General features: G+C 42.2%; 2 protein-coding genes and 4 long non-coding RNA genes across 7 annotated transcripts; 5 read left to right on the top strand and 1 right to left on the bottom strand.

Annotated features, from left to right (window-relative positions):
• Positions 1-8,590: 8,590 nt before the first annotated feature.
• On the top strand, positions 8,591-19,589 carry LOC121653673. Of its 2 annotated transcripts, XM_042007319.1 has the most exons (14): positions 8,591-8,663; positions 8,768-8,871; positions 8,959-9,001; positions 9,113-9,436; positions 9,589-9,656; positions 9,830-9,895; positions 10,031-10,177; positions 10,286-10,318; positions 10,428-10,547; positions 10,675-10,713; positions 10,808-10,864; positions 11,004-11,057; positions 11,487-13,132; positions 13,349-19,589. In XM_042007319.1, the coding sequence occupies exons 1-14, from the start codon at positions 8,648-8,650 to the stop codon at positions 18,843-18,845; spliced, it is 8,214 nt and encodes a 2,737-aa protein (XP_041863253.1). In that variant the 5' UTR covers positions 8,591-8,647; the 3' UTR covers positions 18,846-19,589. The 2 variants fall into 2 exon arrangements, with proteins under 2 accessions (XP_041863253.1, XP_041863244.1); XM_042007310.1 differs by having other exon boundaries at positions 11,487-19,589.
• Positions 19,590-31,982: 12,393 nt separating this feature from the next.
• LOC121655476 lies at positions 31,983-34,510 on the top strand. The gene is made up of 3 exons (XR_006013217.1): positions 31,983-32,188; positions 34,066-34,240; positions 34,398-34,510. It is a non-coding gene; the product is annotated as an uncharacterized LOC121655476 (long non-coding RNA).
• Positions 34,511-38,503: 3,993 nt separating this feature from the next.
• LOC121655662 lies at positions 38,504-39,294 on the bottom strand. Its single transcript, XR_006013266.1, has 2 exons — positions 38,976-39,294; positions 38,504-38,745 (listed from the first exon to the last, which is right to left on the bottom strand). It is a non-coding gene; the product is annotated as an uncharacterized LOC121655662 (long non-coding RNA).
• Positions 39,295-42,139: 2,845 nt separating this feature from the next.
• LOC121655425 lies at positions 42,140-43,475 on the top strand. The gene is made up of 3 exons (XR_006013195.1): positions 42,140-42,244; positions 42,456-42,569; positions 43,413-43,475. It is a non-coding gene; the product is annotated as an uncharacterized LOC121655425 (long non-coding RNA).
• A 3,952-nt stretch (positions 43,476-47,427) lies between these two features.
• LOC121648862 (stonustoxin subunit beta-like) lies at positions 47,428-60,571 on the top strand (the record flags this gene model as incomplete). Its single annotated transcript, XM_041999300.1, has 3 exons — positions 47,428-47,516; positions 48,143-48,287; positions 60,113-60,571. Coding segments are annotated over 3 exons (693 nt in total), but the record flags the coding sequence as incomplete, so codon positions are not given.
• A 34,369-nt stretch (positions 60,572-94,940) lies between these two features.
• Positions 94,941-96,143, top strand: LOC121655461. Its single transcript, XR_006013214.1, has 4 exons — positions 94,941-94,984; positions 95,068-95,166; positions 95,378-95,491; positions 96,103-96,143. It is a non-coding gene; the product is annotated as an uncharacterized LOC121655461 (long non-coding RNA).
• The last annotated feature ends 18,524 nt before the right edge of the window (positions 96,144-114,667 follow it).

Below are 114,667 nucleotides of genomic sequence, written 5' to 3'. Positions count from 1 at the left end.
TGTCTGTTCACCTGATGCTGATATTCATCACATATTGTTCCTTCTGTGTTTAGAAGGAAGCAGCTTCACAGCTTTAAATTCATCCTGCTGACTTTTTACCTTTTAGTTAGTAAATCCTGAACATTTCATCCTTCTTTCTCATAAATATGTGATTTTATAAATATATATGTAGAAATATTTTAACTGTTGGTGTTTAAAGAGAAAACTGCTGCTAAACCTGTTTATGTGTTTAGTGCAGGGGTCTGCAGCCTTTCCAATCCAAAGAGCCATTTTTCCCTCAGCCAGCTAAATAAAACTCCTTTAGAGCTGCAAATGTTACCAGACTTTTCAAAATGTCAGCTTAATATATATTTTTAATAAATAATAATAATAATTAAAGCCGCAAGCGGCATCCATCGGGTCCGAGCTGCCTGGACCCCGCCACCCGATGTTGCCATGACAACAGGTGCTGCAATGCGTTAAGGACCCAACCTGTATGAATCCTGTCAAGTTTGGTGCAGATCCCTCATATTCCAATGGAGATATAAGCAAACCGTGTTTCATGGCGAGGGCATTTTTCCGTCGTTTGCCACGGTTACAAGCTTTTTCCTATTAGAAAGATTTGAGGAGCGTTTGGTCCCCAACTTGTCAGGAAGCTTCCCACCAAGTTTGGAGTCAGTCGCACGAATCCCCTCAGACTAGTTTGTGAAAATGTGAGTGAAATCCAAGATGGCGGGCGACCCGTTGCCATGGCAACAGGTGTTTGATTGACTTCTTTGCTGGACTTGGGGTGTGACACGTATGAATACTGTCAACTTTGTTGCAGATCCCATCTATTTCTGTGGAGATATGAGCAAACCGTGTTTAATGGCGAGGTCTTTTTCCATCGGTTGCCACGGTAACACGCTTTCTGCTATTAGAAAGATTTGAGGAGCGTTTGGTCCCCAACTTGTCAGGAAGGTCCCCACCGAGTTTGGAGTCGGTTGGACCATTCCCCTCAGACTAGTTCGTTGAAATGGCAGTGAAATCCAAGATGGCGGGCGACCCGTTGCCATGGTAACAGGTGTTTGATTGACTTCTTTGCTGTACTTGGGGTGTCACACGTATGAATACTGTGAAGTTTGGTGGAGATCCCATCTATTTCTATGGAGATATAAGCAAACCGTGTTTCATGGCGAGAAGGCGTTTTTCCGTCTGTTGCCACGGTAACATGCTTTCTGCTATTAGAAAGATTTGAGGAGCGTTTGGTCCCCAACTTGTCAGGAAGCTTCCCATCAAGTTTGGAGTCAATCGCACGAATCCCCTCAGACTAGTTCGTTCAAATACGATGTGTGTAAAGTGGAAAAAATGGCAAAAAAATGGCCGCACACGCCAAGATGGCGGGCACCCCGTTGCCATGGCAACATGTGTTAGATTGACTTTTTTGGTCAACACGGGGTGGTACACGTGTGTGCCGAGTTTCGTCTGCCTACGTTGAAGTAGACTTCCTGTTCCCCATTCATGTGGTGATTTTTGGTGACTGTAGGTGGCGCTGTTGAGCCAATTTTGCACTGAATAGTATGCGGACCTTAGAATATCCGATTTTCGCCGGGCTTGACGTGTGTGCCAAGTTTCACAACTTTTCATGGGTGTTTAGGGGGTCAAATTTGGCGTCGAAATGCTTAGGAGGAGGAGGAGAAGGAGAATAATAATTAAAGCCGCAAGCGGCATCCATCGGGTCCGAGCTGCCTGGACCCCGCCACCCGATGTCGCCATGACAACAGGTGGTGTAATGCGTGAAGAACCCAACCTGTATGAATCCTGTCAATTTTGGTGCAGTTCCCATGTATTCCTATGGAGATATGAGCAAACCGTGTTTAATGGCGAGGAGGCTTTTTCCGTCGGTTGCCACGGTTACAGGCTTTTTCCTATTAGAAAGATTTGAGGAGCGTCTGGTCCCCAACTTGTCAGGAAGCTTCCCACCAAGTTTGGAGTCAGTCGCACGAATTCCCTCAGACTAGTTCGTTCAAATGGCAGAGAAAACCAAGATGGGGGTCACCCAGTTGCCATGGCAACAGGTGTTCGATTGAGTTCTTTGCTGGACTTGGGGTGTCACACGTATGAATACTGTCAAGTTTGGTGCAGATCGCACGCATTTCTATGGAGATATGAGCAAACCGTGTTTCATGGCGAGGTCATTTTCCATCGGTTGCCACGGTAACACGCTTTCTGCTATTAGAAAGATTTGAGGAGCGTTTGGTCCCCAACTTGTCAGGAAGCTTCCCACCAAGTTTGGAGTCAGTCGCACGAATCCCCTCAGACTAGTTCGCTCAAATGGCAGAGAAAACCAAGATGGCGGTCACCCAGTTGCCATGGCAACAGGTGTTCGATTGACTTCTTTGCTGGACTTGGGGTGTCACAAGTATGAATCCTATCAAGTTTGGTGCAGATCCCACGTATTTCTATGGAGATATGAGCAAACCGTGTTTCATGGCGAGAAGGCGTTTTTCCGTCGGTTGCCACGGTAACACGCTTTCTGCTATTAGAAAGATTTGAGGAGCGTTTGGTCCCCAACTTGTCAGGAAGCTTCCCACCAAGTTTGGAGTGAATCGCACGAATCCCCTCAGACTAGTTCGTTCAAATACGATGTGTGTAAAGTGCAAAAACTGGCAAAAAAATGGCCGTACACGCCAAGATGGCGGGCACCCTGTTGCCATGGCAACAGATGTTCTATTGAGTTTTTTGGTCGACTCAGGGTGTTACACGTGTGTGCCGAGTTTCGTGTTCCTACGTCGAAGTAGACGTTCGGGACCCCATTCATGTGGTGATTTTAGGTGAGTCTAGGTGGCGCTGTTGAGCCGATTTTGCATTGAAGTCAATGCGGACTTTAGAATATGAAATTTTTCACCGGGCTTGATGTGTGTGCCAAATTTCACAACTTTTCATGGGTGTTTAGGGGGTGATATTTAGGCTCAAAATGCTTAGAAGGAGAAGGAGAACAATAATAAACATTTCAGGAACAATAGGGCCTTGCCATACTTTGTATGGCTCGGACCCTAATTAAAGCCGCAAGCGGCATCCATCGGGTCCGAGCGTCCTGGACCCCGCCACCCGTCTCATACACCTGTTCCTAGCATGGTAGGTAGCCTGGTAACATGGTAGGTGACATGGTAAAACACGTAGCTGAGAATCTGAAACGTTGAAATACCTAGTTAGGATTTTTTGCTTGCATGCTAATTCTGCTAGCTAACATGCTATGTTGCCATGACAACAGGTGGTGTAATGCGTTAGGGACCCAACAAGTATGAATCCTGTCAAGTTTGGTGCAGATCCCACGTATTGTTATGGAGATATAAGCAAAGCATGTTTCCTGGCGAGAAGGCTTTTTCCGTCGGTTGCCACGGTTACAGGCTTTCTCCTATTAGAAAGATTTGAATAGCGTTTGGTCCCCAACTTGTCAGTAACGTTCCCACCAAGTTTGGAGTCAGTCGCACGAATCCCCCCCAGACTAGTTCGTTCAAATGGCAGTGAAATCCAAGATGGCGGCCACCCCGTTGCCATGGCAACAGGTGTTCGATTGACTTCTTTGCTGGACTTGGGGTGTCACAAGTATGAATCCTGTCAAGTTTGGTGCAGATCCCATGTATTCCTATGGAGATATAAGCAAACCGTGTTTCATGGCGAGGGCATTTTTCCGTCGGTTGCCACGGTTACACGCTTTTTCCTATTAGAAAGATTTGAGGAGCGTTTGGTCCCCAACTTATTAGGAAGCTTCCCACCAAGTTTGGAGTCAGTGGCACGAATCCCCTCAGACTAGTTTGTTAAAATGTGAGTGAAATCCAAGATGGCGGGCAGTCCGTTGCCATGGCAACAGGTGTTTGATTGACTTCTTTGCTGGACTTGGGGTGTGACACGTATGAATACTGTGAACTTTGGTGCAGATCCCATCTATTTCTGTGGAGATATGAGCAAACCGTGTTTAATGGCGAGGTCTTTTTCCATCGGTTGCCACGGTAACACGCTTTCTGCTATTAGAAAGATTTGAGGAGCGTTTGGTCCCCAACTTGTCAGGAAGGTCCCCACCGAGTTTGGAGTCGGTCGGACCATTCCCCTCAGACTAGTTCGTTCAAATGGCAGTGAAATCCAAGATGGCGGGCGACCCGTTGCCATGGTAAGAGGTGTTTGATTGACTTCTTTGCTGGATTTGGGGTGTCACACGTATGAATACTGTCAAGTTTGGTGGAGATCCCATCTATTTCTATGGAGATATAAGCAAACCGTGTTTCATGGCGAGAAGGTGTTTTTCTGTCGCTTGCCACGGTAACACGCTTTCTGCTATTAGAAAGATTTGAGGAGCGTTTGGTCCCCAACTTGTCAGGAAGCTTCCCACCAAGTTTGGAGTGAATCGCACGAATCCCCTCAGACTAGTTCGTTCAAATACGATGTGTGTAAAGTGCAAAAAATGGCAAAAAAATGGCCGTACACGCCAAGATGGCGGGCACCCTGTTGCCATGGCAACAGATGTTCTATTGAGTTTTTTGGTCGACTCAGGGTGTTACACGTGTGTGCCGAGTTTCGTGTTCCTACGTCGAAGTAGACGTTCGGGACCCCATTCATGTGGTGATTTTTGGTGAGTCTAGGTGGCGCTGTTGAGCCGATTTTGCATTGAAGTCAATGCGGACTTTAGAATATGAAATTTTTCACCGGGCTTGATGTGTGTGCCAAATTTCACAACTTTTCATGGGTGTTTAGGGGGTGATATTTAGGCTCAAAATGCTTAGAAGGAGAAGGAGAACAATAATAAACATTTCAGGAACAATAGGGCCTTGCCATACTTTGTATGGCTCGGACCCTAATTAAAGCCGCAAGCGGCATCCATCGGGTCCGAGCCTCCTGGCCCCCGCCACCCGTGTCATTTACCTTTTTAGCTCAAGCCATAAGAGCGTGACATGACATATGTGTCACATACAGTTTCTGAGACAGTTTGTTTCAATTTATGGAATAAAGTTTGTTCAAAATCCTGTTGAACACAATGTCATACTTGTCTTCTGTTCCCTAATAGATACCCAGAAGCAGAAAACCATATTATATTATTTTTAATATATCATATGGTAATAAATGGTAGATACCATTATTTACATTTTGTTAAAGGGCCAAATCATATTTAAAAATGTGTACTTTTCTTACCATTTTTTCATGGGACAGGCATAGATGCGTTAACTCAGCACGGTGTACCTGTGTGATTGTTTTCAAATAATGTACATGGAGATAGCTGAGTCCTAAAAAGTAGAAAGCCAGCACTTCTCTCCAACCAGAGGGAACCTATTTCCATGGCAACAGGTGTTTTCATGTGTTAAGGACCTAACAAGTATGAATACTGTCAACTTTGGTGCAGATCCCATGTATTTGTTTGGAGATATGAGCTAACCATCACAAATTATTGTGCAGTTAGTGTCATGGACAATTCACTCAGTCATAAGAAGTTGAAAATTAGTGACAAGCTGACACTGCTGATAGAGAAATAATAGACAAACTACTGTATGAAGCCCAAAGACACTAGAAAAATTAAAGTTTAGCTTGAATAGAGAGAAAATGTTAGTGGATGACATTAAATAGATGATGCATAGAAGCTTCCTCAAAACTGTGGATTTAAGGGATGTATATATATATATATATATATATATATATATATATATATATATATATAGTACAGCCATTGAAGACCCATCTCTTTTGAATACATTCGATGAGTGTTTCAGAACATTTGTGTTGTAAATCAGCTGAAGAAGACCAGATATTAAATAACTATTATGTTTTTTCATTTTAGTTTTTTCCATTATATTTCTGCACTTTTTACAAATTGAGATCATGTGCCTTGTTTTCCAGTAAATGACTGAAACGTGTTTTATAATTATATTCCATTTATAAAGGCAGATTTAAAATAAATATATTGGGTCATTTGAAACCAATTGTTAGTAGTTTAATAATCCATATTTTAATATATATATATAACTATATAACTATACAGCCAGGTCATTTTAATCCATTTTTAGAGTAGAAAATATCAACCAATGTGCTGGGTCCAACACATAACCCATTCCTGCTGATTTAAAATAAAGCAGTGCCGAGTCGATCCATATTTGACCCAGCAGCAGGGTTAAGATTGGGTTATTTTTTAGTGTGTGTGTGTATACATGTGTGTACATACATATACACACACCACACATCCTTTAACAGACAATGCCTCAACAGCAGGATTAATGAAAAGACAGCTTGGTCCTGCTGGATATAAGTCATAATATTAGTTAAAAAAAAAAAAAAAAGATGTGATTGTAAAAAAAATATTAATTATTCAGTTATTCTGCTTATGTCAGTGCCTGGTGTTAGTTCATATTTAACAATAGTTTTATGGTTAGAACAATAAACAGGGTTACAGATGTAATTATTATTAAGCTCACATAACAAAAAGTGGATGGTATTAGGTATTATATAGTGATATAATAGTGTTGCCTTCTATACATTAGGATAATAAAATGGCAGTCATCATTCGAAGCATCTACAGACACTTGTCCAAGTTGAGGACCTGAAAGTGGGGTAAAATGAATTCTAAAATATTACACTGCCGCAGATCACGTGACTACCTGCAGTCACCACAGCAACCTAAAAAATATTTCCTTATATTGTATGTTATTATTTATTTTTTGTTTATCCATTTTTTGCTGAGTTTTGTTTAATCAGCCTGTTTGTTGTTTTTCTTGCACTGTTAAGACCTTCACACCGCAATGCATTGTGGTATAATTCTTCCCGGTCTTGTGTTGACAAGGATCATAACTCTGATTGGATGACGTTCGGATTTTTGAAAGATGCACTTTTCGTCGGACATTTTGTGTGTCTGTGAACGAGCCTCGGTCTTTTCAGCTCAGCTTCTGATCAGACAATACGTCTAGTTCACAGCAGACTGAAAAACTTTTGCACTCTTGTGGATTTATCCAGCAAACTTCGAACTTTTCGATCCAGGACACCTTCTTCAGCTTCTCGGACGTGTTTGTGGCTTTGCTTGGTAAGTTTAAGATTTTTATTAATGGAAAAGAAACTTTTTTCTACACCGTGTTAGCTTACAGCAGGTCGAAGTGGATTAATGTGACGTGTAACCTGTTAAATACTCTGCATTAAAATGATAGTTTATCACTATTATTATTATTTAAAGTGAACTAAAATAATAATGTCTTAACACTACTGTCCAAAGCAATCGAATATTTAGTAAAATAAATCCCCAGGATATATATTTAGGAGAAGCAAGCTAGGTTAGCTGGTGTTTTTTTTTTTTTTTTTTTTTTTTTTTTTTTTTTTTAGGATCATGTTTCTGCTTGCTTTGTTTATTGCGGTGTGTTTCTCATTTAAGCTCCTTATTTGCTAAACATTGAACATTTATCACGTTTTTACTGTGATAATGGGGTGATTCCCTCTGCTAAAAGTCTTTATCATGAAAGTTATTACACTTAGATTAGTGAGGTGTGACATACAAGTTCGTGGTTCGATCATTCTGTGTTACAAGCATTACTTAGTGGCAATATAATTTAATTATGAATTTGCCACTTCTGATTTATGGAGGACGTAAAGTGACACAATTGAATTAATTAAATATATCATTCAATAATTACTTAAATGTGTCATTATATAATTAAAATGATAATGACATACATAAATGTGTTATTAAATAATGAAAATGATTATTAAACACATAAATGTGTTATTAAATGTATCTTTAATTAATTAAAATACAAATGAATATATGTAAAAACATATAATTATTTATGAAATAATTATAAATGTTTTTCAAATTGATCTTTTTATTGTATAAATTAACTTTTTAAATTTAAAATTATATGAATTAATCTATTCTCTCTTTTTTTTTTAAACAATTTATCACTTCTTATGAAAATGCATATATTGCATCACCCTACTGGTCTTCCATAGGATTCAGCCTTGAATCATTCTTGGGACACTTATCAATCTGGCGAGCTGTGGCAGCAACCTGGGTTACACACAAACGCAAGCAGCAACGAAATAAATAACATTAATATAATCTATTATGCTTTGTTTCTACATCAATGCAGTTTCATCCATTCTTGCATCTCCATGTATCGTAGAAACAATAGGTTCAACACTCCTACTGTTCTTGTTTTGACATCTTTTGCAATTCACATGTCTGTTGTGTTTTGAGAGGGGTATGGCTTGATGATAGAACATGCCTGGGTCTCCGTTTGTGATTGGTTAGCAGGAAGTAATAACTGTAGTTTTAAGCTACATGATGGACTGTGAAGATGCACAACCCTATTGCGCAATAGCATAAAATGGCCAGACCAATCCTTAAAATATGTTTTTAAATGTTTTGATAATTATCAATATCTATCATTTATATATATACATATATATATATATATATATATATATATATATAGTCTAACTTATTTTGTCTCTGTTTTCCAGTACTTGTGTAAGATTGTTTGTGTGAGTGGGTGTGTTGCTCTCTGCTGGGTGTGTGTTTGTGTGTGCGCGCCAGGGTGCGTGTGTGTGTGGGTTGTTTTTTTTTCTAGAGATGCCGAGGAAGAAGAACTTCAGGATTTTGCAGGCAGCGAGGAGGAGTGCTGCGGACAGACGGACCCTTGACGTTTCTCCTCAGGTTCCCATGGACCGCTGTGCACGTATGTATCCAAGCATTTTTAATTGGTTGTGATTCAGTGATTGACAATCAAGTGTGCACATATTCTGTGATTGTACTGATCTGTTTTTTTCTGTATGTCTGTAGCGCATGGCACTGGGCACCGGCACAAGGTGAGGAGGTGGGAGGTGTCGGTGCTCACCGGGCGGCAGCACAAGTTGGTTCTTCCGCCGGAGTCCCACGGCAAAAAGGTAATGCTGTGTTTGAAATATACTAACGTAATGAAAACCCAAGTGAACAATACACGGTGCTAAAAATACCAACATGTTTTCATTCAGGTGGTTTTTGCTATTGGTGACTCCCATCTTCGAAGCCTTGCAGGTATGTACTTATATTTTTATGTTCAATAAAGTATTAATGTACTGTATTAATGTATTTTATAAAATGTTACACAGACAAACAAATACAGTAGAAACTTTCTTTGTCTTTTAGATGGCATCGTGCGGTTGCCTGAGGGTCGTCTGGCGTGGGGGTTCATGTCAACGCCGGGGGCAAGCGCCACCGAGTTGAGAACTGAGGTGCTTCATGCTGAGGTGCCTCAGGATCCCGACTTGGTGTGCGTCTTGGCTCCGAGCAATGACTTGACCGCCAAGCACACCATCGGTCGTGCGGCTGCAGACTTCGAGCGGTACCTAGCCACCGTCTGCAGTCGCTGGCCGAAGGTGTGTGTGCTGGACTTTCCTCCGAGGTTGACCGTTGAGGACTCCCTGCAAGAGCTCTACCGCCAGGAGTTCCACCGTGTGGCAGCCCGCATGGGTACGTGAAAATATGTGCCTGCGCTGTTGCATGTTTATCACAGATTACATCAGAAATATGGCTGTAGTTTATCTTCAGTGTAGTGGTATATAGATGTATAAATTCTGTTGTTTTACAAGCATAAAGAGCTCTGCTATGTGTTTTTGTTTAAGCTGTGAAGTACTTCCACATCGCGGACCACTTCCCCCGGCAGTGTCTCAACCTGTGGAGTCGCGATGGTGTAAGTAGATCATTTGTCTTGTCATGGTTTGATGCCTTCGTGTTCATGTCAGAGGCTGAGGTGGAATCCAGGACCTTCTGATCTTGAGATGATAGACTATCTGAATAGAGCTGTGTGTATCTAGTGAGAGATTTTGTGGAAAAAGATACATTTCATGAATGTCGTCCTTGTAGGTCCACCTGAGTGATGACGTCGGCATGGAGATCTTCGCCCAGCTGCTGTGGACGGTTGCTTACACGGTTGTCCTTTTAATTTTAAACAGTTAAATCGTCTTATGAAATATATGCAAGTGTTCACTTGATGTAATTTTGGCTGCTGACCAAGTGTGGAAAAGGCATATTGTTAATGATTATGTCTTTATTTTTTGATTGAAGCAACTGGAGACCGTGCCGCCAGCCCCGCCGGTGTCTCGTCCATCCCCACCTTCTCGCTTCACTCCCCGTGTGGTTGTGAAGGGAGAGGTGAGGGTGCGTCGCAGCCCTGGGCCCGAGGAGTGGACTGTCGTTGGTCCGAGCGGCAAGGTAATAATATGGCATGAAATGTCACAGCTGTCAGACTCACATTTGATTGATTTTTCACAGACCAAAATCCCCTTTGTTTATTTTGTCTATATATTCTTTCTCTTTCAGTCCTCTGGAGGATGCAGTGCAGTTCAGCGGGAGGTTCGTATGATATTTGTATAGAAAAACATGAAGTGTAATATTTGCTGGAAGTTAAATGGTTAAAGCAGGAAAAGTCAACGTTTGTGTATATCTGTTTCTGTATTTCTAGCCGGCTGGCATCCCCCTGAATCCTGTGCTGTTCAGCAGTGAGATGTTGGAGGAGATGGAGAAGGTTTCTCCATCAAATCTGACATCTCCTGCTGACTTCGCTGGTGTTTCACCGCCAAAGGTAAATTGCATCCAGACAAACATGTGTTTAGAGGTTATCATAAAATGTTTTATTCTGAAAGTCTAAATGATTAACGATAGACTTCTATAACGCTAAATGTGTTCTGTGTCCATATCATTTTGGACAGACGCTGCGTGTGAAACACCACTCCAAGAGGACTCGAAGGGTAAGTAGATTTTGGAAATAAATGTTTGTATTTATTATTTTTCCTGTGTTTGTGAAGTGAAATAAACTTTGTTTTTGTTTCTTTTCTATTTGAGGCCGCATCCAGCCGAGGGATTTCTTCTGACTCCAAGGCCGCTCTGGAGTCGAAGAAGGTAAGAAATGTAATTGTGCTTAAGATTTGTGTATTTTTATGTGCGTGTGTGTGTATATGTGTATATATATGTATACATGTATCATATATATATGTATGTATCATCTCTGAAGATGTGTCTTTGCAATTTCTGTCTTGAGGTCGGGGCAACGTCCAGGCATCCGGTCCCTTCTGGCCGCACTGACGAGACGACGGTGAGTACCGTTTACATTAACAATATCTGTAAAGTATATATTATTTGTAAATTAAGGAAAAAACACATTTTTGATGTATTTAGGGCAGGGGTGGCCAAAGTCGGTCCTCAAGAGCCACAATCCTGCAGGTTTTACATACATCCCTGCACCAACACACCTGACTCAAATTAAATGAATCCTACAGCCTATAAGGATCTGCACAATGACTCATTAGTTTAAGTCAGGTGTGTCGGTGCAGGGATGCATGTAAAACCGGTCTCGAGGACAGACGTTGGGCACCCCTGATTTAGGGGTTTTGCTAAATTGTTTTAAAGTATCAATTTTGCACATACTCAGCATGACAGAAAACAAATGTCAGTGCACAGACAGCAGTTTATTACACATGACAGTGATTAGAGCCCATTGCATGTTGATATCCTTTATGGTTAGGTTGAGACAACACAGAGCCCGGGTGTGTTGTCTTCTACTGATGAAGATGAGGCAACTACTGCGAAGGTAAGTGAGGTGAGTATGGGTAATGTTGATGTTGTTAGGGGTTCAGTTCACCAGGGGCACAGTCGGTTTAGGAATCCGGGAGTTCAGTGTATGGCGATAGGGTTGGTTAGTTTGGCCAGACATATGGTGTCTAGTGTGTTCAATTGGAAGACAGAAGATTTAGATTTAGCTCTGTGGTTAGGAGATCAGCTCTATACGCATCTGAAGGACCATGGTCTAATTCCTCCAGGAGAAGACTTTTTGATGATCCCAGAGTTGCCGAAAGAGCACGTTTTATACTGGCAGAACTTTAAGTTTTCGTTCCCTGAGACTGTCAGTGGTGATGTCACTGTGACTGAAGGAGAGTTCATTGAGTGTGGAGCATTTGTGACTCTAGAACATGGGCTGGAAAGGATGTTATCTCAGTACCAGACATGTCTTTTGACCTTGTGTTCAAATACATGTGCTGTAATTTCTGCTAGTGGTAGGTTTGCTGTTGTTGATTCTCATTCACGCAGTGCTACTGGCATGGTGGATGTTAATGGTACCAGTGTAGTGTTGTACTTTGGTTCCATTAGGGAAGTGTTTGATCACTTTAGTTGTTTGGCAGCGATGTTTGGTGGTGAAAGCAAGCCTTTTGAAATAAATGGTGTTGATGTGAGTAGGGAGTGTGAATCTGATGATGGCAATAAGCAACGTGTAAAACGTCAGCTGTCAGCAGATTGTGATGAAGTTGGCCTTTCCAGCCCATCTAAACATACGCCAAAGAAAGGCCGTATTAATGTTTCGATGGTTGTTTCAGATGAAGAGTTTGCTGTTGAGGAACAGGTTTTGGTAAGTCGGCAGGTTAGTTCAGATGTGGAAGTGGTCAGTGAAGGACATGAAAAGCTTATGTTTAACCCTCTCTGTGAAAATACTTGTCAAAGATTGTGTACCAAATTAAATATAGAGTGTGAAAGTGTAAATAGCGCTGCGTCTAGTCGTGTCGGCGAATTAGGCGTTCCGTGCCAAAATAGAGACATAGTTGCTGATGGTAGCTGCTATTTTAGGGCCGTTTCTCAGGCAGTGAGTGGCACACAAAAGCATCACATTAAAATTAGGAGAGCGGTTGTTAAATATTTAATGAAAAATGATTTGAAATATAAAAGTAGTTTGAGAGAAGGTTATTCCTCTGTGGCAGATTACGTAGACAAATCAAAAATGCGTTATGTTAGCAGCTGGGCGACAGAATTAGAAATACAAGCCACAGCAGATTTGTTGGGTATTAATGTCTTTACATTTATTGGTGGTCGTTGGCTAAAGTATGGATGCAGCAGCAGTTGTGTGTCAGAAAAATCAATTTATTTAGAAAACTGCCTTGGTAATCATTATGAAACTGTAGTTTGCGTTAAAGAACCCAAACTAGAAACTTGTTATGGATACTGTAAAGTAAATCTTTCAGAAGCGTGTCGTACTAGATTGTCAGGCAAAGATTTAATTAGAGATGCTTCATCTGAAAGTGACACGTCAGTTTGCAAAAAGGACATAGAGCGCGGTGTATATATTTCTAAATATAATAAAGTAATGAGAAGAACCCAAATTAGGAATATGAATAAAATAAAGTATGCACTAGATGCGCGTCACCGTGAAAATGTGAAAGACCGAAAAAAAATAAGATATGCCCTAGATGCGCGTCACCGTGAAAATGTGAAAGACCGAAAAAAAATAAGATATGCCCTAGATGCGCGTCACCGTGAAAATATGAAAGACCGAAGAAAAGTAAGATATGTACTAGATGCGCGTCACTGTGAAAATGTGAAAGACCGAAAAAAAATAAGATATGCAAAAGATGCGCGTCATCGTGAAAATCAGAAAGACCGAAGCAAAATAAGATATGCAAAAGATGCGCGTCACCGTGAAAATCAGAAAGACCGAAGCAAAATAAGATATGCAAAAGATGCGCGTCACCGTGAAAATCAGAAAGACCGAAGCAAAATAAGATATGCAAAAGATTCGCGTCACAGAGAAATAGTTAAAAGAGTTGTAAAATCAAAGAGGCAAGAAATTAAAGATAAAGACAAAACACAGAATATTGAGTTTTTCACTGAGAGGTTTTTAAACAAAGTTGAACATGGTCCTGAGTATATCTGTTGTGTGTGTTTCAGGCTGTTGTTTCCACATCAGGTGTTGAGCTGTAGAAAGGATGCTTATAACAAGACTGCGGCCATAGCTTCTTTGGCAGATAGGTGTATTAGAACTGAGTATTTACATAAATGTAGGGAGGATTGTGTTCAGCCGTGTCAGATTATGGCTTCAAGTAGAGGGCATCTTTGGATTTGTTACACTTGTCATCATAAAATTTCACATGAGCAAATGCCTGCTGAAAGTGTAACAAATCATTTGGTAGTAGATCCAGTTCCCCCAGAATTGGCTTGTTTGAATAGGTTAGAACAACATTTGATTGCTTTAAATATTCCGTTTATGAAAATGCTTGCATTACCTAAAGGTGGCCAAAATGGAGTTCATGGACCAGTAACCTGCGTTCCATCGAATGTAGTTCAAACATCTAAAATGTTGCCCCGATCAAATATGGAGGGGTCTTTATTGGCAGTAAAATTAAAACGTAAGTTAACTTATAAAGGCCATTATCAGTATGAGTTTGTGGATACAATGCATATTAGGCAAGCTTTACGGTTTTTAAAGCAATCAAATAAGTTTTATAAAGACATAGATTTTAATGAGGAATGGGTTAATGAGTTGTGTGTCTTAGAGCAACCTGAGGATGAAGAGAAGGACAATGCAGAAGTAGTTGAGAGTACTGGGGATGATGTTGAGGATGATGAGTTGCTGCATGATCGACAGCAACATTGCATGTTTTCAGATACGTGTCTAATGCCTGTAGATATTGGTCAGGAAGTTCTAGATCAGTATTTTGATAGTATAGTTAATGTTGCACCAGCTGAGGGTAATAATCCAGTTAAGTTGTTGACAGATCGAGAAAATGAAGCAAGGTGTTTCCCAGTGTTGTTTCCTCGAGGTCGTAATATGTACCATGAAAGCCGTGTCTATAATTTGTCGTTGTGCCGTTATTTTAATAACCGAATTTTACATGCGGATAGAAGGTTTGCTCAGAATGTAGAGTATATTTTCTTTGCTCAGTACATGTCTGAGGTAGAGCAGGTTGTTTCCAAAGTAAGTATAGCATTAAGAAAAGGTAAAGGAGGTGAGGTGAGCGTAGAAAAGGAGGAGTCCTTGAAGCAGTTGTTGGATGTAGATGACGGTTTCAGATTTCTTAAGCCGATTAGAGGGACTCCAGCATTTTGGCAGGGAGTACAGAAAGACCTGATGGCTTGTGTTCGGCAACTTGGGATTCCCACATGGTTTTGTTCATTCTCTTCCGCGGATCTGAGATGGCAAAACCTTCTTAAAACAATTTTAAAACAGGAAGGTCGAACACAGACATTCGAAGAGTTAGAGTGGACTGATAGATGCGATCTGTTGCGTCGTAATCCTGTCACTGCCGCCAGAATGTTTGATTTCCGCTGGCACTGTTTTCTGAAGGAGGTCCTTATGTCTTCTTCAAATCCCATAGGAAAAATTATTGATTACTTTTATCGGGTGGAGTTTCAGTGTCGCGGGAGTCCTCATGTGCACTGTCTTTTCTGGATTGAAAATGCGCCTAAAATTAATACTAACAAAGACGAAGAAGTGGTAGCTTTTATTGATAAGTATGTAACATGTGAGCTACCAGCACAGGATGAGACCTTATTGGAGATGGTCACATCTGTGCAGCAACATTCAAAGAGGCATTCAAAAAGTTGTAAGAAAGGTGGCACTGAGTGTCGCTTTAATTTTCCCAGACCAGTGTCAGCTAGGACATTTCTTGTTAATGTTCATTTGAAACCAGATTGTGATAAATGTAAGAATAGGTTCGATGAAAAATACGAAGGAAAACAGTGCACATGTGGAAATCAGTACTACTACAATCTGCTAAAGGTTGATAAGGATTTGGCAGTACGCACTCTGGAGTCAGTGAAAAAGGCGTTAAAAGATGAGAACAAGACGTTTAATAGTTTAGATGAGTTGTTTCATAGTTTAAATATCAATCAGCAAATATTTGAAATATGTTACAAACGTCTAAATATGAATAAAACCCAAATTGTATATAAAAGAGACATTAACGAAGCATGGATTAATCCATATAACAAGTCTCTATTGAAATGCTGGAATGCAAATTTAGATATTCAATTTGTGACAGACGCGTACGCCGTTATAGTTTATATTATTTCATACATTAGCAAATCAGAAAAAGAGGTAGGATTGTTGCTTAGTAAAGCTCATAAAGAAGCAACAAAAGATGACAACGTCAGTGCAAAAGAGGCACTGAAACAAATTGGCAGCGTTTATCTAAACAGTCGCGACGTGTCTGCTCAAGAAGCAGTTTATAGATTAACGGGAATGCATTTGAAGGAGAATTCGCGTAAAGTAGAGTTTATACCAACAGGGGACAAAATAGTTAAAATGAGTAAACCAATTAGTGTTATCCAAGAATGTGGGCTAACAGGAGATGATGTGTGGATGGTTAGTATAGTAGACCGTTATAGAAGTAGGCCTAATAATAGCACTTTTAATGACATGTGCATAGCAACGTTTGTGTCAGAATATCGTCTTTTAAACCGAAATGAAAAATCAAAGAATGCGATTCAATTGCAAAGGGGATTAGGATTAATTCTTAAAAGAACACGAACAAAACCCGCTGTAGTTCGTTATGCGCGCTTTTCAAAAACAAAAAACCCCGAATTATATTTTAAAAGCCAGTTACAGTTGTTTTTGCCATACCGCGTAGAAGATGACTTAAAAGCTGCTGATTGCGAAACATTTGAACAATTTTATGAAAATGGTTCCGTGATCTTTAGTGATGGATCAGAACACACGGTTAAATCTGTCGTCGATACGAATAGGAACAAATTTGAGGTAGAAGATTCAGAAGAATTAGAAGAGTTGCAAAAGAAACTTGAAAATGAGGGTGGCCCTGAAGTTGCCTGGGGAAATCTGTGCCCCGAAAAAGAATTAGAGCGTTTAGAGTGTCAAGAAGAAATTAGAGAAAAAGAACAGACACCTGCGGAAGATGCAGAAGAAATAGGTCGGCAACCCGTAGACAACATTCCAGATTTGGCTGTTAGGAATGATCAGGTGTGTCAATTAGAAAAGAATAATAATGTAATTAGTAGGCGTGAGGGCTTAGAATTAATTAGATCTCTAAATGAGAAGCAGCTGTCAGTCTTCTATAAGATCCGTAACTGGTGTTTGGATAAAGTCAATGGTAGAAACCCAGAACCCCTCCATGTGTTTATATCTGGAGGAGCTGGAGTTGGAAAGAGCTACCTAGTTAAAGCGATTCAATACGAGGCCACAAGGTTATTGTCACCAAGTTGTCAGAATCCAGATAACATTTGTGTTTTATTAACGGCTCCGACCGGAATAGCTGCTTATAATTTAAAGGCAGCGACTATCCACAGTACATTTGGCATTGGCAAAGACGTGAGCCTACCTTACACACCTCTGAGTGAGGAAAAGCTCAATTCTTTGCGTGTTAAATATAGTGATTTGCAGATAGTCATAATTGATGAAATCTCCATGGTCAATCATAATCTATTGGCTTATGTCCATGGCAGGTTAAGACAAATCAAACAAACTGGTGACTATAACCCTTTCGGTAATGTTAGCATAATCGCGGTCGGAGATTTTTATCAGTTGCCCCCAGTAAAGGGGAAAGCGTTGTATGTACAAGACGTACAAATGAACTTGTGGTCTAGTTTATTTGAGCTTGTTGAGTTAAAAACAATCGTTAGGCAAAAAGATGAAGAGTTTGCGCGAATATTAAATAGAATGCGAACGCATAGAAAAGGTACGCCAATGTTAGCTGACGATATAAACGTCTTAAAACAGTGTGAAACAGGTGAAGAGAGCACAGCCTTACACATCTTTGCTACAAATTCCCAGGTTGATGAATATAATGAGGAACAGTTAATGAGCACATGTCCTGACCACATAGTTATAACTGCACAGGACTTTGGTTATAATAAAAAAACTGGTAAATTAGAGTTAAAGCCAGATCATCATATTAGGGCCAAGAAAACAGCTTTACAAAGAGAGCTGTTATTGGGTAAAAATGCTCGAGTGATGTTGTCTCAAAACATCGATGTAAATGACGGTTTAGTAAATGGTGTATGTGGCACAGTGATATACATAGAAGAGCCTGAAAAAAATACGTTTCCTCTCAAAGTATATGTAAAATTTGATGATGATAAGGTAGGCATAAAGACGAGGAAACAAACCATTTATCCATCAGCAGAGTTAAAGGGTTCAGTACCAATTGAACCTCAGGAAGAGAGAGCCAATAAAAAAGGCATGAGACGACAGTTTCCTTTAAAGTTAGCTTGGGCCTGTACTGTACACAAAGTACAGGGCCTTACAGTAGATAGTGCTGTTGTCTCTTTAGCTAAGGTCTTTGCACCAGGACAGGCATATGTGGCATTAAGTAGAGTTAGAAGCCTGTCTGGTTTAATTATTCAGGACTTTAAAGAGAAGGCTGTTTATTGTAATGCCAACATTGAACAGGCGATTGCTAATATGCCACCATTTATAACTGAAAGCCACACAGTAGTAAAAGAGGGTTTTAGAGTATTTCTAATGAATGTTCAAAGTTTAAATCGCCATGTCTCAGATTTGGCCCACTGTGCACAGCATTTGCAGCCTAACTGTATTGCTGTGACAGAGACATGGATACCTGCTGATGTTAGCTTAGATTCTGTAGAAATCACTGGTTATAGGTTTAGTAATGCCCCACGTAGTTTAGCCTATCATAGCGATAATCCAGTGTTAATTTCCCTTAAAGGCCAACAACATGGTGGCGTTGGCATGTACTGTGACAGTAATGCAGAATTTGAAAGTGTCACAGTTGCAGGTTTAAACATTGAGTGTTTAGCTGTAAAATGTGTCACATACAACATTTTAATAGCAGCCATTTACAGGCCACCATCCTATCCTGTGTCTCTCTTTTTCAGGCATTTTGAGGAATTGTTAAATGTGTTAGAGTCACAAAGTGGAACCATTGTTGTTTTGGGTGATTTCAATGAGGACATTTTGAAGTCCTCAACAATTTGTCAGAAAATGACAGACAGAGGATATGAGCAACATGTGTCGACAGCCACTACAGAGAAAGGCACCTTAATTGATCATGTTTACGTCAAAAATAGTAATTATAGAGTAGAAGCGCTAGTGGTGCCTACATATTTTAGTGATCATGAGGGCATTATATGTTCTTTTAAGTAAGACAGCCCAAATGCTTAAAACTTAATTTTACATTTTTTTAAATAAATTTAATCAAAATGTATTAAATGTGCTGTTCTTCATCTGAGTTCCCTGTTTTGAATAATTAGTATGTAGTCAGTAAATTTTGTCCCCTGTTGATATCCTTTACACCTCTACAACGTGTGCTTCCTGTCCAGAGAATGTACTGAAAATGTCGGAATAGTGAGTAGATTTGTTGTTGGTTGTTGTATTAAGAAGAAATAGTTAAAGAGGCTTGAAAAGTTGTTAAATCTAGTGACCAAATGGCAAAGTAGGTAATACAGGTTTTGTAGCTCATGCCCTCAGTGTGGATAATTAGTTATATGTTGTTTTAGGATTGTGCCTCTTGTTGTGTGGGTTTTATTTAATGATATAATTTTAGTTGTATGTAACTGCTGTGTTTAAAGTTAATTACAGGGATAATGAAGTGACGCCGGCTAAGGTACGTATAAGTAAATGTAACTACTCACTATCCTACACACAGTTAGTTTATTCACACACACTCTTTCACTCTTCAGAAAGTCTTTGTTATTGAAAAAAATTAATCTCAGGTTTTTTGTTTCTATCTGGCTGGTTTATATGTATTATAGTGTGGGTCTGTTCTATTTATTTTGCAGTTTTTAGATTTTAGCAGTTTTTTTCACTTGACAGAAGCCAATGATGAACAGTTAAGCTGAGCTCTGTTGGACCAAAGTGCTGATTGTGATTGAGCCTAAGAAGAGCATGGAAAAAGCTGTAACCTGAGGCTTCATAAATTATTATTCAATAGTGGCAGTGTGTGTTTACTGTTATTAAAGGGGCATAGTAGCTGTGTATCTGTTAGGCATTGACCAGCCTGCAGCAATAGTATTGCTTGTGTTATAATGTTCCAAACCTGTTTTAATGATGTTTTACTAGATTTAAAAGAGAATTGATGTTCAGAAGAATACATTGTGGAATGTGATTGTGTGCGTGTGCATGTATGTATATACACATATGCACACTGATACCTTTTTGTCATTTCCTTAGGAGACTGATGTCGCAGTTGGCAGCAAGTTGTTCAACCAGATGGAAACAGTGTTTTACAAACTTGTGTTCTAATTTGTTGCAATATGAATAAATGACTTTGAATCTATACAGCATGTTTTATGGGGTGTTTGTGTGATATGCTAAAATACCTTCATCTATCTGGCATGCAATAGTGCCTACGTAGCACGTATTGCTAGCAGCCTAGATAGTGTGCTAACATGCTATGTAAAATGGTAAAATGGCTAGCTAAGAATGTACTATTTTTCTGCTAATATGCTAGCATGCTACCTAACATGCTAGGCGATTTAGTGAAATGGCTAGCAGAGAGAGAAATTTTGATATACCTACTTAGCATTTGTTGCTAGCATGCTAATATGCTAGCAAGCTAGCTAACATGCTAGGCCTGATGGTAGACTGGCTAGCTGAAACATATTTTTATATACCCAGTTAGCTTTTGTTGCTAGCATGTTAACTTGTTAGTAAAGGTAAAGGGTTAGCTGAGAAAGGGAAATTTTGATGTATCTAGTTGCTAGCATGCTAATATGCTAGCTGACATGCTAGGTTGCCATTGCAACAGCTCTTCTAATGCATTAAGGACCCAACAAGTATGAATCCTGTCAACTTTGGCACAGTTCCCATGTATTCCTATGGAGATATGAGCAAACCATGTTTCATGGTGAGAAGGCTTTTTAAAGTGGTTGCCACGGTTACAGGCTTTCTCCTATAATCCTATAGATTTGAATAGCATTTGGTCCCCAACTTGTCAGGAAGCTTCCCACCAAGTTTGGAGTCAATTGCACGAATCCCCTCAGACTAGTTCGTTCAAATACGATGTGTATAAAGTACAAAAGATGGCAGTGAAATCCAAGATGGCGGGCACCCCGTTCCCATGGCAACAGGTGTTTGATTGACTTCTTTGCTGCACTTGGGGTGTCACACGTATGAATACTGTGAATTTTGGTGCAGATCCCATGTATTTCTATGGAGATGTGAGCAAACCGTGTTTCATGGTGAGAAGGTCATTTTCCGTGGGTTGCCACGGTTACAGGCTTTCTGCTATTAGAAAGATTTGAGGAGTGTTTGGTCCCCAACTTGTCAGGAAGCTTCCCACCAAGTTTGGAGTCAGTGGCACAAATCCCCTCAGACTAGTTCGTTCAAATGGCAGTGAAATCCAAGATGGTGGGCACCCCGTTGCCATGGCAACAGGTGTTTGATGGACTTCTTTGCTGGACTTGGGGTGTTACACGTATGAATACTGTCAAGTTTGGTGCAGTTCCTCTGTATTCCTATGGAGATATAAGCAAAACGCGTTTCATGGCGAGAAGGCTTTTTCTGTCGGTTGCCACGGTTACACGCTTTTTCCTATTAGAAAGATTTGAGGAGCGTTTGGTCCCCAACTTGTCAGGAAGCTTCCCACCAAGTTTGGAGTCAGTCGCACGAATCCCCTCAGACTAGTTTGTGAAAATGTGAGTGAAATCCAAGATGGCGGGCGACCCGTTGCCATGGCAACAGGTGTTTGATTGACTTCTTTGCTGGACTTGGGGTGTGACACGTATGAATACTGTCAACTTTGTTGCAGATCCCATCTATTTCTGTGGAGATATGAGCAAACCGTGTTTAATGGCGAGGTCTTTTTCCATCGGTTGCCACGGTAACACGCTTTCTGCTATTAGAAAGATTTGAGGAGCGTTTGGTCCCCAACTTGTCAGGAAGGTCCCCACCGAGTTTGGAGTCGGTTGGACCATTCCCCTCAGACTAGTTCGTTCAAATGGCAGTGAAATCCAAGATGGCGGGCGACCCGTTGCCATGGTAACAGGTGTTTGATTGACTTCTTTGCTGTACTTGGGGTGTCACACGTATGAATACTGTGAAGTTTGGTGGAGATCCCATCTATTTCTATGGAGATATAAGCAAACCGTGTTTCATGGCGAGAAGGCGTTTTTCCGTCTGTTGCCACGGTAACATGCTTTCTGCTATTAGAAAGATTTGAGGAGCGTTTGGTCCCCAACTTGTCAGGAAGCTTCCCATCAAGTTTGGAGTCAATCGCACGAATCCCCTCAGACTAGTTCGTTCAAATACGATGTGTGTAAAGTGGAAAAAATGGCCAAAAAATGGCCGCACACGCCAAGATGGCGGGCACCCCGTTGCCATGGCAACATGTGTTACATTGAGTTTTTTGGTCAACACGGGGTGGTACACGTGTGTGCCGAGTTTCGTCTTCCTACGTTGAAGTAGACTTCCTGTTCCCCATTCATGTGGTGATTTTTGGTGACTGTAGGTGGCGCCGTTGAGCCAATTTTGCACTGAATAGTATGCGGACCTTAGAATATCCGATATTCGCCGGGCTTGACGTGTGTGCCAAGTTTCACAACTTTTCATGGGTGTTTAGGGGGTCAAATTTGGCGTCGAAATGCTTAGGAGGAGAAGGAGAATAATAATAAACATAGCAGAAACAATAGGGCCTTGCCATACTTTGTATGGCTCGGACCCTAATTAAAGCCGCAAGCGGCATCCATCGGGTCCGAGCTGCCTGGACCCCGCCACCCGATGTCGCCATGACAACAGGTGGTGTAATGCGTGAAGAACCCAACCTGTATGAATCCTGTCAATTTTGGTGCAGTTCCCATGTATTCCTATGGAGATATGAGCAAACCGTGTTTAATGGCGAGGAGGCTTTTTCCGTCGGTTGCCACGGTTACAGGCTTTTTCCTATTAGAAAGATTTGAGGAGCGTCTGGTCCCCAACTTGTCAGGAAGCTTCCCACCAAGTTTGGAGTCAGTCGCACGAATTCCCTCAGACTAGTTCGTTCAAATGGCAGAGAAAACCAAGATGGGGGTCACCCAGTTGCCATGGCAACAGGTGTTCGATTGAGTTCTTTGCTGGACTTGGGGTGTCACACGTATGAATACTGTCAAGTTTGGTGCAGATCGCACGCATTTCTATGGAGATATGAGCAAACCGTGTTTCATGGCGAGGTCATTTTCCATCGGTTGCCACGGTAACACGCTTTCTGCTATTAGAAAGATTTGAGGAGCGTTTGGTCCCCAACTTGTCAGGAAGCTTCCCACCAAGTTTGGAGTCAGTCGCACGAATCCCCTCAGACTAGTTCGCTCAAATGGCAGAGAAAACCAAGATGGCGGTCACCCAGTTGCCATGGCAACAGGTGTTCGATTGACTTCTTTGCTGGACTTGGGGTGTCACAAGTATGAATCCTATCAAGTTTGGTGCAGATCCCACGTATTTCTATGGAGATATGAGCAAACCGTGTTTCATGGCGAGAAGGCGTTTTTCCGTCGGTTGCCACGGTAACACGCTTTCTGCTATTAGAAAGATTTGAGGAGCGTTTGGTCCCCAACTTGTCAGGAAGCTTCCCACCAAGTTTGGAGTGAATCGCACGAATCCCCTCAGACTAGTTCGTTCAAATACGATGTGTGTAAAGTGCAAAAACTGGCAAAAAAATGGCCGTACACGCCAAGATGGCGGGCACCCTGTTGCCATGGCAACAGATGTTCTATTGAGTTTTTTGGTCGACTCAGGGTGTTACACGTGTGTGCCGAGTTTCGTGTTCCTACGTCGAAGTAGACGTTCGGGACCCCATTCATGTGGTGATTTTAGGTGAGTCTAGGTGGCGCTGTTGAGCCGATTTTGCATTGAAGTCAATGCGGACTTTAGAATATGAAATTTTTCACCGGGCTTGATGTGTGTGCCAAATTTCACAACTTTTCATGGGTGTTTAGGGGGTGATATTTAGGCTCAAAATGCTTAGAAGGAGAAGGAGAACAATAATAAACATTTCAGGAACAATAGGGCCTTGCCATACTTTGTATGGCTCGGACCCTAATTAAAGCCGCAAGCGGCATCCATCGGGTCCGAGCGTCCTGGACCCCGCCACCCGTCTCATACACCTGTTCCTAGCATGGTAGGTAGCCTGGTAACATGGTAGGTGACATGGTAAAACACGTAGCTGAGAATCTGAAACGTTGAAATACCTAGTTAGGATTTTTTGCTTGCATGCTAATTCTGCTAGCTAACATGCTATGTTGCCATGACAACAGGTGGTGTAATGCGTTAGGGACCCAACAAGTATGAATCCTGTCAAGTTTGGTGCAGATCCCACGTATTGTTATGGAGATATAAGCAAAGCATGTTTCCTGGCGAGAAGGCTTTTTCCGTCGGTTGCCACGGTTACAGGCTTTCTCCTATTAGAAAGATTTGAATAGCGTTTGGTCCCCAACTTGTCAGTAACGTTCCCACCAAGTTTGGAGTCAGTCGCACGAATCCCCCCCAGACTAGTTCGTTCAAATGGCAGTGAAATCCAAGATGGCGGCCACCCCGTTGCCATGGCAACAGGTGTTCGATTGACTTCTTTGCTGGACTTGGGGTGTCACAAGTATGAATCCTGTCAAGTTTGGTGCAGATCCCATGTATTCCTATGGAGATATAAGCAAACCGTGTTTCATGGCGAGGGCATTTTTCCGTCGGTTGCCACGGTTACACGCTTTTTCCTATTAGAAAGATTTGAGGAGCGTTTGGTCCCCAACTTATTAGGAAGCTTCCCACCAAGTTTGGAGTCAGTGGCACGAATCCCCTCAGACTAGTTTGTTAAAATGTGAGTGAAATCCAAGATGGCGGGCAGTCCGTTGCCATGGCAACAGGTGTTTGATTGACTTCTTTGCTGGACTTGGGGTGTGACACGTATGAATACTGTGAACTTTGGTGCAGATCCCATCTATTTCTGTGGAGATATGAGCAAACCGTGTTTAATGGCGAGGTCTTTTTCCATCGGTTGCCACGGTAACACGCTTTCTGCTATTAGAAAGATTTGAGGAGCGTTTGGTCCCCAACTTGTCAGGAAGGTCCCCACCGAGTTTGGAGTCGGTCGGACCATTCCCCTCAGACTAGTTCGTTCAAATGGCAGTGAAATCCAAGATGGCGGGCGACCCGTTGCCATGGTAAGAGGTGTTTGATTGACTTCTTTGCTGGATTTGGGGTGTCACACGTATGAATACTGTCAAGTTTGGTGGAGATCCCATCTATTTCTATGGAGATATAAGCAAACCGTGTTTCATGGCGAGAAGGTGTTTTTCTGTCGCTTGCCACGGTAACACGCTTTCTGCTATTAGAAAGATTTGAGGAGCGTTTGGTCCCCAACTTGTCAGGAAGCTTCCCACCAAGTTTGGAGTGAATCGCACGAATCCCCTCAGACTAGTTCGTTCAAATACGATGTGTGTAAAGTGCAAAAAATGGCAAAAAAATGGCCGTACACGCCAAGATGGCGGGCACCCTGTTGCCATGGCAACAGATGTTCTATTGAGTTTTTTGGTCGACTCAGGGTGTTACACGTGTGTGCCGAGTTTCGTGTTCCTACGTCGAAGTAGACGTTCGGGACCCCATTCATGTGGTGATTTTTGGTGAGTCTAGGTGGCGCTGTTGAGCCGATTTTGCATTGAAGTCAATGCGGACTTTAGAATATGAAATTTTTCACCGGGCTTGATGTGTGTGCCAAATTTCACAACTTTTCATGGGTGTTTAGGGGGTGATATTTAGGCTCAAAATGCTTAGAAGGAGAAGGAGAACAATAATTAAAGCCGCAAGCGACCCCGCCACCCGATGTCGGCATGACAACAGGTGGTGTAATGCGTTAAGGACCCAACCTGTATGAATCCTGTCAAGTTTGGTGCAGATCCCACGTATTCCTATGGAGATATAAGCAAACCGTGTTCCATGGCGAGAAGGCATTTTTCTGTTGGTTGCCACGGTTACACGCTTTTTCCTATTAGAAAGATTTGAGGAGCGTTTGGTCCCCAACTTGTCAGGAAGCTTCCCACCAAGTTTGGAGTCAGTCGCACGAATCCCCTCAGACTAGTTTGTGAAAATGTGAGTGAAATCCAAGATGGCGGGCGACCCGTTGCCATGGCAACAGGTGTTTGATTGACTTCTTTGCTGGACTTGGGGTGTGACACGTATGAATACTGTCAACTTTGTTGCAGATCCCATCTATTTCTGTGGAGATATGAGCAAACCGTGTTTAATGGCGAGGTCTTTTTCCATCGGTTGCCACGGTAACACGCTTTCTGCTATTAGAAAGATTTGAGGAGCGTTTGGTCCCCAACTTGTCAGGAAGGTCCCCACCGAGTTTGGAGTCGGTTGGACCATTCCCCTCAGACTAGTTCGTTCAAATGGCAGTGAAATCCAAGATGGCGGGCGACCCGTTGCCATGGTAACAGGTGTTTGATTGACTTCTTTGCTGTACTTGGGGTGTCACACGTATGAATACTGTGAAGTTTGGTGGAGATCCCATCTATTTCTATGGAGATATAAGCAAACCGTGTTTCATGGCGAGAAGGCGTTTTTCCGTCTGTTGCCACGGTAACATGCTTTCTGCTATTAGAAAGATTTGAGGAGCGTTTGGTCCCCAACTTGTCAGGAAGCTTCCCATCAAGTTTGGAGTCAATCGCACGAATCCCCTCAGACTAGTTCGTTCAAATACGATGTGTGTAAAGTGGAAAAAATGGCCAAAAAATGGCCGCACACGCCAAGATGGCGGGCACCCCGTTGCCATGGCAACATGTGTTACATTGAGTGTTTTGGTCAACACGGGGTGGTACACGTGTGTGCCGAGTTGCGTCTTCCTACGTTGAAGTAGACTTCCTGTTCCCCATTCATGTGGTGATTTTTGGTGACTGTAGGTGGCGCTGTTGAGCCAATTTTGCACTGAATAGTATGCGGACCTTAGAATATCCGATTTTCGCCGGGCTTGACGTGTGTGCCAAGTTTCACAAGTTTTCATGGGTGTTTAGGGGGTCAAATTTGGCGTCGAAATGCTTAGGAGGAGAAGGAGAATAATAATAAACATAGCAGAAACAATAGGGCCTTGCCATACTTTGTATGGCTCGGACCCTAATAAACATTTCAGGAACAATAGGGCCTTGCCATACTTTGTATGGCTCGGACCCTAATAATAATAATAATATTTTTGAAGAACCACATTTTTAATTTCAATTTTTAAGGTTTTAAAATAAAGGAAACACATAAAACCTTTTTATTTATATTTATTTATATATATATATATATATATATATATATATATATATATATATATATATATATATATATATATATATATATATATAAGGATAGACAGACTTTCTTATAAGGGATGTAGATATTTGTGGAAAATGCTGTAAAAGAAAAAAAAAAAGTCCCTGGTTTTCAACCTAATGACAAGAAAGATAGATTTAAAAAAAATATTTTAGCCATGTATTTAGAGACGTTGTAGAAGGTCCAGAGTCGCCGGTTAAACACACCTGATGTGTGTTAGTAAACCAAATTTACTGCATTTTCTTAATATAGCTGTAGGCCTTCTTTTAAAGGAAAGAGACATTTTGCGCGTAACGATGCGATTAATTGCGATTAATCACAGCATCTCATGCGAATAATCGCGATTAAAAATTTTAATCGTTGCCCAGCACTATTATAAACATAAGAATAAAAACACTCAATGAAATCTTTCACACGCACACACATATACACACACGCCAAGCCCAATCCCCCCCACCCCCCTTCCAGCTGGAAATTACTGAATGAACAAATAAATGAATAAATAAGTAAATAAGTAGTTTGAGTAAAATGAAAATAAAATAAATAACATGTGTGACTTCATAGAAGTCTGATGTCCAACACGATCCATTCATGTGAAGCATCTATGGACAGAGAGTATTGTTTGGAAACAAATACTGTGAGTTCTATCCAAAACATTTACTAGAATTTGCACTGACTGCTCAGGTTTATCCTTTTTTATCTATATTATTACTACTATTTATTTTTATTTATTTATTTGGCACATGTTAAAAGACATAATACAAAAAGTATTTATATAAAAACAGTACAAGTGCAGGGAGAGGCAGAAAACCTCAGCTCATACGTTGGTTTAGGTTTGGTTCAAGAATGTTTACATGGAATAAAAACCTCTACAGACCATCAGTTAAGAGTGTTTATTCCACTGGGACGCTACATACCTCATTTTAAAATGAGAATAAATGTTTTATAGCAGAAATTCAGTGTAATTATGGTAGATTCCTGATGCCTTTAGAAAAGGTTTTATTTCAGCTTTTACAGTTAATTGTAAGATCGTTTTCTTTCTGTCTTTTTCTGCTTGTTCTGTTAATGTCAGAGGCTGAAGAGATTTATTACGGAGGAAAGCTGGATTTTTGTTCTGCAGAAGTAAAAATGCAGGTTTTTATTTTCTTCCAGAAAGCCGTGCACGTGCAGCAGATGAGACTTTGTGGAAAAATGAGTGGAGCAGTGAGACGTGGTTCTCCAGTGGAAGTCATGGATCAGCAGGAGCAGCCATCTTAAAAGCTCCATTTAAAGGTCACACACTACAGAGTGAGGAAGAAGCTTCAGGAAGAATCATTATTTTAGTGTGTGAAATAGATCAGAAACTATTTCTAATGCTTCATATTTATGCTCCAATGATAAAGTTAGAAATCAGACTCTGTTCCAAACTGCTGAGATGAGACGAAGCAACTTCATTTAAAATCCTCTCAAGATAAAATTCTGTGTGGAGGCGACTTCAGTACTGATGATGATGATGATGATGATGATGTGGATCGATGGCTTCTAAAAACCACAAATACAGACTACATGCTTAAAATAAATGTGTGTGACTGGGACTTGTGGGTCTGTGGTGAGACAGGAAGGAAGAACAGAGGAGGTGTACTTGGTGCAACAGGAGCCTTTCCTTTCAATCACCAACAGATTTCTGGCTCATCTCCAACCATCTTGTGGATGTGGTCAAAGACGTGATGATAGAAGCCTCCATCTTAACAGCTCATCAGGGAATATTCAGTAGAACTGCTCTTAATGATTGTTGTACTCAGAACATTGTTTCAGGATATTGGAAATTGATCAATACTTAATAATTTGGATGTAAAAAGGGACGTTGACGCCATCATTGGTAGATTCTGGAAACAAACATGTGACTCTGGTAAACATGGTTGTTATTGGGAATGAATGAAATATGAAATTCACATGACTGCTGTTAAAAAAGGTAAATTATTGGCAAAGCAAAAAGAGAAAAAGAATCAAACATTATTGAAGCAAAAGTAAATGATGAAAAGAAAACTAATGGAAGCTTAATGAGCAGGAGACAGAACATCTGAGTTTATTAAAAGCCAGTTAGACAACATGTATGTGGACAAAACCAAAGCCGCCTTTATCACAACCAGACGCAGACGGATGGAGCAGGGAGAGAAAATACTTAATATTTTCTTGGATTAGAAAAGTGGAACGCTGAATATGCTCCAGTAAGTAACGTGATGGTAAACGGGAACGTTCCCAGTGATCAGGATGTAATCTCCAAACATGTGGCCAGCTGTTATCAGAAGTTCTGCTCTTCAGCCACACAACTTCTGACTCAGAAACTTTTTAAACAACATTTCTACTCATGTTAAAACCTAAATGAGGAATTTAGAGATATTTGTGATGGACAGATTTCCTTACCAGAACGTGTGGAATGTGTGGAACATCTGGAAGAAAATGAAGCTCCCGGGAATGACGGCCTGACTGGGAGTTTTATAAAGATTCACTGATAAACTTCCTCCTTCTTACTAGCTGGATTCCAAGAAGCCACTGGAAAAGGTGACCCCCCCACCTTAAAACAGGGATAATCCCACTAATTCCCAAACCAAACAAGGATAAATTCCAGAGTGAAACCTGGAGAGCCGTCAGTTTACTGAACAATGATGAAAGTTATTTGCTCTGATTGTTGCTGGAAGACTTAAACACGGCTGGAGTCAGAAAACAGACGAAGAGCATCTGGTTTTATGGAGAAAAGGCTCATTAGCAACAACATCCGTTTAATATCAGACATGATAGATTACAATCACCTGTTACCTGATGGAAGCTTCATTCTGCTCATCGCTTCTTACAAAGCCTTTCACACCACGGAGCAGAACTTTATTGTAAAATCTTTTCCTTCTCTGGATGTGGGAATTATTTCCATAATGCAGTTGGGACTTTATATAATGTTTGTTCTGGTTCTGTTAAACTGAAATCTGGCTCATCAACCAGATTCATTATTCCACGTAGACAAGGCTGCCCTGGATCTCCTTTTCTTTCTCTGCTAGTAGCACAAATAATGGCACCCATATCAAAACGTCCCCTTTTCTGGGAATTCCTGCTGTAGGTAAGGAGTTTAAAACCTGTCAGCTCGCTGATGATACGGCAGTTTTTTAAGGGATCATCATCACATAGTAAGCGCAGTGAGTTGTATAAATTCATTTAGTGATGTATCAGGGTTCAAATGGATGTAGACACATCTGTTTAGTTTCCTCTGGAAAACTGGAACTGCTCCCATTACGCTGGAATACCAGTTAATGAGGAAGTGACACATCTTGGAATTATAATTTGTAAAGATAAACAGGAACGTTACAACTTAAATTTTAATCCAGTTATTGAAAAAACAGGATCTAAACTGAGTTCTTGGTTAATGAGAGATCTCTCTCTATGTGGCAGAGTCTTCATTTCTAAAGCAGAAGGTAAATCCAGATCTATAAATGTCTCATCGTCGCTTCACATCCCAAAACATCCTTAAAGAACCGGATAAATACTATATGATGCCATGTGGAGGAAAAAGCCCGTTATCTCAGGAAAGACTTCATCAGAGGTTGTAGGGAACAAGGAGGTCTAGAGGTTCTGGACTTTAACTCCCTAAACAACACATTTAAAATGAAACAGATTCTGGAATTTCTGAAGAACCCGACAGCATCTGGAACGCTTTTCCAGCTTCTCTGTTTAATCATTCTGGTGGCTTTAATTTTCTGTTGAAAGGTCATTTTTCTGTTGGTAAAATTCCTTTAAATCCGGCTGACTTCCACAAACAAGCTCTTTTATGTGGTTATTGGTTTCTAAACATAACTTCAGCCCCGTAGATGTTATATCTGGAACAACAAGGACTTCTTTATCAGAATAAATCTGTTTTATCCCACATGGTGTGGAAAAGGAATTCTGTTTGTAGGTCAGTTGTTGGATAAAAACGGGACTTCTGACATTCAGAATTCCTTAAAAAAGTCATTTACCTGGAACAGCTGAAGAGTTGGCTGTTGTCTTAAATGCAGCTCCTGCAGGCTCGTCACATGTTGAAGAACACGTCATTCCCAGAGATTAACACGGAATTTAACAACGTTTTCATGGCTGATGTTGATCTCACAGACAAACGTTGGAGCAACAAATAAATCAGGAATGAAGCGTCCGGTTCACTTCCAGCTGCTGCAGAGTTCTTCTGGGACTCTACCACGGCTGCTTTACAGGGAAAAAGCTGCTAAACTTCTTCATAATTACTGGATTAACAACAAGCTGGAAGAAGTTTCTTTTAAGGTTTAACTTCAGATTTTTCCTGTTCAGGAAACACTTCAAAGATTCCAGATAAATATTGATGATGCCTGTGTGTTCTGCAAAGCTAACAAAGAGACAATTTTCCAGATATTTTCCAACGTGTTCCCACCAAACAGTTCTGGTCCGACATGGAAAGCTTCGTCTGGGCTCAGTTAAACATCAACATCCACATGAATGTTTTCATCTTATATTTTATATTGAAAGGATCGTCAGTGATGTAAACTCTGTTATTCAGCTATTAATCATTCTTGGCAGATTTCATGTCCACAAGTGTAAATGTTCTGGATCTAAACCTTTTTAATCTTTTTATTGTGGATCTGAAATCTTAAACCAGCTCAGCTGAAAATGTGAAGAACCAGAAAGCAACAAGAACTCTTGATATTTTGAAGAAACTGCACATTATTTCATTTTTCTATGTAAAATAAATAAATAAAAACTCCACGTTTGTATCTGTTGTCTTCGGCCTGGTTCAGTTGAAGCTGTTTAAGTTGCATCTTATATGTAAAATGTTTTCTGTTATAAAATCTAAAACGTGTTCAGAGCCTGAATTGGGACGCAGGTCTATACTGTTCCTTGTGGTTCCAGGTGAGATCCGTACTCGGACGTCTACATATGTTTATGCTCCAGTTAATCTGTAGCTGGTTTAGAGAGGATAGCTGCGCTGCTTTCCACCAGTAGGTGGCAGTAGCGCTCTACTAATGTTGGTGACCGGTCCGGAGCTGGAATTTCTTAGAGGAAGTAGCCGGTCAGGCAGAACAGCTGACAGCATCCACCGCTGATCTATACTGTTCCTCGTCCTTCCAGGGATCAGCATGAATAAAGCCTTTCATGAAGCGGAGCATGGCTGAATTTCTCCCGTGTGTAACACATGGAGTTCAAAGCTTCACACACCTGGAAACAGCAGCAGCGTTATGTCACTGGTATGGATCATATCATTTAATATGCACCTGTTAACTCCTGTTCATGTGTTTTTGCATGTTGTGTGCAGAGTGTCCCACATGCAGTCTGTCCCTTGAACACAACACAGTCTTGTCTTGCTGGTTGATGAGAGATATAGCACACAGTCTGGCTGAAGCTGGTCTTTAACAGCTCGTCCTGGAAAGACAAAGAACGCTGTAGTCTAGGCCCAGAATCCATCTGGGATAAATTCAGAGAATATAAACCTAGCGGAGCTCTGAGATCCGTAGACTCTGGTCCACTAGTCCAGACCAGAGTCCAGACTAAACATGGAGAAGCAGCATTTAGCTGTTATGCTGCAAACAAGTGGAACAAACTGCCAGTGGAGAATAAACTTTCACCAAACTGTAGTAACTTGACACGTTTTGAAGTACTACATGACTTTATTCCATAACAGGAATCTCCACAACGTACAGCTAACGTGCTGTTCAGAACACACATTTTCTCTGGAGAACTTCTTCTCTGTACCTCCCAGCGTTATACAGTGACAGCGCCACTAAATTTATACATCACATCACTACACAAACGTAGACACTTTAAATCAGGTTAAAAACTTTTCTTTTCTCCTGCACCTATGCATGAAATCTGCAGCTAACTTTTAACTTATCTGGCTTTTAATTATTTTAACTTCATTTATCATTTTATTGTGATTTTTGCTGTTTGTTTCTGTCTTTTCTGCTTTCTTGCAGCATTTGTAATGATTTTAATGTTTTATGTGCACTTTGAATTATCTCGTTTGTGAAATGTGTTATAGTACAAATAAACTTCCCTTGTAGTTTTATTCAGATTGATTCATGTTTTAATGGAGATTTCATCATTTCTTTTGAGAAAACCAAAATTATTTTCTAATAGCTTCTAAACCAACTTTAATAAAACTTCATAAACACTTTGTATTTTATTAATCATATTTAATATTCTATTCTTTTTAAGGTTTGAATATCTGTGAACACTTATTGAAACAGAATCTAGATTCTGATGTTGTTGAAAGGATGTAAAGAATAATGTTGGAGACGAGGACTCATGTTGAAATAAATCTACATTGTGAAGCAACCCTTTCTTACACTGGATTAGAAATATTGTAGAAAATTATACTGAATTACCAGGTTTTACAGAACATTGTGCTCTTGTAGACGTAACATGTAAGGTTATAATGACATGATTTTAATAATAATAGGTGGTGATCTGAAGCGGCCGGTCTGAGGCATTAAATGAGTCCCACTCCGGCCCTGCTGTCTCCTGCAGGAAGGTTCCTGCTTATATAGGCGCTGACAAAAGACTGTACAATGCTGCCCCCTGGTGGCCAAACAAGATATATACAGATACTTAAAAATGGCTCCTACAGACGCAGAAACAAAACTATGGATCTTTCAGATTAATTCACTTTGGGACCTGCTTCCAAAAATGAGTGTTAACAAGCTTCCAAAATGCTGCTTGTATGAGGACAAAATGTCCAAACACTGGACATTTTTTATGGCTACACTTAAACTCGTCCCCATGTGGACACGAACTCAGCTGTTTCTGCTCCTTCCCTTTCTCTTCCTGCTGAAACTTTCTCACTTTCAGTCCTTCACGTTGTAAATGAAGTTTTAACAGTTACAGAGCCAGTGTTTTAGCATTTATTTAATTTTTATTTATTTTTCTGGGCCTTTCTTTGACGTGTAGCTGTTTCAGGTTTACAGAAAAATTTTTCTAAACTGATTTTAGTCTAAATAGTAAGCTGCTGGGCCAATTTCTACAGAAACCATCTCTACAAACCTCCTTCAGCTGTACTGAACCACAGATTAGTTGAGGACAAATTTACAATTATTGTAAAACTGAAGACAGTTTGATATTTCTTCAGCTGCAGGTTTGTGATGAAGTGGAGTGAAAACATCCAGCTTTGGGAAAGAAGTGACAAAGATTTGACTGCGTCTGCAAAAAGTGCTTCACCTGCCTCCAGAGAAATCTCTGCCATACCAGCTGTACCTGGAGGCCAGAGAGGAGGCTCTCGTTGAAGAGTTACCAGGAGTTAACAGGTGCATATTAAACCATGTCGCCCAGACCAGTGAAGCAACATTTTCTCTACATCACCCTCTTGCTGTCTTCAGCTTTCTGAAACCTTTGAAATACAGAAACAAGAATTTCCAGCATTAAAACCTGGTTTAGATGTTAAATGTATTGTTTCTCTTGCAGGTATTGACTCTTTATATTTCTCCCATACGTCTATAAGGAGAACATGAACCTTTTTATCCCTCTTGGAGACTCTGATGCAGACATGTGGTGTTTAACTGAACCAAACACACACAACAAAGTCAGCAAGTTAACTTTTCTTATTGATTGTATGACTGAAATTATAATAACATTTAGATTTAGATTTAAACATTTAGATTTAACATATAGCATTTAGATTAAGATTTAAAATTTAGCTTTAGATGTTCTATTTGACCATTATACATGTGGTTAAAAGTTATGTTAAATGTAGTAAAAATGTGCTAAATGTGAGAAAAGTGAGATAAATAATGAAAATGTGTCAGCTACAACTTTTATACTGAATTTTTACACTTGGCGCCCCATATGAGACAGAGTAGAGACAAACTAACTGACCCACCTCGCCTCTAGGCCTGTCGCGATAAGCAATAAGTCAATTATAATTGCACGGTAAGAAAAAAAGCGCGATAAGTTTTCTGGCTGCGATAATTTTCGTTTCGTTTTTCTCCCCTTTCTGTCTTACTGTAGCATAGACTGTGTATGACAACAGGTTTCACAATGGAGAATCTCGACTGAACGCTCTGGTTTCTTGCAGTGATTTCTCTCGTGTCTTGACAGCAGCATGTTGCAGCAGGAGACGTGGTGAACCACTAACCTGTACGAGCTGGTGCTGCATTTGTTTACAGGGCTGTTCACTTTCACGCAAAGAACATGAGAGTCACGCATTTGAGTGACTTCTCACCATCTTGTGCTAAACCTCCAATTTCTCACGCTGAACTACACATTAAGACCAATGGCGGCTAATGGAGAGGTTTGAAAAAATTCCCAGTGGGCAGCATGACTTTTGGACCGGCGTCCCAGCGTATGTGAAAAAAGTGCAGCGTCGCGTCGCAGCAGCAGTTTATTCGTTGCTCGTAGACAGTCTGACACGCAGCGATGAGGGAGATGTTTCAGCTTCATAAACAGCAACGATGCTCAGTTTATTTTTTTTTCTAGTTTTTTTAATACAATGGTACTAGCTGGAAGTTTTGCATGTTTTCCCTGTCTGAGCTCCATGTTTAATATTTTTTATATATTTATTGAAGGGTAATTTTGTTTACAGAACAGAGACTTTATTATCCATCATACTTATTGTTTTTGGTCGTGTTTGGTTTTCATTCATTGTTAATTAGACTAAGAGTCTGTTCTATTTATTGTTTTTGTTTTATTTAAAATTTCTTCCAGTTCCAGTGTAAAATGTTCTTTAGAATTTAAAGTTTATTGACCGTTGAAAAGGTGTATTTGCATTATTACGGGATTGTCATTATATTCTGAACCTTCCTCCACCACCAGCTGCTGGTGGAGCTTCGTTCAGCAGCTACAGGGAACCTCTGGTGAAGCTGGAATAAAACACACCGTGTGGGACATATTTATGCAGACCATGATGTTTCATGTTGCTACTATAACTTCTCTTTGTATATTTGTCATGTTTTTAGACTCATTGTCCAAACTGTGGTTGTAAACAGATAACGGGTGATGGTCGGATCCATCCTGTTTTTAATCTGGCTTTGATCTTAGAACCCACAAACATTCCTGTTACACAATAAATAAATAAACTTCCTCATGTTTCTGATTGTCTTATATGTTTGCTGCTTCTTCTGCTGAAGCAAGATGTATGAAATGAATTGATCCTGTATATTTAGACATGCCCAGAATATGATCATTTATCAGAAATGAATCCACACAGAGAAACAATTTATTTGATTTTACTATTGATCCACTCATTGGCTACAGAACAAGTCTACATCATCAACCTCCCTCCACTGTGCTTGACAGTGTGTATGAGGTGTTGGTCTTTCTGACTCTGGTCTTTGACCTGCTGACTCCACATGGCAGCAGAGAGGAAGAGGAGGAGGAAGAGGAGCAGGTTGTTGCTCAGCCACAGCAGCATGAACCAGTCTGGCTCTTCAGACACAATCCATTGCCCCACAGCGGCTTCTGGAGGGACAGCAAGTCACCTTCAATGTCTGCAAAACACAACTGCAGTAATTAACACTCACAACACTTTGCACGCACACACACATGAAAACACACACCCGGTGGGTGCAGCATTCTCTGTCAGGCTCTGCTGACCTGCAGATTCAGCAGGAACCTGATGGACTTGTGCTTCTGTTTGTGAGGAGATTTCATTTACAGCTTTATGGAAAATGTGCACATGGACAGAAAATCTCCATCTTTAATCATATTCAGGAGTTTCCATGAAACAACCAAGTAAAACTAGTAAAGTTATGGTGGAAAATAAGCCAGTACTGGTAGGAAAAGAGCTAAACCTCTAAATGCTGTAAAGCTACATGGAGGACAGCGTGGATGAGATCCTCTGTGTAACACGGTCCTGTTAAAAACTGTTAGAGGTTTTATATGACCCACTTCCACTCGTCTTCTTCTTGCATCAGGTTAATACTCACATTATGTACAGCACCTAGTTTCTATGTGTCTGTTTTAAAGGGCTTTAAAACTGAGTTAATACAAATGAAAATGATGCAGGTAAAAATAAAAATGCTGCTTTTTATACCAGTCATGTTACTGACCTGTTGCTAATTAACCCCGTTAGCTGTCAAATGTTCCTCTAGTTGTTTTAAATATGCAGTAGTTACTTTTCCAGCCTTTTGTTGCTCCTGTTCCAACTTTTTACAGAAGTGTTGCTGCAAAAAATGATCAAATGTTTCTATTTCTGATATGCTGTTTATGTTCTACTGGGAATAAAATACAGGTTTAAGAGATTTGGACATACTTACATTCTGTCTTATTCAGGTTTTATGAAGCGTACCATCTTTTTGGGGATCGAAGTTCTAACTGGAAGACCAAAGAAAGATTTTCTTTCATGCTTAAATATCCAACATTCAGTTAACAAGAATCCATGTGTTGCTTTGTTTGCAGCAACTTAACCAAGATTCCTGAACGATGGCCTGAAATTTCTTTTAATCAGACCCGATATTTGTCTCTCTGGCCAAGAAGCCAAAGTCCTGATACGCTGGTCCCCCTGGATCCGCAGGTCCAGATCCAGGGTTTAAGATCAGTATGTAGCAGGAAGGGCTCAGAGGTTCGTCCCTGCAAGGCCGTCCCTGAAACACACGTCTGGGAGACACCTGGAGGAGCAGATGTTGCCCTAAAACAGGGATCAGCAACTTCCAGTGTTTCTCTGCTCCAACACACCTGACTGAAATTAATCTGTGGACTTGTTGACACATTTACAAAAGCCTGCGGGAGAACCGTCTCACTGAATGAAGTGTGTTGCAGCAGGGAAACATGTACAACCTGAAGGTCACCAGCTCCTCGAGGACCGGTGGCGTCCATCCCTGCACTCCATCACAAGATGCTCTAAAACATCCCAAAGAGATGGAAAACAATCAAAGTGATGCATAAATATCTAATAAGATGTGAAACGATGAAAAACAAACATCTAAATCTACAACACAAACACAACCTTAACAAGATGAGAAATTAAAAGAAGATGACTCGAAAAGTGTCAGAGTAACTCCAAAGCAGCAACATGAGAGTAAATAAAAAATTATTATTGAATAAAAACAAATAAAACCAATAAAACTAAAACAGGAACAGAACTGGGCTGAAAGCCAAAGAAGAAAAATGGCTTTTAAGAAGAGTTTAAAATGGACGATGAGGTTCTTGAACAAATACAGGTGAAGAACAAAGAAGTGGCTTTTAGTTGTTCTAAAGTTTCACTGCAGCTCAAAACACACTTAAAAACAAATAAACAGGCAGATCAGTGCAGGACTGGTTTTTTAAAGGGCCAGAGAGACAAAAGAGCCTAAAACAAACCTGAAACCACAACAGACTCAAACCCGCCGTGTTCCCAGCATCCATCTGTTCCACAAGCTCCTGGTCTCATTTCTGATTATATTTCAGTACAAATAATTCCAGAAATCAGGCCGACGTGAGACTGATGTGGAATAAATAGTCACATCCACAGAAAAGGAGGTCACTTCAATTAAATTCAGTAAAAATAACAGAATAAAAAGAAAAATCAGCAATAAAAACAAGCGTTTGAAAACAAAGACGACTAAAGACCCAGAACGCTCAAACAGATGCAACTATAAGGAAAAAAGGTACGAATGTTTATAAAAAAGCCACAAATATAGAAAAGTACGGAATTATACAAAAATGATGCACTGCATGAAGAGAAAGATTTACAAACCACCACGTAATACAAACACTTGATTTCAGACTCAAACCTTCCCTCCATGTCAGCAATGAGAAGCTGAACTCAAACATCATGGTGATGGCTTCATGGAGCTGCTACAGCCTCTCCACAGGGACCAGGACCCGTCACCAAAACCTGGATATGATACAGGATGATGTGTTGGAAGCAGAGAAGAAATTACACACAGTCTAAAAACAGCCTGACTCTGGTGGGATTGATGGAAACATGACGTGGAGAAGCAGCAGCAAACATCCAGCTCCTCATTCAGCCTCAGAAGTTCTTCTTATTGTTGCTTGGCCTCTTTTCTCTGCTCAGACTTAAAATGCCTCCTGACCCACACTCTAAGCTAACAAGCAGCTTCTCACCTCAGTTACAGGCAGAAACTAGATGAGCTCCAGGATATGAATGACTGATCTTGCTGGATGCAGCAGCAGTGGAAATGACTTCTGGCTGCATGCTGAGGCTTCATCCTGGAGTCAATCAAGACCTGAGAACCTCCATCAGTATCTGGAATAAAAGTTCCAGCAGGAGAAACTCGTTGAAAGCAACGCTGGGAAAATTAATCTGTGGTGTTGCTGCTTGGGACACGAAGGTTAGCAAGTGCAGGAAATCTGCAGAAAGCTCCTTCAAACATATCAAACGTTATTTATAAAAACTTTATTTATAGAGCACGTTTCATACACAAGCAGCACAAAGCGCTTTAAATACTAAAACAATGATTACATTAAAAAGATTAAAATAATTTAAACACACACCTGATCTTCCTCCACCTTCCCTCTCATGACCACAGAGGATAAATTCACCTGGAACACAGTAGAAAATGTAAATGTTCATCTTCTCCTAAAAGAAAAGCACATTAGTTTCAGTGGAAAGCAGAAGATAGCAGCCCAGTCCATCCAGGAATGAGGAAAGTCATGTCTGATGAGGAACTGGGTAAAAGTTCACTTCCGTCCACTTTGGACATTTTCTCTGATGATGCTGTGTGAAATGCAGGAGCAGAAATGAGTTTATTATCCAGTTTAACCACTGCAAGCATTTCAAAGTGCAGTTCCACATCATGAACACAGGGGGGCAGTGTTGTCATATTTATCTTTGCCTTATTTCTGATGGATCAATAAAGTAGAAACAGACTTAAATGTGTCCTTAGTGTCAATATTAACAACACTAAAAGCCAGAATGACGCAACTTTTCATCAACAATCATTTAAGGAAAAGTATTAAAAGTACAAACAATTAATAAAAGCTGAAATATCTTTGTTTAGTTATCTCTAGAGAGAAAAACTAAAAACTATTATATTTCCTTCGTAAGCTGACTTAATTATTCTCCATGAAATTCAGGCAGAAATCTGCAGGTTGAATTTGATCCTTTGGGAGAAAACTGACACAAAATACAAAATCATGTGTAAAATGTTCCTGCTGAAGCTCATCTGGAGGGTTTGGACAAATATAATCTTTTGTTGGATTGTTCTGGTGGAAAAAGTTCTGCTCTGGTTCTGGTTGAGTTAAACTACTGGTTACCTCGACCCTTCGGCTAGCTCCCGCTCATTAAACTCATCACTTCCAGCCATACATCGCCGAATATCACCAAATCATAAATGTGTGTCACCAAATGTGTAAAGGGTGATTCCAGTAAACTTGCAGCAATCATACAGGTGGAACATCTCCATCTTCATTGTTTGGCTCTGAACTGGTTTCCAGGTGATTGTGTGTTTTCATGGTAAATTCGGGGCTTTTGTGAACGTAGTTTGAATTTGTTGGGTTTGTGTTTGTGAGAAAATGGTGGAGTTTCAGGGAATGTTGGTAAAAACTGTAACTCTGTTTCCCTCTTCATCCTCTGAACACACTCACATAGAAGGATGTTTTCCACATTTCCCAGTCAGCTGATCCATCATCCAGAAGAAGAGGCAGGAGAACATGGCTGCCTGAACCGAACCACACATCCACCAGATGTGGCCCCAATCTGCTGATTACATCACTTCCTGCTGGAACTGATCCAGACGGAAGAAGTGGTGGAGTAGAAACAATGTGGCTGTACAGGTGTGTGGATCAAACTGTGATCCCTCCTCCCCACACCCCTCAAAGATCAATAACAAATCTGATCTCATTCTACTTTCATATGAGACGAGTTAAATGATGATGGAAAATAAAGAACCAGATAGGTGATGTGTGGAGTTCCAGATGAAAACAAGACTGATGAGAAAAATCTGACACTTTAGGATTAAACTGACTAAAACATGTCAGACATGTTTCTGTAAGGCTGTAAAATGTAAAGAGGAGGAGGAAGATCTGATGTTGCTCCTCCTACCTGTCCTCCTCCTACCTGTGCTCCTCCTACCTGCCCTCCTCCTACCTGTCCTCCTCCTACCTGTGCTCCTCCTACCTGCCCTCCTCCTACCTGTCCTCCTCCTACCTGTCCTCCTCCTACCTGTCCTCCCTCCATCACAGGTAGAAATGTGACTCATTCCAGGAAGCAGCTCACCTGTGTATCAGTGGAGATTCTTCTTCTTCTTCTTCTCTGAACAAACTGTAAGTGTGAACTTTCCTCTTTGTTTCTGGAATGTTTGGAGAATGTGTTCACTTCTGATTTCAGCTCCAACTTTGATCTCTGCTGTTTGAAGACAAATCTACATGATGATCAGATCGTTATTTCTCTGAGGATCAAACTGTGGTTTTGTTGATGTGTAATGAGGCGGGAATGTGGCTCTACAGAACAACTTGAACTCTGACTTTCTCTTCGTGTTCACAGTAAAAACAGTCAGGCAGGTTTTTCAGGTTTTAAGTTCTGTGTTGCAACATTATTTCCTGGATTATAATCCACCTCCACCTTGTTTCACATAAACAGCTCCAGTTACAACAACGTTGGGACTCTGTGTAAAAGTGTGGAAAACCAGAATTCACTGATTTATAAAACTTATCAGGTCATATTTTATTCCCATATCATCTGGAGGATTGTTTTTAGCTCCAACATCTGGTTCTCCCACTCAGAGATATTTTCTAACTCAAACTGTCCCACTTCCACTGTGTTTAATGTGCTTCTGTTGTTTTATCTTCTTCTTTGTATTTGCTATGAAAATGTGAATGAAGTGAATTATAATTATTCTGCATATTATGGTCCTCTTTGTCTTGTAAATAGTTTCATCATCATGGCCTGTGCTGGTCTGCAGCTCCATCCCTCCATCTGGTGTCCTGATAGAAGTCCAGCAGCTGAAGGCAGCTTCCTCTTCCTCACTGCTGTCTGACTGCATCCATCTGACTCTGATATGAAGCAGAAACTCAGAGCCAATCAGAGGAGGAGCAGCAGATGATGGAAAGGAGGATTTCAGTAGATGTTCAGATGAATGATGTGTGTTTCCTCTGCAGGTGAAGGTAGAAAGTGTGTGTGAGCTGATGTGAATCCAGCATCATGGATCAGGACAGAGAGGAGGGAGTCCCTCCCTCTAAAACCACTCAGAGGTGAGATGTCCATCTCTAACTGTCCATGACTCTTCTCCATGTCAGAGATCACAACTCACATTACCAAACATCTGGATTCACAGGAACCAGCCTGGACCTGGACCTGGACTTGGACCCAGCTGTGTTTCCATGAAGAGCGACCGGCCAGTGGAACAACCTCTTCATTTCAGATCAGACCAGCAGTGAGTATCAGAGTCCAGTGGAGGTTGGATCAGGTTTCAGATGAAAACCAGTTTCAGGTTCATCATTTCTGGACGTCTCTGCTGAGACGAATCTGCAGCATCATGATCGTCATGTGATAGATTTGATTTGTCTTCCAGATTCTTCTACAAACTATATGTTGAACAATTTCAGAATTCAGCTGTAAAATTATTAAACCATCTTTATTCACAGGAATCAACCTGAACCAGGACCTGAACCTGGACCTGGACCTGAGCCCAGCTGTTTGTCCTTTAAGAGCGACCAGTCAATGGACCATTTTCTTGAGTTTAAATCAGAGCCACAGAGGTGAGCTTTGTAAAATTGTTTCATCAGTTTAGTTTTATTCCATCTTTTGTTTCAACACAATAATAATAATAATAATAATAATAATTATGATAATAATAATAATGATAATAACAATAATAATAATAATAATAGTAATAATAACAATAATAATAATAATAATAATAATATTAATAATAATAATAGTAATAATAATAATAATAATAACAATAATAATAATAATAATAATTAATGATAATAATAATAATAATAATAATAATAATAATATTAACAACAATAATAATAATAATAATAATAATAACAATAATAATAATAATAATAATAATAATAAAGGACATCTTCAGTATTTAAGGTGAAATATCCAGATGAAGCTCAAATAATAAACATGTGAGTTTTATTAAATATTTCTTGTGAGCTGAGAATAATCAGGAGGATTCTGTCTCAGTGCAGGAAACATAGAATCTCCATAATTCAACTTTCTCATCTGTGGAACGTAGAAGCAGACGAGAGTTTTTCCTCCTCTGGAAAAAGGAAACAGATTCTGGACGTTTTCCAGAAGTTCAGGAGATTCTCTGAACCTCAGTTACTAAGTGACCTGCAGTCAGTTTGGCTCCTCACAAACACACCAAACTTTTTCTTAGTGGAAAACTCCAACATCAAACACATTTATACTGGGAGCTGCCCAGTCTAACCAGTCTCATCCAAGCACACACTGGCTGTGGCTGCCTTGCTCCAGGGCACCTCAGCACAGAGCTTCATGAAGGTGTTGGTGAGAGCTTCCTAAAAGCTGAAAGCAGCTTCTCCATGTGACAGAATGTGATGTGATTCTTCCTGATGCCTCCACAGAGTGGACCAGCAGAGCTCAGAGCTTCCCAGTGGTCAGTCTGCCCAGCCGCATCAAACACAGCTGGACTCCATATTTATGGTCTGTACATGTACAACAACTACTTTTCCATCTCTTCTGTCCACATCATCTCCATGCTGACCTTTGTAGACCAGTGGATTGTCAGTGTGTCCAACATGGATCTGATGTTTGGCTCCATGATTTCAGTCTGATTGTGTCCTTCATATCGTTTCTCTTCCAGCTGCTGGAGGACAACATGATCACTTTCATGAAGAAGGAGCTGAAGAAGATCCAGAAGCTTCTGAGTCCAGATTACCCAGAATGCTCAGTGTTGGAGGGTGAGGATGAAGAGCAGAGGAAGAGCAGCAGAGAGGCGTTAGTGAAGATCACAGTGGACTTCCTGAGGAGGATGAAGCAGGAGGAGCTGGCTGAGCGTCTGCAGAGCAGTAAGAGGATTTCTCTAAAGATTGAAGCTGCTGGATAAATGACACATTTACTGATGTCTCAACACATGAACATCACATATTCACATCCTCATTCCTCAGAGGCTTCAAATCTTTACTGACTCTTCTTATTTCTTCTTTTCTTTCAGAATATTTTGCTCCAGCTTGTCAACGTAAACTAAAATGTGGTCTGAAGAAGAAGTTCCAGTGTGTGTTTGAGGGGATTGCTAAAGCAGGAAACCCAACCCTTCTGAAGCAGATCTACACAGAGCTCTACATCACAGAGGGAGGGACTGCAGAGGTCAATGATGAACATGAGGTCAGACAGATTGAAACAGCATCCAGGAAACCAGACAGACCAGAAACAACCATCAGACAAGAAGACATCTTTAAACTCCCACCTGGAAGAGATGAACCAATCAGAACAGTGATGACAAAGGGAGTGGCTGGCATTGGGAAAACTGTCTTAACACAGAAGTTCACTCTGGACTGGGCTGAAGACAAAGCCCACCAGGACATCCAGTTGACATTTCCACTGACTTTCAGAGAGCTGAATGTGCTGAAAGAGGAAAAGTTCAGCTTGGTGGAACTTGTTCATCACTTCTTTACTGAAACCAAAGAAGCAGGAATCTGCAGCTTTGAAGAGTTCCAGGTTGTCTTCATCTTGGACGGTCTGGATGAGAGTCGACTTCCTCTGGACTTCCACAACAATGAGACCCTGACTGATGTTACAGAGTCCACCTCAGTGGATGTGCTGCTGACTAACCTCATCAGGGGAAACTGCTTCCCTCTGCTCGCCTCTGGATAACCACACGACCTGCAGCAGCCAATCAGATCCCTCCTGACTGTGTTGGCATGGTGACAGAGGTCAGAGGGTTCACTGACCCACAGAAGGAGGAGTACTTTAGGAAGAGGTTCAGAGATGAGGAGCAGGCCAGCAGGATCATCTCCCACATGAAGACATCACGAAGCCTCCACATCATGTGCCACATCCCAGTCTTCTGCTGGATCACTGCTACAGTTCTGGAGGATGTGCTGGAAACCAGAGAGGGAGGAGAGCTGCCCAAGACCCTGACTGAGATGTACATCCACTTCCTGGTGGTCCAGACCAAAGTCAAGAAGGTCAAGTATGATGGAGGAGCTGAGACAGATCCACACTGGAGTCCAGAGAGCAGGAAGATGATTAAGTCTCTGGGAAAACTGGCTTTTGATCAGCTGCAGAAAGGAAACCTGATCTTCTATGAATCAGACCTGACAGAGTGTGGCATCGATATCACAGCAGCCTCAGTTTACTCAGGAGTGTTCACACAGATCTTTAAAGAGGAGAGAGGACTGTACCAGGAGAAGGTGTTCAGCTTCGTCCATCTGAGTGTTCAGGAGTTTCTGGCTGCTCTTCATGTCCGTCTGACCTTCATCAAGTCTGGAATCAACCTGATGAAAGAACAAAAAAAACTTTCTAAAAAGTCCACAAACTTAAAGAAAAATTATTCAAAACATCTCCACCAGAGAGCTGTGGACGAGGCCTTACAGAGTCCAAATGGACACCTGGACTTGTTCCTCCGCTTCCTCCTGGGTCTTTCACTGCAGACCAATCAGAGTCTCCTACGAGGCCTGATGACACAGACAGGAAGTAGCTCCCAGACCAATCAGAAAATAGTGCAGTACATCAAGAAGAAGATCAGTGAGAATGTGTCTGCAGAGAGAAGCATCAATCTGTTCCACTGTCTGAATGAACTGAATGATCGTTCTCTAGAGGAGGAGATCCATCAGTTCCTGAGATCAGGACGTCTCTCCACAGATGAACTGTCTCCTGCTCAGTGGTCAGCTCTGGTCTTCATCTTACTGTCATCAGAAGAAGATCTGGAGGTGTTTGACCTGCAGAAATACTCTCCTTCAGAGGAGGTTCTTCTGAGGCTGCTGCCAGTGGTCAAAGCCTCCAGCAAAGCTCTGTAAGTACATATATAGCAGGATGTGGAGGATTATATTGCTGCTGTTTGTTCAGAGATCAGAGATGAACACAGGTGAAAGCTCAGCCTCATAGAAATTTGAACAAGTCATAAAGATATGGGTGTGTAGACGCTGAGAAAGTCTCTTTCCAACTCTTTTAAAGGAGATTATGTCGTTTGATTTTAACTGATTTTCATCTTCCTGAGAGATGCTTCATCAGAAGGGAATGCTGATGGAGCTTAAAAGGAAGAGTGATTACTCTAAAGTTTGTTCCATCAGACATTTAAACATTTGGAACTGTTGTGACTGTTATTTACTCTGGGATCTGATTGGGTTCTACAAAGTTGGGTTCTTTTATTAAATAATGAAATGGAGATTTGAACAGTTTTTTGGGGAAAGTTTCAGGTGAAAAGCTGCAGGACATCTGAATTAGATCTTCCAAGATCTCTTGAATTTGCATCCAAATTGAATTTACAACCTGGACCCTGGGTTGGAACAACTCCAGGAATCAGATCATGATCAGATTTTTGGTGTGCATGTAAACAGGCTCAAAAATTGGTGTAACGTAGTTCCAACATAACAAAGCTCATTCTGTGCTGATAAATGCTAAACTCCATTCATGACTGACCTGATCTAAAGGCCTGTACTACGAAGCTGAAATTTCTTTTATAAGGGTGTCTTCAGCGTCAACGCTGGGTTTTCTGTACTACGACGCTGGTCCACTTACCAAGCTGTATTACTGCAACAACCAACGCTGAACAGCTAACCTGCTCCAGAGCAGGTTTTGTTCTGGATAAGAGATCAGCGAGTATAAAAGTGCCAACTCCTGACCAATCAGATCACATGAAAAATGACCTGCCCATTTTTAGAAGATCCAAAGATCTTCAGAAGATGGCAATTTTCTGCCAGCATTCCTTCCTGGCTTTTGTTGCAGCAACAGTGTCACTTTTAGTCTGAATTATATTTTTAAATTCTTTGTATTTTTGAAGAATAATAGTCTGCTCCTCCATGGTAAAACACAATGCTCTGAAGGGTTTGTCCATGTTTGCGATTGTTCAGAACCTCCAAACACCACCCCTTTTATGTGAACTTGCACTGATCTTAATTGGAAAACCCTGGGTTGAGTTACCGAGTTGATAACCAGCTTTGTAGTACAACTTATCCAGATCCTGGATGTCTGGGTAAATCAACCCAGGTAACGGAGAGAAATCTGGGGTATGTTGATCAAGCTTCGTAGTACAGGCCTCTGAAGTCAGCCCCACCCATCAACCGGATAGATTAGTTCGGGAGGTACATGATGTACTTTGTTGTATGAATTAAATGTTCACACTGTAACTGATTATCTGGAAATTCTCAGCCACCATTCTGAATCCTTGTTCACTCATGATGTCTTTGAGCTTTAAAATCCACCACATGGACACAATAACAAGGTTAGAAACCTGATTTTCTCTACAGGTGGTCCTTCGGTCTGCATCCACCATGAGGGCTGATTATTTTTGTCACATATATAATTAGTGTTTTTCTCTGTAACTTTCTCTCCAGGCTGAATGTGTGTGGTCTCTCAGAGAGAAGCTGTGGACCTCTGTCCTCAGTTCTCAGCTCCCAGTCCTCCAGTCTGACAGAACTGGACCTGAGTAACAACGACCTGCAGGACTCAGGAGTAAAGAAGCTGTGTGATGGACTGAAGAGTCCAGACTGCAAAATGAAAACTCTCAGGTCAGGATTCATTAAAACCGAGAGTTTAAAATGAGTTTTTATTAATAACTAATAGAAAACATGTGGAAGGTGTTTGTATGATTGTCTCTGATTTAGGCCTCTTACACCACATGAACTTAGCAAAACCAGTAACCGGTCCCACATCCCTAACCTCTCAGAACATATGAAATCTTTGTTCCCCTTGGCAAAGCAAATTTGTTTGGCATAACACAGCAACCAGACTATCATTCTGCTTGTTATGATGCTGGACAGGACAGGTAAAAAACAAACAAACAAACAAATGGAATTACGGTAACCACATGGCAAGAAAAACCACAGGGAAACATGACAGATGTTGTGACAATGGAAAACTGAAACTGAGCGGTATAAACACAGAGGATCTAATCGGAAACAGGTGAAATTCATTTGCAATTAATCCCGGTGAGCGAACAAACAAGAAGAAAACACAAAACAGAAGGAGAATGAATTTCAAATTAAAACAGGAAACCAGAAAGAAAATTACCCCAAAATAATCAGTAAAACTAAACCATATAACACACAGACTATGACAGAGACAGGTCCAGACATTCTGCTTTAGTTTCACAGCAGTTCTCTCAGAGTTTCTGTCATACGTGTTCTTTCTGCAGCCTGTCAGGATGTCTGATCACAGAGGAAGGCTGTGCTTCTCTGGCCTCAGCTCTGACCTCCAACCCCTCCCATCTGAGAGAGCTGGACCTGAGATACAACCATCCAGGAGACTCAGGAGTGAAGCTGCTGATGGCTGCACTGAAGGATCCACACAGACTCAGGTATGGAGAGGCTGCTGCAGCCACACAATGTCTGATAGAGGAGGAAGATCTGCAGACATTTTCTCTGTCCTTCACTCAGTCCTGCTTCATGCTGGATATGAGTGTTATATGAACCATCACACATGTAGGAGCCTTTTTCCTTTGCTCACAGCAGATATGTGAGTAGGAGAGTCTCCAAGGAGGACATCTGCAGGAACAACAGTGATAACTGTCTGTTGCTCAGAGTTTCTTCAGTCTGGAAACATCTCTGCAGGTTAAAGGGACATTCTGTCATAGAAACATCTTTTCTGTCCTCTGACCCTGGATCAGACACAGAGATGCTCCAGGAAATGTTAGCTTAGCTTAGCTTAGCACAGATATTTATAAAAGCGTGTGAACAGTCATGTTCTTGTAAAGTTCTATTTATGCCATGGCTGTAGGGGCCAGTGGTTGGGGTCACCTCATGGCAGAGGGTGAGGCCACTGGTGGTGCCTGGGTCGGTGGGTGTCAGCCCTGGGGCGGGTGGCCAGGCTATTCTGGGGCGGGCTGGGTGGAAAGGTGTAGGGGTTAAAAGGGGGTTGGAGTGAGGTTCGGGGGATTGTAGGGGAAGTTGCTGGGGTGTGAGACAGGGATGTTTGTATGTTGTGTGTGTGTTTTTGCTGTGGATAATGTGTGTAGTGGTGTGGGTTTGTATGCGTAGGCATGTGCTAGGATGAGCGGGAGTGTGCAAGATCACAAGTGAGTAGGTGGGGTGGGGAGGGATGACATGACCCTGTGGCAGAGGCTTGGGTGGGCCTGGTGGTGGTGCGCTGTAGACCTGGGCTCTCCCACTTCTCGTCTCTTTCCCCCCTGGGTGTGTCATGCGGGGTGTAGCCAAGGGGGCCACCCAAGTGGCTTCCTGGGCTGCACCCTGTAGCAACTCGCCTTTCAGTTTTAATTACACTTAGACATCTAAACACAAACATAACACACAAACAGCTTCTGGGGTGTGTGTCATGTAGTGCATGGAGGGTGGGACTACTAATATGACCTTGCTCCCAGCACGATATGGTCACTGCCCCTCAGTTTTACTTGCAAAAAACACACTGACCACAAACAGTTATGAGCGGGGAAGAGGAGGGCAATGGAAACCTCTCACACACCTGTTCCCCAGGATGCCACCAGGGGAATGCCGGGGGAGGTGGTTGCCTTGGGGGCCGGGACCAGGGGCTGCGCTGATGGTGGGCTGCTGATCCTGGGGACCCAGGCTGGCTGCATCTGGGTCCAGCAAAAAAGTCAATTGAACACCTGTTGCCATGGCAACGGGGTGCCCGCCATCTTGGCGTGAACGTCCATTTTTTTTTTTGCATTTTTTGCACTTTACACACATTGTATTTGAACAAACTAGCCTGAGGGGATTCGTGCGAGTCACTCCAAACTTGGTGGGAAGCTTTCTGACAAGTTGGGGACCAAACGCTATTCAAATCTTTCTAATAGTAGAAAGCGTGTTACCGTGGCAACCGACAGAAAAACGCCTTCTCACCATGAAACACGGTTTCCTCATATCTCCATAGAAATACATGGGATCTGCACGAAACTTGACAGTATTCATACGTGTAACACCCCTAGTCCAGCAAAGAAGTCAGTCGAACACCTGTTGCCATGGCAACGGGGTGCCTGCCATCTTGGATTTCACTGCCATTTGAACGAACTAGTCTGAGGGGATTCGTGTGACTGACTCCAAACTTGGTGGGAACGTTCCTGACAAGTTGGGGACCAAACGCTATTCAAATCTTCCTAATAGGAAAAAGCCTGTAACCGTGGCAACCGACGGAAAAAGCCTTCTCGCCATGAAACACGGTTTGCTCATATCTCCATAGCAATACATGGGAACTGCACCAAACTTGACAGGATTCATACACTTTGGGTCCTTAATGCATTACACCACCTGTTGTCATGGCAACATCGGGTGGCGGGGTCCAGGATGCTCGGACCCGATGGATGCCGCTTGCGGCTTTAATTATACTTCTAAGCGACACAAGGCCACATTTGACCCCCTAAACACCCATGAAAAGTTGTGAAACTTGGCACACACGTCAAGCCCGGCGAAAATCGCTCAACTGAACACCTGTCGCCATGGCAACAGGGTACCTGCCATCTTGGCGTTTTCGGCCATTTTTTTCCCATTTTTTTCACTTTACACACATCGTATTTGAACGAACTAGTCTGAGGGGATTCGTGCGATTGACTCCAAACTTGGTGGGAAGCTTCCTAACAAGTTGGGGACCAAACGCTATTCAAATCTTTCTAATAGCGGAAAGCGTGTTACCATGGCAACCGACGGAAAATGACCTCGCCAAGAAACATGGTTTGCTCATATCTCCATAGGAATACATGGGATCTGCACCAAAGTTGACAGGATTCATATGTGTAACACCCCAAGTCCAGCAAAAAAGTCAATTGAACACCTGTTGCCATGGCAACGGGGTGCCCGCCATCTTGGAGTTCACTGCCATTTTTTCCACCTTATACGCATCGTATTTGAACTCCAAACTTGGTGGGAAGCTTCCTGACAAGTTAGGGACCAAACGCTATTCAAATCTTTCTAATAGCGGAAAGCGTGTTACCATGGCAACCGACGGAAAATGACCTCGCCAAGCAACATGGTTTGCTCATATCTCCATAGGAATACATGGGATCTGCACCAAAGTTGACAGGATTCATATGTGTAACACCCCAAGTCCAGCAAAAAAGTCAATTGAACACCTGTTGCCATGGCAACGGGGTGCCCGCCATCTTGGAGTTCACTGCCATTTTTTCCACCTTATACGCATCGTATTTGAACTCCAAACTTGGTGGGAAGCTTCCTGACAAGTTGGGGACCAAACGCTATTCAAATCTTTCTAATAGGAGAAAGCATGTTACCATGGCAACCATGAAAAAAAGCCTTCTCGCCATGAAACACGGTTTGCTCATATCTCCATAGGAATACATGGGAACTGCACCAAACTTGACAGGATTCATAGTTGTTGGGTTCTTAACACATTACAAGACCTGTTGCCATGGTAACATAGCATGTTAGCTAGCAAATTAGCATGCTAGCAAAAAATGCTAACTCGGTATATCAACATTTCAGATTCTCAGCTGGACGTTTTACTGTGTTACGTACCCTGTTAACAGGTTATCTACCATGCTAGGAAAAGGTGGATGAGACGGGTGGCGGGGTCCAGGACGCTCGGACCCGATGGATGCCGCTTGCAGCTTTCATTATTATTATTATTATTATTATTAATAATAATAATATTTTAATGCACTTGTCTGCACCCTGCTGTAATGATTTATGTAAAGCACTTTGAGTTGTCTTGTACATAAAATGTGCTATACAAATTTGCCTTTGTATATTAGCCTTTGTATACGTTGGTTAGGTGCATTTGTGGGGTGGCCTGGGGGTTGTGTTTTATTTTTTTTTATTTATTTATTTATTTATTTATTTATTTATTTATTTATTTATTTATTTATTTATTTATTTATTTATTTATTTATTTATTTATTCATTTAATAGGGACAGATATAATAAACATAGATTATTGTGTTAAAATAATCTGATGCATGTATCACAGTGTTTATTGCCATGGCTAATTCGCAACACCTGTCCCTAGAAGGGCTTTTAACAGTAAGATTAAATGAACAGTGGAAATTAACAGTAAATACAATGAAATGTCCTGAGACCAGTTAGCACTAGTAAAAGTCTATTAGGTATATACATACACACATACTCAAGCTCACACATATGTACACCTCACTTACACACACATACACACTTCAAATGACATGGTTACACTGCTGTTGCTCCATGAGCCAGGATTTTGTTTGTTTTTTGAAGGTGGACAGTTTAGTTATTCTTTATATTAGCAGAGAGAGAGTTCCACAGATTGGCCCCTTTCACAGAAAAAAACATTCTGGGCAAAAGATGTTTTACAAAATGGAACTTTACAGTCTCCACATGTAGCTGCTTTTGTTTCTCTGGAGGTTTCCAGTCTATTCACAAATTTACAAAGTGGCGGAGCTGCAAGTCCAGTCAAACATTTAAAGAACAACTTTAATTGGTTAAAATGAACAAAATTAATTAAGTTTAAGATTTTGTGTTTATTTAAAATATTGCAATGATGGAACTGAATGGACTTTTTATCTAAAATTTTGAAGGCCCTATTATAAAGCCTCTCATTAGGCTTTAGGGTGGTTTGACTGGTCTGAGACCAAACAGTGGTGCAGTACGACAGATGGGACAGGATTATTGTGTTCAGAAAGACATGAGCACATTCAAATGTCAGACAGCTCCTAATCATCCTGAAACAGTACTGCCAGACAGCACTGCCGATAACAGCAGGAGTTTTTCCAGACACATAAATCACAGTGTCGTCGGCGTACATTTGGAGACCAATTTCACGACACACATCTGGCAGTTCCTTCACATACAGGCTGAAAAGAATAGGCCCCAGTATGGTTCCCTGAGGGATTCCTGTATTAATTTTACATGGGGCAGATTTTACATTATCAATGGCTACACATTGTTCTCCACTCTGTAAATATGATTCGAACCATGAGAGTGCCTTGTGTGACATATTGAAGTATGACAGTTTTGAGATGAGATGTCTGTGGTTTACGGTATCAAATGCCCTCTTCAAGTCCAGGGATACTGCACCCACCATGTTTCCTTTATCAAGTGGCTGCACAATATTTTCTAGTAATGTGCAAACAGCTGATTCAGTCGAATGATTCTGTCTAAAATCATAGTGTTGTGGGTGTACATAGCGATGTGTTTCTAAGTATTGAGTTAGCTGTTCTGAGACTATTTTTTCCAATATTTTTGACATCACTGGAACCAGACTTATTGGTTGATAGTTGCTAATGTCTGTGGTATCTCCGGACTTGAAGATGGGTTTAACTAGTGATTTTTTCCAAGTATCTGGAAATTTTATAGAAACATTTATAATATGGGTCAAAGGCAAGATAATAATTTGGGCATATTTTTTGAGAAAAACTGCATCTATGTTATACATATCCTTAGACAGAGTGGTATTCAGGTCTGATATAGTTTTAAATACCATTGACTGATCCACTTCTCTGATATTGAAATAATTCTCATCTACTGCTGGTATTATACTTAAATTTTTACTATTGGGCTCGTCATCTGAAGATTTGGAAGCAAGATCCTGTACAAATTTAATGAAAATTTTATTAAAAGCATTAGCAACTTGGATCGGGTCTGATGTCTTTTTCTTCTAATTTTAGTTTATATGAATTGTTTCTATTGGTAGTAGGTTTAGTCAGACTGTTAATTTGTTTCCATATTGCTCTACAGTTTCCCTTAGCTTCAGTTAAACTTTTCATGTAGTAGTTTGCTTTTGAACTCCATAATTCTTTTACTACTTGATTTCGTAAGCCTTTAAAAAATAATAAATCTGTGTCATATCTGGTCTTGAGATAGGTTTTTAGAGCAAAGTCTCGTTTTTAATTAGCTGTCGCACTGCATCACTTACCAATGAAAGCTGTACTTTTCTTTGTGGCCTTTTACATGGTTTTAAGAACTTCTCTAAAATATTACTCATAATTGAGGCAAATATATCACAACAGTCATTCACTTGACTATGTTTCGGAACTTCATCCTAATTGGTGTTTGTTAGCTTATTCTCAAATTTAGTAGTGTCCTTGCGTGGAATTACTTTAGTATCTTCTGATTATTTTTATATTCAGTTAGATGCTTTTTAGTGAGTTTTCTGGAAATATCATGTTATGGTCTAATAAACCACATACCAAATTGTATGTTTTTAAGACTCTTTATTATTTGAGTTTATTTGAGAACACTAAATCTATTGCGGTCTGTGATGTTTTTGTTAGGTGAGTTGGTCCATCTATAAACAGATGAAAATCATATTTCGATGTTAATTCTTCAAGTTGTTTCCTACCAGATTTATCCAACCAATTAACATTAAAGTCCCCATAAATAAGCACTTCACTGTTGGATTTAAAACTTTTGAGTATTTTTCCTAAATTTTGATAAAATGTTTTTAAGCAGCTAGATGGTGGGTCATACACTACTAGGATGTTAAACATCATCCGTAGGGGATAAAGTAACATTTACACATACACTTTCAGTTGATAGAGTTTCATCTAATTGGACTTCCTTAGTGTTAAAAGAGTCTTTGATATAAACCAGAACCTCTCCTCCCCTTCCAGTAACCCTGTCCTTTCTAAAGCACTTATATCCAGGAACATCTATCAGTGAGGTAGGAATTCTATTGTGCAGCCACATTTCACTTATACACAGAAAATCAATATTGGAACCAAGTAAAAGAATTCTGATTTCATCACATTTTGGAACCAGGCTTCTAATATTTAGATGACCACCCAAAACACCTTTAGGCTTTACTGTAGGGTCCCAAACAATTTTTGCATGATTTACTGTCTGGAAAAATAAATGTTGTTTCTGCTTTAATATTGCTTGTGACTGCAAAGCTTTTTTATTGTCTGTAATGTCCCTGTTTGTTTGCTTATTCTTGGCTATATGCGTTATAGTGACTTTGTTTTTAGTGGAGCCAGTCTTACTGTAAAGAGCGTGGTCTCTGGATCCTTGTGCGTGAAGTAGTTTTAAATCCAGTTCATCGTTCTCCGCGATAGGAAGATTGCAGTTTTGGGTCAGGTCGCTCCAGGAGTCCGCCGGGCCATCTGTGGGCGCAGTCCCCACTGCCGCCAGGTTCACGTGGGCATATGGAGCTTCCCTCCGGGTTCTTCAGTGCCCGGGTCCGAATGCTGCACGCCAACTCAGGGCACGGCTCACCAATGTCTCTCAATGCAACTCCATCGACCTGTCCCTCGTCCGCTTGCTGCTGTAGATGACATACCAACTCAGTCACGGAGGTTCCTGCTTGCTTGCAAACTCGCCCCGCTGTTCCTCGCTCCACAGCCGCCGACGACTCCATGCCGGTAGTTTGGATGTGCGGCGTACAGTCGGTGACTGGGCCGGGGTTAAGCCGGATGTCACCCGCTAACAGGACTAGGAAGGAAAGATATATTATAGAGCACAAACTGTCTTTTTTCTTGCTATCCAACTCTGGCCTTGTGCGTAATAAGCCTATTACGCGTGCATTTCCAAACTTCAGAAATTAATAGTAGATGGTAAAACGACCATATCCAAAGTTGTTCAGGTATGGCGCATGGCACAGAAGACTGTCTGTATCGTTTTGTGGAATCTTTAGGAGGAGTGATCAAAATGTTAGCAGCTGAAGAAGCCATACCAACCAGATGAGCAGGTCTGAATGCTCATGCTGTTTGTTTGTTCCACGCCGGCATTTCACTTGTTTCTCCTTGTTTGTTGCGGTTTCTGGTTTAATGACAGATATTTGTATCTGCTGTTTATTATTCTTAGTGTTGTCAGTAGAAAGTCTCACAGAGTTTATGAAATTGCCAGATGTTAGAGGCAAAAGCAAGAGGAGCACGGAGCCCAACCAACTGTGCGCCATCTTGACCATCAGTGTGCGGTGGGTCTGGGCTCTACTGCTGTCCTTCTTCCCCTCCTCTCATTTCCCACTAGGCATGTGGGAGGTGGGTGCCTTCCCGGGTTGGTGGCAGCTGCAGTCCCTGTATGGCCCCGTCGGGGGGCGGGGGCATGTCTTGGTCAGGGGGAAGTCCCACGGAATGGGGGTACTTAATGCCACCAGAGGCTCAACAGCCAGAAGGAAATTTGCTTCCCTTTGTACTTACATCCCCAGACCCCTCTACTTTTCCACTCTTTCTCTCTCTCTCTCTCTCACACACACACACACACATGTAGGGACTTGGGAGGCAAACACGCCATGCGGGGTGGAGTGGAGGGGGCCATTTAGTGGCCTCCTCGGCTGCACCCTGTCTTCGCGGTGGGGCAGCTTGGGTTAGTGCTCCAGGGCTGCTACTGAGGGCCCAGGTCTCTGGGCTGTCCTGGTCTGCCTCTGACCTCCATGGTTGCATTTGAACGATCTCACTCACCACTCTTCATCACTGATCACTCCTTATTCCTCTTTTTTTTTTTTTTGTATCTGGTTCTGTGATATGTCTTTTTTATCTGGTTATTATTTTAAAAACTCTTAATGACTAGCAGCTCTGTTTTTCAGCAAAAGCCGTAGGAAACTTTCTGGTGTGTTTATGTACAGGTGTAACAGTTTGTTATCTGACGTGTGGATTCAAGGTTCGTTGCCTTCTGTCTGTGATGTTTTTGGTTCCTTTCTTCTTTCTCTCTTGCTTCTTATTGCTCTCTTCCTTCTTTTTCCTGTCCCCTCTGGTCAGGGCCAACAAGATAACATAGATTCCATGATTCAAAGTAAATAAATGAGGAGAATTATACCCATAAGCCTCCTCTTGGCAGAACAAAGTTGTTCAGCATGATACAGCAACCAGATTATCATTTTGCTTGCTATGATGCTGGACAGGACAAATAAAAAAATAAATAAAATAAAGTTCTCTTTATACATCAGTCCATGTGGAATTGTGCCCGTGTTGATCAGACCTGTATTCCTACCTCTGTATAGATACAGACACATGATGGATGAAAAACTTCCCATGAATGATGCTCAGTGATTCTCCCACTTACTGGAGGCTCCTGATGCTGAATCACAGCAACAGACCCACAACATGAATTTAGATGAGACACATATAGAGCAGGAAGTATTCTGGTCCCTTAAGACTCGTTGCCTCTAGATTCTTTCATTCATGTCGTCTTCTGTTGGTGCCGCTGCTCCGTGCAACGTCACACATGAGTGTCGTTGCAGTTTTTATCAGTTTCCTTCAATTAGCTGCACACAGCTGATCACAATGATGGAGACAGTCAGTGGAGCCCCTCCCCCTGATCTGATCTGAAAAGAGGAGTTAGACAGGAAAACACAAGTTCTTTACTTCTTCATGCTCCTGAAGTCTGGCTTAGTGTTTGATGATCTGGACTCATAATGAGGACATGAATGAAAATGACTGAGAGAGTCACTGGATTTCTGTCCACACTTTGTCACTTTACACTCAATATTCACTCAGCAGTCACATGACTTAAATGTAGGTTGTTTTACCAGAAAGTGCAGCGTCATGCTAATGATTTCAGACCTGCCGGTGGACTGGATTCCTTTTTTTGTTTTAACTTGTCCTGTCCAGCATCATAGCAAGTAAAATGATAATCTGGTTGCTGTATCGTGCTGAACAAATTTGCTCTGCCAAGGGGAGGCCTATGGGTAAGGCTCCTCTTGATAATGTGATTAATTAATTTATTTATTTACTTTAAATCATGGAATCTGTGTAATCTTGCTGGACCTGACTGGAGGGGACAGAAAAAGATGGAAAATAGTAAAAAGAGCAAAAGGGAAAGAAGAAAGGAGACAAAAAGATCACAGAGAAAAGGCAACGACCCTTCAATCCACATCATCACCAGACAACAAACTGTTACACCTGTACATGAACACACCAGAAAATTTCCTACAACTTTTACAAAAGCAGAAACACACACAGAAAAAAACTAGTCATTAAGAGTTTTTAAATAATAACCAAATCAAAAAGACATAACAGCGACCAGATACTAACTCACAGGAAAAATAAAGAAAAATAATTATCGCTTAGTATTAAAACCCACTAGACAACTCAGTGACTGTGTCAGCATGCAGAGCATGAGAAACAAGGAGTGATCAGTGATGAAGAGTGGTGAGTGAGATCATGCAAATGCAACCACGCCTCCACGGAGGCCAGAGGCAGACCACGGCCAGAGGCCCGGGCCCCCAGCAGCAGACCCGGAGCACCAACCCAAGCCACCCCACCATGAAGATGACTCTAGCCCCACCCGAAGGGCGGCAGAGGAGAGCCCCAGCAAGAGCCCCCCACAGTCCCGGGGTACAGGTCCCAGTGGGCCAAGATCAGCAGCCGCTGGCCCCGCTGGGGGCCGGCCACCCAGGACAGCCCAAGCGAAGGGCCCCAGTAGCCCAGAGGCGGCCGCCCCACCCCCCAAAGGTAGAGGGCGCGCAACATGCCTAGGAGGACCAGGCCCCCCAAGACAGCCACCCGGCGTAGGCCAGCACACACCCTGATGTTCCAGCCGCACACCCCGGGAACCAGGGTGCTATCGACCCCCTCCCCCCATTCCCCACCTACTCCAATCTGCACCCTATATAACCCCACACTTACACCCTCCCCCACGCTGCACCCACAATCACTCACCACCACACAGTCACGCCACACACAACCCACCCACCATGCCCCGTGGGGGACACACCAGGCAGACCAGAGAACAGCGAGCCCCAAGCACCCCCCCTTGACCCACCCCCCACAGAGCCAGCAGCCCACCAGCGCAGCCACCCCGGGACCCGGCCCCGGGGCAACCACCTCCCCCCGCCTGCCCCCGGCCACACACAGGGGGAACAGGGGTGTGAGAGGTCCCCAATACCCTCTCCCTCCCCGCTCCTGACTGTTTAGGTAGTGTGTGTTGTGTGCAATTAAAATTGAGGGGCAGTGACCGCAATGAGCCAGACAGTAGAGCCCTACTGTCCCGTAGGAATGGACCGATAACCACTGATAATGCTGCTTCAGTCATGTGATAACGGCTGGATCGGGTGCTGGAGGAGTTGATGGAGATGGCAGTGTGTGTGTGTTGTGATGAAGATGATGATGTTCTATCAGGTTTCCTGGTTAACGTGAAAGGACTCAGTATGTTCACAGCTGATGTTGAGGAAAGATGAGACAGACTTTCCTGAATCCTGTCACATCCTGTATTTCAGCAGCTGCAGCTCCATGTCTGACCACCAGAGGCAGTCTAACCTCTCCTCTTCACTCAGGACTTTAGAGCTTTGATGATCCCATGCTGCTGATTCAGTAATTACTAATTCAGTTATCCATCAGATGATCAATCAGCTTCAATAACAGTGTAGATGTTGGAGTCAGTAGAAGCTGGTGATGTGGCTGCACTTCAAACTGGAAATGAATCAGCAGACTGGATCAGATGTGGAAGAAGTGTGGTGAGTTGATGCTGCTGATCCCTCTGATTTGTTCCTGCTTTAGAAAGAAATGTGTTTGTGTCCACACAGCAGCAGGATCTGCAGGAATAATGTGAGGGAACAAATCCTCAGTGTGATGATGAAGCAGCTGTTAGTGGTCAGTAGGAAACAAGCCATCACAGCTCCAAACACACACATCATGGCCTCAAACAGAGTCTCTGACAGTCATTTAGCTTCATGTGCAGGAAAAGAAGCACTTTAACATTTCCCAGCTGATTCACAACAAAGAATCTGAGCCAATCTGGAGGAGGAGATTATTGTCAGAAGCTGATTAATAAGACTTCAGGGCAGAGAGAAGATGCAGCTCTTGGTTAGATCAGGAGTTTCTGCAGAGTTCTTCATCTGTGAAGAGATGAAAAGGAGAAGATGGTTGAAAGAAGAAACTGGGACTTCCACAAAGCAGTTTTGTTGGTGTGGGTGTGGACCAATCAGCTTCCTGATTCTGCTCCTTCTAGTCTGGAGATGCTCCAATCAGGTGGACGTGTCCAGATGTTGGACTGTTCCTTTCTCAGTGTAGAACAAAGTGTGTATGAGAGCCATGTAATGTCCATGTTAGCATGCTCTGACCCCCTCCTCCTTTCAGGGTGGAGCCTGCTGGAGAACCATGGTTGAGACCAGGAGGTCTGAGGAAGTGTAAGTGTGTTTTTCATTGGATTCATCACATTCAACCATCTTCACACTGTCCCATCACTTATTCATCAGTCAGCATCAAAGTGTCAATAGATCAATAACTGCAGCTGGATTGTGTTTGTTCTCTCCATCAGATTCCTGTCCACTCACCATCCACATGAACACAGTGAACAGAAAACTCAAACTGTCTGACAACAACAGGAAGGTGACACATGTGGAGGAGCTTCAGTCATATCCTGATCATCCAGACAGATTTGATGATAACTGGTTTCCTCAGCTGCTGTGTGAAAATGTTCTGACTGGTCGCTGCTACTGGGAGGTCGAGTGGAGAGGAGACGTTTCTATATCAGTGAGTTACAAAGAAATCAGAAGGAGAGGAGACATCAGAGACTGTTGGTTTGGATTGAATGATCAGTCCTGGAGTCTGACATGCTCTGATGATGAAGGTTACTCTGTGTTACACAATAAAAGAAAAACACCCATCTCCTCCTCCTCCTCTGTCTCTAACAGAGTAGCAGTGTATGTGGACTGTCCTGCTGGCTCTCTGTCCTTCTACAGAGTCTCCTCTGACTCACTGATCCACCTCCACACCTTCATCACCACATTCACTCATCCTCTCTATGCTGGATTTGGGTTCTGGTCTGGTTGCAGGTCTGGTTCCTGGGTGTGTGTGTGTTGAGTGTAAAGAGTGTGATGGTAGCAGAGAAACTCTGACTGGTGAACAGATAGTTCAGTCTGTACATGTCTGTCTCTTTCACTCAGAAACATCTTTTCAGATTCATGGATTTAATCAGTTTGTGTGTGAAACTCTTCTAAATGGTTCCTTGGAAACTTCTTCCTCTTCCAGTCCTTTAAAGATGGAAGCTGTGCTTCTTCCAGGATCCACATGTTGTTTCCAGTCAAAGCTTCACACTGAATATCAGGATGTTGTGTTCACTTCATGTCAGCTGCAGTTAGTTCCACTTCATGATGCTGGAAATGAAAATCCTCCCAGTGTTTCACTCTTAGTTTGTTTGCTTCATTCTGTCTTTATTTGGACTTTCTCACATTTTCACATGTTGAATTAAAGATTCATTTTCACGTCACATGTTTTGCTTCACTTTTCACCACAAATGTTTGACTTTCTACTTGAAATGTAGAATTTAAAGAATTTTCATTAAAACTTTCACATATAAATTTTATCTTTATTTTTATTCAGATTATTTTAGACTTTTTGTGAAAATATTTGATGTTTAATGAAAAATAAATATGATGTAATTTCTCTTTTATTCCTATTCATGTGGTTTTAATATTTTATCACAAATTTCATTTTATTTTTTATTTTATTTTATTCTAGTTACTCATTGGAATTTTATTTTAGAAGTTTTAATGTTTTTCATCATGTTTCATTATTTTGTTTCGTTTATTAAATCATTAAAACATTTTCTCTGTTGTCACTCATCTTTAATCTTTTTCTTGGTGATGATGATGATGATGATGATGATGATGATGATGATGATGGTGAAGAATAAGATAAATAAACCAGGCTGTTTAGTTTTTATAATAAAGAACAAATATAAAGCTGTTCTAACTTTATCAAATGTAGAACAATGAAAGCAGAAGTAAAATATAAGAAGAATAAAAAAAAAAATGAAGCACCATAATGAGAACATGCTAGAACAATTATTATTGTAAAATATTAGAGGAAAATAAAAGCAACATAAAAGAGATTAGGAAAATATTAAATGGTGTTATTAACTATGGGTCTAAGGAAACATCATTTTCTGATTATTTTACTGAAAATGGTAAAAAAACGAGCAACATAAACACAAGCAGCAGCTTTAATGAGTTCTTTGTTACCGTTGGACCAAAGCTGCAGAGAAATGAATGAAAGTGGTGCCTGAAGATGATGATGAAGAAACAATAGCAGGAAACGTTAGCTCCATGTTTACATGTAAAGTCCAAGGAAATGAGATAATAAATATAGTAAGTAAATGCAGGAATAAGACACCAGCAGACTGGAATGAAAGTGACATGGTAACACTCACAGAGGTTATTCTGGGAATTTCTAAACCGTTAACACACATCTGCAGTTTATCCTTTCATACAGGAACATTTCCAGTAAAATGAAAATAGAAAAAGTTTTACCGTCGTTCAGGAGACAAACACCAGTTTACAAACTACAGCCCGTTTCATGGCTTTCACAGTTTTCTAAAATCCTGGAAAAGTTCTTTATAAAAAGACTGGATAACTTTATTGACAAACTAATATGTGATCAGACTGTCAGTTCGGATTTAGAAGCAACAGATCAGCATCTCTGGTGATGACGCATTTAATAGAGGAAATTACTAACTGTATAGATCAGAAACTCTCTGCAGCAGCTTATTTATTGACCTCAGAAAGCCTTCCACACTATTGATCATGGTGTTTGATGAATAAATTGGAGCGGTGTGGGATACGAGGGCTTGTGCTGACATGGATTCAGAGCTGTTTAACTAAAAGGCAGCAGTATGTGATGATTGGTGAACACAATCACATTGTTTGGACCTTGTTTGTGGAGTCCCCCAGGGGTCCGTGTTGGGGCCAAAGCTCTTTATTCTCTACATAAATTATATGTGGAAAGTCTCAGATACATGAAACTAACCCTGTTTGCAGATGAAAGCAGTATTTTATGTCCTGGAAAAGAGTATATTCAGTCAGGAGAAGGTAGTATTTAACAAACTGCAGTTCCACCACCAGCCAGTAGAGGGCATGTAACTGGATTATTCTATGAAATTGGTACCATTTGAGTCCTCAACATTTGATGACATTAAAAATCCATAAAAATGTGTCCAACTGTATTTTAAACCTCTTCATTATTTCCATGTTTCAACTCAGGAGTTTTGCCTTTTACATCTTAAACAAAGTAACATTGGTAAGAAGTTTCTGATGCTTAAAAGAGATTTGGTGAAAAGTACTCAGACAAAAGATGTTGGTAGAAACAAAGGGATTAAGTTATTTGAGGACCTATAATCACCAAATATTACCCTCACACATCGATGTCTTATGTTTCTGGATATTTCCAGTGAAAAGGAAGAGTTGCCATTCAAACTAAATTAATTGATGAATTTCCCTCTCCGAGTAAATTATCCAAATAAATAAATGAGATAAATTGGATGTAAGTGGTTATGCACATTTTTTAATTTTCTTTTTGTTAGTGCTGGGCACGTTAACGCGTTAATCACGTGTTAACACAACGTTTTATTAATGCCAATAATCTTTTTAATTTCTCGTTACGTTACGTTACTTTTTCATTTGTTTTTGTTGTTGTTGTGTTTTTTTTTCTGGCCGCTGACTTTGATGACAGAAACATGGCGTCCATGGCTCTCTTCCCTGCTGCAGCGGTGCGTTCGATGTAATCAGGAGAGAGCGGGTTTATTAAAATGAAGAGACGTTTTCTGTCTGGAACTTAAGAAAGAAGAAGAAGAACCGACTTTTCTCTTTGTCTAAACCCATGCAGATGGCAGAACATCCTGATTTTTGGATGGGAAACTGCTCCCAAAAGACCATGAGAAACTTTTTTTTTTTTTAATAAATGTGGTTTTAATTTATGCAAGACAGCAAAGGTAAGACATGTTTTCTGACTTTTACAAACGTGCAGCATAAATCGGGTCTTCTTCTGCCTCTGGTTCGGTGAATCTTGGTCGTAGCGAGATGAAACTTCCAGCTGTGGAATCTGTGAGATGTGAGCTTTCAGTAGAGGAGCCGTTTGTTCGTGTTCATGGGGAAACATCATCTGTGTTTATGTATTTTTCAGACTTTATGCAGCTGCTCTTTGAATTATTGTTGTCTTAACTGTGTTTGTTGGTGATAGAAATGGTTTTACTGTGCTGGTAGCTGAGATTCTGGACTTTCTGTGGATACCACACATGTTTATATTTACATCTACAGACCTGACGTTACACCCGGAAACGAGATGTTAACCCTTAACTCCCGGTAGCGGAGGCTGCAGGTGCAGTCAAGCTAAAAATGAAAGTTTAGAGAATTTATATCCAGAAATCTAGATAATGAAACACTGATCACAATAACTTCCATCAATGCACCTTCATGAAGGTGCATTGATGGAAGTTATTGTGCATATTGTGAATATTTCTCTTTCCTCACCATCTAGAAGCTGTGAGATTCTCATCCTGCTTTCTGTCTGTTCACCTGATGCTGATATTCATCACATATTGTTCCTTCTGTGTTTAGAAGGAAGCAGCTTCACAGCTTTAAATTCATCCTGCTGACTTTTTACCTTTTAGTTAGTAAATCCTGAACATTTCATCCTTCTTTCTCATAAATATGTGATTTTATAAATATATATGTAGAAATATTTTAACTGTTGCTGTTTAAAGAGAAAACTGCTGCTAAACCTGTTTATGTGTTTAGTTCAGGGGTCTGCAGCCTTTCCAATCCAAAGAGACATTTTTCCCTCAGCCAGCTAAATAAAACTCCTTTAGAGCTGCAAATGTTACCAGACTTTTCAAAAAGGAAACTTAATATATATTTTTAATGAAGAGCCACCATAGGATATTTATTTTTGTAGAACCACATTTTTATTTCTGTTTTTAGGTTTTAAAATAAAGAAAATCATAAAACCTTTATTTAAAAAATGTTTTCTTGGCTAACAAGCTGCAGTATATCTCCAAATGGCTTAAACCTAGCAGTCTGGATGAAATATGGTTAGATGTAGAGCAAGCATTGTGTGAGGATGTGTTTATCTCTGATCTGCCATTCATCAGCTCAACCATCAAAACACATAAGTGTTTTAAAAGCATCAATATCAGTTCCTCTTTAGTGGCTTGGTGGGATTTTCTAAAAATAACCAAATCCTCACTTTTTCCATGTAAGTTTACACCCCTCTGGAACAACCCTGACATCCTGCAAAATAAAAAGCTTATCAATTTTACTCAATGGAAAAATAAAGGAATAAAACAGTTAGAACATACAATAGAAAATGGAAACTTTTTATCATTTAATATTCTCACTTCACAATATGGAATCAGTAGCAAAACATTTTTAGAATATCACCAGCTTAAATCTATTATATGTAAAAAATATACCATTAATCAATTAAACTTACAGCTACCTTTTAGGGTGGCAGAATTCATGAATCTCAATGCACCAAGCTATTAATAAAAACATATAGACTATTATCTAAACTAGAAGACTCAATCTGTCTTCCAACTTCAAAATGGGAGGGTGACTTATCCAGTAACTTTAATAAAGATAAATGGTCACAAATATGTTTAAACACCTTTAAAATGACTAAAAATTCAAATATGCAACTAATACAATTCAAAATTCTGCATAGAACTCATTATACAGGACAAAGGTTGTTCAGGATGGGTCTGTCACAATCAAACATCTGCACACACTGCAATGAAAACACACCAGACAACTATCTCCATGCCTTGTGGTCCTGCACACCTGCAGGTTCTGGCTTCAGGTATGTGTGGACATGTCAACATGGTTTAATGTTGGGCCTGGGGGGTGGTGGGCCGTGGGTCTGCCGCTGTCCCCATCCTCTCATTCCCCGTTAGGGGTGTGGGAGGGTGGGAACTTTCTGGGGTGGGTGGCGGCTCACTGGCTGCGGTCCCTGGGTGGCCCGGTCGTGGGGGACGGCCTCTCCTGGCCTGTCTTGCCCCGGAGGGGCCTCCTGGGGAGCAGGGGTGCCTAATGCCACTAAGGGCTCATCATCCAGAGGGAAGCAAACTTCCCTCTGGACACACATCCCCGGACCCCTCTTACTTCCCGCTCTCTCTGTCTCACACACACACACACGTAGGGAGTTGGGAGGCATGGGGCCATGAGGGGTGGAACGGAGGAGACCATTCAGTGGTCTCCTTGGAGGCACCCCGTGGCTGCTCGCCTCTCAGTTTTAATTGCACCAAGACACCAAAACACAAGAAACACAACACACAAACAACACCTGGGGGGCATGGCATGGCGGTGCAGCTCATTGCAGTCACTGCCCCTCAATTTTAATTGCACACAACACACACTACATAAACAGTCAGGAGCGGGGAGGGAGAGGGTATTGGGGACCTCTCACACCCCTGCTCCTACTGTGTGTGGCTGGGGGTGGGCGGGGGGGGGGTTGTCCCGGGGCCGGGTCCCGGGATGGCGGCGCTGGTGGGCTGCTGGCTCTATGGGGGTTGGGGCCCGCTGTACGCTGGTCCGCCTGGGGTGTCCCCCACGGGGCGTGGTGGGGGGGTTGTGTGTGGCGTGATTGTGTGGTGGTGGGCGGTTGTGGGTGCGGCACGGGGGAGGGTGTGAGTGTGGGGTTGTATGGGGTGCGGCTGGGGTGGATGGGGAGTTGGGGGAGGGGGCCGGTGGTGCCCTGGTTCCCGGGGTGTGCGGCTGGAACGTCAGGGTGTGTGCTGGCCTACGCCGGGTGGCTGTCTGGGGGGGCCTGGTCCTCCTGGGCATGTTGCGGGCCCTCTGCCTTTGAGGGGTGGGGCGGCCGCCTCTGGGCTCCTGGGGCCCTGGGCCCTTCGCTTGGGCGGCCCTGGGTGGGCCGGTCCCTGGCGGGGCCGGCGGCTGCTGATCTTGGCCCACTGGGGCCTGTGCCCCGGGACCGTGGGGGGCTCTTGCTGGGGCTCTCCTCTGCCGCCCTTCGGGTGGGGCTGGAGTTGTCTTTGTGGTGGGGTGGCATGGGTTGGTGCTCCGGGTCTGCTGCTGAGGGCCCGGCCCAGGCCCTGGTCTGCCTCTGGCCTCCGTGGAGGCGAGGTCGCATTTGCATGATCTCACTCACCACTCTTCATCACTGATCACTCCTTGTTTCTCATGCTCTGCATGCTGACACAGTCACTGAGTTGTCTAGTGGGTCTTTAATATTAAGCGATAATTATAAAAAAAAAAAAAAAAAAAAATGTGTATTTTTCCTGTGAGTTAGTATCTGGTCGCTGTTATGTCTTTTTGATTTGATTTGGTTATACTCTTAATGACTGGCAGCCCTGTTTTTTTTTTTGTTTTGTTTTGTAGTTTGTTTTTTTCTGTGTGTGTGTTTCTGCTTTTGTAAAAGTTGCAGGAAATTTTCTGGTGTGTTCATGTACAGGTGTAACAGTTTGTTGTCTGGTGATGGTGTGGATTGTAGGGTCGTTTTCCTTCTGTCTGTGATCTTTTTGTCTCCTTTCTTCTTTCCCTTTTGCTCTTTTTGCTCTTTTCCATCTTTTTCTGTCCCCTCCGGTTGGGTCCAGCAAGATTACATAGATTCCGTGATTCAAAGTAAATAAATAAATAAATGAATCACATTATCAAGAGGAGCCTTACCCATAGGCCTCCCCTTGGTAGAGCAAAAAAGACGATAAACAGACTTTCTTCTAAGGGATGTAGATATTTGTGGAAAATGATGTTAAGTAAAAGAAAAAAAAGTTCCTGGTTTCCAACCTAATGACAAGAAAGATTTAAAAAATATTTTAGCCACGTATTTAGAGACATTGTGGAAGGTCCAGAGAGACACTTGCAGCTCCAGAGTCGCAGGTTGGAGACCCCTGATGTCGTGTTGGTAAACCAACATTTCCTGTATTTTCTTTATATAACCGTAGGCCTTCTTTTAAAGGAAAGAGACATTTTGTGCGTAACAATGCGATTAATCGCGATTAAAAATTTTAATCGTTGCCCAGCACTACTTTTTTTTTTTTTTGTACAAGTTTGTTATAGAATCTTACAGCATCACATTTATCCAGTCTATTTGAATACTGCTTTAATTATGTGGCCTGTATGGAGTCTCATATGATGAAGTCTGCATTAGTGTCCTCCAGAGCTCAGGTACAGTTGTCCAGCCTTAGATATTCATCATAATTTCACTTCTTAATAAGGTGTACAGTTCAGCAGCAGAAGATGCATCTGTAGGAGCATCCATCCCTTTTCCTGCATTAAAAGACAGCAGAGCTCAAACACACTTTCATCACATGGGTTTTGGCCTTTGGGTGAACACTCTTGCTTGCAAAGGACCAACTCCACCATGTCACCGGGTTTCATGCTGTCCTCGGCACCATACATCTCAGGAAGTGTGTAGATGAGAACAGGGCGACCTCCAATAACACCATGGCCGGACTTTGCTCTTATCTTGTGTGAATTCATCAAGTTCATCCTGCATAAAAACAAACAAACAAAAAAAATGTTTGCATTACACACACACAATCCAACCGTTGCTGCGTAAAACCAACTGATGTGGGATTTTTTGTAATAAAGCCACGGAACAAAGACATGAAGTTAAAATTGACGGTGACAGGACTTTGCGAGTCGCTGCTCTCCAAGGTGCTGACCCGCGTACAGGTAGAAACATGTTTATGGTCAAAATGCTCTTTTTCTTTTGCCACTCAAACTGCCAAAGCTTTTATTGTCAAAATGTAGTTTTCACTTGCTTAGTAAGATTGCTCGCTCCTCTCAGCATCACAGTTTTACTCTTTAATTCTATTTAATAGAAAAATGTTTCAGTGTTGTTTTTCTTTGTGCATCATTATTATATCATTACCACATGAAGAGCATCGTGCATTTAGCAGCTATTCCCATTGTTATTCTGTAAACTAGGTTTTACCTTTAAAATGTTGGTTCGTGTGTTTTTGCCATGGGGCAGTCATGACAGACAGTAAGCTATAGAAGAATAAGAGGACAGATGTCTGGAGACTTACCTGAACTAGATTTAGGAAGCAGAATTGGATAAGACTTTTATCTAAGAAGTCACCAGAGAAACGTCCATCACCTTGGAGAGTTTGGAAAAGGTTTATCCAAAGTGGTGCACTTTGTTTCCTCAGGATTCTCCACCACGACTCCATCCGCTGGTTTGCAGTACTGCGGCCGTAGAGGAAACTTCGTCTCTTGCTAAACTATCTGCTTGATTCCTGCACAAAAAGACCATCATGTTCTCGATGTGGCCGTTCTCAGTACCTCTGTCAGCACGTAATCGCTCTGGACATCCTCTCAAGCGCTCAATGGAAGTAATGAAATAGTCCACAATTACTTTGGGGTGGTTGTTTGTTCTGTAGGCTTCTATCCACACAACATAGCAACTGAAACCGTCAATGCACCCGTTAATGGCAGTGCCATATGGCTTCAGTTTATCATAAGAATCCACATGCCATAGAGCGTTGGGTCCTTTGTTGTGGTGATGCCTGCGTCTCAGGCGCCGTGCCCGCCTGAGTTCAACGCCTTCAGGGTCAAACAGCTTGATCAGCTGTCTTACTGTGTCTTGTGTTACCACATATCCTCTCTGTACTGCACACAGGTGTAGCCATCGATACCCTTGCATCTGTCCATTACCGGCTGTTTCCTCTTGCAGGAATGCAGCCACGTCTTCCAAGTTGGTTTCTCCTCCTGAATAGTTGCAGTTTCTGACACAGTCTCTTCAAAGACGAATACTTATTATAAAGCTGTGTTTATGTGCTGAAGGGAAAAAATTTTCCTTGTTGCTAAAGTCCCACTCTGAAGTACAATGTCATGTTTCTGTGTGTGTGTATGAGTTTGCAGGTAGGGGTGAGCAGGTTACCATGGGGACTGAGGGCGGAGTCTGGAGCCACAATTGCCGCCACCTGCAGCTCATCAGCAGGCTCGTTATCTGGCTCTACTCCCTGCTATTTAGGGGCAAGCAGGAGCTCCAGCCCTCGCCAGATTGTCACACTTTACTGCGTGGTAACCAGGCCTCATTCCTAGTCTTACCTTGTGCCTTGTTCTCAGTAAAACTTATCTTGTCATCTTTATTCCTCAGCCTTAGACCTTGCTTCCTTGGATCACCACAGCACCTTGGATAAGGACTGTCCCTCATGCCAAGTCGACTGCCTGCCTGCAACCAAACTCTTTTCACCACCACCATAAACCAACTCCTGGCTTACTCCTTCATCATCAGTCTTCCTCTGGATTACAGTAAGCCGCTGCCAGAACAGATATTATCAAGCACCTTCTCAGACCCACATTAATCCTCTGTCCCCTCGCAGGAAGAGCTCCCGGACCTGGACCAATCCACCCACATTCATTGTAATAAACATTGTTTGCATCTCCCACCTTGTCTCACTGAGTGTTTCTGCATTTGGGTGGGTCGGTCGGTCAATCTATCTATCTATCTATCTATCTATCTATCTATCTATCTATGGGATCTGGTGGAAAATAGAAAAAACCTAAATAATAAAATAATATTTGAATACACATTAAAATAATTCCATGTAAAAATATAAAAGTTATTAAATGAGTAATTATAGAAAATAAAATGGATTTTCTTTGGTCGGGTTGATGTTGGAGGGTTGGGGCGTCCCCTAATATAATGATCAGGGAAACACTGGGTTTCATTTATTTATAAATGAATGAATGAATATTTTATTTAAGTGTCATACACCTGCCTTCCAGCTCATATTGGCTTATTAGACACTATTAACAGGGACCCCTTGTGCTCTTTGGGGGAGGTCCCAGATCCCAGATTGGGAACTACTGTTTTAGAGATTTCAAACATCAAGATATATATTATGTATCGCTAAAGCGAAAAAACAAATCTTGATATCAGTTATAGGCCACATGGCCCAGCCCTACACATAGTCGGGCTTTTTGAAAAGACCCTTACAAACATGTAGACTTTGGGAAACTTAATGTTTGAGGCAAACAGCCAGCAATCACCCAGCGAGCAGATGATACCACCATGTTCATGAAGCAGTTAGTAAATGGACTGTGCCAGTGCTTGCAGGTGATTGGCTGCTGATCCTGTGTCTGCAGCTCCGCCCTCTTCCAGGATTGGTCGCCAGCAGCTCCGTTGTCTCTGTGATTGGCCAGTCAGGAAGACTCCTCTATATAAGCTCCTGATCTCCTTCATTCTGGACAGCTGTGTCAGACTGGAGCAGTTCTCCACTGAGGACTGGGTTCTGGCTGTTTACTTCTGTCCCAGGACGCTCCAGTCCTCAATACACCTAAAAATATACACTAAAGAGCGTATGGATCAATAAACATGTTTGAGAGTAAAGGATTGTTAGCTTTTATTTCCATTTAAAATGTCCCTTCTGGCTGGTAAATAAATACATGTAGAGAATTATTTATTCCCAGTCAACATGACCAGGAAACGTCCAGATAGCAGATATTTTATGGCCAGTTAATGTACTTCATTAGTGTTCTGTGTATTTAATTAGGATCCGTGTTTATAATCAGGGTTTTCCAGGATCGGGACGACTTGTGGAAAAGTGTTCAGTTCTTTGTTTGCTGGACTTTTATTTGTGATTTATTTTTTCTAATTTCTTTCAAAGACACTGGAAGCCGAGCTGCTGTGTTCGAGTGTTTCAACCATGTGAACAGTTGGACGGCACAAAACTTTCTACAACTCAACAGTTCTAAATCTGAAATGATCTTCATCAACCCTCCTCACTCCACCGCCCATATTGAAGACAGTCTTGGTCCTCTCTCCTCTAACATCACCCCCTCTGCCAGAAACCTGGGTGTTATACTTGATTCCAATCTTAATTTTCATCTTCACATCAGAAAAGTCACCCAGTCCTGTTTCCTTCACCTCCGCACCATCAGTAAAATCAAACCTGTCCTCTCCCGGCCCGATTTAGAAAAAGTTATCAATGCTCTCATTTTCTCCAGACTCGACTACTGCAGCTCCCTCCTCTCCGGTCTTGACAATAAATCCTCTCTCGCCTCCAACTTGTTGAAAAGGCAGCAGCTCGGCTTCTCTCTGGTTTTAGCAGAAGACAACATATGACCCTGTTTTAGCCTCGCTGCACTGGCTCCCTGTACGTTTTAGAATTGATTTTAAGGTTTTACTGATTACTTTTAAAGCTCGTTTAGGTCTGGCACCCGGCTACATGACAGAGTTACTGACACCCTATGAGCCTCCCCGCAGCCTTAGATCCTCAGGCAGGTCCCTTTTAGCTGTGCCAGGGTCCAAACTCAAGACCAGAGGTGACCCAGCTTTTTGGCTCCGAGCCCCTCGACTCTGGAACCACCTGCCTGAGGAGATAAGGCTGGCACCATCACTTTCATCTTTTAAGTCACTTCTTAAAACACACTTTTATCCACTGGCCTTTTTATAACCTTTTTATTTACTTATTTACTTTATTTCTGACTTATTTATTGTCAGACTTCTATTTGTCTGTGGAAATGTACTCATGCATGTGTCTTTTCTTTGTTGGTTTTATTACCTTACTTTGCTGTGTGCTGTTCAGCACTTTGTAAACCTTGTTTGTTAAAAGTGCTGTACAAATAAAGATTTATTTATTTCTTTATTTAAAAGAACAAATGTTCAGCTTTCATGTTTAGAGTGTGAACTCTCTTTATGTGTGATGGAAAGAAACTCTGGGTCGGCCCGATCCATCACATCTACCTGTAACGTCCAGCTGCAGCAGACCCAGAAAGAGTGCTGACACCAAGACCACCAAGAGACCAGGACCACTAGAAGAAGGACCTGTCTGGACAGAACCTGGAGAACATCAGAGAACAGGTTTATTGTGAACAATAGACGTCATTGTTGACTCTCTTGGTGCTGTCCAGGTCAGGTGTTTCTGGTGGCCTCAGGTGCAGCGTTGACTGCACTACAGTAGCTACTTCCACACTGTCTACATGTGGAATGTCTTCTTCTATGGTGCTTTTAAGAGCTTACTTATCCCAAACGCTGCTCCTGCCCCTATCAAACAAAGCTGCTACTGAAGTTTTAAAGCTGAGAGGGTTCTCACTTCACACAGTTTGTCCGTTCAGAGACACTGTAGTAAAAATGGTGGCACAAATGTGGCAGCTGCATGTCTGTGGACGTACGCCACGTAGATATAAACGTCTCATTGTAAAAGAATAAAACATGTTATTTTAGTAAAGTGTTTAGATGCCAATAGAAGCAGTTTCTGATGATATGTGACATTTTCTGTCAGTGACCTTTGTTTTTGTTCCATGCTGCACCTTTAAGCTCAGTTTTGAAGCTTCCTTTAAAGAACTCTGACATGTTTTTATATTTCAGGTTGCCTCACTTTAGTCCAGCCACGGTCATGTTTTTCCCAGCATGCATCATTCTGACCAGTCAACAGGGATTATTGCTTATATCCAGGTAGAAGTATGTTTTCAGAGGGCCTGTACATGTTTTACTTTTCCCTGTGAAGAAATGCTGAGTGAAAAGTTGATGCTGAAATCAGTGGATCCATTCAGCTCAAAGACGTCATAAAAACTTGTATTTAGACTCAGTTTCAGCTCAGATGAATTAGTTATTAAACTGCATGTTTCTATGTGCAGTTAAAATGTTTCCAGTAAATTCCTGCATGGTGCAAGTTGTCAGTGATGTTTCCAGCTTTGATCCGTCATTATGAGCACGTTCCAGCCTGATGCAAAGCTGCCGTCTCCCTTTCACACTCGCTGCTTTAACACATTTATTACATGTTTATTACAACTGATGAGAGAACGCTGAAAAACCAACAAGAAACATTTAACCAGCTTTTATTTTCATTTAGCTTGTGATAAAAACGTGAAGTATTAAATTTTTCTTAAACTCTGCTTTTTGGAGGCCATGTTGAAACAAAGTGTGAACGGGTTAAACATCAGTATTCTGCTTTACAGTCATGGTGGCCTGGAGCTTCCAGCTGCAGTTGGTAAAAACAGTTAAAAAGCAAACATGCCCACATTAAAACATCCAGTCTGGAAGCAGCAAACCTACCATGCATGTTTCTGGACTTTGGGAAGAAAGCAGAGATCCTGGGAAAAGCCCACATGGGCAAAGTGAAGAGGAAACTTCCACATAGCTGAGGTTTGACCACGGGGCCTTCTCTGGGAGACGATAGTACCTGCAGGGGATTTTATATCGGTGGGAATCTTTGACACAGTATTGAGGCCTTGAAGAAAAGTAGACTTGTATTTCCACTAAATAGACTCAGATGTGTGTGTGTGGGCAGCCTGAAGGAATACATGCTAACAAAGTAGCCTGAAGTGTTTGATTCACACATAAAAGCAGCTGCTGGAAAGTTGTCCACCTCCTCATGGCCTCAACAGACGTCTCTGTTTTCTTTTAGCTCTGTGCTTCATTTGATGGAATTACAAGTGAGTTCGCTTTGAACATGTGATCAGAATGAAGCAGCACTAGACTGTCTGAAGGCGTATTTCCACCATTGTAAAGCTAAACTGAGCTGATGTCATTGGGACCAGGTCACAGATGCTTTAGAAATGGCTTTGGAGGGAGAAATCATTGCTTTTTATCTTTTTATAAAGGTGGATTTTACACTGGAAATAAAAATGTAAAACTTCTCTTATCTGGTTTAAGGTGAAATTCTATGTCCAGCTACAATAAATATTTAGTGAAATCCCTGCAACGGCTCCTGGATGTGAAAGTAGATTTTAGAGCCTTTTTGGAAGCAGAAAGTAAACTGAGAAGTTTTTATTTTTCTTCATTTAGATGTTCACTTCCACTTTTTGGGCTTTTTGGCATCAAACTTGCATATTTGCTGCTTCTGCCGTGTGTTTGCCTCCATATGTTGCTTTTATGTATTTATCCCTGGAAAGTTCCTCGTCTTCCTCCATCTGTTCCCGACTCTAGGACCAAAGTTTGGATTTGTAATCATGCTGATGTCCCACCTGTCCACTTCCAGGCCTCCCAGCGTTTATTTCTCCTCTAATGCTCCATCAGGGACCAAGCAGTAAGGCAGCAGGATGCAGGTTTGCTTCAAAACTGCTTCATTTACCCCAAAACCTGAACCCTGTCACCACATCCAGGATTTAACTAAACAGCCTGACAAGAGGCCAAATAAATAGAAGTAGAGTGAAAATCCGAAGTAAAGAGAAGTGAAAGAAATGAAGGAATAAATGAACAGAAACAAACTTCCTGAACAATCAAACAGGAAGTTAAACACCAGTTTAGAAAAGCCAAAGTAAACACAAAGAGGGGAAATAAAATGGCTACTACATTTTGAACCAACCTCAAAATGAAGCCAAACCCCCCCAATGACTCTGCAGTGTCATAGGGGGGTTGTGGTGGAATCCAATGAAGCTGCAGTAGTTTATCAGTCCTCAGACCTGGACCAGGCCTTTGCTGCACCAGGAAGGAGAGACTGAACCCAGGTACCTGAAAGAAAAGAAACACATGAATACGAACATAATCTGACCTCACAGCGTGAAGGTGTGTTCAATATTGTAGGTATGAGGAATGAAAGGAAGGAAAGACGTGTGTGAAATAGTGTGTATCGTGTTTAGACTTCTGCTTGCAGAGACAATGAAAGTGGAAATCTACTGGTGGTGAGGTGGAGATATTAGCATGTGTGGCTGGCCGTCACGCTCACACACAGGAAGTGGAGGAGAATGAAATGTGTTTATTGTCACGTCTTTGTTCCAGTTTGAACACAAGAATCTTCATGATGCAGTTTCCAGAAGTTTCCAGTCTGAAACGACATCATCACAACACAAGCACCAACATGTTGATAGCAGGAAAGAATCTGATGGAAAGGCCAGAACGTTCCAGATGTTTTTTCTGCTGGGATTAATGCATCATCTGAGCATCATTAGAACTGTTCACACTGAACTCGGATTCAGGTTTAAGTCCAACTTTAGATCATGATGAGCCTTCAAACAGCCATGAGATGAGCTCTGAACTCAGAGGATCAAAGCTTTTTCTCCTCTGAGTCTCCATCGTTCCCTCTAACATCTGCATCATCCAGCTGTGTGTGCATGGCTACAGCGGTCCAGTCTCATGAGTCCAGTCTCAGGTCCTGCTGGCTCTTCTTTCTATGATAAAATGGCAGCTAGAATCAGAACAAAGTGCAGGAAACTGTTGTTCCTGCTGCTGATGGAAACATCTTTTAATCCCATCAGTGATTCATGTTGAAGCTGATTTTAGAAGCTGAGTGTTTCTAAAAGGTTTCCTCAGACTTCCTCTGCTGGTTTAGTGTCGCTGCTTCTTTTCCGTGTAAAGGTTTGTCAGAAATGAGCTCTTCTGCTTCAGCATCACTGTTGGCTTGATTGTGTAGAAATGGCAGAAGTTTCTAGTTTAGCTCTGAAGTGTAAACTCTGGTTGAGGTGATGGCAGGATTAGCAGCTGCTCTCCCTGTTTGAGCCGCTACATGCATCAATACTTCACAAAGGCCTTAAAGGTCTGAATTATTTCAATGTGCACAAATGAGCTGCTTTTCCATCTTTGAATTCCCTGATGGTTCATGCAGGTTCAGCTTTTACTGCCAGGTGAGGTAGAAGCTCCAACCTTCAATTATCCCTGTAAGAAAGTCAGGAATGTTCAAATAAAAGCATCAAAATCTTCATTTAAAGAAACATGAAGCAGACTGAAGCTGATAAACTACATTTAAATGAAACAGTGAAAGTTTTCAGCTCAAACATTTAAAATTCACCTGCTGACTGAAAACAGATTCATGAAAGTTTATTTGAAATGTGGAGTTTGAAGAATTTAATCCAAAGTCAAACATCTGGAGACAGAATGGGAAAACTGAACATTCGACTTTTTGTTTCAGAAACTATTTCTGATGTGAAAAAATCTCTAATTCAACATGTGAAAGAGTAAAAAAATTAAATGAAGGACAGAATGAGGCAAACAGAGCGACGCACTGGGAGGATTTTCATTTCCAGAAGACAGACGCTTCCAGACTGAACTCTGGTTAATAATGTCTGACAGGATCAAACTCTTTACACAACACAAACACTGAGGAAGAAAACAAGCTGAACAAGAAGCCAAACCCAGGAAGCAGAGGATGATGAAGGTGCTGATGAAGATGTGGAGGAAGATCAGAGTCAGAGGAGACTCTGTAGAAGGACAGAGTTCCAGCAGGACGCTCCACATACGCTGCTACTGCTGGAGACGGAGGAGGAGGACATGCTGTTCATCTGTTACTGTGAGAGACAGCGTAACCATGACGATGAGAGCAGCTCAGACTCCATGAGGATTCATTTCCTCCCAACACGCCGTCTTTACTGGTTCCTCTCCTTCTGGTTCCTCTGGAACTCACTGACAAACGTCTCCTCTCCACTAACATCCCAGTAACAGCGAGCAGTCAGAACATTTCCACACAGAACCTGAAGAGGGCGCCATCACATCTGTCTGGATGATCAGGACATGACTGAGGGACGTCCACTAATGGAAACTTCCTGTTGTTGTCAGACAGGTGGAGCTTCCTGTTCACCGTGTTTGCTTCCATTGACTTTCCAGGAATCTGATGGAGAGAACAGAACCAATCCAGATTCAGGTGTTGATCTATTGACACTTTGATGCTGACTTTGAAAGTGATGAATCCAATGAAAACACACACACACACTTTCTCAGACCTGGTCTCAGCCATCGCTCTCCAATAGGCTCCACTCTGAAAGGAGGAGGGGGGTCAGGTTTGGCTTCTGTCTCCATCTAATCCCTTCTCCTCTACATCTGACTGTTTTTAAGCAGCTTCATCAAACATGAGGGAAATGAATGAAATGTCTGAGCTCCTTGTGTGTGAGAAGCTTTCACCCCCAGCCTCTAAGAGACCAATCACCACTTTGTCCTGCTTCTACTTTAATATGAGACTCCTCAGTGAGGACATGATGGAGGAGATGAAAAGATGCTGCTGACAGGAGGAAACTAGACAGGTGAGGTAGAAGTGGACAGACAGGTATGAGGAGCTGTATAGGCCATAATTCATCCTCACACACACACAGTTTTATTCATACATACACACATTTTCTCTCTCACATACTGTACATATATTCTTACTCTCACATGCTGACATTTTCTTTCCCTCTTTCATTTATTTTCTCTAATTCAGTGGACGTAGTTAATACGGTAATATCTGCATGTAAGAATAGAACATGTATGTAGAAGAAGAGTGTGTGTGTGTGTGTGTGTGTGAGGAAAGATATGGTGGAAACGGAAGGAGTTTGGTGGAAAAGGCAGGTAAAGCGAACCACAAAGGTAAAGCGAACCACATACAGGTAGGTGACGCTAATGCTGTAGGTGACGTAGTTCCGGGGAGATGGCAGATTCAAACTAGGCACGCCCAAACATTTATACTTTCATTCAATTGTATTTTGTGCCAGCCTAATCAAAATATTCTTTAAAGTAGGAAAATAGTGTCTTTAAAAGGTTAACTCTGGAGCACAGCGAGGAGGATTTGGCCAGCCTGACAGATTTTATAGATCGTTGTTACGACAGAATCGTCATGGGGAAACCAAACAACACGTCCACCCCCTCCACCTCATCTAAGTCCAAGAGACAGCGAAATGAGGATTCACCTGGAGCTATTTCACCACCGGGGAACGACTCAACAGATGTCCTGATCTCTATAGATAAAAAACTCAGTAGTTTTGATGCGCGTTTGAGCCTGGTAGAAATTCTCCACAAAGAGTTCCAGGCGCTACGTGAATCACTAAAATTCAGCCAGAAGCAGGTGGAAACCCTGGCTGTAGAAAATGCTGGTCTCAGAGAGTCGGTAAAATCCCTCAACGAGGGCTTGACCCGTCTCTCGGAGGAAAATAAGAAGATGGAGGAAACGGTGATCGATCTGCAGGCGCGGAGCATGAGAGAGAACCTGGTATTTGCAGGGATTCCAGAGCAGACGGAGGAGGACCCCGAGACCACGGTGAAAAACTTCATCAAAACCCACCTGAAGCTCCCGGAGGAAACGGTGAAAAACATCTCCTTTCACAGAGTCCATCGGCTCGGCGGGAGGAAACCCGGGTCCAGCAGACCAAGACCCATTGTAGCGAAGTTCGTCAGCTTCAAACAGAAGGAGCAGGTGAAGAACCAGGGCCGCGAACTGAAGGGAACGAACTTTGGAAACGACCAATATCCGAGAGAGATTCTGGACCGACGGAGAGTCCTGTTTCCCATCAGGAGGAAATTCATCACGCAAGGTGCTCGCGCTGTCATCGCGGTGGATAAATTATTTATTAATGGACAGCTGTACCGCGACCCGGACATCACTCCGTGGCTCTACTGACTTGGTATGTGCTTTAATTTCCCTGTTTTCTCACTAGATCATGTTATATCCATAAAACTGCCATAAACATGAACGAACTCACATTTGTCACTTGGAATGTGCGTGGAGCTGGCACAGGGGAAAAGAGGTTAAAAATTTTTAATCGTTTGCAAGAAATGAAAGCAGATATAATATTACTCCAAGAGACTCATTTATCAAACTCAACAATAGATCTTCTCTCAACAACCCAGTTTCCACACGTGTATTCAGCTTGTTATAATTCTAGGCAGAGAGGAGTAGCAACTCTTATTAATAGAAGGTTAAATTTTGATATAGATAATACAATCATAGATCCAGAAGGCAGATTTATAATAATTACATTATCTATTAAAAATGTTAAGTTATGTATCGCAAATATATATGGTCCAAATGTTGATGATCCGTCCTTCTTTTACTCCCTCTTCGCCTCACTCTATGGTCACTCAGATAACACACTAATTATAGGAGGTGATTTTAACATTATACTGGAGAAAAAAAGTACCACAGGAGCTCATCGAGTCTGGAAATCCTCAGAAACTGTAAAACAGTACATGAAGGATTTTGGTCTCTGTGATGCTTGGCGCTCTCACCATCCCACACTAAGAGAATACACTTTCTTCTCTTCAGTTCACCATTCCTATTCTAGATTAGATTATTTCTTAACTAGCAGCTCGCTGATGAATGACATGTCAGAAATCAGAATCCATCCTATTAGCATTAGTGATCACACACCAATATCATTCACTCTGAGAAGTAAGAGCAATAAACAAGCAACTAGAAACTGGAGATTTAATACGTCACTACTTAAAGATCCTGAGTTTATCAGCTATTTCAAAAGAGAATGGTCCTTATATCTAGAAAATAAGGACTTGCCAGAAACTTCAGCAAGTGTTCTTTGGGAAGCAGGAAAAGCAGTAATGAGAGGGAAAATTATTTCCTTTTCTTCTCATAAGAAAAAGAAGGAAACTTTGAGAATTTCAGAGTTAGAACTCAGAATTAAATCCTTAGAGGACGCTTACCATGTCTCCCCAGAAGAACACACACTAAATGCTATAAGGAAAGCTAAACTTGAATTTAATGAAATAATAGATAAAAAGACGCAGTTCTTGGTGCAAAGACTTCGCTTGGAGAATTTTGAGCATGGAAATAAATATGGAAGGTTCCTGGCTAATCAGTTAAAAACAAACAAGGAGAAAACAACCATCTCCTCTGTCAGAGATCCAGAAGGAAACATCAGCCACGACCCCGACAAGATAAATAACACTTTCAAAGAATTCTATAAAACATTATATACTAACTAACTACAACAGATGACAATATTGATAAATTTCTTAGTAACAATAATCTTCCACAATTAAAACATGAAAATAAAATGGTCTTGGATTCCCCCCTTTCAGTCGGCGAACTCCATGAAGCTCTCCAGCATATGCCCAACAATAAAGCTCCAGGTCCAGATGGTTACCCAGCAGAATTCTACAAAGAACTCTGGACAACGTTGGCACCCACTTTCTACAATATGATATTAGAAATAAAGGAAAAACAAAAAATACCTTCAAACATGAACCTAGCCAATATTACTCTACTATTAAAACCAGGTAAAGACCCGACACTTCCATCCAGTTACCGCCCAATTTCATTAATAAATGTAGATCTCAAAATAATTAGCAAAGCTTTGGCCAGAAGAATAGAAAAAATAACCCCTCTAATAATACATCCTGACCAAACAGGCTTTATTAAAGGTAGACATTCCTCTACTAACATGCGTAGATTAATTAACATCATAGATTATTCTACTCTACATAATCTGGAATCCACAGTAATTTCTTTAGACGCAGAAAAAGCGTTTGACCGAGTAAACTGGAAATTTTTATTTGCAACGTTAAACAAATTTGGGTTTGGGTCATCTTACATAGATTGGATAAAGATATTATATAACAACCCAAATGCATGTGTGAAGACCAATGATCAAACCTCTCCAAGCTTCTGTTTGCAGAGAGGCACCAGAGAGGGCTGCCCGCTTTCTCCATCACTCTTTGCTATTTTTATTGAACCCCTAGCTGCTGCCATAAGACAAAATAAAGAGATTAAAGGAATCCATGCCAAAAATATAGAACACAAGGTAAGTCTTTATGCTGATGACATATTACTCTTTCTCCAGAACTCACCGATGTCTCTCCCCCAGACAATCACACTTATTAACACATTCTCATCAATATCTGAATACTCTATTAACTGGTCTAAGACTATTATTATGCCCATCAACTGTGACCTACAAAACATACCCAATACTAGAATACAGTCTGGAAACATTAGATATCTAGGCATAAACATTTCCCCCAGGCTATCAGAACTAACAAAGCTCAATTATATCCAGCTACTTAAAGCAATGGAGGATGATCTCTCACGGTGGAGGCACTTACCCATATCACTCATGGGGAGGGTTGCCACAGTTAAAATGATGGTTCTATCTAAAGTAAACTACCTGTTTTCAATGATACCCACTAAACCATCCTCCAGTTGGTTTAAGTCACTGGACTCACATATATCTAAATTTTTATGGAAAAATAAGCCATCACGTATCAGTCTAAAAACTTTACAACAGACTAAAGATAGAGGCGGATTGGAGCTACCCGACTTTAATCGTGTTTTCTTAGCTAACAAGCTGCAGTATATCTCCAAATGGCTTAAACCTAGCAGTCTTGATGAAACATGGTTAGATGTAGAGCAAGCATTGTGTGAGGATGTGTTTATCTCTGATCTGCCATTCATCAGCTCAAACATCAAAACACATAAGTGTTTTAAAAGCATCAATATCAGTTCCTCCTTAGTGGCTTGGTGGGATTTTCTAAATATAACCAAATCCTCACTTTTTCCATGTAAGTTTACACCCCTCTGGAACAACCCTGACATCCTGCAAAACAAAAAGCTTATCAATTTTACTCAATGGAAAAATAAAGGAATAAAACAGTTAGAACATAATAGAAAATGGAAACTTCTTATCATTTAATATTCTCACTTCACAATATGGAATCTGTAGCAAAACATTTTTAGAATATCACCAGCTTAAATCTATTATATGTAAAAAATATACCATTAATCAATTAAACTTACAGCTACCTATTAGGGTGGCAGAATTCATGAATCTCAATGCCCCAAAGCTATTATCAAAAACATATAGACTATTATCTAAACTAGAAGACTCAATCTGTCTTCCAACTTCAAAATGGGAGGGTGACTTATCCAGTAACTTTAATAAAGATAAATGGTCACAAATATGTTTAAACACCTTTAAAATGACTAAAAATTCAAATATGCAACTAATACAATTCAAAATTCTGCATAGAACTCATTATACAGGACAAAGGATGTTCAGGATGGGTCTGTCACAATCAAACATCTGCACACACTGCAATGAAAACACACCAGATAACTACCTCCATGCCTTGTGGTCCTGCACACCTGTCCGCAGGTTCTGGCTTCAGGTATGTGTAGACATGTCAACATGGTTTAAATGTAATATTCCTACAATCCCCGCACTATGTCTACTAGGTGACTTGGGTGACATTAATATGGCAATTAACTCTGCACACATGATACGCACAGCATTATGCATCGCAAAGAAAACTGTCCTTGTGAACTGGAAAAACAAAAATAATCTGTGTATTCAGCAGTTTAGGAATCTCTTAGTTGACCACATCAGTAATGAGACAATAGGCTCTTTCCGACTGTAGGAACCTTTTGCAGTTCCTATAACCTTTTCAGGAACCAGGCCGTTTTTTCGCGCATTCCGACATATAGGAACTAGGGACCAAAGCCCCCAGTTCCTATAACAATTTTAGCTCCTACTCCGAAGCAGAGTCTGAGTGGGGTTCTATAGGAACCCTCATGACGTAGGTGTTTGGTGACTGGTAGCTACGCCCTTTGCCAGATTTCCGCATTTTGTGTCCCCGCCGCATTTAAAAAACACGGTTGCACATACGGACAAAAACAACAACAGAGCAAGCGATAAATGGACCGACGAGGAGGTCGAAGCTCTTCTGACCGTCTACGCCACAGAGGATTTTCAGAGAGGTTTTGAAGGTTCGCAGCGAAATATAAAAATATTCCTGACGATCAGCTCTCAGTCAGAGAACGGGATAACACGAAGCAGCGCACGTAGAAAACTCAAACAAGACTACAAATAAATTAAGGACCACGACAACCGGAGCGGGACGAACCGAAAAAACAGTAAATTGGACAGCTTGTACCACCGACATGTCTACTCGGTCAACGCCGCAGCAAATGACTCCTGCATGCGGCAGGAAAAGCCAGTGTGATATGCAGAGCATATACACACACGTAAATAGTTATTTTTGCTCTGCTGTACCTATTCATTATAAAAAATAAATGACTTTGTAAAGAGTCTGAAGTATTCAGTTTGTGTCTGTTAGATGTGCTCTGGCCACATCTATAAAATATTAGCTAATAAAAATATTGAGTTTTTTTTAACTTATCACAGCTATGAAATATTAAATAATCCATCTTTGGTCGCTACATTTTAAGTCTTATCCCTGGGTGTAAATTACGTTAGTTTATCAACTTTATAATATGCTCCTTATCACAGAACGAAGTTTATCATGTTTAACCAAGATCTGGCATCAAATTACACACCTGTAAACATTTCACCACCCTTTTTATATTTTTACCTTCATATACTCTAAATCTGTGTGACAATGTCCTCATAATTCTAAACCATAACTCAGTCACAACCAACCCTCCTGTGACGGATTTCTCCTCCACCTTCTACTGATGATTCCATAAAATACACAAAGCTTAATAGCAGATGATGAGATCTTTATTTTACACATAACACACACACACACACAAAAATAAAAAAAAATAAAAAAAATGAAATGATACATTTTCTATGGAACATTTTCTCTTTAATTGTGTACATCATGTATACATGTATGTTCTGTCTGTCGAACTTCCAGAACATGATGTTTATTATGAAGAGGTGTGTTGTGATTAGCTGGAAGGCAGGAGGTAAAGCATCCAGGCTGTTCTCCATCTCCTTCAGTATCTGCAGCAGGTGGTTGTGTCCATCCTCTCCAGTGCAGCTTCAGGCTGCCACAGATGTATTGAAATGTCTCCCTGGACATACAGAAATTCTCTATCCACTGCTCATCGGTCAAATTGAGAACAACCTTTTCCCACTAGTTATCAGCTTTGCTCCGGACCAGCCGAACGGTGAGGAGGTTCAATGAGCTGCAGCAACGTCTGAAACAGAACACGAGTTACAATAAACCCGCCGTTTGAAATATTTACTTATTGTAATCTGCTCAACACAGACAGCAGAAAACCGTCTGAAATGTTTACTCATAAGACATGTATACAATCGGCGCATGTTTAATAAGTTAAACTTACACGTCGTCTCCTTTGTCTGCGGCGTATCTCCTGCCGCTGGATTCTTCATCTTCTGACTTTCAGGAGCCTTCTAGCCTCGACGTGAGACGCCTGGTTGTATCGTCCATCAGTAACATTTCCATCAAGCAGAGCATGAACACTACGATCTCTTCGTTCTCCATATTAGCTTGCCGTGTTGTTTTTAGCGGGTTTTGTTTTGTTGTTATGTGGCGCTAAAGTCACACGCCACTGTCGCAGACGTATGCGTCACATCGGTCCCGCTACCGCCCCCAACTCATGTGCGAATGCAACATAAAACAGTTCCCCTGGAGAAGGGCCGTTCTTAGAACTAAGACAGTTATTAGAACTGCGTTCTTAGAACTTCTCTGTCGGAATGCGCCTACTGTCTGCCTCCTTAAAGAACTAAAAAAAAAAAAAAAAAAAAGAACTATTCGGCTGAATCTCATTCCTTCTGGTCCCCTGTGCTTAGTTCCATCACTTAGTGTAGGTGGAGGACTGTGACCTCGTTGCTATGGGGGTTTGAGAAATGGCCGGGAGTGACTGGTGGTTGCGGGTTCTTTGTGGTTGCCCGTGATGCGGGACCGGGCTGCTCTGCGGTGGGGGTGGCTCTGAGTCTGGCCCCGTTGGGGGCTGTGGGGGCCAGCGGTTGGAGTCGCCTCGTGGCGGGGGGTGAGGCCACTGGTGGTGCATGGGTTGGTGGGCGTCGGTCCTGATCCGGGTGGCCGGGCTATTCTGGGGCGGGCTGGGCGGGGGTTCTGGGCTCTGGTGCCTGGGGGTGGTCCTCCTCCCTCCGGGGTGGTGGGCTCCGTATGTGCCTGGGGTCTGGGCCTGCCCGGATGTGCTGCCATGGTGTGGGTTGGTGCATGCCCTGGTGTCTGGTTGACACCCTGGGACCCAGGGTATGGCCCGGGGGCAGGGGGGGTGTAGGGGTTTGAAGGAGGGCTGAGTGGGATTCGGGGGATTATAGGGGGAGGTGCTGGGGTGTGAGACAGGTATGCTTGTATGTTGTGTGTGTGTCTATACTGTGGATGTTTGTGTGAATGGGGGGTATGTTTGTGTGCGTGCGTATGCATGTGTTAGGATGAGTGGGGGTGTGTCTGGGGAGTGAGAGTGTGATGGTTGGATGCTGTGCGAGTGTTTATATTTTTTGGGTGGGGCTGAGAGGGCATATGTGAGTTATAATGAGTGGGAGTGTGCAAGGAAATAGGTGTGTGCATGTGTTTCTGTGTGTGGTTGGGGCGGGGTTAAGTGCACTTGTGGGGGGGGCTTGGGCGGGCCTGGGGGTGGTGGGCCGTGGGTCTGCCGCTGTCCCCATCCTCTCATTCCCCGTTAGGGGTGTGGGAGGGTGGGAACTTTCTGGGGTGGGTGGCGGCTCACTGGCTGCGGTCCCTGAATGGCCCGGTCGTGGGGGGCGGCCTCTCCTGGCCTGTCTTGCCCTGGGGGGCCTCCTGGGGAGCAGGGGTGCCTAATGCCACTAAAGGCTCATCATCCAGAGGGAAGTTTGCTTCCCTCTGGACGTACATCCCCGGACCCCTCTTACTTCCCGCTCTCTCTGTCTCACACAAACACACACGTAGGGAGTTGGGAGGCGTGGGGCCATGAGGGGTGGAACGGAGGAGACCATTCAGTGGTCTCCTTGGATGCACCCCGTGGCTGCTCGCCTCTCAGTTTTAATTGCACTAAGACACAAAAACACAAGAAACACAACACACAAACAACACCTGGGGGGCATGGCATGGCGGTGCAGCTCATTGCAGTCACTGCCCCTCAATTTTAATTGCACACAACACACACTACATAAACAGTCAGGAGCGGGGAGGGAGAGGGTATTGGGGACCTCTTACGCCCCTGCTCCTCCTGTGTGTGGCTGGGGGCGGGCAGGGGGGGGGGTTGCCCCGGGGCCGGGTCCCGGGATGGCTGCGCTGGTGGGCTGCTGGCTCTATGGAGGCGAGGTCGCATTTGCATGATCTCACTCACCACTCTTCATCACTGATCACTCCTTGTTTCTCATGCTCTGCATGCTGACACAGTCACTGAGTTGTCTAGTGGGTCTTTAATATTAAGCGATAACTATAAAAAAAAAAAAAATAGTATTTTTCCTGGAGTTAGTATCTGGTCGCTGTTGATTTGATTTGGTTATTATTTAAAAACTCTTAATGACTGGCAGCCCTGTTTTTTGTTTTTTTTGTTTGTTTTTGTTTTTTTTTTTTTTGTTTTTTCTCTGTGTGTGTGTTTCTGCTTTTGTAAAAGTTGTAGGAAATTTTCTGGTGTGTTCATGTACAGGTGTAACAGTTTGCTGTCTGGTGATGGTGTGGATTGAAGGGTCGTTTTCCTTCTGTCTGTGATCTTTTTGTCTCCTTTCTTCTTTCCCTTTTGCTCTTTTTTTGCTATTTTCCATCTTTTTCTGTCCCCTCCGGTCAGGTCCAGCAAGATTACATAGATTCCGTGATTCAAAGTAAATAAATAAATAAATTAATCACATTATCAAGAGGAGCCTTACCCATAGGCCTCCCTTTGGCAGAGCAAATTTGTTCAGCACGATACAGCAACCAGATTATCATTTTGCTTGCTATGATGCTGGACAGGACAAGTTAAAAAAAAAAAAAAAAAAAAAGGTAGGCAGTTTATGCTGCGCTGTGATTGGCTGAGAAGCAGGTGCAGGTCGTCTCTAGTTCCCGCCTGACATGGATGGAAGAAATGAGACGCAGTGGTTTCAGAAATCTTTCATCATGACATGGTTGTGTTGGTCTCTTGAGCAGCAGAGGACGGTTCATCCGTCCCTAATAAAACTCAGACCGGGTCCAGCATCAGATGAGAGAACTCTTCAGACCTAAAGCCTCAGCAGTCCAGGCATGTACTCAAGACCTGGACCGGAGGGTCGCCACGGTCTTTAAGACACAAGACTCACAAACACTTTGGCAGCTGGACGTCCCGACCGAGGAAAAGGTGAAAATAAAATGTGAATAGAATCTCCAAGTGTTAGTTCCAGTGGACTAAGTCCGTCCTGTAGTGTGTGTTTGCTCATGTAGCTGCAGGCTGTGCTGCTGCTCCCATTAAAGAGAAACACACTTCTGAGAGTCATAGAAGCATCAGCAGTGGCAGCTGGGGAATAACGTGTTGTATGACATGTTGTCAGAGGACAGAAAGTCTTTCTTTGCTGGAGGCTGCGTTCACACCTAATAACCTGCAGACTCTAGACCCGGTCCAGTTGGGGGTCTGCTCCATTCTTCCTGCCCCAGTTAATGGGACTATTTTAATAACACACTCTCCTCACCAGAGCAGCTGTTACAGTCGTCTTTCCACCACTTATCTGGATCACACATTACATAATTAGTTTATTCACAAGCTGATGGGATAAAAATAAAGCTGGTAAAATGAAGCTGCTCTTTTATTTTTAGTCTTTTAGTAAAACACAAAGAAAAGTGACTTTTCTTTTAGGCTGAGTTTTATCAAACATGTTTTTGTCAGTTCAGATAAAGAGTTCTGGAAACTGCTTCCATCAGTCCAGTCACATCACTGTTGGAGCTTAGTGTGTGTTTAACACAACTAGCGGCCGTTTGCTCCGTCCGTAACCACGGCAACATGAGGACTTCTCAAAGTATTTACACTGGCTAGAGATTGATTTAGTTAGTGAAGGTTTGCATGATTCATTTAACATTTAACAACTGTGGGAACTTTCTACAAACATCAAATATTAACTATAAAATGAATGTGTTCTATTTTCAGGCTAAAATCAGGATCATGATACTGGAAACAAGGACGTCGTCCTTCTTCTGGGACATCCAGCTGTTCTGTCATCAAACGTGGCACAAAGCAGAAGCTGCTGAACGAGGGCATGAACTGAACGGATCTGAATTCCAGAAATCTGGGACCAACGGAGTTCCTGAACCAATAAGAGACGCCTTTGGAGGGAAGCTGTCAGCTGATGTCAGGTCTGCACTTATATGTCATTGTTCTTTCTATCAACGTGTAAACGTGCTGTACTGACTACTGACATGGATTTACCTTCATGATTCATGTAGTAATTAATAAAGTACATGTGGTAAATTCCTGTAAATTCCTGCTGACTCATGTTATTGACGGTAGACCTGCTGAGTCATGTCCTCATGAAGGATGGAAAACAAGCAGATGTGTCGCTGCTTTATTGGAGCTGCGTGTTGTGCGTTAATAAGTTTGTTGTTGTTGTGTATTTTAAGGACCGTTTACTTGAAACTTTTCTACATTGTACTTGATGTTTTCCAGCCTAGAGTTTCTGACGGCATGTGGCAACAGACTGATTTCAGCCAAACTGCAGCTGGACAGCAGCTGGATGCAGATCTGATACACAAAGTCTAGAAATGGAAAGTTGTGTCCATCAGACCAACACAGCGGATTCTGGGATGTTCTGCTCTCTTGGTGAAACAAGCTAAACATTGTCAGTCAGCACTAATCTTTGTAACGTCAGCTCTTCATGAACTTTCTTTAAACTTTGTGTCTATGAACAAACTGAAGACGTGTTAAATTTCTAGCGAGGAGTAAATGTGGGGCTTTGCTCTGGAATTTGACTGAGATCTAATAATGAGGGAATCTGGTGCTCTACAGAGATGCCGATCACCAAAGTCTGGACAACACAGCTTTTAAAGAAACCAACTGCTGACTTTTCCCATACTTTTCAGTTTAACGTGTAAATGTCGTCTTTTTGTGCATTTTTACTGAATTTTATTTGAGTTTTTTTTCTTTTTAAAGCAATAAAAACCTCTTCAATCTGTCTGTCTCTGTCTTAGATTCAGAGATGGACTGAAAACACTTGGTGTGCTGGACTAAATCCAAGCTCAGCTCTTCTGTGCTGGTCTCCTGCAGCCTCTCAGCTGATGTGGCCGACAGTCTTTTCATTATCCGCCATCTCCAGCTGGCAGCAACAGAAGCTGCTGAGGAAGTTCTTTCTTTCTGGAGACACACGCAGAAGTAAATCCATGGAATTTGACCATTTCTTCTTCTAACTGAAATATTTAGCTGCATCTGGTCGTTGTGTGTCAGTTTAGAATAGTAAGAGATGTTCTGCTTTCTGTTTATTGTCCAGTTTCTTTCTTCCTTTTCCACCAGATGAGGAAGGAACAGAAACTGGGAACGATCCTCGCCTTTTCCACAGGAGCCAACACTCCTTCACCGACTGGGTTCTCTCCTCCACAAAGAGGAGGATTCAGGAAGCTGCAAAGCTGCCGCTGCAAACAGCTGCACTAACTGCTTGAAGCTACGCTGCAGACCTCATACGGAGACCTTCAGGAAAACAGGGGCTCTGCGGTGGGCGGGACCCTTGGTTTTAGCCCAGCGTAATATGTGTACAGGTCTGGATCAAAGTATTCTGTGTTAAGGTCAAGTTCATGTTCAGTTAATGACACAAAGCAACGTGAAACTTTTCTTCTTTTCTCTTGTTTTTATGTGATTTTGTACAATAAATACAGACCTGCTGCATATTTGTCAAACTGAAGTTAATAGATGTGAAGAACGCTTCACATTTTCAGCTGCTTTCTGCAAGTAATGTTGAAATCGAACTTCACTGCAGCTTTTTAGTCAGACACTATTCCACTTTTAAATTTATCTACAGCTCACTATTTTCCTCTTGATTTTATCGCCTGCTTTTCAAACGGATCAACCAACAAACACTTTGAAAAACTTCTTCTTTTGTTTGTTTGCAGGTTTTATGTTTTGGGAAAAGTTTTAGGGTTCATTAAGTCTTACTGCTTTATTTTTACTGTACAATGATGTAAAATCCACATGAGCCACTAAGTGAAAGAATCTTCTGGCTTTGCAACAAACTGGAATGACGTTTACAATAAGACGGGGTCTCCCAGGCTGCTCATCAGGGGCCACTATCCTGCAGGTTTTGGATGTTTCCGCTGCAGCACACCTGAATCAGGTTAATGGCTCAACATGCTTTGGCAGAACTTCAAAAACAAGCTGCTGAGAAAAGCCATTTAAAGTGAATTAGGTGTGCTGGTGAAGGAAATCTCTTAAAACCTGCACAAGTTCAGCCTTGGAGGACTGGAGCTGGACAGCCCGGCAATGACGAAGCAGAACTTTCAGTCTGATGAAACTCACATTTACATGAAACTTGTGTGCTTCTAAATGATCTGTATAATAACTGATTTCTGGATAACAATTAGAAGAAGTTCATGGATGTGATTTAATGTGATGTGCAATCCATTTCCTCTTACATGAACATCTTCATGAGCGTCTGAGTGCAGCTTCTATGAAATGTAGATGGACACATGTGGCATATTGTACAGTAAGAAGGGCAGCTCATCTGGTAAGTTCTACATATTTGTGCTACTTTGTGAACGATCTGAAACAAGCTTCTTCTAGCGGCCGAGCAGGGCTCTATTTTTCTCCTGCATAAAAGCCGAAGCTTTGTTTCTGCGGCTCGTTGCACATGTAATGTGAAATGTTTGTTTCTGCTTGACTCTTCAGCTGTTAGACAGTTTTTCTCCCAACTTCTAGTCTCACATCAGAGTCCACAAATTTAGCATTAATGATGTTTTTGTTTTAGTCTTTCTGTTCAACAAAGGATGTTAAATGTTAACGTGATTATTTCTTTATGGCAGTTTAGTGAGTTCTCCAGAGCCAGAAGCTTCAATAAAATGTTTCCTGTGGGACTATTTTTCATACCAGGAACCTGTATAAAAGAAATATCTTTCAATGTCAACATGGAGGTTTGAGCTTGGAGTCACATTTAGAGACAAAGTTTCTGAACAGACCAATAAAAAACTTGAAATGGAGCCATTACAAAGCTTGGCACAGTGTTATTTGACTGGAACTTTATAAACTGGATGATATTCATTTTCTATTTGTCACATGATGGAAAACTGTTAAAAAGCTTCTCAGCATCAATCATATGGATAAAACCAGGAATTCCTCCTTCCAAGAAAATGCACAAGGCTGCAGAATAAATACACCATGATTTCCATCATCTTCACATGGATGAAGGTGCTGAAGAGAAGACGTTGTGGCATCACTGAGAGGAATATTAATAGATGAATAACAATATTATTGTGTGGAACTGCTGCAGGATCATCGTAGCCAAAGCCACTAAGGTAAAAGTGTCCTTCATACTTGGGTTATGTGTTCCTGCATTGTTGTTAACACCCTGCTGCCACAGCTGAAGAGGAGTTTGTCCTCCTTGTGGTGAAAGACGTGGTTACTCCACCCATTCTGAAACTCACTGGCAGCCCTTTGACTTGGTGGCAAATAGATGTAATGAAGACAAACGTAGTTCATGAAGAGAAACTAGTACACCTTGCTCCTCCATAAAACTGAACAGATCAGCAAAATGAAACCACACAACTGGATTCAGTTCTGCCCACAATCTCTCAGTTCTTCTGCTCTGACCTGCCAGTAACAACGCCGTCTATTTAATCCTCTCCTGTGATGCATGAAACGGCAACACCCGTGTTTTCCAGTCCGTCATCACGTCTCACTCTAGATGCTTTTCCAAAGTTCTGATGCCACAATGAAAAGGGACAAAAAACTTGAGGCTCTGCTGCTGTCTGGACCAGCGAGGTAGATAATGGTCCAACTGAAGCATCAACACAGCCGTGAAACATCATCTTCAGTCTCACCAGCGTGTGCTTTCCATCTATGTGCCTGAGAGAAAGTCAGATCAGTGATTTATTAGTGGGAAAAGCAGAACAAGGCCCAGATTATACATCACAACTTGAAGACAAAACTATTTTAATGGCATTTTTCTTTCAAAGCTTCATTTAGTTGTATTTTCCTAAAACTGTGGATCCAGTACTTGTACTGATAGATTTACATTTGTATGTATTTTATGTAGTTTTGTGTATTATTACTACACGTGGACACGCTTAGCGAGTCCTCTTAAAGGACTTCCTGGTTTGAGAGTCACTTCCTGTTCAGGGAAGAACTTCCTGTGTCAGTGAAAGTGAGAGACACCAAGCAAACAACAAAAAGGGTTAAATACACAATATGTGTGTCAGAGGAGAATATATATGTGTGTGAGGACAATATATGTGTGTAAGAGGGTAAATGTGTGTATATGTGAGAGGAGAATGAATCCTGGCCTCTACGGCCCTCATAGACAGGTGAGGTAGACGTGGACAGACAGGTGATGTGTGGTCAGCTTCCAGATGAAAACAAGACTGATGGAGAAAAATCTGACCCTTCAGATTCAGATGAAATGAAGTCCTGGTCCAGGTCTTTGCAGGTCTGTTAATGAGTCCTTCATCTCAGCCTGGTGGGTTAAAGTGTGGAAACATGGAGACATGCAGGACGGGGTCCTGAGGACCAGGATGGAGAAACACTGCTGGAGAAAATCTCAGTGGTGCAGGTGAGGCTGTTAAAGAGGAGGAGGAAGGTCTGATGTTGCTCCTCCTACCTGTAACCCCGCCTACCTGTAACCCCTCCTACCTGTGCTCCTCCTACCTGTCCTCCTCCTACCTGTCCTCCCTCCATCACAGGTAGAAATGTGACTCATTCCAGGAAGCAGCTCACCTGTGTATCAGTGGAGATTCTTCTTCTTCTTCTTCTCTGAACAAACTGTAAGTGTGAACTTTCCTCTTTGTTTCTGGAATGTTTGGAGAATGTGTTCACTTCTGATTTCAGCTCCAACTTTGATCTTTGCTGTTTGAAGACAAATCTACATGATGATCAGATTATTGATTATTGATCCTGGAATCAAAGTGTGGTCTGCAGCAGTAAAGTGGGAGCCATCAGCTTCCTGCTGCTTCCAGTGAAACATGGATCCTTGGATCAAACTGCTTTAGTAGATAATGAGGCAGAAATGTTGCTGCAGAACAACTTGAACTTTGAGCCTCTCTTTATGTTTCCAGTAACAGGAGTCAGAGAAGTTTTACAAGCTTCATGTTGCAACATCATTTCCTTCATCATCGTTCACCTTCATGTTATTTCAGAAACATCCGTCTTTTCTGTTTCATGTCTTCTTAAAAATCTCCTTCCATCTCACAAGCAGCCAGCAAGGCCTCCACCTCCACTATGTTTTACATCTACTTTACTTAGAGCTGCCAGAACACGTCCATTTATCTGTGGATCAGTAGAAATAAATTCATCTTTAGCTCATTTTTTCAGCTAGAAAAAGCTGAATATTTTACACTAGTTCACACATGACAGTAAACTAAATATCTGAAGCATTTCCAGCTAAATAAGGTGGAAAACATCACCTTCATCCCTAGAAATGATTCACACATTGTAGAAAACAGTAAAATGTCTGAAAGATGATCAATATTCTGGTGAATAATGAAGCAGTTTGGATGTAGTTTTAATCTAAATTCATGTGTAATCAGCTGAAGTGGCTGCAACCAGTCCCAGCACCAGGAGAAGCTAACAGGCCGAGCAGCTGCTGGTTGCCATGGATACGTGGCTCCTGTCTATCAATGAACTTTGACTTGTTTATAAGAGGATGAATCCCGGTTTAATCATTCATTATGTGGCTTTTATGAAGCAGATATAGATGCTATAAAACATTTTCTCCTCTACTAAAAAAAAAAACCTTCATGTGACACGTAACCCTCATGTTCTGTTAGAATAAATTACGTTCGGACTCTTATCTACTAAACTTCTAGTTTGACCTTTAAGCTGCAATAAAATGATGAAAGATTAATATTTTCAGTTTATTTTCTTTTCATTCATATCATGATTAATGCATCAGCATAAAGAATTAAGATGCCAGTTTTGACCAAACACCACCAGCAGCTTTATGGAAAAACATTATAATTAAATATTGTAAAAACTAATTAGACCTGCATCAGTATCAGAAACACGAACTGGCCCATCAGATAGATACATGAGAAGATTCATTTAGTTTCATTTTTATTTTTTTTAATAATGTCAGATTGAACAAAAAACCAGATGTGTAGTGTGAACTAAAAACCGCACTAAAATTATGACAAATTAACCCCTTGATGCCTGTTGATTTAAATTTATGAAAAACCCCTTCTGGCCTTTATTTATTTTTTTGCTTTTATTCATTTATTATTTTCCTTTATAAATTGCTTTTAATTCGCGTGAAATTTCATAGTATTTTATTTTATTCCAGTCCTTTCCTTTGTGTTATATTTTCCTGTCTTCATGGTGTTTTTATATAACTGTAAATGAATTTGGGTGTTAAAGAGTTAATATTTAGTCACTTTTTGCATGAAAGGATTCTCTACAAAAATTTATCAGACTGAGTTTAATCCAGCTGCAGATGATGCCTCTGGAGACAGAGAGAGGAAGGTTGCTGCAGCGGTTGCTAGGTAATGGTCTAGGTCTTGTCTCATTGCTGGAATCATCCGAGCTGCTGTAAGTTGTTTATTTATTCAGTTAAACAGCTGATACATGTTCCTTTCGTCATGTTATTGTTTAACCACTTTCTAATGTCTTATTGTCCAAAGGTATCAGTCTATACTAATAACTAAAGCTAGCCAATTAGCCACAAATACTACGGTAACTTAAAGAACACACACTCACACACAAACACAACTTTCAAATATCTCTAGAAGTAAATTTTCTCACAGCTGAAAAATGACAAGAACTGATTCTAACTACCAGTAAAGTAACAATAATAAAAATAAATTCTAAATAACATAGCAGCTGATCTTTGTACAGCAGATGATGGAAAGGAGGATTTCAGTTGATGTTCAGATGAATGATGTGTGTTTCCTCTGCAGGTGAAGGTAGAAAGTGTGTGTGAGCTGATGTGAATCCAGCATCATGGATCAGGACAGAGAGGAGGGAGTCCCTCCCTCTAAAACCACTCAGAGGTGAGATGTCCATCTCTAACTGTCCATGACTCTTCTCCATGTCAGAGATCACAACTCACATCACCAAACATCTGGATTCACAGGAACCAGCCTGGACCTGGACCTGGACCTGGACCCAGCTGTGTCTCCATGAAGAGCGACTGGCCTATGGAGAAACATCCTGAGTTCAGGTCAGACCAGCAGTGAGTATCAGAGTCCAGTGGAGGTTGGATCAGGTTTCAGATGAAAACCAGTTTCAGGTTCATCATTTCTGGACGTCTCTGCTGAGACGAATCTGCAGCATCATGATCGTCATGTGATAGATTTGATTTATCTTCCAGATTCTTCTGCAAACTAAATGTTGAACAATTTCAGAATTCAGCTGTGAAATCATTAAACCATCTTAATTCACAGGAATCGACCTGGACCTGGACCAGGACGTGGACCTGGACCTGAGCCCAGCTGTTTGTCCTTTAAGAGCGACCGGTCGAAGGATCATCCTCTTTATTTTAAATCAGAGCCACAGAGGTGAGCTGTGTGAAATTGTTTCATCAGTTTAGTTTTATTCCATCTTTTATTTCAACCCAATAATAATAATAATAATAATAATAATAATAATAATAAAGGATATCTTCAGTATTTAAGGTGAAACATCCAGATGACGCTCTAATAATAAACATGTGAGTTTTATTAAATATTTCTTGTGAGCTGAGAATAATCAGGAGGATTCTGTCTCAGTGCAGGAAACATAGAATCTCCATAATTCAACTTTCTCATCTGTGGAACGTAGAAGCAGACGAGAGTTTTTCCTCCTCTGGAAAAAGGAAACAGATTCTGGACGTTTTCCAGAAGTTCAGGAGATTCTCTGAACCTCAGTTACTAAGTGACCTGCAGTCAGTTTGGCTCCTCACAAACACACCAAACTTTTTCTTAGTGGAAAACTCCAACATCAAACACATTTATACTGGGAGCTGCCCAGTCTAACCAGTCTCATCCAAGCACACACTGGCTGTGGCTGCCTTGCTCCAGGGCACCTCAGCACAGAGCTTCATGAAGGTGTTGGTGAGAGCTTCCTAAAAGCTGAAAGCAGCTTCTCCATGTGACAGAATGTGATGTGATTCTTCCTGATTCCTCCACAGAGTGGACCAGCAGAGCTCAGAGCTTCCCAGTGGTCAGTCTGCCCAGCAGCATCAAACACAGCTGGACTCCATATTTATGGTCTGTACATGTACAACAACTACTTTTCCATCTCTTCTGTCCACATCATCTCCATGCTGACCTTTGTAGACCAGTGGATTGTCAGTGTGTCCAACATGGATCTGATGTTTGGCTCCATGATTTCAGTCTGATTGTGTCCTTCATATCGTTTCTCTTCCAGCTGCTGGAGGACAACATGATCACTTTCATGAAGAAGGAGCTGAAGAAGATCCAGAAGCTTCTGAGTCCAGATTACCCAGAATGCTCAGTGTTGGAGGGTGAGGATGAGGAGCAGAGGAAGAGCAGCAGAGAGGCGTTAGTGAAGATCACAGTGGACTTCCTGAGGAGGATGAAGCAGGAGGAGCTGGCTGAGCGTCTGCAGAGCAGTAAGAGGATTTCTCTAAAGATTGAAGCTGCTGGATAAATGACACATTTACTGATGTCTCAACACATGAACATCACATATTCACATCCTAATTCCTCAGAGGCTTCAAATCTTTACTGACTCTTCTTATTTCTTCTTTTCTTTCAGAATATTTTGCTCCAATTTGTCAACGTAAACTAAAATGTGGTCTGAAGAAGAAGTTCCAGTGTGTGTTTGAGGGGATTGCTAAAGCAGGAAACCCAACCCTTCTGAACCAGATCTACACAGAGCTCTACATCACAGAGGGAGGGACTGCAGAGGTCAATGATGAACATGAGGTCAGACAGATTGAAACAGCATCCAGGAAACCAGACAGACCAGAAAAAAGCATCAGACAAGAAGACATCTTTAAACTCCCACCTGGAAGAGATGAACCAATCAGAACAGTGATGACAAAGGGAGTGGCTGGCATTGGGAAAACTGTCTTAACACAGAAGTTCACTCTGGACTGGGCTGAAGACAAAGCCAACCAGGACATCCAGTTGACATTTCCACTGACTTTCAGAGAGCTGAATGTGCTGAAAGAGAAAAAGTTCAGCTTGGTGGAACTTGTTCATCACTTCTTTACTGAAACCAAAGAAGCAGGAATCTGCAGCTTTGAAGAGTTCCAGGTTGTCTTCATCTTGGACGGTCTGGATGAGAGTCGACTTCCTCTGGACTTCCACAACAATGAGACCCTGACTGATGTTACAGAGTCCACCTCAGTGGATGTGCTGCTGACTAACCTCATCAGGGGGAAACTGCTTCCCTCTGCTCGCCTCTGGATAACCACACGACCTGCAGCAGCCAATCAGATCCCTCCTGACTGTGTTGGCATGGTGACAGAGGTCAGAGGGTTCACTGACCCACAGAAGGAGGAGTACTTCAGGAAGAGGTTCAGAGATGAGGAGCAGGCCAGCAGGATCATCTCCCACATGAAGACATCACGAAGCCTCCACATCATGTGCCACATCCCAGTCTTCTGCTGGATCACTGCTACAGTTCTGGAGGATGTGCTGGAAACCAGAGAGGGAGGAGAGCTGCCCAAGACCCTGACTGAGATGTACATCCACTTCCTGGTGGTCCAGACCAAAGTCAAGAAGGTCAAGTATGATGGAGGAGCTGAGACAGATCCACACTGGAGTCCAGAGAGCAGGAAGATGATTGAGTCTCTGGGAAAACTGGCTTTTGATCAGCTGCAGAAAGGAAACCTGATCTTCTATGAATCAGACCTGACAGAGTGTGGCATCGATTTCACAGCAGCCTCAGTTTACTCAGGAGTGTTCACACAGATCTTTAAAGAGGAGAGAGGACTGTACCAGGAGAAGGTGTTCAGCTTCGTCCATCTGAGTGTTCAGGAGTTTCTGGCTGCTCTTCATGTCCGTCTGACCTTCGTCAAGTCTGGAATCAACCTGATGGAAGATGAAACAAATCAGTTTCTGTTTGTTCAAATGAACCAGATCTACATCTCCATCAGAGAGCTGTGGACGAGGCCTTACAGAGTCCAAATGGACACCTGGACTTATTCCTCCGCTTCCTCCTGGGTCTTTCACTGCAGACCAATCAGGGTCTCCTACGAGGCCTGATTACACAGACAGGAAGTAGCTCACAGACCAATGAGGTAACAGTTTGGTACATCAAGACGAAGATCAGTGAGAATGTGTCTGCAGAGAGAAGCATCAATCTGTTCCACTGTCTGAATGAACTGAATGATCGTTCTCTAGAGGAGGAGATCCATCAGTTCCTGAGATCAGGACGTCTCTCCACAGATAAACTGTCTCCTGCTCAGTGGTCAGCTCTGGTCTTCATCTTACTGTCATCAGAAGAAGATCTGGAGGTGTTTGACCTGCAGAAATACTCTCCTTCAGAGGAGGTTCTTCTGTGGCTGCTGCCAGTGGTCAAAGCCTCCAGCAAAGCTCTGTAAGTACATATATAGCAGGATGTGGAGGAATATACTGCTACTATTTTTAGGACAGAATGTGACAGAGAACTACTTTTCTTACTTTTGCTGCTTCAATTTGCTGCAGAGCAGGTTTGGTTCTGAGATCAGAGATGAACACAGGAGAAAGCTCAGTTTCGTAAAAATGTCAACAAGTCATAAAGATATGGGTGTGTAGACGCTGAGAGAGTCTCTTTCCAACTCTCTTAAAGAACAACTGTGTTGTTTGATTTTTACTGATCTTCATCTTCCTGAGAGATGTGTCATCAGAAGGAAATGCTGATGGAGCTTAAAAAGACAACTGATTACTATGAAGTTTGTTCCTGCAGACATTTAAACATTTGGAACTGGTGTTACTGAATTTTTATTTACTTTGAAATCTGATTGGGTTCTACGGAGTTGGGTTCCTTTACTAAATAATAAAATAGAGATTTGAACAGTTTAAAAAGCTGCAGAACTTCTGAATTAGATCTTCCAAGATCTCTTGAATTTACATCTGAGAATCTGGACATTAAACTGATTGCAGTTTGTGGTTTTCAGCATTTCAGTGGACAAGAACAGCTTCAAGATACATGACCATCAAAATTCAGTAACTGGGAGAAATCAGACTATTGTAATAATCAGATCTCACACATCTATATGCACTTCTGATATGTGATATTATGAAAAACCCTGGTTTACATTTTCCATCCATTATTGGATTTCTAACGAAGTTCATACATACTTGGTGATGTAATACTCCAGATACAGATACACTTCCTGTAATGGTTTCACACAGATCTTAAAGTTTGAACAGAGTATGGTTTATTAAAGCAGGAGGAGTCATAGAGAGAAACTGGAGCTGTTTGATGGAAAATGGCAGGAGGATCTGGGCTGACTGTGTGTCGCCGTATTCTGAAAAGAACTCCAGGCGTTACAGCATGCATCCAATATCCAAAAACATGGTCAAGAGGGCATGCAATGGTCATACACAAAAAGGCAGATATCAGACCTACTTATCAAAGGGGGCAGGCAAAAACTCCATGGTCATTCCAAGCAGGGGTGAATATCCAGGCAGGCAACCAGCAGGGAGATTAATCCGACGTGGGCAGGGCAGGAGCAAAATCCAGGGACGTGACCAGGTCAAAAAAGGGGAGGTCTGCAAATACAAGGAAGCTGAAGAACAAGACAAGGTTAGATGATCATCTGGCAGGGAAGAACATTAAAATCCACCACATGGACATGATGACATGGTTAAAAACCTGATTTTGTCTACAGGTGGCCCTTCAGTCTGCAACCACCATGAGGGCTGATTATTTTGTTATTTGTATTTTTCTCTGTAACTTTCTCTCCAGGCTGAGTGTGTGTGGTCTCTCAGAGACAAGCTGTGGACCTCTGTCCTCAGTCCTCAGCTCCCAGTCCTCCAGTCTGACAGAACTGGACCTGAGTAACAACGACCTGCAGGACTCAGGACTGAAGAAGCTGTGTGGTGGACTGAAGAGTCCAGACTGCAAACTGGAAACTCTCAGGTCAGGATTCATCAAACTAAAAGCTTAAAAGAGTTTTTATTCATGAGAAACAAACTTGTGGAAGCTGTTTGTATGAATATCAGATGTTTGTGTGTCTCTGATTTAGGTCTCTTACACCACAACTTTTTTCTTCATAGTCCATGTGTGTACAGGTTGCTGCTAAACTAGTAGAACATGCAACAGTGCACATGACAGTTAAAGCTGTCATGTGCTTAGGCTGAAACACTAAATTGGTCCTTCTTGTGTTAAATCAGTTAGAATTCAGCTTGTGTCTGAGCACTGCATGCCCCTACAGTTTTTCATTAGAAGGACAATATGCACCAACACATTTACCTCAAATTTATCATCAAATTCATTTCAGAAAAAAGACATTTCAAACTGGTTTTCAATTATTCTTTCAATATTTATTATTTCTGCATTTTAGAACAGTTCAATTCACCTGTCGCCATGTCTTTTAGCAAAAATGTCTACAAAACTATTAAGATCGACTCTTTTTGCTCTTTTTGATTCAATACTCAAGACTCCCAAGCTGCTGAGTTGCTCATTGTTCATGGTGTTTCTAAAGTGAGTTTTGTTTAATTTGAGCACAGAAAACTGTGCTCACACAATGCAGCGCTCACAGGTAATACAAGGTGTTGGCAAAGTTTAAACACTGTCAGACACCTCACTATATGGCTCAAGGAAAACTGTCAGCTGCATCAAACTCTTTGGTATTTATAAGCCACTGCTTTTCTTCTTCTCCAGAATGGGTTTAAGCTGAGGTAACTCATGTTCTAAATCCTCAGAGTTGCAGTTTTATAGTGAGGAAAACACAGAGATGTATTTTTCTCACAAAATTTTGGACTGCATGGATTCAAGGCTTGTTTGTCTTCCATTATAACAGTTCTCATGAGCAAATGTCTTTATCTCAGAGAGAAACACATCAATGACTGGAATGAATGAACCTTTATGAAATGACTCTTTATCTGTGTTGCCCTGTTTTTGTACAGTCGGAGTAGAAATGTAAAAGATGTAAAAGCCTTTAAGACTAGAGCTGGTGTGACCTGGTGGCCTTGAGGTGTAGCACCTATGTTTCATTACTCTGCAAGGGTCACTGTTTTCTCCCAAATCTCTTCAAAAGGAGGTCCCTCTCTAACACTGCTCAATGTATCAACAAGTGAATCAACAAGAGTAACAGCTGTGCCCAGATTCAGTTGACGGTGATTGTAGAACATCTGAAAGAAATTTTACTTCACCAAATGTTTTGGTGAACGATACAAGAAGGCCAACGAATATAAAATCTAACAAACCTCTTGACTCTACATCTCTGGCACCATTTCTATCTTCTGATATTTCTTTCAGTAGTTGTGTGATGGCAGATAGTCTGTCCATCAGTGTTGTTTTCATCAACGATAACGATGACAAATTTACTTCGTTGACAAACCTTTTTTTGATGACGATAACAAGTGACAAGCTAAAAATGGCTCTCTGATGACAAAAACATGACGAGACGTTAGTGAGATTTCATTGACGAGACAAAAATGTTCAAGGGCTGATTGTCTGACATTAAAAACAGACATTTCTGCCTATTGTGAGCGCGATCTGTCAGTCAGCAATGCTGCTGCACCTTGGCCACGCCCACCACGACACCACTAGAGGACTAATTTAATTAACTGAATTAACTAATTTAAGCTCGTTAAATCAGTCAGTTATTAATCAGTCTTAGGATGCTAATGATGTGAACTCTTACTTCGAAAGGAACCATCACATGATTCAAAGGTGGAAATTCGTAATAACCAAATAAGTTTAGGATGCATATGAAATATTTATTACTAGTCTAACATGCATAATAAAAGGGGTCAATATTTACAAAGGTTCAAATGGGAAAATGAATTAAACATTGTGAAATGCAGAATATGATGTTCAAAACAGAAACTTATTTCAAGGCCATATAATGTTTTAAAATAAATAAAATGTGTGTGCACCTGTGGTGTTAATTAAACTAATGGTTAAAAACTGAAAAGGATCTCTGAATCCTAGAAGAAAAGGAAAAATAGTCTCCAACCATTCTCTTAAGTGGACCAGCAGAGGATTGATCCTTGCAGGACTCGTCTGGTTCTGTTCGGATCGAGTCGACTTACTACCTTTGAAGTGTTTTCTCTGGGGCATGTTAGGAAGTGGATACGGGTGGTTTGGATCCCGGGGGACTCCCAAGACCAGAAGGCTTGTCACATGGTGGTCAGAAGATTTGGATCAGGCAGTTCTGCTGATGCTGTCTCGTCCCGCGTGGTGGTTCAGGGGTGTCACAGATGATGGAATAGTGTTTGCGATGGTGTGGCAAGAGTCCAGCTTTGAATCAGTCCAAAAAGGAAAACTCTGTACAACTGGTTCTGAATAGTGGTAAGTCTGATTTAACCAGTTTCAAAATTAAAGCTCCAAAATTTAGAATCAAGATTAAAGATAAAAAAGAGAAAAACATAAACTGGAAAAGGCATAAACTAAATGAGTTAATTTGTGAAAAAGAGCAGTCAATCATGCTAAAGATGCAGGCACAACTTAATCCAGGGTGATGTTTTTACATCATGTCAAACTTAATTCTTCAGTCTCATCCCTCCATCTGTCTGGAGAGTGTGTGTAAGCAGCTCTGTCTCAAACCTTAAAGAAATAAACATGTTAATAAAGTATCAAATCAAATGATTCAAGCTTGTTGATTAAACCTTGTAGAAAATGCTGATGATTTTGTGCACGTTTACTGAAGTTTAGTGGATCATATCTTATAGTTAAATAAACATTTTAAAATACATGATCTTTATTTTCTCCTTCAAACAAAGCAAGTCTTTTTACTGTGTGACATAGAAAAACTTTAATATGTTTTGTCCTCTGAAATATTAAAAGTAAACAGTTCTTGGTGTGTGTGTGTGTGTGTGTGTATGTGTGTGTGTGTGTGTTTCCCAGATGTCCTGGTCTCAGTTCAGATTACCTGTGAGAGTTAGCTTATCAGTTTGAAGAAAGACAGTTTTAAAGTAGGAGGAGGTTGCAGGTCCTGAGTCCTCCCTCTTCTTTTTCATCTGTTCTTCCACCTGCTCCTCTGTATTCTCCATCTGCTCCTCCCTCTACTCCTCCTTCTTCTCCTCCTTCTGCTCCTCCGCCTGTTCCTCCGTCTTCTCCATCTGCTCCTCCCTCTACTCCTCCGAGTTCTCCTCCGTCTGCTTCTCTGTAAAACTGAACTGGAAAATGTAACTCAATGTTTTATGGACACAGTTGTTGTCACAGACCCACAGATAGGACTCAAAGTATCAGAGCTCCAGAGATTGGGTAAAAAGTGGTTTATTGGACAATAAGAATGTGCAATGGTGTTCAATCCGGTCTCGCAGGGTCAGCTCTTCTGTGGGGTATGAGAACAGGGGTAAGTAGGCAGAAAGTCAGTGGCAATGATGTGGGATAATGTTACTCCACGTACCAGGTGTAGTTGGGTTGTCGGGGAGAACGGAAAAAGCAGGACCGGAAGATTCAGCAAGGAGTCCGCTGGGTGGGTTGATAACTGCTGAGTAGAGAACAGGTTAGTGAGGGAATAACTTGGCGGGGTCAGGGAATCCAAATGACAGAAGCGGGGCTTCTGAAAATCTCCGTCAAGGCAGAGAAGATAAGTCCGTGATCCAGAATCCAAATCCAGTGTACGGTCCTGAGGTCAGTAATCCAAGAATCCAATAACAAACAAATCAGCGTTACCAGACAGGGGGCAGGCAGAGACGAAAATCCAGGTCCAGAATAACAAGGTCAAACGGCAGGCAGGCAGGCAGAATTAAAGGCTGGATACGTGCAGGGAAGAACCAAGACGATCTGGCGGAGAGAAGCTGTCACAGGCAGGTATTTAAAGAGCGCTGTACAGGTGAAGCGCATCAACAATCAGTGTGGGGAAAGAGGGTGCATTCAGGGAAGCTGGGACAGAAGGAGACAGGCTTGATCCGAGACACATGGAAGGTGGGGTGCACACGCATAGCCCCAGGAAGGCGAAGGCGCACAGCCACGGGGTTGATAACCTTCGAGATGGGAAAAGGCCCCACGAACCGCGGAGCCAACTTCCGACATTCCAGGCGCAGCGGCAGGTCCTTGGTGGCCAACCAAACCCTCTGACCCACCTGGTAGGAAGGGGCTGCCCGTCGATGCCGGTTGGCCACTGCCTGGTAACGCCGGGAAGCCTGCAGGAGCGCGGTGCGCGCGCGCCGCCAGATTCTGTGACAGCGGCGAACCGCCGCGTGCGCAGAAGGAACCCGTACCTCCGCCTCTTGAGGAGCAAACAGCGGAGGCTGAAAACCGGTGACAACGTGGAAAGGTGAGAGACCTGTGGCCGAGGAGGGCAGGGAATTATGGGCATACTCCACCCACGGCAGAGACCTGGACCAGGTCGAGGGGTCGTCGGAACAGAGGCACCGAAGGCAGGTCTCCAGAGTCTGGTTGGCCCTCTCCGACTGGCCATCCGACTGCGGGTGAAATCCGGAAGACAGACTGACCTTGATACCAAGCAGACGGCAAAACTCGGCCCAAAACTTGGAGGTGAACTGCGGGCCACGGTCGGAAACCACATCCAGAAGAATTCCATGCAGGCGGAACACATGGACAGAAAGAAGGTCAGCTGTTTCCTTAGCTGTGGGCAGTTTGGGGAGAGCAACGAAATGGGCCATCTTAGAAAATCTGTCAATAACAGTCATTATTACCGTCTTGCCATCAGAGGGGGGAAGACCCGTGACGAAGTCCATGACAATGTGCGACCAGGGACGATGAGGGATGGATAATGGGCGCAGGAGGCTGGCTGAACGTAACCTAGAAGGCTTAGAGCGGGCACAGACAGGGCAGCCGGACACGAAGCTCCGCACGTCCTGGCGACAGGAAGGCCACCAGAAGCGCTGGGACAGGAGAAACCAGGTACGTGCCACTCCAGGGTGACAGGCCAGGTGAGAAGAGTGGCAGAGAACCAGGGTTTTAGAACGCAGATGAGGTGGTACAAACAGGCGTCCTGCGGGGCAGCCAGTGGGGACGACAGCTCCCGCCTGCGCCTGACTGATCTCGTCCTCCAGCTGAACTCTGTTTACTCCCAGACGTATGTGAGTAGGAAGGATGAAGTCCTCAGCATCATCCGCATCCTCCTCCGGGTGGGCGGTCTGTCGGGAGAGAGCGTCAGGTTTAATGTTTTTTGAACCAGGACGATAAGCCAGAGTAAAACAGAATCTGTTAAAGAAAAGGGCCCAGCGAGCCTGCCTGGGGGTCAGTCTTTTGGCAGTTCTCAGATATTCCAAATTCTTGTGGTCTGTCCAAACCAAAAACGGCTCTGCCGCTCCTTCCAGCCAGTGCCGCCATTCCTGCAATGCCAGTTTGACCGCAAGAAGTTCGCGGTTCCCGATATCATAGTTGCGCTCAGCGGAGGATAGCGTTCTGGAGTAATAGGCGCAGGGATGCAACTTAGAGTCCTCTGAGCTGCGCAGGGAAAGCACCGCTCCCACGCCAGTATCAGATGCGTCGACTTCCACAATGAATTGTCGTTTGGGATCAGGTGTTCGCAGGATGGGGGCCGTGGTGAACAGGGTTTTGAGCTGCTGGAAGGCCGAGTCAGCCCCCGTAGTCCAGTTGTAAGGAGTTTTTACAGAAGTTAACTGATGGAGGGGAGAGGCTACAACACTATAATTCTTTATGAACTTGTGGTAAAAATTTGCAAAACCCAGGAATCTTTGAAGTTGCTTACGGTTCTCCGGCGTGGGCCATTCTCTCACCGCCGAGACCTTGGATGGATCCATCTCAACCCCACCTGCAGAAATGACACTCCCCAGGAAGGTGACTGATGGACGGTGAAATTCGCACTTCTCCGCTTTAACAAACAACTGGTGCTGGAGAAGACGCTGTAAAACTGTTCGAACATGAAAAACATGCTCCTCTGGACTGTGGGAAAAAATCAGGATATCATCCAAATAGACAAAAACAAACTTGTTTAACATGTCCCGTAACACATCGTTGACAAAGGACTGGAAGACAGCAGGTGCGTTGGTCAGCCCAAAGGGCATTACCAGATACTCGTAGTGTCCCGTAGGGGTGTTGAAAGCCGTTTTCCACTCATCCCCTTCCCGGATGCGGACCAAATGGTAGGCGTTGCGTAGATCCAACTTGGTGAAAATAATGGCTTCCTGTAACAGATCTAGAGCTGTAGACATGAGAGGCAGTGGGTAACGATTTTTCACTGTGATTTCATTAAGACCCCGGTAGTCAATGCATGGACGGAGCGATCCGTCCTTCTTTTCCACAAAGAAAAAACCTGCTCCGGCGGGGGAGGACGAAGGACGGATAAGCTTGGCTGCGAGCGAGTCAGAGATGTACTGTTCCATAGCGACTTTCTCCGGGGCTGACAGAGAGAACAGACGCCCCCTGGGGGGTGTGGTGCCGGGGAGAAGGTCGATGGCGCAGTCATATGGCCGATGTGGAGGCAAAGAGGTAGCCCTGGCTTTATTGAATACCTCTTTCAGGTCATGATAATGTTCCGGCACCTGCGACAGACAGGGGTAGCTGGTTTCCTCTGCCTAGGGTGTGGAACTGACTGTAGGAGGAAAAGAACGGAGACAGGAGGTTAAACAGTTCGTATCCCAATTGATAATTCTGCCATCACGCCAGTCAATGTGAGGGTTATGGATTTGTAGCCAGGTAATGCCAAAAATAACCGGGATCTGGGGGGAATCGATGACAAGGAAGCTGATGTTTTCATGATGACAGGAATCAAAAACCAGTGGTACAGGTTCTGTCCTTATGGTAACTCTGTGCAGAAGGTGGTCATCCAAGGCTCGGACCTGTAGTGGTGCCGGCAGGGGAAAGAAGCTCAGGCCCAACTGCTCAGCCACGTTCTTATCAATGAATTCTGAGTCGGAGCCTGAATCAATGAAAACTGATAACGTGTGTTCTTCACCTGCCGCCGTGACCTGGATTTGGAAGACTGGACGAGTGACAGACGGATCCAGTAATGTTTGGCTCAACAAGGTCCGCCCGTTCCCTGCTGAGCCTGCTCTTTTACTGGGCAGGCGCGTACGAGATGGCCGGACTGACCGCAGTATAAACAAAGTCTTTCTGTTATCCTTCGTGCCCTTTCCACTTGTGATAACTTGTACCGACCCATCTGCATGGGCTCCGGTTCAGCAGGGGAACTGGCGGCGGCGACAAATCTTTCAGGAATTACTGATGTACCAGGTTTGAGGGGAGATCGGATGTCGTGTGACGCGCGTGCACGTCCTCTTTCTCTCCGCCTTTCTCTGAGCCGCTGATCGATCCGGATGGAAATATCGATGAGTGCATTCAGATCAGCAGGAGGATCCCGAGCAGCGAGCTCATCCTTTATCCGGTCAGATAAACCATTGTAAAAGGCGTCGAACAGGGCTGAAGCATTCCAGGTACTGTCTGCTGCAATAGTGCGGAAATCGATAGCGTAATCCGTTACTGATCGGTCCGTCTGGGAAACAGAGAACAGAGTCCTGGATGCCTCATGATCGGAACGAATAGGATCGAAGACCCGGCGTAATTCATCTGAAAAGCTCCGGAAGGTGGCAATCGCTGGCGAGTCTCTTTCCCACTCAGCCGTACCCCATAACCTAGCCCGTCCAGACAGCAGAGACAAGACATAGGCCACTTTGGCTCGTTCAGTGGGGAATGACGAAGGCTGGAGCTCGAAATGCAGAGAACATTGAACCAGAAAAGCCCGACACTGACCTGGATCTCCGGAATATCCTTCTGGGGGAGCTATGCGGGGTTCGAACCCTGGATTTACCGTAGGAGGAGACGGTGGTGACTGAGTTGCCCCTGAAACAGACGTTGTTAGGGTTGCGATCCCTTTGGTCAGTGTCTTGACCTGCAAAACCAATTCATTCAACCCCGTTTCCTGTTGGGAGATAGCGCTCTCAACTCTGGCACGCCAATCTCTGGAATCTGATGAGTCCATTGTTTTGGCCAGATCGTTCTGTCACAGACCCACAGATAGGACTCAAAGTATCAGAGCTCCAGAGATTGGGTAAAAAGTGGTTTATTGGACAATAAGAATGTGCAATGGTGTTCAATCCGGTCTCGCAGGGTCAGCTCTTCTGTGGGGTATGAGAACAGGGGTAAGTAGGCAGAAAGTCAGTGGCAATGATGTGGGATAATGTTACTCGATGTACCAGGTGTAGTTGGGTTGTCGGGGAGAACGGAAAGAGCAGGACCGGAAGATTCAGCAAGGAGTCCGCTGGGTGGGTTGATAACTGCTGAGTAGAGAACAGGTTAGTGAGGGAATAACTTGGCGGGGTCAGGGAATCCAAATGACAGAAGCGGGGCTTCTGAAAATCTCCGTCAAGGCAGAGAAGATAAGTCCGTGATCCAGAATCCAAATCCAGTGTACAGTCCTGAGGTCAGTAATCCAAGAATCCAATAACAAACAAATCAGCGTTACCAGACAGGGGGCAGGCAGAGACGAAAATCCAGGTCCAGAATAACAAGGTCAAACGGCAGGCAGGCAGGCAGAATTAAAGGCTGGATACGTGCAGGGAAGAACCAAGACGATCTGGCGGAGAGAAGCTGTCACAGGCAGGTATTTAAAGAGCGCTGTACAGGTGAAGCGCATCAACAATCAGTGTGGGGAAAGAGGGTGCATTCAGGGAAGCTGGGACGTCCGACCCTTATCAGACGAACCATGACAGTTGTTATGAAACTGGCATCCAACAAATCCCCTGGTTGTGACGGTCTTACAGCAGACTTATAAATTCTCTTGGAACGACGTTAGACTCCTTATATTTCATACAATACAGGAATGCTGTTACAACCTAGTTCAGGGGTATGAGAGGCGTAACAAAAGAAGAGAATTGCAGACAGATGTTCATGACGTAAGCTAACAGATCTTATTGGAAATGGAGAACAAGGAGAACAGCAGGAGCAGGGATTGGACCAGCAGTTATCCAATCAGGCGGGTGAAGGCGAAGGTGTGACAGTACCAGCCGACTCCAAACAGGCAACAGAGGGCAGGCGTTTACCTGCAGGATGAGCCCCAGATGGAGGTGTGGCCAATGAGTGGCAGCTGTAACACATGCATAGAAAACAAAGAATTACTGCCAAGCATGAAACAAGGGTTTATAACACTAATCCCAACACATGGTAAGGACAAAGACTACTGGACACCCTGAGACCAATCACACTATTAAACACAGAGTAGAAACTCTTATCAGGAAACTTGCAGCAAGACTTCAGACCGGTATAAATCAGACCATCAGTGAAACACAATCTGGCTTCCTTGGTGGAAGAATAATTTACAATAACATCAGGTTGGTCCTGGACTTCACTGCCTACAGTGACATGTTTACAGGAAGTGGCTACCTTCTATTCCTGGACTTCTAGAAAGCTTTGATTCAGCTGAACATCCTTTCATTTTAGAAACGCTCACAGAATTTGGCTTTGGAAATAAATGTATTGATCTGATTGATATGCTACACAACGTGGCACCACATCAGTAGCTAGACTCTTCTGCTCTGTTGTTCCCTGGTGATGGAACATTCTACCATCCTCCGTCCGATCCGCAGAGTCTGTATCCACTTTTAAGAGCAAGATAAAGACTCGTTGTTTAAGGAGCATTTCCACACTTAGCCTAACTAAATGAGTTAGAAAGATTTGTCCAGCCCTTTGGCTCAACCAAGTACTGAAGAAGCTGTGTGCACTTATGCCCAAGATGATATTGTGTAATGAAATCGTGATCTTGTATTTAAAAATAGGACTTAAAAAAAGATAAAGCCCTGCCTCAGCACTACATGACAGCACCTGGGTCCACCTGGACTCCCAGCAGTCTGACTACCACTTAATGATGACGTCCCTCCTGGTTAAATTCATGCTTGTGTTGTTCGTACTCTCAAATGTAAGTCGTTTTGGATAAAAGCGTCTCCTAAATGACTGTAGAATAGAATAGAATAGAATAGAATAGAATAGAATAGAATGGAATAGAATTGTATCATTCTGATACAGCAGCTCCTCAACACACACAAACAGTATGGATGTACATGTGAACAATGTGTTTTATATCTAATAAGAGATAAAAACACTGATACACTGATCCAACTTACAACAACTTATTGCTTATTCTTGATAGACACACCATTTGATCTCACACTCTTACCTGAACTTGGCTCTGTTTTACAAAAATAACATTTTATGTTCATGATGCGTCTGTGTGTCTGTAACACACACACACACACACAAAACCAGGGTTATAATGTTAATGTGCATCCAGTCACTTAGCTGGTCAGTAGCATCTTGGCTTTAATATGAACACATGCACATACATAACAGCCAGCTTCTCTCATTCCAGTTCAAACAGAGGACAGTGGTACTGACCACTGCTAACGTTTCTTAGCTAGAAAAACGTTGGCTAACTCCTACCTACCAACATAAAGAGTAACCTAAGCTTAAATGCAGCAAACATGAGGACTGCTGATGATAAGAATGTGTTGGTATTGAGTGGTAGAAGTTAAGAATTGTGCCACATCTCCTGGTTTAAGCCAGGTTCTTCCACCACTACAGCAGACACTCAGGAAGGCAGCATTGCTCTGTGCAGAGAGCTCAGAGCCCGAGGTGGGGAAGGCAGGCGGGACCACACCATTTTAGAGAAAACAAGAATAATATTTTTCTTGTTAAAATATTATGTTTCAACCAAGCACAGTATGGTTTTTACACATTTCTAGTTTGTTAAAAACTAGAAATGTTAGGGGTGCTGGGATTCAGTTTAGGGGTTGTTATGTAGATAGATGAGCAAACCAGTTGGTTTAGGTGCCTTACGGTAAACAAGATGGTGTATGGGTCAGAATACAGGGAGGAGGTGGATGGAGTATCTTTATCTTGAACTGTGGGTCCAGCTCCGTTTATTTACAGTAGTTCAGCTCAGCAGTGTCATACCAGTCCTGCAACAACAAGCAGACATCAGTCAGTAACTGGACTCAATATTACAGGTTATGTGTTACACAAGCATGATACACACAATACCCTCAAGCAGACCTGCACTAAACAGTAACATATAAACCAGCAGGTCTGAGGATAAACATCCCCCTGCCTGAAGAAGCCCAAGCAGCTAACTGGTCCCCACATAATGTCAGCATTACTATTAAGGAGCGTCTCGCTGGCTGGACTAATCCAGATGGAGCGTTGGCGCCACCTGGTGGCCAACGCGGGTATACGTCCACGGCAGCATGTGCCGCTCACGCTCTCCTGTCATGAACATGGCACCGTGTCGCCTTTCCTCCTAACGAAACCCTCACCTGCACCATGGAAGAACACGGATATCTAGGCAGACTTATGGAAGTGTCTGCTGACTAACACCCATACATCCACCTAACAGAGACTCCACCCTGTTACGGGTAAATGTCTGAGCTTAACTTCTCTCGTATCAGATAGAACTGAGCCAACAGGAAATCCTCACTTTCCTCATCGACTTAACACTCAGGATAATGAACCAGCTGACATAAACCTCTGTAGGACGTCTCATGTAGGCAGAGGAGAACTTCTACAGCAGAACTCGTCTGCTTCACTCATGGCTAAAACCGGAACGAACCCCAACTCTACTACGTCACTTCCCTCCCACCGTCACAGAGGCTCAGTCCTACACACCCACAACCCAGTCTTTACTACAGGGGCTTCAGCCCCCACAATGGGCTAGAAACGCCTCTGGTGTACACACCATAGACTTTGCTGTAATGAAAGGAGCTTTAAAACTTAAATGCTTAAATTCCTTTACACAGAGATTCCTTCTGGTTCTGCATTCCCAGGACAGTTTTCCAAAAAATTGGAGGTACTGAGTTTGTACTACGATGTGACGATGATGTACGCAAACTACCTGCAAATGATCAGATTTCCACCAGCAAGTTCTCCTCTACTGGAAGTTATTGTTCTGCCATCATGTTACACCACACAATACACCCCTTTGGAACAACCGATGCATCCTACGGAATAGAAAACCAATGTTCTTAAGAACTCGGATGGAAAGGGAATCTGGTCTATCACCCACCTAATGGACGATACAGGTGAATTATTAAATGATCCAGATTCCTGTAATTAACTGAAATTTCACTGCACAATTCAAGAGTATAATAAAGTTAAAAGCAGTTCCCATTACTGTGAGAAGAATGATCCAACAAACCAGGGTGCATTCTGATATTCCAGTAGAACTGAAGCTGCTCTGGATCAGCGGCGACACTTGAACAGTTTGACTTCAATAACAGATTAATTGGAAACGGCTTAACAGCCACTATTACCCTTTCCACTTAAAAAGAAAGGACATTCTTAAGGACGATGATACAGAAACATCAGGAAAAGAAGGAAAAGATATTTGTCTCATCCACTTCTACCTACAACTAAAGAAGTGTCTTTTAAAATCCTAAATGGAATATTCCCATCACACAACTTCTTACATGAGAAATTTAACTTGGAGAACAACTCATGTGGATTCTGTGAGACAGAAATGGAAACAACAGAACTTATTTTTCTACTGCAAACAAGCGTATGAATTTCGGACGTCTTTCAAAGTGGCTTCACTCAGAAAATATCCCAGCGCCCCTCTGAATATGTGCTGAGTCACTGCTGGAACATTAAAGGAGAAGAACTTGGAATTTCTTGGGAATAACTTGATCTGCTGGCCAAACATTTTATTCATAGATGTAAATCTGCCAGAACTAAACCCACTTTAATGGCTGGAAGAATGAAGTGAAAATCTTCTCAGAATGTCTTTGTAGAAAATGAAAAGAAGCCAAAGACTTCTTTCCTGGATGGACTTGTTCATGTTACTAGACTGAGACCCACCTGCTGTTTGTTCTTAATCCCCTTTCTGTTCTCCTTTATGTTATTCCTCTGAGTTCAAGAGCCGCCTTAACACATAGAACACGGATAACATGGATATAGTGGCTTTTCCCACATGTTTGTAGACATGTTGTAAAGCAATAAAGCTTTATTAAAAGCAGCTTGTTTTCTGATTCCAGACAGTAAAGCATGTTGGAAAGAAGGTGAGAACGATGTTCTGTTCAGAACAACTCATGAAATGAACATAGAAGGAAGAACATTGTTACTTAGTTTGAACCAAAGAAAAAAATGATGCACTTTTGTCAATCTTTATATTTTAGGAGGAAAATTCCACATCCAAATGCAGATCAATAATTAATATTCATTCAGAGCTATTCAGCCAAAAAACTGTCACAATATTTATGAGTACTTTCAATCTGGTTTCCGTCCCCTTCACAGTACTAAAACAGCACTCCTCAAAATCTCCAACGACCTTCTCACAGCTTCAGGTTTAGGTTTACTATCCATTCTCATCCTTCTTGACCTCACCGCAGCATTCGACACCATCTCTCACAGCATCCATTGGCATCACTCACATCCCCTTGCCTGGTTCACTTCTTACCTTTCTGGCTGCACACAATTCATTCGACTGAAATCCCATGAATCAAACTCTTTCCTGTCTCTGCTGGTGTGCCCCAGGGCTCAGTCTTTTTCATTATCTACATTCTTCTGCTTGGTTACATCTTTCGCAGACACATTAATTTTCATTGCTATGCGGACGACACCCAGCTCTACCTCTCTACCAAACCATCCTCTTCACTTCCACCAACCTCCCTTTCCTTCTTGGTTTTCATCAAACTCCTGGTCCTCCTGGTAACATGCCCCCCACTCTCTCCAAATCCAACAGTTTTCCCATTTCCATAAACAACTCACCTGCCCTCACTCCCCTCAGATAAAGAGTCTGGGTGTCGTCCTCTACAGCACTCTTTCCTTTCACTCCCGCATCGACAGTATCACCCAGTCTGCATATTTTCACTTGAGAAACATTTCTCGTCTCCGTCCTTCTCTCACCGCCCCACAACACTGCCATCCTCGTCCACATCGTGTTACCTCCTGGATTAACTACTGCAACTCTTCTCTTTGGTCTCCCTAATAAATCCCTCCAGAAAATGCAGCTCCTCCAGAACTCTGCAGCACGCATCATTACACAGACCCCTACTACTCACCTACAACAACTTCACTGGCTCCCGTAAAACAAAGAATTAACAAAATTATCCTCATCACATTCAAAGCACTCCACAATCTGGCCATATATATGTATATGATCTCCTCCTGCACATTGCCACTCCGGTCTGTCAACTTCCATCCTCCTCCTCTCTCCAGCTTCTTGTTCCCACTACCACTTTCATGTCAACTGGTTAAAGACCATTTTATGGCCACAAAATTAGCTGCTTTTACAGAGACATAAAATTACCTCCAGGATTAGATAGATAGATAGATAGATAGATAGATAGATAGATAGATAGATAGATAGATAGATAGATAGATAGATAGATAGATAGATAGATAGATAGATAGATAGATAGATAGATAGATAGATACTTTATTGATCCCGAGGGAAATTCAAGCATCCAGTAGCATATACATACATTAAATTACATTACATTGATTAAATAAAAACTGTAAAGCCTTCAATTCTTGTCCCCCCTGCCCGTCTCATCACTATGGGGAGCCGAGCATCCAGCCGCTCTGCTCCCCATCTCTGGAACTCTCTTCCCCCTGACATCCGTACCATAGACTCTCTTCCTCTCTTCAAATCACAACTCAAAACTCAAAATTTCTTCAGACAGTCCTATGTTATCTAGTCACTCTCC

This window comes from Melanotaenia boesemani, chromosome 2 (assembly GCF_017639745.1).
Source record: "Melanotaenia boesemani isolate fMelBoe1 chromosome 2, fMelBoe1.pri, whole genome shotgun sequence".
Classification (NCBI taxonomy): domain Eukaryota; kingdom Metazoa; phylum Chordata; class Actinopteri; order Atheriniformes; family Melanotaeniidae; genus Melanotaenia; species Melanotaenia boesemani.
This window is presented reverse-complemented; position numbering and strand designations above follow the sequence as displayed.

What these genes read in the sequence shown, in the direction of transcription:
- LOC121653673 (XM_042007310.1), top strand. An exon ending in TGTGGACGGTTGCTTACACG is followed by an intron (nt 9,896 to 10,030) that starts GTTGTCCTTTTA and finishes TTTTGATTGAAG; the next exon opens with CAACTGGAGACCGTGCCGCC. An exon ending in GCCGCACTGACGAGACGACG is followed by an intron (nt 11,058 to 11,486) that starts GTGAGTACCGTT and finishes CTTTATGGTTAG; the next exon opens with GTTGAGACAACACAGAGCCC.